The 121863-nt window shown below is 47.4% G+C and overlaps 4 protein-coding genes across 8 annotated transcripts; 1 reads left to right on the top strand and 3 right to left on the bottom strand.

The window, feature by feature from the left end:
* Positions 1 to 3396: 3396 nt before the first annotated feature.
* Positions 3397 to 30597, bottom strand: CDR2L (cerebellar degeneration related protein 2 like). Of its 2 annotated transcripts, none has more exons than XM_073310653.1 (5): positions 29794 to 30597; positions 12171 to 12283; positions 11074 to 11222; positions 9962 to 10159; positions 3397 to 6682 (listed from the first exon to the last, which is right to left on the bottom strand). In XM_073310653.1, the coding sequence occupies exons 1-5, from the start codon at positions 29870 to 29872 to the stop codon at positions 5797 to 5799; spliced, it is 1425 nt and encodes a 474-aa protein (XP_073166754.1). In that variant the 5' UTR covers positions 29873 to 30597; the 3' UTR covers positions 3397 to 5796. The 2 variants fall into 2 exon arrangements, with proteins under 2 accessions (XP_073166754.1, XP_073166755.1); XM_073310654.1 differs by having other exon boundaries at positions 9995 to 10159.
* Positions 30598 to 39796: 9199 nt separating this feature from the next.
* HID1 (HID1 domain containing) lies at positions 39797 to 87379 on the top strand. Of its 4 annotated transcripts, none has more exons than XM_073310379.1 (19): positions 39800 to 40059; positions 53499 to 53648; positions 56850 to 57020; positions 60516 to 60629; positions 66037 to 66143; positions 67145 to 67261; positions 70010 to 70232; positions 70978 to 71034; positions 71143 to 71283; positions 72261 to 72351; positions 72915 to 73066; positions 74519 to 74597; positions 75346 to 75510; positions 77389 to 77616; positions 78856 to 78989; positions 83301 to 83381; positions 83838 to 83929; positions 84381 to 84539; positions 85041 to 87379. In XM_073310379.1, exons 1-19 carry the CDS (start codon positions 39994 to 39996, stop codon positions 85102 to 85104), a joined length of 2391 nt encoding a protein of 796 aa, XP_073166480.1. In that variant the 5' UTR covers positions 39800 to 39993; the 3' UTR covers positions 85105 to 87379. The 4 variants fall into 4 exon arrangements, with proteins under 4 accessions (XP_073166482.1, XP_073166480.1, XP_073166479.1 ...); XM_073310378.1 differs by having other exon boundaries at positions 78856 to 79022; XM_073310380.1 differs by lacking the exon at positions 56850 to 57020 and having other exon boundaries at positions 78856 to 79022.
* Positions 87380 to 92922: 5543 nt separating this feature from the next.
* Positions 92923 to 103362, bottom strand: OTOP3 (otopetrin 3). The gene is made up of 8 exons (XM_073311394.1): positions 102966 to 103362; positions 100437 to 100573; positions 98397 to 98455; positions 97319 to 97416; positions 97128 to 97163; positions 95573 to 96208; positions 95286 to 95452; positions 92923 to 93093 (listed from the first exon to the last, which is right to left on the bottom strand). The coding sequence occupies exons 1-8, from the start codon at positions 103360 to 103362 to the stop codon at positions 92923 to 92925; spliced, it is 1701 nt and encodes a 566-aa protein (XP_073167495.1).
* Positions 103363 to 112647: 9285 nt separating this feature from the next.
* OTOP2 (otopetrin 2) lies at positions 112648 to 118363 on the bottom strand. The gene is made up of 6 exons (XM_073311393.1): positions 117958 to 118363; positions 117316 to 117452; positions 116524 to 116582; positions 115337 to 115467; positions 113810 to 114705; positions 112648 to 112852 (listed from the first exon to the last, which is right to left on the bottom strand). The coding sequence occupies exons 1-6, from the start codon at positions 118361 to 118363 to the stop codon at positions 112682 to 112684; spliced, it is 1800 nt and encodes a 599-aa protein (XP_073167494.1). The 3' UTR covers positions 112648 to 112681.
* Positions 118364 to 121863: the final 3500 nt, after the last annotated feature.

Raw genomic sequence — 121863 nt, 5'->3', positions numbered from 1 at the left:
AGGCCAGAAGGGATCCTTGTGATGATCTAGGTCAGGGGTCATCAAACTGGGGTTGTGACCCTTCAGGGGGTCACAGGTTATTACATGGGGGGTCATGAGCTGCTAGCCTCCATCCCAAACTGTTTCACCTCCAGCATTTATGATCGTGTTAAATATAAATAAAGTGTTTTTAATTGATAAGGGGGGTTGCACTCAGAGGCTTGCTGTGTAAATGGGGGGCACCAGTACAAAAGTTTGAGAGCCACTGATCGAGGGTGACTGTTTAACACAGGCCAGAGAATGTTCCCTAATTTCCTTTGGACAGTGCAGTGACACGTGGTGGTGTGGCTCTGTGATAATGTTGCGTATTGCAGGGTGTACAAATGTCTCGATTTTGTGTGCAGATGTTACTTAGCCCTGTATTGTGCAATGAGCAATCTTTCTGTTTTGGCAATCCCAAATGTTCAGAAATCATGAATACCCTTCTCCCCTCTCAAATCATAGGATTGATTTAAAAATAATGAGATTGAAGGAAAAAAAATGATTTGGAATTCTTTATTTGCATTCTGGCTTTTGCATGTGAGGTGGTGGAGTCTCCTTCCTTAGATGTTTTTAAGGTCAGACTTGACAAAACCTTGGCTGGGATGATTTAGTTGGGGATTGGTCCTGCTTTGAGCAGGGGGTTGGACTGGATGACCTCCTGAGGTCCCGTCCAACCCTGATATTCTATGGTTCTATGGTTAGGGGTCTTGTCTTCAAGCTTATCTTTGCAATCGTGATGGCTAGAAACTTTTTTAAATATGAAAGCTGAGTTTCTGGTGTATTTCCATGACTCCAGGCTCTAGGGCCTTAACAAAAACATAAAGTATATTAAATCTTGCATAAAACTGTGAGAGTTGGTAACATTGGTATTTTACAGTAAAAACCCTAGTCCCAACAGCATATGCTAATGTTATTACAGTATCTTGGGCCAATCGCTATAAAATCCCAGAGTATTTTCTTTTTGTAAAAATGAGAAGGTGCATATCACAAGTAGTTATATGTCCTTACACCCTCTTTAATGATTACATATAGTAATAATGAAGTGTTTTCTGGACACATGGACTTCTTCTCCAGTAGAACAGAGATAAGGCCTAATCCTGTGAGATTCTAAGAGCCTCATGCAACGTGCTGAGCACCCTCCATTTCCTTTGAAATAGGAACTTTACTACTTGACAGAGATGGTCAGGAGTCACTGCTTCTGGCAGTAGGGTAATGGGCAAAGTGGGCACAGTACTGCCAGAGCCCCTTACGTTTTGGCAGGAGTAGAAATGGTATCAGAGACGATAAGTAGAACCCTTAGTTTAAACTGCAGAACGAAGTCAACACGGTTGAAAAGTTGGTGTGGAGGGAGTCTACTCTGCATGTGTAGGGGCTGTGTAATAGGGATCTGAGCTTGGGTCTCTGGTAATTGCTGCTGAGGCAGCATGCTCAGCTCCTTGGGAAAGGAGTTAAATGTTTTATGTCCTGCTACAGCTGATGCTAAGCAGTGCTGATGGGCCATGGAGGACACTGCTTTAATCTGATCTGTGTACCATGGTAACACAGGTTGTTTGGGAATGGAGACCCTGGGGACTTCTACTCTGATAACTGAATGCTTTTAAAGAAAAAAAGTCAGAGTCATCAGAGCCAAGTCATGCCATCTGGTGACCTTAATTTCAAGCAACAAGCAGGTAAATGTTTATGATTTGTAGCCGAAGGGATGGAGAAGAAATAGCTGTAGCAGGATGATTCACTTTCCCAACTGTTGTTAAACCTGTCAGCATTATTGTCTCACTGGCTGTGCATGCCAAGAGGACATCAGAATGAAGGTGACTGAAGTGACCCAACTGAACCCAAACTTTGAATGAAGAGACCTTTCCTCTTTTTCCATCTTGTGTCAGTTGAGAGCCCTGCCACAAGAACCCTGTGTGAAGCAGAGAGGATATTGGGTTACAACCAGCACCCTTTCACCTTTCTCTTGTTTAGGGGCAGGGTATGGATGAGAGATGTGCATGTAGAGGGGGTTTGGATAAGACTCGACTTTGTTGTAACTCAAACAGAACCAGGCTTTTAAGGCTTAACGAAGCATGGAGAATTAAACCACCAATGTTGGGGCTTGTTTTTAAAGCAGGTTCATTACATCTGGTGACATATGTTATTGGGGAGCAGGGGCTGTACAAAACCATCCCATTATTTGTGATGGTGGGCTGATGTGCCTAAAGATGTATTCACACTTTGCACTGTGATCCTAGCAGATTTCACAAGCCAGTTGGGCTGGGCCAGGTCCATACTTGGATGGGAAACTTCCATAGAAACCATAGGCGCTACAGGAAGCGATGCAGTTGATGCCGTAGATGGCATTTTTCTCTCTGAGGTCTCAGTTCTGGAAGCATTAAGCTTGTGCTTAAGGAAATCCATCTATTCCTGATTACGGAGGCTTTTCTGATTCGGGACTTGATTTGGAGCTAACTCATTGTCCCAGAGTGGTGCCAATGGAGCTGGGCTGGGTGTAAGTGCTGTCTTTCAAATGGAAAGTAAAACTGAGTTCTAGACCACTTGTGGTCATTAAAAATTCTAATACCCCTATTCTGCTGAACCTAGGTTTTCTGGCCAAATTCTGATCCCGCTGCTCTAAATTTCCCCTGCAATTGCAACTGGGTACAGTCTGTTCTTCACTTCCTGTCCTAAACTGTTTAAGGGTGTTTCTGTGTGGTGTTACACAGATGCCACTTTCCATTAGACAGCTGGCTACGTTTCAATGGTGGGTAAAACGATTGTTATATCTTCTTGACCTATCTCTTAATAGTGTTGGGGCGCTTAATTAATATTTGTAAAGCACTTCGAGATCCTTAAATATAAGATTCTGTCCAAGTGCAAAGGATGCTTATTTTGTCCTTTTCGTAGGGATGCAGTTCACTGGAACCCTCATTTAAAACGAACAATTCCCTCCCCCAACTGACTGTGAATCACAATATTTTTGGATACAGAAAGGATGCTCTCAGCGCTTTGCTGTACAAGCAGCTGATATACTGCAGCTGTTCCTTTGTTTAGACAAGTGTTAATATCTTGTCACCTGCATGAATCATTTTTCTGGATCCTGTTTTTAAATAAATAAAAAAATAAATCAGCATTTGTGTTGGGTATTCAGAATTTTGCAAGTTAACGGACTGTTGAGAATTGATGAGGCGGTGCATTTTCATGATTTGGCTGGTGATAATTACCCAGATACATGAAATGTAGGTTATATAAATAACCATAGCTGTATATTCACACTGCTGCATTCCCTCCACCTTCTCCCAAAGAGCCTAAAGCAGTTTCTTGCCCTACATCATGCCAGAAGTTCAAAGAAACAACACTACCTGATATTCTTGGAATCAAAAACAGCCACAAAGGAAGTTTCAGCTTTCAGAATACTGGGGTTTCTTTTTATTTAGGAAGAGAATAAAGCATTTTTAAATATATTTATCTGATGTACACTTAAACTGAGATGCTGGTTCATACTTTACAGTGTTTGAAACCGAAAGTGATAGTGATCCCCTTCACATTGATGCAACAAACAGATGACTTTAGAACAGACATAGGTTCAAAAGTCCCCTAGTATAAAGATTTAAGTAAAGGAACATTAATAATCAACACACCAAGTATCATGACAGTGGTAACAAAGAGCATGGTGAATTCTCTGAGAAAATCTACTTGACACTTACTTTTTTTTAGACAACTGCTTTCCATTATAAATAAGGCATGAAGGTTCTCCATACTGTTACCAGACTGATAGCCACAATCATGTGTATAGCTCCTAATACTTCTGAGTTTGGGGCCACTGGCCATCTGAAAATGTCAAGGGTGCAAGAGAGAAGCTTTTGGCATTGGGTAGGTTGGGAGAAGGTATTTGCAGAACTGGGCCCCTCTGGCCGGCCAATCTAAGAGGCAGCAGTGGTGATGGTTTGGGGGTCGCACCTTTGCAAACTGCCATGATGGCAGCCTTTTGAAAAGAAAGGACAAAGAAAGATCGATTCTGCAAAGTGCTGAGCACCCTCAATCCTCACTAATTTCAGTGGGAGCAGAGGGCAGTTGGCTTCTCATGGGGTCAGGTCCTGAATTTGGAAAATAAGACGGGGGGTGAGAGGGGAGAAAATGAGATAAATTATGCTAAAAAAATAACCAAAAGCCAGATTCTGATCTCATTTTTACCAGTGTAACTCCAGAAAAACAGACTTTGGGATTTAAGCTGATGTAAATTAAATCAGAGTCCAGCCCAAAGTTTCTTTAAGTGCATGTTGAATACTGTTCAGTAATTTATAACTTCAGTAACTTATACCAACTGTCAGCATCCTCCCCTGCAGCTGAGCGCTCTGGGTGTGTATCTGAAGCTCTAATGAAATGCTATTTATCTGCATATATTCATGAGCCCTGTAAGATTCCACGTACGAATGTCTGACCAAACAAGGCCCACTCTTGGTTTCCGAGAAACAGATACTGATGATTCCTGAGACTGGGGAGGCCTTTTGTGTGTGTGTGTCTCTGTCTGAATCTCTTGGTGGGCATGTGAAGAAAGTAGAGAGATTCTGATGCTGGCAAATTAATTTGGAATATTTAAAACTCCATGGCAGGTGACAACCTTTGGAAAAGGCAGCTCAGCCAAGTTGGATTATTGTCAGCAGAAAACTCAGCGTCTGTCAGCTCAGTCAGGAGTATTAACGGTGAAGGTCTGGGGACAGTGTGATAAATACTGTTGTTGGTAATCACTGCTCTTAACACTTTAAGAATGTGGTGCTTTGTTGTTATCCCTCTACGGGTGAGTCACTGCTAATCTGTCTTTGCAAACCCAGACAAGTCATATTTTACGAGTTTGCTAGGAGCGGCAATGATATTTCTTGAACAGCAAGGCACAGAGGACCAATACCCAAACCTAGAGATGAGGGGTATCTCTCTGAACCAGTAACAGCACTTCTTGTTTGGCTTCTGGGAAAGCCTTGGTCATCAGTTTCAACCATTAGATGAATTCAACCAGGCTGTGATTACCTGGAGTGTAAAAGAAGGATATCCTATATGCTTAAAATCCTAAGACTATAGACTGACTCATCCGGGGAGGCTGATGAAGACATAACAGTAACCAGTTCTACATTTCTCTTCAAGTTTTTCCAGTTGCAATGAGTTTGCATTGTAAATCTCTGAAAAACCTGACTGATAAAAGAGAATGGCTTAAATAGGAAGAACATACGGCCCTTTGGGGAACAGAAAGGTCAAACTAAAGTGTCTCAGGTATACTTGTGGGTCCTTTGCAGTAAACCAAAGAGAAAGAGAAGGGCTGGGTGTTCTGAAGCAGTCTCTGGAAGTTCTGATGGCTTTTTTTGTAACACTGCACCCATGCCATTCCAGGACGCTGCAGGAGATCCAAGCTTTTGCCTGCAGATAATCAAACACAGTAGCTGGAGGAGAAGCTGAAAGGGTGGGTAGTTGTTAGTTTCCGGTGTTTGTGATTTCTGGCTGCTGTAGCAACACATGCAGGAATTCATTGTAAAGTTTCTGAAACAATCTAGAACTACAATATACAGCTTTTCCAGCAGGTTCAGAAACCCTGGCAGCTGGGTTCGCTTGGAGCACTAACTTTAAAAAGTGACTTGAGTCTCCATGGCACTTTCTTGCCTTTGAGCCACGTAGGCCCCCTTCCTATATAAGAAAATAAAGTGAGAGGCCTCAAGGCAGCAGGGCTGCTCAATATTTCCTGGAGCAAAAGAGAAGAGCTGGTTGTTGAGGTTGCATGTGGGAGCAAAAGAAACACCGTGGCAGTGGGATTCATTTGCTAGACTTGTTTTTCACCTTGGTGGCGTTGATGTCGGCTTTCGTCTTCTGGATGCGTGAGAAGATCTCCTTGAAAAGGGCCTTGTACTCTGGCTGACTCTGTTCCAGCCGCTTGTCCACAGCCTCCACGTGTTTGCTAAGGCTCTTCTCTATTGTCTTCCGCTCTTCCAGCTCGTGACCCTCTCCCCGGAAGTCCCTGAAGGAGCTGTCACGAGAGATGGGGCGGGAGGTCTGGACTCCGGTGTGGCGCACGCTGTCCTTGTGCTGCCGGCACTTGCTGAGGAGCTCTTCGTACTTCTCCAGCAGGGCGTGGTACTGCTCGTCCACCTCCCTCAGGATTGACATGCCCCGCTTACGCACGTTGTTGGCGTGCAGTGTGTAGTTGCCTTCATGCCGGCTCACGGCGTCCTTGGCCACAATGGCATTGAGGGCAGTGTCGCTGCAGCTTTTCCGGACAGGGTGATTTGGGGAAGCTGTCATGGATGCACTGTGAGTTTTACTCCCATCTTCCTCTGCGAGGTCAATGTAATCTGCTTCGGGGGCATTGTTTAATGGCTCCAGAAGGGCTTCAGACAGGTTGTCCTCTCTGCTAAGAAGATACTTCTTGACTTGTTTCATCTGCTGTAGCTCCAGGAGCTCGGCCTCCAACTCCTTGATGCGCAGTTTGCAGCTCTCCATCTCGCACACCCGTTGCTCGAGATCTGAGTACTCCTGGATGACGGCAGTGTATTCGCGCTCCACCCTTTCCTTCCGCTGCTTCTCCTGGTTGACTTGGGACCTAAGGGAAGTCACCATGGCCTGGAGACGCTCATTCTCCCTCTCCATAGGGTTTTGGTTGAGCTCCATTGAAGAGCTGTGGACCTGGAACGCATCTTCATATCTGTGGCAAAGGGAGACTGTAGTGAGTTATTGACAAAATAATGGTCCCTTAAAGATACTGGAGCCAAATTCTGCTCTCAGTTAAACCAGTAATTTCACTGAAGTCCATGGAGGAGCTACCCTGGATACACACTGGCATAACAGAGCGAGATTTGGCTTGTGGGTGCTTTGTTGTTGTTTGTATTACTGTTATGCCTAGAGGCCACAATCAAGATTTGGGGCTCCACTGTGCCAGGTACTGTACATGCACATGAAAGCCAGTCCCTGCCCCAGAGCGTTTACAATCTAATTATACGAGAGACAAAAGAGCAGGAGGGGAGAAACACAAAAAGGAAGTGACTTGCGCAAGGTGACATACAGGTCAGTAGTAGAGATGGGAACAGGACTTCTGAGTCCTACTCCAGTTCCCTACCCAGGCTGCTTTATTCTTTCCCTTCACATGGAAACCTGTATCATGGATTCAGCAGCTGGCAGCTTCTCCCTTATCACTGTTACTTTGCAAAGGATCTGGGTTTTATACAGATCTGGCGAAATGCTACCTGACCAAGAGCACTGGAGATGGAACTTGTCTCCCTGTATACAGACTCGGTATAGCTCAGTCAGTGGCCATGTTAGCTTCCCCATTCTGCACCTGCTATGTGCCCCCACTCTGTCCTGGAGAACTATCGGTAGAGATGAGAGGACTGTTCACTCTCCATGACCCATATTTGGTCACTGGTCCCTTTGCTAAGATTGCTGACAGGATTGCCAGTTGGGGCTGCACTTTTGTGACTTGGATGCTTGGACCTTGTCTACATGAGAGTCATACCAATTTAACTTAAGCTGGCTTTGTGACTGATTCCGATTCCTGCGCTGGTTAAACGAAACCACTCCGTTAGTTTAAACCAGTGCACCTTTTCTCATGCAGATAAGGCCTTCACTTTTGGCAACATGAGTGACAGCCGCCAAATTAATTTTCCACAAGCCCCCTCACAGCCATTTCATAGTAATATCTTCAAGGCACTACCAACTTGGGCTGAAAATACAGGGCTTGAGATTTTTCCCGCCTGGGCTGGTAGAGATTCATTGCATCAACTTTCTGTCCTGGAGAAGGAAGGGGACATGAGCCAAATGCTAGTCATTTTGCTTCTGGAGTATTTGCCTACCTCCCACTCTCCGGTAGTGATTGAACAACACTGGCCTAGTCAGCAGGGAAGGGTCTTAGTCCGTTCCCACCCCTTCTGTTTGAAAGGAAGGCAAAGCACTGATGGCACCTAGGATTGGAGGGAGAGGAGGAATTGGCAATAATGGGAATAAAGTATACACAAAGTTAGAGCACTAGGAACCTGCTACCCATCTCCCCTTCCCCCGTGCCAAAGGCTAACATTGTAAGCTGCTGCTGTGGAATCTGTGCTCATCTGGCATTTGGCTTTGCCCACCAATTTGAGGCTGAAAGCCACCAGTAATGTTTGGTGCCCCGCAAAGGAGTGAAGTGCAGTGGTTCCAATGTTAGTAGGAATCTGTGTTCGTTACGTATGATACACTGACTTGCAGTGCCTGTTGCTTTCCTGGGCTAAGGTATCTTTTACTTAATGCAATAATAAAGAATGTTTTCAAAGCCAAAAAAAAAAAGGGAGGACAAAAGTGGGAGAACCCACCCTGAAGAACTGTGTTTCTGAAAACAACAAAGTAGTAAAATTGTGGAATGTGTGTTGCAGCCTCTGAGCTTCACCCCTCCCTGAAAAACAAACAAACAAAACTTGATTGTGCTGTTCTGTGTCTAGGAAGTGCCAGCTCTCCAGAAAGAGTAGGAGGAGGTTTATAAAATGAGGGTAATGGAAAAAGCCTCTTGCTGGAGTAACCCCTCTTTCAGTGCTTCTGTGGCATGGAAACCACATGAAATATTCTCCCCCATTGCGGTCAGGAAATCTGTTTTTCTTCTCCACCCCAATAAACACCTGAGTTAGAACAGATTGGAAAGGATAAAATACCATCCCTTCCCCTCTAGGCCTTGGATGGTGATGGGGGGTATTGAACAGATTTCCTAATTACTGTAGGTCAGAGTGACCTGCAAAACCCAAATGCAAATTTAAAAGCCAAACTGTGCAGTGAGGCAATGTTGGTAAAGCATGACAGGGGCATGGTGGGAAAACAATCACATAGATATTGAGTAGACTTTGCCTGGAGGTAGATTATGCCCTTGTAACATCCCCTTCATTGCTCCAGTAGAAGGCCGTGCATTTGTATCCCATGGCAGTGCAATACTTTCCTATAGGATAGCAGGTTTATTGATTCTCTATTTAGAGAAGTTTCCATCATGTAGGAAGCTGAGCAAGAAATGTCCCTAGGAGGTCAATGAATTAATACTGTGGCTGGATTTTAGACAGGGTGGGATGAACAATAACATATGTGTTTGTACAGCACCCAGCACAATAGGGGCCTGGTTCATTACTTGGGCTCCTGGGTGCTACTACAATACAAATAAATAGCAGTAATATGCGTGCAAAAAACATGGCTGCTCTACTATAGCTGTGGCAGCAGGAGAGGATGCAGGATTTCACACACCTCTACGTCATCTGTCTGGGTGCAGTTGATAGGGAGGTGCTGGCTATGCTAGCTGCCCCACTAGGAGCCTGTCGGGGTGAGGCCTCGCCCTTCTACGCACTAGACAGTGGTGGGAGAATCACAGTGGGGGAATACAGGCTACAGCTTTTTAGATGTAGATGCAGCCCTGCTGCCTAACATGTGTTTCCCTACAGCACTCAGGAAGCAGCGTGCATGAGAAAGGTAGAACCACTCCCACTTGGGCTGGGCACCTTCTTTCCTTGCCCCGGTGCAGCTCCATTTCATAAGAGGCTATATGAGCCCCCGCAAAGGGGTAATCAATCTCATGATTCAAGGCATCAGCAAATATATGACCAGGAAGGAACCCTACCAACTACAGAACTGTACAACTGTGTGCATTAGCTGTGGGTGGGGCTCACCTTTTTCTCAAGCATCACGTATTGGGCTCCCTTGCAGAGGTGAGATGCTAAACTGATGGTAAATGGCAAATCCTGTGTTAATATTGCTCCTCTTTTTGAGTCAAACCCACAGTGTTCCCTGACTTGTGCTACTCTAATGGACTGGGGTAGGTAGGAATGAAACCTGCCTCCATCTCGTGCTGCTGGTTTTCCCCTTCCCCTCAGCAGAAATGCCAGTTTTAATGGGAAACGCTTTCCACATACAATCCAGGGTAATTAAGGCAAAGGCGTATTTGCTGATTCCCAGGACCTTGATGATATTCCCATAGTCTCCGCACCTGCCTTTCCCTCTCCTTGCTTCATGGTGATACCTGGGGCTCAAGCACAGCTCCTTGAGGCAGGGGAAGGTATGAATGGTTCGGCGCCTCTCCCTTTTCTCCCGCCGTATGCGCAGCTGCTCTAAGCTCCGCAGCTCCTCCACCTGTTTCTGCAGCTCCTCCACTTGGTTCTGAAGCCCCTCGATGGTCTCCGTCAGGCTGCCAGGGTCAGAGAGAAATAGAGGTGAGGTGAGGCAACAAGGAAGTTTAGGCGCCCATCTGCCGAAGGTCTTGTTTAACAATCTCCTCCCACAGTAGGGGAAGAGTGCACTCCTTTGAGGGCAGACCCTGCATTCTTTGTGTACACCAAAGTCCTAGACGGGGGAAATTGTGGGTGCACTTCTAACTGTGATGAATTCTGCCTGACTGTTTTCACTCTTGATTTAGATGAGGGGTGCATATGTGTAGAGGAGGAGGAGGCAGAGGAGTGCAATAATTGGGGATTCTATTCTTGAATCAATTGGCTAGATCAATAACCTCCTAGGAATTTGCTCAATCCTAGAATATCTCAGCATTTAAAAGATTAAAGTAGGATGAAAGCGAGTTTATTCCTTCTTCTCTTTCTCCCAAAGAAATAAAATGCAGAGACTGGCCGGGGTGGTTTCTACACCAGTTGTGAATGCAGTTTGTAAAACAGTATGTAGATCTGTGACACTAAATCTTTCTGCTTGTATAGCCATTTAAAAAAGATATTGTGTTGTACAAGTGTAACAATCTGGTGCTCACAAGGACTCACCTTGGTCAGGGTCTCCTTTTAGAAGGGAAAATGTTATTGATAAACTGGTGTTAGCTGGCAGGAAATATCCTAGTCTGGGCTGCTCTAGAGGTGAAACTAGTATCCTGGTACTGACTGGTGGGCATTATTCTCCTCTAGAGCTTCTTGACATGCCTCTGATCCTGTAGTTCAGGGAATGGGGGAACTCCAGGTGTTTTCCGAACAGACTCATCTGTTCTTGTTCAGGACTGCCAGTCATCTGCCCTACAAGGCAAAGCACCTTACCACACCCTGGTCCCTTGGCTATCAATCAGATCGCTGACCTAAGGAATCCAGCACAAGCAATGGGGAGCATTACCATTGTATCTTCTGCTGGGATGTCTTGCTCTCCAGCACAAGCTTCTGATTAGCCAGCTCCAGGTCCCGTGCTGTGAGATCCAGCTGCTCATAGACCTTAGCATGCTGTTCGTTCATCTGGCGCAACATCTCCAGCTGTTTCGTCAGGTACTGCAAAAAATTCAGAAGTCCATTAAATGTGAGGCGATCCAAGACCTGTGCTTGTGCACAAAGTCCATCCCTGAACCACCTCCCTTTTCACTTTGTCATCAAGGGGACTTGATCCTGCAAGGTACTGAGATCCCTCACTGTCCACTGACTTCCAGGGAAGTTCAGGTTTTTGGTTCATCTGCCTAAAGGAACCATGTTACCCTCACTCTAACCCTGTCTCCCAAACGCTATTCTCTGAGTGTCTGCAATGTCCTCTGCTGGCCAAAGAACAGTGATGTGCTGCCAACCATTTAGAAAGAGGCTGCTATTAAAATGCTCCTCTCTGCCGGTGGGGTGGGGTGAAGGACTGTGGAATCTATTCATTTATTTTCCCACAACGTGAGATTTGCAGCAATTGCATTGTTTGCTCTTGTGTGTCCTCTCCCTTTTCCCTGCCCTGCATCCGTCTTGTCTTTGTGGAAGGGACAGTCTCTTATTCTGCATGAGTGCAGCGCCTAGCACGGTGGGGCTCCATGCTCAGTTGGCTACTAAACACGGTCACTAATAACTGGAATCAGGCAGGGATGCACTGGAATGATTGCACCCTTTCTTCTGTTCTGAACAGAAGTTGGTTTGGGGTCTGGTTTAGGAACAGAATAAGGGTGAACATGACCTAAATCCAACCAAAACAGAGGCTCCCAATTGGGGGGGGCAGAGGGACCCTCCGAGTGTGGAGCCCAGACTGGCTGATCTGCTCTATTAAGACTTAATCCACCACTGGTTCAATCCCTTCCATATGTGGCTTTAACTCCTCTCCCCCTCAGCACATCCCTCCACTCTCTTAACAGCCTAGCAGCTCCCATTGGCTACAGTGAGGCAGCTAAAATGTCCCCTGCTTTCTCACAGCTGAGCCCCTCAGATGTGGCAGCAGCAGTAGGGAGTTATCCTGGGCTTCGGCAGCATCTGTACCTCTATCTCCTGCACTTGCTCCTCATTGGTTGCATACATCTGTTGCAGTGAATCCTCCAGCTCCTTGTTACGCTCCAGCAATGTCTTCCCCAGTTCGGCTGCCAAGTGCAGGTCTGAAAAGTAAAAGGTACAAATTGCTGAGACTGGGGCTCCCTGGAACCATGGCATATCAGGGCTGGAAGGGACCTCAGGAGGTCATCTAGTCCAACCCCCTGCTCAAAGTAGGACCAATCCCCAATTTTTGCCCCAGATCCCTAAATGGCCCCCTCAAGGATTGAACTCACAACCCTGGGTTTAGCAGACCAATGCTCAAACCACTGGGCATCGGAGGCTGCAGTGTGGAATGGCTGCCTGGAGGGCAAATTGGCATTTGGCCATTGAACTGGTTCCCAAGTTCTTCATCCTCTAGGCATGCAGTTCAGACACTTGGCTAGCTCCTGAATCTGCCTGTCTTTCCAGGCGAGCCTTTCTCACCTAGTCACTGGGAGAGCAGCAGGGGTAGCTGTCTCAATTATCCCTCCTGACCCTGGCGGGATGCAGAGGGGACAGTGCTGGCACTGATTGAATCCCACCCTCTCTGGCTTGCTGTCACTGCACTTTAATGAGCAGCCCCTCTGGGTGATCACTGCTGGAGTCTGTTACCGTGGTAGGACGGAGAGACCAGAGCCCCTCTTGCTCTCCCCCCCACACTCTTAGGCCTCAGCTTTCACAATGGAATTAGCGAGTTCTTGTTCCAAATGCCTTCCCTGTGATTAGCTCTTATGGAACTGCACCCAGCTTCCACGGGATTTAGATGTGCTGGCGAGGCTGCGTCTAATATGGTACAATCAGGGCAGTGAGTTTTCTCACTGGCATCTGCTGAGTTCCCCAAATCGGGCTGGTAACTCTGCACATGCTCACTGTTCTTCCCCCTGCCCCCGCAGCCTCCCCGTGGTAAATAAAAACAAGCCCTTTGCCTTTCAGCCTGGTAACACAGTGTTGCCAACTCTCACAATATTTCTGTGAGTCTCACAATAATTGGTGTTTTTCCTTAAAGCCCCAGCTCCTGGAGTCACGTGATTATGTGAGACTTTCAGCTTTAAAAAAAAAAAGTGAATTGCTAACCCTCATGGTTGAAGAGAAAACCTTGAAAATGTAGACCCAACAGGCTACAACACCCACTCTGGCCCCTAAATAACCAAATGTAGGATGAATTTCAGGATAGCTATGCTGTAGCCTAAAGCATTTGCAGCTTCTTCCAGAGGTTAATTTGACTTGGCAGTTGATTAGGAGGCAGTGATATTTAATTGTTACAGCAGGGGACGAAGGTCTGGTCCACACTATGTGGTTAGGTGAATGTAAGCTGCCATGCGTTGCAGAACTGTCTTCACTTACATTTGGCTCCCATCGACGTAAGTACCTCTCTACGCCAATTTAGTAACGCCCACCTCCCTGAGTGGCGTAGAGTCACAGTCAACATAATTAAGTCGACACAGTGTCAGCGTAGATGCTGCATTGCTTAAGTTCACTGTTGCTGGCTTTCAGGAGCCATCCCACAATGCTCCACGCTGACAATACAATCGATACTAGTGTTCCTGGTGAGGGACGCGCACCGCCAACACAAGGAGCCAAGCGTGCGCATACGTAAGCGATTTAATAACTGCAGTGACTGTGTGCCAACGTAAGTTAGGTCGACATAATTTTGTAGTGAAGACATGGCCTGGGAGTCAGGACTCCTGGGTTGTATTTCCACCTCTGCCACTGACTTGCCATATGACTTAGGGAAAGTCACTTAACCTCTCAGATTCCCGCTCTGCAAAGTGGGGATTATATCTACCACTTGTTAGGGGATCTTCAGAGGAATGATGCTCCACTGATGGTGCAAGGTATTTTTTTATTATTACTAATCAGTTCTGGCAGTTTCTGATTTTAGCTGTAGACATAATGGAGCTTATATGGGAAGAGTGATTGTGTGCATGTGGCGAATGGCGATGCACCTTGGCTGGTTGTGCTGGGAGACCTCAAATTATAGATAGGGCTAGCTCTCTGGATCTTGTCCTGTACTGGTTGGCTGGCAGTTACATCCTTTTCCTTGAGAATCTGCTCTCCAGCCATGGTCTGTACTGTGGGGGTTAGTCTGAGATCTGACCTTTTAACGATTATCCGAGTGACCGGGTCTGAGGGCTGCAATCATTGGAATGAATGTAATCAATATATCGGCACAACTACTGGTACGTAGACGACCTTCACCTTCCTTTAGCCACGGAACAGCTCCCAATTTCCAAAGTGCTCTCAGGGGACTGAGCGCCTGACAGAGACGGGGGAATGGTATGTTAGACTCCAGCTGGGCTGGAGAGAATTGCTTCTCCTTCAGCTGCTTGGTTTGTGGTTAACCGCATTTTCCATTGACAATCCCCCATCCCTCGCCAGATCATCTATTTTTGCCAATCATAGACATGTCACAAATCTCCTCCTGTCCAGCCTGATCTGGTTGGCAAGGAAGGCATCCCCAGCACAGAGAAACCTTGAGAGAAGAGTCCACGCTGCGCTCCAGGCAATGAGGCAAGAGACTCCCGCTCTGTGCGGGATTATATCAGCTCTTTCCCACCATATGGCATCCAATTTAATCAGCTGGGGTTGAGTTAAATGGATTAGGCCTCACAGGATCCTGCATCATAATTTAAAGGCCCCTGTCAGCAATAATTGAACTAGAAAACAGGCAGTGTCTGGGGAGATGTATAAAGAGATTCTACAGCTCAGAGGTGGAAAACTGTCCCCTCCCCCCATTTTTTTGGTTTTGTTTTTAAAGAGAATGGGTAAGGGGCCAAGAGACACAAGGCAGGAAAGAGGAGGATCATCTGCCCTGGTACTTGTAACCTGACTCAACTCTATAGTCCTCCGCTCATCCAGGGACCATACACACATCCACCAGCCGCAGTGCCACTGACCATATTGCCTCGTCTCTAGTTCTTCTCACATCTGGGTCTCCTCTCATCCACTTCAGCTGGTCTCTTGTTTGGCTCTTCCCTCCCTCTAAGATCTATTGTTGGCACATGGATGTGCATGGGCAGGCGGGGAGCTGGAGGCAGCTCCCTAATATCTTCCTTCACACAGGTCCCAGCTGGACCTATGGCCAAGCTTGTCTCCTGCTCAGCAGGACTCAGATGCCCCATTCCCTTTTTCTTAGCTAGTGAGACCTTGGAAACTAGCTGCCTGTTGTATTTTTGTCCACAGATCATTCAGGGGGTGGTTAGTGTTACACAAGGATTTAGTAGAACAGTTGTGTACATCTCCTTGATTTAGCTGTTATACTGAAACCTACCTCCACTCCCCTTCTCCACACAGCATGCGAGAACTCACCCCTTCAGCAAGTGTGAAATTATGGTGCAACAATCCAGATACAAACTAAGGCTATGTCTACACTACAAAGATAAGTCGACCTATGTTAAGTCGACTTACAGCCACCACATTAATTACTGCTATGGCCGATGTCCATGTTACCCTCCTTCTGTTGGAGGTGCACATCCTCACCAGGAGCGCCTCCATCGACTGAAGAGGGGCAGTGTGGGTGTCCGTGCAGCTCCCCACCAGGAGCCCAGATGCCCCCCAGGCTTCTCACCTCCACGTTCCCAGCCAGGAGTAGAGGGGAAGCGGCCCGGGGCTTCTTGCCTTCGGAGGAGAGATCTGCATCAGGAGTCCAGTCAGCTGCTGTGCTTCCAGCAGGGAGTCAGGACCCCAAGGGCAGCAGGGCTCTGACTGGGAAGCCCGAGCGGCAGCCTAAGCCTGGAGCCTGGGTGGCAGCCCGCCTTGAAGCAGAGACCGGGTGTCCGCTTTCTTGTCAGTTTCACGGCTCCAGCCAACAGCCGATGCGAAGAACTCACCCTAAGTACACCAACATAAGCCCTGCGCGGCTCATTGAGGTGCTTTTATGATGTCGACAGAGCAGGGGAGTTACATCGGCGGGAGGAGCATTTCAGACAAGACTGACTTTAGTTGACAAACCGGTGAAGTGTAGACCAAGCGTAAGGCTCTCTTGCCGCTCGCCCTCGGTAGTGGGCTCTGACATGGCCACTGCAGTTCATGCAGCACAGCTTCATTCTTCAGGGCCTCCTTAGGCCCCTACCAGAGAACTAGGTGATACAGCTACAGAGTTAAATAGGCATTAGTAGCCAAGGCTATTCTACAGATATAAGAGCCCTGGGAGGGAAGGTGTGCTTTGCTCTGGGGTTGGGAGATGCAGGAAGGTTATTGCAGATGCCGAGAGCTGCAGAGGAGAAAGCTCTGGCATTAACAATGATCAGGTTGTGTGGAGTGGCAGAGAGAAGGCCAGGGCTTGATGAGTGGAGGGACTGGGCAAGGGAGAAGGGCTCTGATTCTGAGGGGCTGCTAAGCTGAACTCAGGGCAGGAAACAGAGGTAGCTCACTGCTGCCTTTTTAGTCTGCACCCCCTTGGATTCAGGAGGCAGCCGGGGGAATGTTCCAGTCTCCAGGATAAGTTAAAACTACTCCAAGGCTATTGCAGCAGCCCAGGACAGATCTGGCCAAATGCTTAGGGTACCCCTACCCTGGGATCTGAAAGAGAGGACAGTGTAGAGGTATTCTGCTGGCCTTACGCCTCATGGGGAAAACCCCCTGTGAGCCTCCTGCAGGCAATGGGAGTCTTTCCACTGACTTCAATGGGTGGTGGATCAGACTGTATGTCCGGGGCATTCCCAGGTGGCTCTTTCTGACAGGTATCCTGGCATAGCCAAAGACGCATGCATCGCCGGCATATAAGGGTTACCATTAAATAGAATTGAGCATCTCTTGGCTACTGTGCTTTACATTAGGTGCTGCATCAGCCTGCATACGGCAACCACCAATAGAGAGGGCACAAGGGTGACTTAATGTCACTGTAGCCCCCCACCCTCTGGGCTGAGTCTGTGGAACACGGACTCTGGTGCAGAGGCCAACCCCGAGGGGTATTTTCCTTCACCATCTGACAAGACATTGGTTTGTTTGGGGGATTTGGGGTCTGATGTTGCGTAGAGATGTTTTGCCTACTCCCTGCTGCTAGAATTGTGATCCTTTAACTGTGCCGGGTTCCTTATTAATATGGCCTTATGCAGGAGGATATGATCGTGTCATACAGAGCAGGTAGTTCTGATATTTTTTTTCTCTTTTTACATTTAGATAATTGAGCTATGTAGGCTACAAAAAGCAGCCCCTGCATAATAAGTTCCTGATTTTTCAAAGGGGCTAGTCACCTGCAATTCTAATGGAAGCCAAAGGGAGGAGCAGGTGCTTGACAGCTTTAACTCCCCTCCCCTCCCCACCCCCCCCACCCCCAGCCCCAACCCCCCCACTGCTTGTTGTAATGAGCCAGATTCATCCATCATGGAATTATGCTGAAGTCTAGCCATTTACAACAGGGATCAAAGGCCCAGATCCTCAGCTGGTGTAAACTGGTGTCGCTCCACTGATTTAAGGGCACTCATTGGTCTCCAGGTGGAGTGTAAGGCCCTATGACCTGGTATTGGCTTTCTCTCTGTGCCATGTGGCCACAGCTACAGTCAGCTAGGGCACTTGAGTTGGATCCTCTAGCTATAAGGGAGAGGGAACATCTGGCAGGGAGGGCTCTGGGACTCCGGAATTTGCTCCCCACCTTGGTCTGAAATAGGCCAAAGTTGGTGATTTTTTTCCAGGCCCGCAGCAAAAGGCACCTGCTTGAGAATGTCTCTGGAGAAGGCTGAGGGTCTGCAACCTAGTTGCTGAAGGTGGTAGTTGGCACAGATGATTTGAATGCTGATGAGATTGAATTTAATTGTGTTTACTGTATAATTAACAATGTTAGGGCCCCAAGAGCCTTGGATAAGTGTCTTTATAATTTTAAATCTGATTAAGTAGAACTACCCTGATTTACAGCAACTGGGGATCTGCCCCAATATGTTAGTGGGGGGTTGTACATTCTGGGCCTATTGCAGTGGGGATCCACTCCAGTGAGGCTTTGCATATTGTATTATCATGGTTGCTGCTCCACCGCAGGCGATGCAGTGAGTCTGTACGTGAACAGCTTAGAGCTCCCAAGAAACCTTAACAATGGAACTCACCAGTGTACAGAGAGAACAGGCTCCAGCTGACAGCAACCTGCAAGATGCTGAATAATCTGCAGTGTGGGTAGTAGGGTGGATAAAGCTCTTGTAGGGGAGGGTGATTCAGGTGTGCTCGCCCTGGGGAATCGCTTCTTAAATAGGTGTAATGTGCGGTGCAGTCTGGCACAGTTCAAAGCCAAAATAACTGAGGCAGGGATGGCAGAGACAGGTGGAGTAGTGCCAGGAGAAGGGCATGGCTTGAGGATGTTCTGTTCCATGGCAGGTTTTGAGATTTGGTTTAGTTTTGCATTGGAATGACACCAAAACACTTGGTGTCTGCAAAAATTTCTGGGTTTTTGGGTTTTTTTGGATCAAACCCAAAGCTTTTTGATTTGGGAAGGGGTGTGTGTGTCCGTGTCCGTGTCCTGGGTGAATCAGATCCAGGATGAAATCCTTTCTCTGCCTGATTTAGAGCAGAGTTTTTCATCCCAGATCACCGTAACTACCAGGTTGCAGGCATGCACACACAGTCTTCCTCCTCCCCCCACCAACAAAAACCTCGTAGGAACTGATAAGTCTCTGCAAAATGGAAGTGTTCTGACCAGCTCTAGTCATTAAATCCACCAGAGGCAGAGCCAACTCCCCCTGATTTCCTTCCTTCATCTCAAATGGGTTATAATGATCATGAACAACCCTGATGCATATGGATGTCATTGCTGATCTAATGAGATTTGCTGGGACTTTTTCTTGCTTTTGTCATTCCTTTTCTTTGTCCTTTCTTGGCCTCACTTCCTTCACTCCCTCATACCCTGTTGTGTAGCCTCTGGGTTGGATTCTGCTATCCCCCAGCCCAATGGCAGAGGCTGTTGGCAGTGGAAAATCCACAGAGGGAGAGGTAGTGCTGGTGCATTCCTGCTGCAGCCTCCCCTTGGCCAGGAGTGGGAGCCAGTGCAGCTCACAAAGTGAGCAGCTGGCTGGGGTTGGAGCATGGCTTGGGCAGCGGGGACATGTGCTGAATCAGGGGCCTGAACATAAGAACGGCCATGCTGGGCCAGACCAATGGTCCATCTAGCCCAATATCCTGTCTTCCGACAGTGGCCAATGCCAGGTGCTTCAGAGCTTGTGTGTGACAGGCTACTATGGAGCCTCAGCCACAAACTAAGGCCTGGTCTACATCTAAAACTTGGGTTGTCCTAGCTCCTTCGCTCAGGGCTGTGAACAATTCACCACCCCGAGAGACATCGTTAAGCCGGCCTATGCCCCCCAGGGTGGATTTACAACAGCAATGGGAAAACCCCTTCTGTCGCTCAGTCTACGCTGCGAGGGTGTAGCTACTGCTCTAATTCTTGTAGTGCAGACAGACCCTAAGCTGCCATCATCCACCGAGTGGAAAACCCCAACCTACCCTCCCAGGGCACAGGGGCAAGGCTGGCTCAGGGAAGTATAATTTGCATCTCGCTGTGGCCGCTTGAGTAAATCTGCCCTCTCCAATTTTTCCAGCATCTGTTGCTCACTCTCTTGCAATCTAACCCACCTTCTTTATATTCCTTCCCTCTTCCCCATCTCTCTCCTTTTGCTAATGGATCAGAGAAATAGCTTCTTTTGTCCCTCCATTAGCTTCTCTTCTACCTATTCCCTCCATTTACTCTCTACCCCATGGAGAAATTCCCCTCTGAATGGTCACAGATGTAGACTTTCCCGGCAGGGGTCACTTTGGAACTAACCTATCACAGGAATTTTCTCTCTCTTTTTGTGAGTGCCTGTGTGCACACACGTATATAAACCCAGTGGGCCTAATCCTGCTCCCGCAGAAGGCACCCTGTGTTTTGCCACTGATTCCAATGGGAGCAGTGTCGTTCTGTGCCATTCTCCACCTCTTGTCTAAACATCTACTTTGTCACAGCCTCTCGCCTGTGTTTGTCTTTTAGGCACAGTGGTTTCAAAGTGGCTCAGTGATTGGTCACTTTGACTCTTCGTTATCGGGCCCCTATTATAAACCTTTCATAAAGAAATAAAACCCTCAGCTGCCCAGGAGATAAGAGGGTGCTGAAACTTTCCTGTGCAGTGTCCTCCAGGCAGCTCTACAGTGAAAGGAGAAGAAGCTTCCCTAGCCAGATCAGCTGATAAGATTTCCTGCCCATTGACAAATTCTTCAGGGAGAAACACCTCAGTGTAAACTGCTAAGGGTCTGCGTCAGAAGGTGGCCTGGCCTGGAGCACCTTCCTGTGGCAAGCTGCCATGTGACAAGTGCACCTGCCTAGGTGTCCCCAAAAATAATCCAACAGTCTTTCTTAGGGCAAATGGCCCCTGTGCATATAAATCATAACAAAATCCCCACAACCACAGTCCGGTATTCCCCAGCATCAAATACAGCCCTGTTGTCCCTCACCACACTGCTGCCCTCCAGGGCGAGCCGTGGCGCCTCTCACCGCCCCCCAGTACAGCCCCAACTCTGTCTGTCTTTTCCTGTCCCTAGACTAGCACAGCCTCCCTAGCCCTTCAAAGTGGAGCGCAGCCCTGCTCTTCCCAGTAGGAGCCCCCACAACCGCTTTTCTGGGAGCATCCTTTCCAGGGGAGTGTCCCTCACTCCCCCTGGCCCTCTCATCGTTCCTATGGGTCCAGCTGTCCGTCCCCAGAGATGACCGAGGGTTAGCACCTCTGCTGCTCCCCTGCCTTTTGCCCTCTCCAGCCCTGGCTCGTGGGCTTGCGGATGCCAGCCAAAAACCACTTTATGTCTCACTCTGGGACTCCTACACTCCCCTGCTCTCTGGCAGCTCTCACCTGCCCTTCCTGACTGAACCAGTCTGCTCTGACTCCCTGACCTTCTGGCGCCCCCAAGTGCTGCCCCACCCTCTTAACTGGTCAAATGGAACCACCTGCTCTGGCACAGGGAGCTGGACTGGCTTCATTTACTGGGGCCAGCCACCCGGTGACAGTCTGATTCTCCTCTCCCTTACATTGGTGTAAGTCAGGAAGCCAACGGAGTTGCACTGGTTTTAAAGGAGATTCATGCCCCTAATGTTGTACTCGTGCCTCTGGCTGTCTATGCAAGGGTCTTGCACGTTCTTCCTTCCCTTCTACTTCGTATTACATTGATTTGATGTCTTTCAGTGCTTCCGGCTCTCCCGGGCCATCACCACCAGCCCTATTGTCCTTGCCTTCCATTTAATCAGCAAGAGTTGGCTCCAAGCCTCTGAGCAGCATTCTTGCAGGAGGGGACAATGGATGCAGAGCAGTTAGTGGCTGGCCTCTTGATGAGTGACCACACTGATACCCACGCTATTCCAGCAGCAGTCCTTCGGATGTGGCAACCTTGGAAGCCACCTACCTACCAGCACTTCTGCCTCCGATTGCCTCGTGTGCTCTGTCATGGGATGACAGTGTATAGAAAGAGTCACTTTCTTTTAGCACTGAACAAAGAACTTTAACAGAAGAATAAGGAAAACAGAATTATCCCTACTTTACCTTCTCTCTCTGCTATACCAGAAAGCATCTGCCTAGAATTTCCCTTAGTACCCCTCCTGCCTGGCTTCTTGCTTTAGTTTTAAAGAAACAGTGCACACATCCTCACCACATTCTTGCCTGTCATTTATCTCCTTTGTTCTCTGTCTTTTCACAGCCACATATTCAATGTCTAGAAGTCCCATTAGTCCAAAGCTACAGTCAGTGGCCAGTAGAGGAAAAGATAATACAGGGGGTGTAAGGCCAGAATCTCTCCCTCTTTTGCCTGGGCTTGAGGGACCCTTACCCACAGTTGAATCTATACCTCCCAACTCAGGCCATGCACAATCCTTCTAGCATAAATTGTTTCAGGGGTAGCAAATAGGCTATAAAGCCATTTGCCTCCAGATCAATAGTTTTCAACCTTTTTTTTTATTTGTGGACCCCTAAACAATTTGAATGGAGGTGCATACCGCTCTGGAAATCTTAGACGTAGTCTGTAGACACCCCCTCATCCCACCGAGGTCTGTAGATCACAGGTTGAAAACCACTGTTCTGTGGTAACGACAACCTTTCGCAGACGCCTTAGACATAGTCTATGGCCTCCGACCACAGGTTGAAAACCACTGCTCTAGATTGTTAGTTCAAATACAGCCTAGCAATTAGTATCAGAAAGTCATTATCAACTGGAGGCGATTGAGTGACCTACATGAAATGAATGAGTGATCTCAGTCCAGTTCTTGGTGGACAAGCTGTGATGGATTTGGAGCTGCCTGTAATAATGAATGAATTCTATATGTTTGTCGGACTGTTCTATGCAGTCTTGTTGTAGCTGTGTCAGCCCCAGGATATTGGGAGACAAGGTGTGGGAGGTCGTATCTTTTATTGGACCAACATCTGTTGGTGAGACAGACAAGCTTTTGAGCTACACAGAGCGCTTCCTTGGGTCAAGTCTGACTGTTGTAAGAAGGGGTTGTAGTGTGAATACAAGGGGTTAATTCAAGAAGAGGTTGGCTGCACATATGCAGGAAGGAGGACAATGGCTTCAGATAGCCACCCATTTCCACCCCCCAGGGACAATGCTAGAGCCAGACACTTTGAAGTGTCACCTTTGATGCCCTGCTGAGTTCAATGGACCAGTTCATCAAGAGTGCGGGCAAGGGGTCCCTGCTTGTAACCACAGGGAGGATCCAAGCCCAGGAAAATTGGGACAAAGGACTGTTTAGGGGTAAAAAGTTCTCTATCAGGAAGGGGGTAGTTGCTGATGAGAAGTGGGTCTCAAACAGAAACCTGGGAAAAGTTAAGCCTGCCAAAGACTCCAGGTAAGAGAGCTGTGTGGAGATCTTTGGTTGCTTTAAAAATCCTTTTCCCTTATGTTGTGCCATGTTTCTACAGTTAAGATTAAACAATACTTTGTTTTGAGAATGCTGTTTTGGGTCTCTATTCACTGCTAGTCACAGCTCCCAAAGGGAAGAACCAGAGGCGCCCAAGTCTAGTCAGACATGTTAAGTAATCATGGTTGGTACATAGGTTACTGTAGTTAAGCACCCAGTCTAGGAGCAGGAGGATCCTGGGATTTCACTCTGTGAGAGGTGAAAGTACAAGGCCAGAAACCTGAAGGGGTGCACTGAGACTACAGAAGGGGTCTGAAGTGCAGCTAGCCCTGCTACTCTGAGACAAGCATCCACATAAATAAAAATATTGTTGCCCCTTCTTCCAATATTTTTGTCCCTTGTGGTGGCAGATGTCTGGGCCTTGCTGTTTGGCTTCCCAGTCCTAGAACAGAGGTTGACACAAACAACATGCGGGGCAATACCTTCTTTCAGGAGTCTCTGCCCAACACCAGTGCCCAGGGAGCAGCTCTGCCTCAAGAACTGACTCTAACCAGAGCCCAAGGCATAGAGCAAATTCCTCTGCTGCTTGCACAAACTCTACCTCCAAGGACCACTACCTCTACATAGCTTGAAGTTATGCAAGGGTCTAACAACAACCAAGCATGTCTTCCCAGGACTGAACATTTGCTTGCATACTTAGAAAACTAACTTGGAAGACTATGTGTAACAGCACCACATGACACCTACAATAACAATATTGTCATAAATGGCAGAGAGAGGTCAGAGATGACTGAATGGGCCTGGAGACTGAACCCTCTCGCTCCTAGGACGAGGCACGTTAGCAGGGCTGTATAGGGGAAGCTTGCACTGTTAGTGGCCATCCTGTACCCTGCGGGTGAGATCCCTGACTGGTGCAAATCAATATAGCTTCACTGAAGTCAGTGGAAGAGTGCTGATTTATACCATTAGGGGAGCTGACCTATTGCGTAGATACACAGAGTAATTCAGTCTCTAGGGCTATCGTCCAGCACCTTTTACAAAAACTTTAAATTCACTTTAAAAAACAAAACAAAAAAACCCCCACACAACTGCACTAGGTGCAAAGATCAGAAATTTGAGGCCCTGAGCTCGTTCTCCTCCAGAACATTTTCCAGGCAATGGGGTGCACGGATGAAAGAGCAAATATAACACCAGCTTTGCAGCTAAGCCCAGCAGGTTGCTTGGGTTTGAGAAGAGACTGCACATTGCTACTGCACGTTGCCTTAAAGCCCTGGGTTGTAGAGTGTGTCTAAAGGGCAGCATAGCTCTATCAGAAAGATGCATTCCTTGCAGTCACAAAGCGGCATTAAGTCCCACTGGTCAGAAAGAAATGTATGCTTAGGGGCTTCCACAGGGAGACGGGGGAGCTTGCTTCCCCCTGCCCTTCTTCATTTAACACTCTGGTAGCAATGGAGGCTGGTGGCCTCTGAAAATGCGCGAGGGAAGTGTGCACAGCAGAACATGTTAAACAGAACTGTCCCATTATATGTAAAGGGTCTGATCACTGATGAGAACTCAGCACTTAGCAGGATTGAGCCCCCATCTTAACACTAATAATTTGTTAAATATTAATTAAATATTGTAATTAGAACTAGGTTTTCTGGGCTGGGTTGCCTTGTTTCTAACTTAGGTGGTGGGGGATCAGGCCCTCATGTGGAAAGTCAACCTGGAAGCTCCCATCGCCTTAGTGGGAGCAAGATTGGGCCTTTTCCCTTCTCGCTCTGAGTGGTTTCCCCCTCAGTCTGCTGGATAAAATCCATCTCCCTGTCACCAGCCAACTCTGTCTGGTACTGAGGAAAAGTATGAAGAACCGAAGTCATGTCCATGGGAGAATGGTGCATCAGACTGACTGGGCTGTTTCTAAATGGTCGGTTGCTCTTAGGCTCTGACTTTCCTAGACCCAGCAATAATGTGGCCTGCTATGGCTGGAATGTCCTTTAGCATTCATACAGCAAATCCTCCAGGCACAGCCTAGCCAAGGAGAAATACCTCTGGTCAGCTGGGCTGGAGACACAGAGAATTCATCTGGTTTTCCTCTCTTCTAATTCAACTGTCTCCCACATCTGGAAATATGAGTCTGAATTTTAACAGATGGTGTTGAAAGGAGCTTCTATGTGGGATTATGAAAGGAGATTCCTAAACAGATTCTATGTGGGATCCTCCTACTCCCAACTGTCCTGCTTTTTACAGCTGATTTGGGGATTTTTATACCGGGAACTTTTCAGATTCAGAGAATCTCAATTCTTCCCTAGCTGAGATGCAGAGCTAAATATGCTCCCTTTTCCACATCTTATCTGGCCATCCGGTCTGCTGTGCTGTGCTTGTTGTTTTAAGCATCTGATTTCCAAGTGGCTCAGCAATTAGTCACCGAAAACTTTCCATTACCCAAAGACACATTCAGTGTCACACTCATAAATAAATATAAAAGATCCTGGGTCCTTCCAACTGTGCAGCTTTGGAGGAAACCACCACTGTAATCCAGGAGGTCAGGCGATCATTGTGACTTCTCTCCAAAGCTGTGCAGCCAGGGTTGTTGCATCAGGAGGGATGGAACTTGGGATGTTCTGTGCACCCCAGTGCAGTGATTAGTTCGTTCCTGGATGAACTGATTGGTAGTTGCAGCTTTATGGACCACCATGTTTTAATGTAGACTATGATAGAAAACTGGGGGTTGGGTCTCCTAGGCACACCAGGGGCTGTGGTTGTTAGTTAATGCAGACTCTAATCCTGCTACACATCCATGATGTTTTTGGGTCCATGGCAACACATAGGACCTGATCTTTAGAGGTGCTGAACGCTTGTGACTCTGCACCTTCAACTCTGTAAGACAATGGGAGCTGTGAGTGCTCAGCACCTTGTGTAATTTTCATTCTGAGTATGTAATGTAATAAGCAATACAAATGCCCAGGGGAGGAATAAGGCAGGATACTTAGGCCTGGAGATCTCAGGGATGCTGAAGCTGCAAGGCCCAGATTCTGCATTGTAGTGAGGCTGCTTTGCACCACACTACTGGTGCAGAACGGCACAGTCTGCAAAACTGGCCACGGAAGGATCGCACCAATGTAGGGGAATGTAGAGTGGCAGAGATCTCGCTTAGTGGTTTCTATGCTACCCCCGTCCCTGCTGCCAGCATGAAGAGGTGTCTGAGGGAAAGGGATTATGACCAGGGCTTCCTTCAACTTCTCTCAAGCCCCGTGTTGCTGTGTTAGCCTCTTGAAACTGTTAGCAGCTGATGTAACTTGGAGCAGCTTCCAGGCTGTTCTGATTGACAGTAGGGGGATCTGGCCCAGGATCAGGGGAGTGCAAATGTCACCTTTGCAGCCTTCTTCCTGAACTGCACTGTGTGCTTTTTGGCTGTAGATCTAAGAGAATGACCAAGGAGTCCATTGAGGGGAGCTGCAGGACTCTGAGGACTAGGGAGAGGGATGACAGAGAGAAGGACTTATTTGGGAGATTTGTAGAAGGAAGATAAAGGAACTCTGGGAGAGGAGTAGAAAAAGCTGTTGGATTCGGTGTCCATTTAGTTTGAATCCAAGTGCAATTTACTTTAAATGCGTTCATTTGTTTGTTTTTAGTGCAAATGCTGTTTTAATGAACGGAAAAGGTGTCCCTTATTCTCTCCAGGTTGGGTTTTCTAATTCCAGCTCATCCTCACTCCCTGGAGCTCTCTCAGCATGGGCATTCCATGGAGCATGAGGTCACTTTAACCACATCATCCTTTTCCAGCTGCTCGGGAGGGCTCATTGTCCCCTTTCTCCATGACTTTACTGTCAATACTTTACTGTTTTATTCCTTTCTTAAAGTCACAAGACACCTGCCCCAATAGGCCTTTCCCCAGGCCATGGAACATGATGCTGTAGCTAAACTGAGCTCAAACTGCATGTATCCTCCTATGGAATGTCGTTTGTGTTAAAACAATGTGGAAGGAAGCGTTGCTTGAATTGGTGAAGCACAACCCAGAAATCAGTAGCATTGTTTTAATTGTGTCAGAATAGCCTTTTTTGTTTGTTTTGTTGTTGTTTGTTTAAAAATCACAAAGGCATCTCCAGAGACAAATCATAGGCGTGAAACAGTCCAATTAGATCCTCTGGTCCATCTCCTTGCTTGACTTTACAAGCTGTCAGATTTCAGGGCTGGAATTTGAATCTGCACCTCTAGGGGAGATGGTGACCTTAGTACAGCACCGTAGACCATTCTGCAGTGAAATCAGCTAAATCATGCATCAGAACTGTTTTGTCTGTGTATGAACATACTACAAGCTCTTTCGGGGTAGAGACTGAATCTTCTTATATGTTAGCACCCCCATGGCGCCTGGTGGATAATTAGCAATTACGAGGGTGCTTCAGAAAGAAAATGATTGGGGTTTTATTTTCTCTTAAAAATAGATGATTTCAGCAACATTTTTAAAGTGCTGAAGGCTCCATAGGGCATATTGGGAAAGAAGCAGGTGCTTAGAGCAGCGCTGGAGTTGTGATTTACGCTCCACACTTACCGGTACCCAAGTAGTTAATAAACATAAGCATCCGAGAGCTCCCAGTTAAGCTGCCCGTTGCTTAGCAAACAGTTTTGGGCATAAATGTAATAAATATTTGATGGCACTGCTAAATCATGATAAAGTCCCAGCAACCAATGGGTTCATCCAAACCTCCTCCACTCTCCTGGCACTAGTTTGCCTTTCGCCCTCCCATCCCTTGCCCAAATAAATGGTCTTGTAGAATATCCTTTTATCATCTCACTGTCTGCCACGCACTGCCTTTTCTCCATGACCCCTGGGCCGTTGGCATTTTGATCTTCTTAGTAATGCATAATGCCTAATAATCTCACTCTATCTTGAATTATTCCCCTTCCACTCTGCCACCTCCTAAGAACTAACAGCACCATGACCAGCACATTGTCATTGAAGATTTGACCATACATTATTAGGCTGTAACAAAAATGCTGTAATAGCAGTGTCCTTATTGAAGAGCTTTGTGCATCATACAGATTAATTACTGTTGTAATTACCCTGCAGTACCATTTCACTGATTTCAGTTAAAGGCTTCTCTGACTCCCCTTCAGAGTTAGCTTAGATATAAATATTTGTATATAGCCCCCACTTTCATAGAAGACCGCAAACCCTTCAAATGAACATTGTTTTCTTCCATCTCCTAAAAACTGAGGGCTGGATTCTGATCTCAGTTATGTGGGTGTAAATCTGGAGTCAGTGGAGTTACTCTGGATTACACCAGAGTGATGGAGATGTGAATCTGACCTGGTTTTAAGATTCTTTTAGTGTTGTAAATGTTTTACATTAGAAATGCTGACTCATGAAACAGACTAGTTACAAGGCTAAAATAAACAAGCCCCTCATTGTTCTAAGCTTCCTACACTAATTTTTGTTTTTTGGTGTGCATCTCTGTTCCATAGCAGGGCCTAGGTCCCTTAGGAGCTATGGGAAGAAGCCCCCAACTAAGTGAATCCTGGATATTCAAGAACTCATAGTGTTTATTTAGTTGACTAGTCTGGGCCACCCAGGTCCCAGTTTAGTTCAGGCATCATATCTTGTGAAACAGGTTCTGCTATGCAGCGATATTTCTCTTCCAGCAGCTGAGAAAGCGGAGTTGGAAACTGATTTGGAGGGCTCTGTCTTCATTAATTCCTCAGCCCCTGCCCTCCAGCTGAAGTTGTGAAAACTTTAGATCACAACACCATCTACTGTAGTTATGACTGACTAGCGATACACATGCAGCTGGACAACCGTATCAACTATTTATTTGCCGTTCACTGTTTAAAAACCTCAAATCTATGCATATAATACAAAACATTACACTGGTGACCTTATTTTAGTGTCATTGATTTTCATTGAGCATAGATAGTCGGTTAAGTTAATTCATGGGCCTTTGGTCTGAAATGGGAGAGCAGTTTTTCCAGTCATTTATTTACTGAAGTTTGACTCAAAATATGAAGATAAGCAAAAAACAACAACCACCAAACACACAATGCGACTAACACCCCCCCCCCCAGTCTTTAGGATTAAAACTATATGGAACAAATGCAAATGTCGAGGTGGAATTATGAATACAGACTGTTGCTTTAAAACAAAACTTCACAAGTGAATAGTCATAATTTTTTTTTAACTTGCTATTTCTCCTCTTCACCGGTTCTCTGCTGCCTTTGAGGCAGATGAGTAAAATCTTCAAAAGTGCCTACATGGCTAAGGAGCCTAAGTCCTATTGCATGTAGGGTCCTAAATCTTGCAGGAGCTTTTGGAAAATTTGCCATATGTCCTCAATTTGGGAAAAGTCATTTCTGATTTTTGTTTGAACTGCCTCTCCTGACTCTCTCTAATTTAATCTAATCTCTCTAAAGTTTAAACAGTCTCTCTAGGTTTTTTAACTTTCTGGCCTGGATTCTGCCCTTGCCAATTTGACACCGGTATAACTCCACTGAAGTGCATGGTGTTCCACCAGATTGATATCAGTGTAACAGAGCAGTATTTGACTCTCTCACTATACCCAGGGTTTGAACTTTACATTGGCTTTTCCCATGAACTATTAAATACCTGCGGTTACATTTAGATTTCCATCTGGTATCTGATAGGCACCAGAGTTGATGAGATTTCAAAATGGGGGTGTGTGTGTGGGTGGTGGGGAACAGACTGTTTTCCCCCTAGAAAGAGGATTTGCTCCCCGCTCATTATCCCCTCTGCAGCATGTCTGCACTCTGCACTTCCCAAAGGTTCCCCCCCTGGCTCGGCTATGGGTTCAAACCTTTTCTTACCCTGCTCCAGGTCTTGCTGATCGTACCAGGGCTCCTCTTCCTCACTTGGAAACTCCTCCATCCTGTCAGCGCTCAGCATTTAGCACCCGCAGCCCAGAAGGACACGCAGAATTAAAAACCAAACCCCAAAAAACAAAACCCCAAAACCCCTACAGCCGTAAACCCACGAGAGGCTGGGAGCGTGAAGGGGCTACTGCTGCAGCGAGAGCAGGGGCGATTAAGGACTAACTGGGGGCGGGATACACTCCAGCGGATCGAAGCTCTGCTTGCGGAGGCGGGTAGGGACCGGGGGCCGGGCGGCAGGGCTGAGATTGGCCAGTATTGCCCGCTGATGCAGAGCTGGGACAATGCAGCTGTCCTGGGGACTGCTACAGCTGGTACCAGGCTCCAAACGCTCGCTCTGCTCTTGCATCACCCTCGCTGTCCGTCTCCATCATCCATCTGCCCTTGTAAGGGGGAGACGCGGGGGGGAGGAAGGGGGGGTTAAGACGTGGCAGGCGTCCCTTCCCTTCCCTCTGCTCCCAGTCCGACAGGCCGAAGGGGCGGTTTTGTATGGATTAACTGGGAGTCTGGAGACTGCAGGGGTGGTGAGTGGTTTTTTTTTTTGCACCGGGATATCTGAGAGATGCACAAAAGAAAGAGGAACCTTCCTAGGCGGCGAGTTCCTGTTTCTGCAGCTCGGTGGAGACCTCTAGCATGGTACTGCTGCATGTAAAGCCATGCACAACGCATGGGGAGGGGTCTCCCTTCCCTTCCCTCTTCTTCCACCCCACACTTTAATCAGAGGCATTTTAGCGAGGCGGATCTGAGGCGTGCAAGTCCCACCCACCCCTTCCCCCGAGATAGCCAGCGCAGGGGCTGCACCCGTAATAATGCCAGGCAGGCGACGTAGGGATATATATGCGCGTTAGAGGGAGGAGGGGTTGGCTCCAGCTGTCCTCACGGATGTTGCTTTGCAGGCAGTGGGATCGTGTTGCACAGAGAAAGGGAAAAAACATCCTGATCATTTGTGCTGCTTTGCTGTGGTGGGGGGAATTCTCCCCAGCGGAGGGGAGAGCGTTTCATTCAACACACTGCCGAGGCTGCGGTTGTGCATTCAGCAAGGAGCATGCCCGGGATGGGCCATGTGCCAATAGCACTGTCATGGCAGCTGTAAGAAGTGGCAATAAGGAAGAGGTGCGCTAAGGATTGCTGCAGGGCAAGCTCTTCCCCGCAGAGACAGCACCAATTAGCCAGCGGAGGCAACTGATAGCTGACATCTAAGTCAGGAGGCAAACTCCTGATAGTGGGCAGGAGAGCCTGGTGATGTGAGCAGCGGAGGAGGGGTGTAACTTGCAGCCATTTGGGTGTGCAAAACCAGTGTAATTTACACCCCAAGCGGTGTATGTTACACTGTGTGACAGGGGCCTAGCGGGGAAATGGGGAAGGATGGTGGTGGTAAGGCACCGGATTGGCACTCAGGAGATCGGGATTCAATTCCTGGGTCTGTCACAGACTTCCTGGGTGACTTTGGGTAGAGCCCTGCAAATCTGCGGATAGCCGCAGACCATTCTTGCAGATGGGACGCGGATACAAATGTTGTATCCATGCAGGGCTCTAACTTTGGGCCAGTCACTGGGTGCCTCAGTTCCCCATCTGTAAATTTGGCAGAAGAATAGTTCCTTCCTCCCATCCTTTGTCTGTTTAGACTGTGTGCTCTGTAGGGCACATAATGTGTGTATGTACAGTGCCTAATACAATGGGACTCTAGGGTCTGTAGTCATTCTTAATAATAACTGAGGTCACACATTTGTAGTGTCTGTAGGCTGAGCTCACTGCACAGACCAGGGGTTCTTTGCATTCCTTCATTTCCCCACAATCTGCCTGTGTGCCACCTCCCCATCCTCTTGTATTTCAGGGACTCCCTCATGCCAGGGGCTATGTGTGTGTCCCCATCCCCCACTTTCCTCCATGTCCCCCTTGTCCCCTTATACCTCACCTTTCTCCTTTCCACCCATACCAGGGTACTCCACCAGGGGTTCCTCCACATACCATGGTTCTCTGTGCCCTCATTCCCTCCATTTCAGGGGCACCCATTCTCCCCCATGCTGTGGGATTCTGTTTACTCCCCCATTCCCCCATGCCCTCCTTCCCATACCAGGGTCCCCATATTCTCTATATGAGAGGCTTTGCGTGCATCCCCTTCTACCTCATATCAGGGTCCTCCATTCTCTGCCCCACCCTGTGCCAGGGGATCTCTGTGCCCCCCATTCTCATTTCTCTCCTTTCTGTCTGGGGGGATAAATCATTCAGGGTGTCAACATGTTAAACTCTATTGGGAGGATGGGCAGAGATGAGATGCTGTACAGTTACGCTGGAAGGTGTTAATTGGGGCCATCAACCCGTTCTTTCATCTACAGACAATTGCAGAGGTGCTTGAAGCTGTGGCTTGGCTAAGCAGGTGGCAGAGGCATTATGTGTCCCCTGTATGCCGCCTACCCAGGTTTCTGATTTCCTCCCAAAAGTCAGTGGGATTTTGCCCAACAATGCCTAGAACATTCCCGGAAATTCTGGAATTGATTGGGTGCAGTGTCCAAAAGTCAGGGTGTTACGTCCAATCAGAGAAATGCCCTCAAGTTGAGTGAGGCCTCCAATCCTGCTCAGCCAGTTGTTTTTTTAATTCTTCTTCTTCTTAACAGCAAGTTGGAAGCTGTAAACAAGCCCCCACCCCAACTCCACACACCCCAGACTTTTGTACATCCCCCATTAGTTACTTCTCCAGCTCTGCACCTTGTCCACCTCCTCAGCATGTGGGTGACCCTCATTTTGCACACCCACTGAATGAGAAATCAGCGCAAATTATACTCCTTTATCACTTCCACACACTCATTTAAACCATCACATATGGCTTTGCTGCATTTGCTGCGCGCACTTACCTCAGGGTTCAGGGTTTTTATTTTCTGTAGGCTTCTGTTGCTTTCCTTTTACTCTCTAGCTCTCTGAAGTTTGTGCAGATCACTGAAAAGCAGGCCAGACACTGCCCACCCTGCCTGCTCTAGTCTGGATCAGCTGCTTCTGGAATGATCAAATACAGTGCAATCAGGTTCACCTAGTACAGCCAGGGGCAGTGTTGTCCATCTTGCCTTACAGTCTTGAAGTACTGCAAGCTGCTGGAGGAGAGGCAGGAGGGAAACTGGGGAGAGAGTAACCTCCTCCCTTTGATGTCCTGGAATAGACGAGGAAGAGACAGCCAACTAGGAAGTGGCAAAGTCTGCAAAGAGCCCCCAAAGCAATCAGCGTTTGTGCTGTTTGTGCGTTAAGTCTGCCCTTATGAGTTAGAGGAGACTTGGGTTCAAATGATTGTAAACTCTTTGGGGGAGGGACCATCTTTTTGTTCTGTGTCCAGCACCTAGCACAATGGGGTCCTGGCCCATGACTGGGTCTCCTAGGTGCTAAAATAATAATAATTAATAATAACGGGCAATGCCAGTCTGTGGGCTGGGAGTTAGTTATTGACTGGTTGAGCCTAAGGTGAGGGAGTGCCTTGTCTTGCTCAAGATCAATTCCTTGCTCCAGTTAAGGAATAGTGTTGACAGGCTCTCAAGGGAAGTTCATCCAGTCTTCCTTGGCTAAGCGGATAGCGGTTGTGATACAAGACCTCAAGAGTGGAGGGAATTTAATTCAGAAAAAAATGAGGATCCTTAGAGGCCTGACTGGGAATCAGGGAAGGGAACAGGAAGAGGTCTCACTGACATGTAGGTGGGTATGTGAAAAGCTGCGTTTTGTTTTGATACCTGCAGTTGAGCTCAGGGGGCCAAACGCATCCCTGGCAGAAGTGGATGCATTTGGATTGATGTCAGTAGAACTGAACCTAACCTGGCAGTTAATTTGTCCCAAGATCTATAGCACTGCCAGGTCTCTGTCATCCCTGAGCACACTGCAAGACTCACTACCAAAGATACCAATTGGTTGATATAGTGATGTTTGGAGGAAGTACTGCCTGCTGTCTGTGTGGTAGAACTTTCTAGATCTATATCAGACCATAGCAGTCCCCCCCTCCCCTTCCCTGCCCACACACAATGGCAGAGAGTTGTCTGCAGAATCATAGAAATGTAGGACTAGAAGGGACCTCGAGAAGTGATGAAGTCGAGCACCCTGTGCTGAGGCAGGACCAAATAAACCTAGACCATCCCTGACAGATGTTTGTCCAACCTGTTTTTAAAAAACCTCCATTGATGGGGATTCCACAACCTCCTATTCCAGAGCTTAACTACCTTTATAGTTAGAATTTTTCCCTAATGTCCAACCTAAATCTCTCTTGCTGCAAATTAAGCCCATTACTTCTTGCCCTGCCTTCAGTGGACATGGAGAACAATTGATCACTGTCCTCTTTATAATATCTCTTAATGTATTTGAAGACAGTTATTAGGTCCTCTCAGTCTTCTTTTTTCAAGAAATGCCCTTTTTTTTTTTTTTAACCTTTCCTCATAGGTCAGGTTTTCTAAACCTTTTGTCATTTTTGTAGCTCTTCTCTGGATTCTCTCCATTTTGTCCACATCTTTTTTTAAAGTGTGGCACCCAGAATTGGACACGACACTCCAGCTGAGGCCTCACCAGTGCCAAGTAGAGCATGGAAATTACCTCCCTTGTCTTGGATGCAACACTCCTGTTAATACACCCCAGAGTGATATTGGTCTTTCTCACAACTGCATCACGTTGTTGGCTCATATTCAGTTTGTGATCCACTATAACCCCCAGATCCTTTTCAGCAGTACGACCACCTAGCCAGTTATTCCCCATTTTGTATCTGTGCATTTGATTTTTTTTCCTAAGTGAAGTACTTTGCACTTGTCATTATTGAATGTCATCTTTTTGATTTTAGACCAATTCTCCAATTTGTCAAGATTGTTTTGAGTTATAATCCCGACCTCCAAAGTGCTTGCAAAATCCCTCCCATCTTGATGTCATCTGCAATTTTTATAAGCACACTCTCCATTCCATTATCCAAGTCATTAAGGAAAATATTGAACAGAACCAGACCCTGGACTGATCTCTGTGGGACCCCACTAGATATGTCTTCCCAGTTTGACAGTGAACCATTGATAACTACTCTTTGAATACAGTCTTTCAAACAGTTGTGCACTCCACCTTAGAATATTATCTACGCCACATTTCCCTAGTTTGCTTATGAAAATGTCACGTGGGACTGTGTCAAAATCCTTATTAAATAAAATCAAGATATATCATGACTAATGCTCCCCCCCTCCCCGCAATCCACTAGGCCAGTAACGAATGAAAGAAAGAAATTAGGTTGGTTTGGCATGATTTGTTCTTGTCAATCTGAGCTGACTGTTCCTTATAACCCTATTATCCTCCAGGTACTTACACTTGATTGTTTAATAATTTGTTCCATTATCCTACTAGGTACTGAAGATAGGCTGACTGGGAGTGTTTAATTTGTACTGAAAAATGTGCCAGGGCTCAAGCAATTTTTTTACTTTCATAATTGATGCGGCAAGCCCAGAGGTGCTGGGGCTATGAGCTTCCAAACCGAGAGATGCTGGGCTCAGACCTGGCAAGCCCCGGCACAAATTAAGTTGACTGGTCTATAATTCCCTGGGTCCCTCTTTGTTCTCTGTTTTAAAGACAGGTACCATGTTTGCCCTTCTCTAGCCCTCTTGGACTTCACCCGTCCTCCGTGAGTTCTCAAAGATAATTGCTAATAGTTCCGAGATTGTTTCAGGTAGAAAGGACAGTGTACGTGTTCAGAAGAACAGCGGACATTGTGCATTCCTAAATGCTGTGATATGTATCAGAAGACTCTGGTCAATCCATGAGCAGCACTGTTTGGCTCCAGAGAAGCTTTCTACTAGAAGATGGGTGGTCACAATTCAGAGGGCCTCATGGACCATGGTGGGAAAGGGAAATGAAGGGGGGAGGGATAACGAATTTCCAAATAACTTCTTCCCTATTCCCTCCCACAGCCTAAAAAAATCAGTAGCCAATTTGTATGTCTCCTTCCTTCCTCTAATCAAGCTGCAGATGAGGATCAAGGATTGTCTTTCAATCCTGGGGATTGTTACAGTATCCTGCATTGTTGAGTTAATGTGATGGGTCTGACATCCATGCCCGGGACTCAGGTGATCCTGCACTCCAGCTCCTTTCCACAGGCAGTTTAATGAACAAATTAAAAAATCTTATCTATGAAAAATAAAATAATAATAATAATAAAAAAGATTCTGCTCCCGGCTACAAATCAGCCTCATCTATCTATACAGTGTGGCCATTCTGAATGTGTGAATGATCGGATGTAAACTCCTAGATCATTAGAAGGTGATAGTCATGCCATGTGACTCTGGGAAGGTAATTTCCTCTAGATCTACACTGAGGTCTCAGATCTGATCTATGTCCTTGATGTGACAAGGTAGTGAGGATTTCTAGACAGGTAATATGCAGGCAAAATAACCACAGAATTATGCCATCTGCGGACCTGTCCACAATTTTGTTTTGTAAGTTTGGTAAACTTTTATTATTTTATAAGAATAAACTCATTTAATTGATCCAAGCCTTTAAAATGCAATTTACTTCCGCCAGAGAGACGTACTTCTAGTCCAAGGAGCACTAGAAGGTACAAAACATGTTGCCAATAGATTTAAAGACAATTGTAAACATAAAAATATACTCCCCTTTGCCATCTTAAAAACGTACTGTCCTCTACCAGGTGCTTGGTACCTCAGTTCAGAGCACACTTTGAACGGCTCAGTATTGGCCAAATCTTTTCTTAGACCCTGATCTTGGAAAGAGCGCTAGCCATGTAGATCCATTCACTTGTGTGAAGAGCCAGTGACTCCATTGCAAAGTGGCTTTGTACTTAATCAAAACTTTCTTTGAAATCAATGGAGTGAAAACTGAGTGAGGCCCTTAGGATTTGGGCCTCAGTTAAGGTAGGAGAAAAGCAGGTTCTCTTTTTCTTTCTGCCAACCCTGCCTCCCCTTCCATCTTCCTGCTGGATCTTCCGTACAATTCACAATCCTATTCCACACAAATGTTATTGCCTCTTGGATGTGAAGGATTTCATGATAAATGGTGGCAAGATGGTACTGCTGATAAAGTTTGGGCCTGAGACCAGCTAAGCATAAGGCATGAAAGGAGAAACACGCAGACATATGGGAATGAGAGGGATATGGAAAGAGGGATAGGATGATGAGGTGAGGGGGCAAAGGAAATGGAGGGAGAAGAGAATACAGTGAAGGTGAAGAAGTGCTGGGCTGCTGGCCTACCAGAGGCATGAGGAAGAGCAAGGAGATGAGAGATTCAGGCTGTGTCCTATTAGCATAGAAAAATGTCCTTGGAGATGAAAGCAAAGAGAAGGGAAGATAAGATACAGGACACAACCAAGGGAGTGGGAAGAACGACAGATAAAGCAGGTGAAGGCAAAGAAGGAAGCAGGAAGGGGAAAGAGAGATGAAAAGAAGAAAAGGAGTACTTGTGGCACCTTAGAGACTAACCAATTTATTAGAGCATAAGCTTTCGTGAGCTACAGCTCACTTCTGAGCTGTAGCTCACGAAAGCTTATGCTCTAATAAATTGGTTAGTCTCTAAGGTGCCACAAGTACTCCTTTTCTTTTTGCGAATACAGACTAACACGGCTGTTACTATGAAAAGAAGAGGAGATCAAATGAAGCAGGGAAAAGGCCAAGTGAGGAAGAGGGAAGGGGTGTAACAGAAAAGAGGAAGGTGACACAGGGAGATGGAAAGGGAGTGATATAATAGGGAAAGGATAAGGAAAAGGGCATTGGGAAATTGAGAGGAGGAGAAATGAAAAGGGAGGGAGGGAGCAACAGAAGGGGAAAGAGATTGAGAGAGGAGGGGATGAAAGGGAGGGATGAGACAAGGAGGAGGAGGAAGGACTCTGAAGGAGGGAGAAGAAAGAGTGGAGGTGGAACTGGCAAGGATGTAAAAGACAGAGGAGGAAGGATGATTACAGAGAGGAGGACCAGTTAGAAGTAAAAGGTGGAGAGGGGAGAATGGGTAAGATAGGGACTTTGAGGGTACATGTAGGAGAGGAGAAGGGAGACTCAAGGGTTGAGAGAAGATGGGGCTGTGGGAGAGAGGAGATGGCAAAAAACTGGAATGGAGAAGAAGGTTGGGTAGCACCAGATATAGGAGTGAAAGGCTGTGTGCAGGGGGAGAAAGGGATGGGGAAAAACAGCAGTGATGAAAGGATGGGAAGGGGCAGGCAGGGATGGGAGAGGAAGAGGGGCTGTGTGTGGCAGCCTGGAAGGAGGGATGGGGAGGAGGAGGGGCTGTATGTGGCTAGGAGGGAAGGGTGGAGGAGGAGGGGCTGTGTGGAGGGGGAAGGAGGGGCTGTGTGCTGTGGCAGGAGGGAGGGAAGGAGGGATGAAGGGAAGGGTGGAGGAGGAGGAGGGGCTGTGTGCTGTGGCAGGAGGGAGGGAAGGAGGGATGAAGGGAAGGGTGGAGGAGGAGGAGGGGCTGTGTGGAGGGGGAAGGAGGGGCTGTGTGCTGTGGCAGGAGGGAGGGAAGGAGGGATGAAGGGAAGGGTGGAGGAGGAGGAGGAGGGCCTGTGTGGAGGGGGAAGGAGGGGCTGTGTGCTGTGGCAGGAGGGAGGGCAGGAGGGATGAAGGGAAGGGTGGAGGGGGAAGGAGGGGCTGTGTGCTGTGGCAGGAGGGAGGGAAGGAGGGATGAAGGGAAGGGTGGAGGAGGAGGAGGGCCTGTGTGGAGGGGGAAGGAGGGGCTGTGTGCTGTGGCAGGAGGGAGGGAAGGAGGGATGAAGGGAAGGGTGGAGGGGGAAGGAGGGGCTGTGTGCTGTGGCAGGAGGGAGGGAAGGAGGGATGAAGGGAAGGGTGGAGGAGGAGGAGGGCCTGTGTGGAGGGGGAAGGAGGGGCTGTGTGCTGTGGCAGGAGGGAGGGAAGGAGGGATGAAGGGAAGGGTGGAGGGGGAAGGAGGGGCTGTGTGCTGTGGCAGGAGGGAGGGAAGGAGGGATGAAGGGAAGGTGGAGGAGGAGGAGGGCCTGTGTGGAGGGGGAAGGAGGGGCTGTGTGCTGTGGCAGGAGGGAGGGCAGGAGGGATGAAGGGAAGGGTGGAGGGGGAGGGGCTGTGTGGAGGGGGAAGGAGGGGCTGTGTGCTGTGGCAGGAGGGAGGGAAGGAGGGATGAAGGGAAGGGTGGAGGAGGAGGGGCTGTGTGGAGGGGGAAGGAGGGGCTGTGTGCTGTGGCAGGAGGGAGGGAAGGAGGGATGAAGGGAAGGGTGGAGGGGGAAGGGATGAAGGGAAGGGTGGAGGAGGAGGAGGGGCTGTGTGGAGGGGGAGGGAGGGGCTGTGTGCTGTGGCAGGAGGGAGGGAAGGAGGGATGAAGGGAAGGGTGGAGGGGGAGGGAGGGGCTGTGTGCTGTGGCAGGAGGGAGGGAAGGAGGGATGAAGGGAAGGTGGAGGAGGGGCTGTGTGCTGTGGCAGGAGGGAGGGAAGGAGGGATGAAGGGAAGGTGGAGGAAGGGCTGTGTGCTGTGGCAGGAGGGAGGGAGGGAAGGAGGGATGAAGGGAAGGGTGGAGGGGGAAGGGATGAAGGGAAGGGTGGAGGGGGAGGAGGGGCTGTGTGGAGGGGGAGGGAGGGGCTGTGTGCTGTGGCAGGAGGGAGGGAAGGAGGGATGAAGGGAAGGTGGAGGAAGGGCTGTGTGCTGTGGCAGGAGGGAGGGAGGGAAGGAGGGATGAAGGGAAGGGTGGAGGGGGAAGGGATGAAGGGAAGGGTGGAGGAGGAGGAGGGGCTGTGTGGAGGGGGAAGGAGGGGCTGTGTGCTGTGGCAGGAGGGAGGGAAGGAGGGATGAAGGGAAGGTGGAGGAGGAAGGGCTGTGTGCTGTGGCAGGAGGGAGGGAGGGAAGGAGGGATGAAGGGAAGGTGGAGGAGGAGGGGCTGTGTGCTGTGGCAGGAGGGAGGGAGGGAAGGAGGGATGAAGGGAAGGGTGGAGGAGGAGGAGGGGCTGTGGCAGGAGGGAGGGCCGGCCGGAGCATCTGCGAGGCTGGGTTTGACAGGCGGGGAGCGCCGCGGCGGCAGGTGAGGGCCGGGGGGATGGAGGCCGCGTAGGGAGAGGAGGAGGGCGAACGGCGCTGTTCGTGCTGACGGAGGGGAGGAGACGGCCCTGCCCGCCGCAGGGACTCGCCGGGAGGAGCCGAGCCGAGGCGGATCTGGGCTCGGGCAGGTCCGGCCGGGAGAATGGGCAACGCCGACTCCAAGCTGAACTTCAGGAAGGCGGTGATCCAGCTCACCACCAAGACCCAGGTGAGCGGCCGGGCCGGACCGGACCGAACCGAACCGAGCGGGGCTGGTGTCCCGGGGACACCGGGCCGGGATGTGCCTTGAGATCCAGGACGGGGGGCGCCCGTAGGGCCCCTCTCCCCTAGGGCCTGGGCGGGGGAGGCACCGGGAGAAGCGGCCGCAGCGATCTGCGTGTCAGACGGGAAAATAAGGGGGCCGGTCCGCCATGAGCCAGGTGGGAGCCGCCTGGCGAGGGGGGCAGCTGAGGGCCGGGCGCAGGGAGTGGCTGCGGGGTGAGGGCAGCCTGGGGGGTTGGGTTAAGGGAGGAGGCCCCTGGGGGGCTGGTTGGGACCCTGGAGGCTCCTGGGCGGGTGGGTGTTGGTTTTGGGGGGAGACTCCTAGGAGGTTCCTCTGTGCGTTTCCTGGATCCCCTGGAAGGAGGTAACCCTGCCCTTTAATAACAGCTGCTGGGTTTCCCTCAAAGCCCTGCATGGTGGCACCTCCCTATGCCTTTAAATAGCACCCACCAGAAGGAAAGCCAGTTGAGGGTTCTCAGTTTGTAAACTGTCCCTCTTTGGGGCTTAGACTGGCAAGGGGGGTGGGGTGGGGGGTTAAGGCAGGATCCTTGGGACTGGGCCTTGCAGGTAGAGGGGACCTGGCTGGAGCAGAGGGTAGCAGGGGGCAGTGACAAGGAAGCCACAGCCCATGTGCCCGAGCCATTCCCATCACACACCTTTCACAGTATCCCTACATCTGTGTAACCCTGCCTGGCAGCCTGGATAAATGATATGAATTTTATAACCTCCCCTAGCTAGTGCTTCTCCCTATAATAACTGCCTTCCAGGCACAGGTGAGAGTGACTGTAGGTGTAACAGCTGTTGGATGTCAGCACCATCCCACACACAGAGCCAGTTAGCTTGCAGTACTGCTTATGGACAGAGGTGGAGAGTTGTCGTGCCATAGGATCTTTAACTTGTACCTGGGCAAGCATGCAAACCTGAGTAAGGGGAAATTCTCTGTGGGAGAAAGGCACACTCACCACTACACTGCTCCTTGCCATGCTATGTAGTTAGATTATCTCCATTTTCTGAAGATTAGGATTGGAATTTGGGACCTGTGGTTTTAATGTATTGGTGCTAATCTACAGCCCTTCTGCTTTGTATCTGCTGCCTTGTAACAGCTGGGGGATTCTAGTTCTGAGGAAAGTGAGGACCTAGTTTCAGAGTAGCAGTCGTGTTAGTCTGTATCTGCAAAAAGAAAAGGAGGACTTGTGGCACCTTAGAGACTAACACATTTATTAGAGCATAAGCTTTCGTGGGCTACAGCCCACTTCATCGGAGGCATAGAATGGAACATATAGTAAGAAGATTATATATACGTACAGATAAGTTGGAAGTTGCCATACAAACTGTGAGAGGCTTATTAGTTAAGGTGAGCTATTATCAGCAGGAGAAAAAAAACTTTTGTAGTGATAATCAAGATGGCCCATTTAGACAGTTGTCAAGAAGGTGTGAGGATACTTAACTTAGGGAAATAGATTCAATATGTGTAATGACCCAGCCACTCCCAGTCTCTATTCAAACCCAAGTTAATGGTAATAATAGCTCATCTTAACTAATTAGCCTCTCACAGTTTGTATGGCAACTTCCAATTTATCTGTATGTGTATGTATATCTTCTTACAGTATGTTCCATTCTATGCATCCGATGAAGTAGGCTGTAGCCTATGAACGCTTATGCTCTAATACGTTTGTTAGTCTCTAAGGTGCCACAAGTACTCCTGTTCTTTTTGAGGACTTAGTAACTATAGTTAGAACCAGGCTGTACAAGTTTCCCTATCTTGCTCTGTCAATGCATTTCAATCCTGACCACCAGTAGCCCATACTATTCCACTGCTGAGCCTTCCCTGTATTGAGATTGGCAGTTATGTGCTAAATTGTGTGATGACTTTGTGACATGGATTAACATCCAGTCAAGACTCAGTTTTAGCTGTGATGAAATCTGTATATGAACTCATATCTTTAGATGTTAGATGCATTTATTAAAATAAGGGAAATCGATACTAATCAAATCTTATGCTTCAGGGCACCAGCTCATCACCATAGGGGTCGGTAAGGATTTTCACCCTATTCAACATCTCACACTTACATAGGTGCATTATGTTTTTCTTCATTATCCTCTGATGCGTCTGCCTTTGGCTATTGCCAGAGGCAGGTTACTAAGCTTGGTGGACCAATTTTCTGATCTGATAAGGCAGGTTCTGTCCTCTTATGGTATTCAGCTGTTCAAGGTTTAAATCAACAGAGGATTCCCCCACTTTTTCTCATGTCTATGCATTTTCATATAGCCCCTTCAGGAGAATCCTCTCTGTTGGACAGGAGGTAGCTGAATGAAACTGACATAGCTGATATGATTGTTGTTAGTTTCATTCTAACCCTGACACACTGATGGGGAAGAGCTAAGAGCCACTTGTATCAGAGGAGGATCAAATCTGTTGTGCTCCAGTAGATGCTGTATCTCTGTAGGTTTAATCGGGAGAAGGAAGTGAAACAAAAATCGGAAGTGTATATTATAGGGAAGGTGGCTGCCCTGGTGAAGTAGCAGCTGTGGATCTTAGTTTGGGACTGAGCTGAAGTCTCCTTTTCTTAGGACAGCAGATAATGGGAGTCTAATGGAGGCAGCACATGTTACTCGTTGGACTCTAGCATCTCTAAGCATTTCTGAGCTACAGTGGAGGGCTGCCACCCTAAAGGATCTCTGATGGCAGGGGGATGATGGATCGTCTGAGACTAATTGGAGGTGGTAGTGGAAGGAAAGGTGACTGGAGGAGAAGAGAAATGAGGGAAGGGTGGGGGAAGTGAGAGACTTATTAATAAAGGGGTGCAGGGTAAAGGGAAACATTTATGAACATAGGGGTCTAGGGACAAAGGTTTGGTTTGGGGAATGAATAACAAAGAGAGAATAGCTTCATTTTAGTGAGGAGTGCTAATATAGTCATAGATGCCTAATCCCTACAATTCTGGATTCTCCTTCCACCATTTGAAAGCGTGTTTATAGAAGGCAAGATTGCAAAATGAATGCAACACTTGCCCCTCCATCACCTAATCTTGTCATGTCCGGAGCTTACAAATAAAGCTCTAAGCAGGGCAGTCACCTGTACTGCAGATCCAGAAGGCTGCGTGGCTCCTCTGGTTTGTTGACATATGTAGCGAGATAAAGTTCACCGTGACACTGAATATAACAAAGACAATCTATGTTCTTGGCTGGATTTGTTAGCAGAGTCTGTAGAAATGTAGGTGAAACTTATGCCATGCGTAAAAGAGGGTGGGATAATGAAACACCCATATTTACATACCTTTGTTAGTCTCTAAAGTGCCACAAGTACTCCTTTTCTTTTTGCGGATACAGACTAACTTGGCTGCTACTCTGATATTTGAGAAGGGCACTGGTGTTTGCATGTGCAATTCGCAACACTGGGCTTCCTTGCAATCTTCTGAGTTTATAGAGGTAACAATCTCCATGTAACCTCCCAGTCCGCTGAGTTGCTGGAATTAAAAACAAAATATTGTGTTGGTTTGGATAGTTTCCCCACAGGTATTTACCCAAACTAAGCATTGCTCTCTCAGCAGCATATCTACTCTTTCTACTTTCTCTTCTAACACTGGGCAGCAGGACAAATGGAAATTTACATTTCATTAAATCACTGGTAACTTAAAACCTTTAGCTGAGCAAGCAGGAAGTCACACATGGAGTCAGTTTTTAAAAAATCAGCAAATAAACATTTCCTTTCAACCCAAACAATGAGGGGTCCAGAACCTGAAAGTGAAATTGACTGTAAGCAAAAATGAAATTGACTTAATCAATTATAATGGCAAGAAAAATGCTAAAAGCCAACAAATAGCATAAAGTGTGAATAGTACATTGGATTTTCAAAGTGCTTTCAGTTCTAATTATATAAATTGGTGGTAATCACAAAGGAAAGATATGTGTTTATAATGCTCGTATACCTGTATTATAATCAGATCTGTCCCCTGAGCTGTTTGGATAATTGGAATTTATCTAGATATGATTTTTAAGTTGTTAATGCCCATTTAATAATACTAATTGTGCCTTTCATCTGAGGATCTCGGGATGCTTTATCATCATGAATGAACTATCCTCCCCCTTCCCCGCAACACTCATGTTACTTAGATGGTATTTTATAGATGGCTACTGTGAAGCACAGAGAGGTTGCAACCTGCCAGGGTATCACAAAAAGTCAGTTGCAGAGCTGGGAATCAAACCAAGGAGTGCTTTAATCATTAGACAAATTAACTTTCCCTCTCCCTAAATAGATTAATGATAAAATAGTCTTTAGAGTTTCAGGAAGTGACCAGTCTATAATATAAAATTCACGATCTTCTGATATTTTCTTGTCATGTTTTAGTGCTAGCCACGTAACTGTTTTTAAAGAGATGAGAGGGAGCAGATAGAAAAAAAACATTTGGGTCTTTCTCACACTGGTGTGCAGCTGCCTTATCTTGATAAGGTGTTAATCTGAGCCTGATAAAATAATGCCCGGTGTCTAAAGAGACATCAGTTTAGTAATCTATTAACCTGGTTCTGAAAATTTTCAAGCAACTCAGTCTTGGCTTCATCAAAAGAAAACCTTGAATGCATGGGTTAGCCTTTCATCTGTCAGGTGCACCTGTGCTTTTAGGACTATATTTTTATACCGCTGGTGTTTCTCTATGCCCCTGCCAAAGTTCCATGACACCCCTTTCCTCCTCCTCAAAAGCCTGTGTTATAGCCACCATTCTTCTAGCAGTGGAGAACTGGCAAAGGGCTTGCTATGGAATCTCTCCATGCTGTTCCATTGTTGACTGCAGAGGGCGCTGTTGTGAAGCTCAAGATGCTCTTCCCCCACACCTGCCCCCCACAAATGAGTGTGCAGCCTCTGGCCTGGGCAGGTAAAATCAAAGTGGGCTCTCTAACTTGGGAGCATTAGCACTAGGTCCATCCATAGACCTGCTTTAACCTTGTGTGCGCGCCCTGGGTCAAAAGCAGGGACACACCTGTAAATGCATATTAGTTGTCACAAAGTAACCATCAGGCTGTCCAGGCTACCGCAGGGGTGGATGGGGTCTCGTGAATCCTTTTTCATGGAGGTCAGTTAGGTGCTCCAGGGTGACTTTAATAGTCTTCACATTGCAGTTCTCCTTCATTTCATCTCTATGGGATTGCATAGACTGTCCTATCTTCAGTGTCTTTGTGGGTACGAGAGGAGAGGGCGATGTCTAGCCTGATCATAAACAAGGCAAGTTACTCCTTGGGGCCCTGGATTTTTGGTGTCCCCTGTATCCCCATCATGTCATGGCCTTTTTGATAGTGGGATTGATGGGGGAGACTGCTCATGGACTAATTCCCTTCAACCCACCTCTGTACTTGGAGGTGGTGGTCAATTATTATGATTTATTTTATTATTTGTATTGCTGTTGCACTAAGGAGCCCCAGTCATGGGAGAGAACCCCACTGTGCTAGGTGCTGGACAAACACAGAACAAAACCATGGTCCCTATCCCAAAAAAGTTTATAATGTAAATAGACTGGATAGTTGCAGTGGTGAGAGGGGAGACAGTGGACAAGAGACAACAGGTGGATACAGAGGTCAGGCAAGTGGCTGATTGAGCTTTCAGAGCACCCTCTGTAGGGCTTGTCTACACAGGGATACCCAGGAAAAATAATCTGAATTGAATTTACTGTGTATTAGTTAAACTGCATTAAACCCCTATGTGGACGCACACATTCAGAATTAAATTTGTCAATTAAACTAAACCAGATTAAGGCCACTTTAATTCTGAATGAGTGTCCACACAAAAAGCATCTTAACGAAGCCATGTTAAATTCACACCTTTAGTTAGCAAGCCCTAAATTTCTGCCTTACTTCTTGCAAATTGTAAGGCCAGTCCTGAGCTAAGCTGAATGGACTCTTGGGGACAAACATTTTATTTAAAGGAATAACTCCCCAGCAGTGCTGAGCACTGGCATTTGGGATAAGATGGTAAATGTTGACTGTGACTGAGGTCATGTATGACAGTTTCTGAGTGACAGCAAATTAGTATATTAGCCAGATCAACACAATGATGACAATAACAAATGAGTGGGGCAGGACCGCAGGGCCTTTTCCTGTTTATAGGCCATTATTCGTGCAGCTCTATTCTTCTGTTTCCTGTGACGTGTCCTGTTTGCACAAGGATCCTTTTCAGGGCTGTGATTCTGTGTTTGATAACTGGCAAGATCACTGACATCCAAGCTGCTTCCTCTTTGAATTCCCACAATAAAAAAAACCAAACCCAAACTTTTAATGCAAAACTAAGACTGAGAAATAAGACAGAAAACATGCAGGCAACTTTCAATTAAGGTGCCTGGTATAATTGATGCTCTAACCCTGTGCGTTCATCTCCCCTTTCCCTCTCACCACACCCTTCGTAACCACGTTCACCCTCTGTATCTGGGTTGGAGATAGGAGTCCTCTCCACCCCACCCCCATGTGCCACATCAGCCTTAACTCTGCCCACTGTACTCTCAACAACCGCTTCAGGCTCCAACAACCCTCTCTTTAGCACTTTACCCTGGAAAGCTCAGCTCAGACAGCTGCATATTTGTTCTATGGCTGTCTCCTTTTAGAGAATTGCAACCGGGCAGCCTGTGTATTGACTTCAGGCCTTTTCTGTCCAGATGACCTAAGGCTGTGGTCTCAGAGGATAGACCTGGCTGTTAGTCCTGTAATACTAGGTTTTTGCTGCAATGTGACCCCACTGATCATTGCCTGCTGCTCTTCGTCTCCCAAGACGAATACATTTGGAATGTATTGGAGCCAAGTCTGGCTTCTCTGTTGTTTGGTGCACGCTACCATGCTGTGTTACGGTTCGGGACCAAGAATGGCTTAATTGTTTTGAGCCGTGTGCTCATTCTGAAGAGTTAAGGCTGCTGAAGTTAATAGCAGTGCCAATGGGTATGCTGAGCCTTGTGAAGCAGGATTGCCCAAACATCCTTTTACGAAGGCCCCAAGTGCACACACAGGCCGTTGTGAGCCTAGCTGCAATGGTATTTGTTACTACATTCTGTGCCTAAATGTTTATAATCAGGGTTTCAGATTTAAGATGCTCATGATGGATGAGTGAAGTAGCTTTCTGATTCTCCTCACCTCCCCACTTTAGAAACCAGATAGCAGAACACCTGGTGAACTCAATCACAGTTTGGGCCAATTGCTGTTTAATCCCCCCTGAGACTCTGTGTGAGCAAACCAAAGTCTCTGTAAAGATCCAATAGTGCTCTGTCAAGGGGATGAGCATACATATATTGAGCAGTATTTGGAGGGAGGCTCCTAAGAAAAAGCCAGGGGCTGCAGGAAGTGGTGTTAATGACTCAGTAAAGCGAAGTCTTTCTCCTGAGTCAGTATTGAACCAATGTCCCAGGATTGTACTCGTAAGTGGTATGGTGCTGGTGCCACCTGTTTTGAGGCGATGTAAAATTGACTTCTTGTGATCATGAAGGAACCAGGAAATGGTGTGTTAATGTAACCCATTGGGCAGCCATCACATTAACATTAGTGCTCTGATCAAAATTCTAGCTGCTATTCCGCCTCCCTAAGTTTCCCTTGTAGTTTTGGTTGAATATGTTATTTTTCATTTCCTATCTTAAACTGATCTGCAATATTGTTGTACACTGTAAAACAGCAGCTGTGTGTCACCCCAGAGATGGCTGCATTTCAGTGCTAGATGAAGTGATTATATAGTTTGGAAAAGGTATGGGATCTTTCCGCAAGGAAGGTGCTATAGAAGTATGAGATATTATGTGTGTTACACAATTAGAGTTAGGGATATTCAAGAGTTCAGAGCCAGAATTTCAAGTGCTCAGCTCCCTTTTAAGCATGTAAGTAAGGCTCAGATTTGCAAAAATGCTCTGTACCCAGCAGTTCCCACTGAGACACTTGTGGGCAAACTTTCAAAACAGCGCAGCACCTAATGAGCTGAGTTCTTTTGCAGATCTGGCCCTAAACTCACGAGCATTTACAGCGATCTCCTATGGGAGGCAGCATGCTGGATTCTTTGGAAAAATCCCTTGGAAAGGGGTCTGATGGGGACTTGCTGGGCTGCCAATCTGGTAAAATGAAAAGGGTTTCTGTACTAGAGCAGTCACCTGTGTCTAAGCACCTTTTTTCCTAGGTGGAGAGAGCCTGGGGGATTCATTTCATGGCTGGCAGGAGCAAGACAAGGGCAGTGATAATAGGAAGGTTCTTGGCATCAGAGTGTTAAGGAACAAAACCACAATTAAATGAACCTGCTCTACCAGTTTTGGCCTGCCCGGCTGCTCCTCTTGCTTTCTGGCCTTTGGGTTTTAATGACACATCACCTGTACAGAGCTCTTAAGTGCCTCTGAGGTTAGGGCTGCTAGTTCAAAAGATGCTGTTTCCTCATACCCGGCTAGAAGAGTGTGAATCTGAGTGCTTCCCTCTGTCTCAGTGTCAGAGCTGTGAAGAAGGCAGCCTCTAATTGAGGATCCTTGCATGCATTTAGAAGCTTGTTGCAAAGGCGGACAAATTAACAAAAGAATTGTAGCAGATGTTGGGAAAATGTTTTAAATTAAACTCACGTTAATCTCTCCCCCCTGCGTTCCAACACAATGGAACCACTCACTGCACAGTAACAAGCATGTTTAGGTAAGAGCTGTTGTTTGTCTTTGAGTTTTTATTACGTCAATTGCATGAGGCACCAGGCACCCTCTATTCCTAACCTAAGGGTCAGGAATGTTTAGTGAACCTGGCATTCTGGCTGACTGAGCACTTGTTAGTGTGTTTTAATATTGGATATTCCCCTTGTCTTCTGGTGATCCAGTAATACTGTACACTTGCATAGCATCTCCTGTTCAAGGAGCCCCCAATGCTTTACAAACTCACAACGCCAGTCTTCGCAGCTGAGAACGTGAGGGAGATTCCCAAACCTGAGCCATTCTTTTTAGGTGACAGATCTGAGGAACTGTCCCAGATTGAGGTGTCATTAGAGGAGGTTTGAAACAAATTGATAAATTAAACAGCAATAAGTCACCAGGACCAGATCGTATTCACCCAAGAGTTCTGAAGGAACTCAAATGTGAAATTGCAGAACTACTAACTGTAGTCTATAACCTATCATTTAAATCAGTTTCTGTACCAGAGGACTGGAGGATAGCTAATGTGACACCAATTTTTAAAAAGGGCTCCAGAGGTGATCCTGGCAATTACAGGCCTGTAAACCTGACTTCAGTACCAGGCAAACTGTTTGAAACTTTAATAAAGAACAATGTTGTCAGACAAGTAGATAAACATAATTTGTTGAGGAAGAGTCAACATGGCTTTAGTAAAGGGAAATCATGCCTCACCAATCAACCAGAATTCTTTGAGGGGGGTCAACAAGCATGTGGACCGAGGGGATCCAGTGGATATATAGTGTACTTAGATTTTCAGAAAGCCATTGACAACATCCCTCACCAAAGGCTCTTATGCAAAGAAAGCTGCCACGGGAAGGTGCTCTCACGGATTGGTAACTAGTTAAAAGATAGGAAACAAAGGGTAGGTATAAATGGTCAGTTTTCAGAATGGAGAGAGATAAATAGTGGTGTCCCCCAGGGGTCTGTTCTGGGATGAATCCTATTCAACATATTCATAAATGATCTGGAAAATGGGGTAAACAGTGAGGTGGCAAAATTTGCAGATGATACAAAATTACTCAAGAGAGTTAAGACTCAGGCAGACTGCGAAGAGTTACAAAAGGATCTCTCAAAATTGGGTGACTGGGCAACAAAATGGCAGATGAAATTCAATGTTGATAAATGCAAAGTAATACACATTGGAAAGCATAATCCCAACTATACATATAAAATGATGGGGTCTAAATTAGCTGTTACCACTCAAGAAAGAGATCTTGAAGTCATGGATAGTTCTCTGAAAACATCCACTCAATGTGCAGCAGCAGTCTAAGGGATAGATAATAGGACAGAAAATATCATGTTGCCTCTATATAAATCCATGGTATGCCCACATCTTGAATACTGTGTGCAGATGTGGTCACCCCATCTCAAAAAAGATATATTGGAATTGGAAAAGGTTCAGACAAGGGCAACAGAAATGATTAGGGATAGAATGGCTTCCATATGAGGAGAGATTAATAAGACTGGGACTTTTCAGCTTAGAAAAGAGACGGCTAAGGGGAGGTATGATTGAGGTCTATAAAATCATGACTGGTATAGAGAAAGTAGATAAGGAAGTGTTGTTTACTACTTCTCATAACACAAGAACTAGGGGTCACCAAATGAAATTAATAGGCAGCAGGTTTAAAACAAATAAAAGGAGGTATTTCTTCACACAACGCACAGTCAACCTGTGAAACTCCTTGCCAGAGGATGTTGTGAAGGCCAAGACCATAACAAGGTTCAAAAAAGAACTAGATAAATTCATGGAGGATAGGCCCATCAATGGCTATTAGCCAGGATGGGCAGGAATGGTGTCCCTAGCTTCTGTTTGCCAGAAGTTGGGAATGAGCGACAGGGGATGGATCACTTGATGATTACCTGTTCTGTTCATTCCCTCTGGGACACCTGGCACTGGCCACTGTCGGAAGACAAGATACTGGGCTAGATGGACCTTTGGTCTGACCCAGTAGGGCCATTCTTAATACTCACTTGTCCAGCGAGGGGCAGAAAAACTTATATTATCTTAATGTGACAGATGGGGAAACTGAAGCCCATTGGTTAAGTGTGTTGCTTCAAGTCACACAGTAAGATGGTAGCAAAGCCAGGCATAGAATCTTAGAAATGTAGGAGTGGAAGGGGCCTCAAGAGGTCGTCTAGTGCATCCCTTCACACTGAGGCAGGATTAAGTATACTTAGAGCAGGACATAGACCCCAGGAGTCCTGACTTCCAGGCCTCTAATCCTGGTGCTGAGTTCTTATGTCCATTGGCTGCAGCCACTCACATGCCTCTTATAGCTGGCTTTTGGGCACTTTTAAATGAGATGATCCCATTTCTTTTTCATAGTGTGGATCATGTCTTGAAAGGGACGGTGTCTCATGATGTCACTGATCCCATCTCCAGTCCCATGGACCATCTCCAATCCCAGTTGTCATCACATAACATCTTTGCGGCTACAATGGCAGCCGCTTACGTGGAAGAATAACATTAGCAAAGTGGTCAGTGTAATTTCAGCTTCTCTAATGTGACTTAGAAGCTGGGAGCGAGAACAAGAGCGAGTACCATGGACCAGCCACCTCTCTACAGACCACAGCAAGTGCTCTGCAGTGGTCCATGGAGCAGTTTGAAAACTGCTGCTTTGCACCAAATATAAACATGCTTCCCCAGCTGGAGGTTCAGCAATGAGGACTCTGTGTCAGAGAAAAATCTAGGTTCTAATCATGCAATTGGATCCACCTGGAGTCCCATAGACTTTGGTGTGTTTCCACAGGAGTCCACGGGTCCATGTGGTTCCAGTTGTAGGATCCAGGGCCTTTGTGTTCATTGGTCATGATCGTCACAGTTTTATCAAAACTAACCCTGAGTGGGGAGCAGGTCTGGGTGGGAGCCACACACAGAGCCTCAAAACAACAGTGATGGTGCCATGTCAAGCAACAGGTACAACTGACATATTTTTGGTTCATTTATTTGAATGTTTCTGTTGGGGTGTGGAGAGGTGGATATTTTTTTAAAGACTATTTTTAACCAAGTAAACCTTGACCAACCTCTTTCCACACTATGCAGTATAAATACGCAAGTAGGTGAATATCTCACCTGCATTTAGACCTTGGAAGCATTGTTGAATTGGGTGATCACTCCCAGGCTGTGGGTTAGTTAAGGATGCCTGCATTTGTGGCGAGGCTTCTCTGCAGTGAGTGGCAGGTTTTTTGAGTGTTGAGCGATGTTTGGGTTTGAGGTGAATGAAATGTTGAGCCCTTTCTGAGCTCTTCAGAGCTCTGTGCTCACTTGCTTTTGATGCTCAGAAGAGTCCTGTGTAACCGTGGCAGCCTTCTTGCTCTACATATAGTGTCTGCTCCTTGCAGGCCCAACCCTTCCACAGCTTGGTAAATTCCTATGCAGACAAGTCCTTCCACTGATTGCAATGGGAAGGGTTGCACATCTGGGCCCCGTGTCTCTCCGGTTCACACCTGCTCACTATTGAAAAATACAGCAGTTGTTTCACTGTTGACAATTATCCCCGTTAGCCCTGTAGATCCAATACATCTACAACAGAGAGAAGTGGAGTCTAATCTGCTTTGATTATCATCACTTAATCTGACCTGAAAATTTTAGCATCTCTATTAGTGGTAATGATGCAAGTGGCAGAGAGAATGCGGCTTGAAGAATCATTGTTCTGACTTATAAATTGAGGACACTTGGTCTGTAAGTGAGTGGGAGGGAATAAGATTGGAATCCAACACTATCAGTTGCACAGAGTAACTTTTCTGAGTATAGATGGACATTAAGGGGAAACCTGACAAACTGCTCTCGTTTCCAAGGATGAGAACTCCTGTTCTAACCTCTGTAAAAGGACTTGGAGAAAAATATGTGCTCCCATCCTCTGAAAGGGAGACAGCAGTGCTGGGAAGAGAGGCATGTCTCCCCCTCATAGAGCCTGAAGACTGGATAAGGAGAAGTGTGTTTCCAGATGTGGAGCAGGCATGTTCTCGTGGGGCAGGGAGCCATCAGACTGTCATAACTCGATTGTTTTGTACAGTAGTTTTGCCCGCTTTACGGTTGCCTTATCCTTCCTCTCTCAGCCCCAGTGTCTCATCCACTTGTTGCACCTTGGCGTGACATAGATTGTAAGCTCTTTGAGGTGTGGGCTCTCGTTTTACCCTGTGTCTCTAGCCCAAAGGGCCCTGATCCCGCCCCTTGAGGCAATTACAGACAATTACTCAGAGCTTCCTCTATATGCCCAGGAACTGGCAAAGTGCAAAGAGGCAGCTCAGCCCGCATGCTGTGAAAGTCACGGAACTTGCCATGTGCATCGTGGGTTGCAGACACGCCGTTCTGTACATGGAGTCATGTTTGTGTACAGTCTCTTTTGGTTGTTGTTAGCACTGGCCCCTTAAAAGACTCAGAGTCCTACATTCATGCAGATGATACAAATATGCCATGTAAAGAGTCTGCCTGTGCCCATTGGGCCTCTCCAACATAAACACAGGTACAATGTATATACAGTTTAGTAGTTCTGGATCCAACTACAGCTGTGTCTAATAACAGTTGAGGTTTTGGTACCAAGAGATGCCACTATACAGTACTGATAGATTGATACTGGTGCATAGTCTCTCCTTCCAGCTCCTGAGCACTGACCAGGCCTAGCTTGGCCCCATTGCTGACCAAGTTAGAATGGCTTGTGTTTGGCCTCCATAGAGCGATCTCTTCCTCTGTGTCCTTGCTATCCACATCTGTAACTCTGGGTTTGTCTCTTCACAGCCTGTGGAGGCAACGGATGATGCCTTCTGGGACCAGTTCTGGGCAGACACAGCAACTTCAGTGCAGGATGTCTTTGCTCTTGTGCCAGCTGCAGAAATCCGAGCAGTGAGAGAAGAATCTCCTTCTAACTTGGCCACTCTGTGTTATAAGGTAAGGTGCCTTCTCCTTCTCACCTGGAATTAGTGAGAGTCAACCCTATGGAGAGTCCCAACACTGAAGTGGATCATAGGCGTTGAGTTGATCTGCACAGGGATCAGTTTCACTAATAGGCGCCTCTCACTTGTATTACCATCATGCCTAGGAATCATGGACAAGAACCCCATTGTACTGGGCGCTGTACAAACACAGGACAACAAGACAGTCCATGGTGCTGCTTTCTGTGATTAGCAGCTCCCCATATGCTTGCCAAGTCCAGACTTGGAATTTGTAAGTATTGGCCATATGAACAAGTAAATGGTTGCAGCAGAAATGCATGTTGATTTTTGGAGCAGATACAAAAGTGATCCAAGTCCTTGCAAATTCCATTCCCTGCCCTACTCCCTGTGATCCTTTTCAGGGCTGCTTGCCCCTGTATCCTCCTGAGGTTTAACTGCAGCTCCCCTCTCTGCCCTGCAGGGCATGGGCGGTTTGCTCACATTTCCTCTTTTGGTTTACCACAAACCACAGGTGGCATTTGATCAGTTCAGTCATCACCCATCACCTCCCCAACTCTTGGTTTTAACATAGGCTGCCATATATTTTAAGGATTCTGACATGCAAGCGTTGTGTATCCTTAGTGGAGCCAGTGCTCCTGCTTCCTCATCAGAGCATCTGATTGCTCCTCAAGGTTCAACAACAATCTCGGCTTCTGGAACGCAGAAAGGCCCTAAGGGCCTGAGCCAACTATGGTGCTGGTCACCCTAAAAATGCCACAGATGGATAGATATGGGAAAGAGTCTTAAGCCTATTTCCCCATTTCACTGCCCTATCTCCTTTGGCATTAGCACTGGAGTTGGAAAGTTTTTTCTTTGGAAAACGCAGATTTGTCAAAACTGAAACAGTTCACGAGAAAGAGTCAATTTCAATGAATCTCCCGATTCAAAACATTTTTGGAAAAAAATGTTCTGAAATTGTCAAAGTGTCCCATTTTTGACACTTTCTAAACAAAGTTTAGTTTTCCATAGATTCCAAGGCCAGAAGGGGCCACTGGGATCCTGTAGTTTGACCTTCTGCGTAACACAGACCATAGAGGCCTTCCCTGAATCAATTCCTGTTTTGAATTAGAGCAGATCTTTTATAAAACATCCAGGCTGGATTTGAAAATTGTCTGCTTTGATTGCAAATGACTTTTTTTGTTTTGAAATTTTAGTTAATTTACACTAAAAATTCAAAAATAATAATAAGGTCAAAATTGATATGAAGTATTTTGAATGACCCAGAGTGAATTTTTTTTTCTTCATTTTTCCCGCCCAAGATTTTGAATTTTCCCATCCCAAAACGGGACAACAAATCTTGAAATACCAAATTCTTGCTGGACGGGAAAACCGTTTCCCACGCAGCTCCGATTAGCGCTTCCCTTGATGCTTTTCTGTCGCCCTTGCCCTCTTGCTGTCTGCAACACAAGGGACATCTATTCATATTTCTTTCCGTGCCAGAGCTTGTCAATTGTAAAGCCAGTAGGATATGGCTGGCTGCTGCTGCTTGGGGAATAGTCTGGTCAGCAAGACTTAGCCTGTCTAGCCAGGCCTTGGCACTAATAATGCTTCAAGTTCTTGCTGCACTATGGTTTGCACCATGTGAACAACAAGCGTGTTCAGAAATAATTGAATGCAGATCTAGCAGAGCAGCGCTTGGCAGCCATTTTCCACCATGGCTGTTACTAGCATGGTTTCCTTTTCTAGTGTAGACCGACTATAGACTTCTGAGAGAACCATGCTGTGCATTTGTCACCACACTTTGTTCCCCACAAAGCAACTCTATGGTCTTCTACCCAACAGAGGCTAATGTGCTGGGAGACCTGGTTCTAACATGGTTGTCCCTCCGGATGGTTAAAGGATGGTTAGCTCTTGTGATGTAAATGGGAGCTAAGTGCATTATTTTAACCACGTTGCTGATCTATGCAACAGCGTGGATGTGGGTAGGGATAAAGCACAATTTGGGACTACGGTTTAGTCCTGCGAGGTGGAGCCTGTCTTACGCATGGTGTTAATGGATTTTGTAACACTGTTGTTCCTTTGGTTTAGATGGGGCTATGGCACAATTGTAATGTCCTTTGCAGCTGTGTTTGGTGCAGACTAGGGTTGTGTTACAACATACTGAGCTGTAACTGTACCTGGCAATAGATTCAAACGCAGTCCCAAGGCAGAGTACAGCCAGGCCCCAGGTAGCACAAATATGTCTGTTAAGGCAGTGGTGCAAACTGACAAAGTCAATGAACCAGAGATGTCGCTGGGAACCTCAGCAGAGAGGCACAGCCTGTGAATTAAAACCAACAAGTCAAATCCTGAGTAAATGTCCCTGGCTTTCATGCTGAGAGGGGAGGGGGAGGGGGAGGACCAGGACAGGAGACCCTAGGAGGGAAAAAGAGCTTCACCTTCTGTCATGAAAATAAAGTGGTTTGCCTTCAGCCTCAGTAAGCTGCAGTGGCTGTTTGGCAAGACAAGTGTCCCCATCCCAAAAAACCAGCAGTGCAGTGTGACTGACCCCAATTTCCCTGTCATCGGTGGCCTCAGCAGAGAAGCCAAGCATTGGATGGCCCTGGGAATTGAACCCCCCCTCTTAGCCTAGAGGTGGGCTCCCTGGGTCAGTGCTAAAGCACATGGAGAGCATGGGGGGAGCTTGGGCTGCTTGGCCACTGGCCAGGCTGCCCTTGTCCTGTAGATACCAGAGAACTTTCAGTCTATAGGGTTTTCAATCCAGCACCATCTACCAGTGCTAAATTCACTTCTTCTGGGAGAGGGCAGAGGAGGCGGGAGGCTCTGTTTTGGAGAGCTACACTTTCCAATTGGCGTATTCTAAGAAAGTGACTTCTTAGCATACAAGCTTTTGGGGGCTAGCACAGCGTCTGGGCTATGGCTGGGGCTTCCAGGTGCTATGTCAATACACATAATTAGTAATAACAACAGGCATTCTCTTGGCTTCCACATCTCGCGCAAGGAGAGATGCCTGCTGCGATCATAGGAGCGTTTAGAATAATTGTACATTTCTGCTGCTCGTTTCTAACTGCAGCATAGAGAGAGATTTTCCCCAGAGGAACCATAGCGAGCCCTTGGGAAGTGGAACCAAATGCTGTTCATAATTCTGTGGCAGAGGGGCCTGTGTGTCCGGAAACCATACAACTCCAGATTAATGCCTTTGTTTTGTTGCCATCAGGCGGTAGAGAAGCTGGTTCAGGGAGCGGAGAGCGGCTGCCACTCGGAGAAGGAGAAGCAAATTATACTGAACTGCAGCCGGCTCCTCACCCGCATCCTGCCCTATATCTTCGAGGACCCTGACTGGAGAGGCTTCTTCTGGTCCACTGTCCCTGGGGCCGGCCGTGGTGGGGTCTGTATCTACTGGGTTAGACGGTTCCTCTTTGGGAGGGTGGGAGGGAGAAGCTGCAGGAGGCAGAGAGCTGCAGGAGGTAGGCCCAACATTAATCAGCTGGGAACAACCTTGTTTCAGTGGGTTCAAACTTTGTGGGAAGGCTTGTAATGGAGTAAGGGATAGGCTGTAGCCTTGAAACATAAACGTGCTGATGACAAAGCCCCTTCTTCCCCCTCACCCCTCAGCAACCGGAAGCTTTGTGCTAGCTGCCTCCATCCTGAGCATGCTGGGATGGACTGAAATTAACAACACAGCCCATCTATAGCGCCAGTTTTATTGCCTTCCTTCCCTTCTCAGCTATGTTTGTTTAGCGTAGGCTGATGGGTTTATTGGAGCATTTCAGTCACTTGGGTGTAGCTATGAGTAAGGGCTTGTTCATACAAGAAAGTTGCTCTGATGTAACCTAATTTGTCAATTTAAACTGATATAGCTACACAGGTGCAAAAGGCTGTGTGGACCTTCTTATTTCACCTGAAGAGAGGCTTCTTTGGTTTAGCTTAAGTGGATTGGAAACAGGCTCAATTAAAATGGACATATGCCACTCTTAAATCAAAATAAGAGCGTCCCAGGCCTTTTGCGCCTTTTGCAGAGACTTAACTATATTGTGTTAAAAGCAGATTCCAGTTTTACCAGTGCAACTTAATTGTGTAGAGAAGCCATAAGAGACATGGTCAGTGGCCCATTCATGAACTGAGCTTTTCAGTTTTAAGCTGGGGTATGGTCTAGTTGTTGGAACCAAGGACTGAGAAGTGGATCCTAGCTTCTATTTCTGGCTCTGCCACTGACTTGTTGTGGAACCTTAGGCAAGTCACTTAACCTCCTGGTAAGCCTCTGTTTGTCCCTGTCTGTAAAATAGGAATAATAACGTTTCCCTTCATCACAGGGGGCGTCGAGGTAGAATGTTTATGAAGCACTTTGGGATCCTTGGCTGAAGTGCAAAGTATCATTATTACTGTGAATATTGACATGTCAGGAGGGGAGCAGTTACTGTGCCTTGCCCACTTGCTGGTACAGCAGCCGGGTCTTAACGTACCAGAAGCACTGTCCTTGCAGACTCTGCATCTGCAGACTGGTCCTTTTGTGTTCAGCTGCTCCCACCATAAGCTGAGTAGTTCTACAGTGCTTTTCGTTGAGGTTTAACAGAGGTTGGCAAGGGTGGGGGCAGTATTGGTGCAGTCAAATCCTTGCGCTATCTCAGCCTGTCCCTTCTAATCTTTTTTGCCTATAGCAACTTCAATGGGAAGATCTGGGCAGCAGGAGGAGGCAGGTTTGATGCCCTTTTTCTCTGCTGTGGGTTTGGGCAGGTGTCTGGGGACCCAGTTTCCCCTGTGGGGGCCTGAGTCTGTGTGTGCTGGGTGATTAGATTTGCTTTGGGAAGGACAACACAATGTGCTGTGTGTGGGGATACAGCCAGGCCATTGTTAGGAACTGAATTTGCACTTTATTCAGCAGCTGCCTGGGCCAGCAGTGATTGACCCTAAGCATTCTGGCTTCTTGGGGGGGGGAGGAGAGGTATAGCTAGGACTGACTGTGCAGTTGACCTTCTCCTGGCCCATTTGTCCTGTGCTCGTGCCTCATGCATACTCTGTTTGGGCCCCTCCGATGAATCAGGGCCCCTCAATGGTGAATGAACTAACACTGTAGTTTTAGCAGTTCAAACCAATCCAATCTTACCCCGCAGCAGCTGAATAAGGCTGGCCATAGCGTGAGGCAGGAGATCCGTATTCAAGGCCGGCCTGGGATGCCGTGGGGAAGCCAGCAATTTGATCCAGTAGTGATACCTCATCTCCACTTCACCCACTAATTTGGGAACAGCCCCGATGCACTTCGAAGGGCGGCTCCATCCTCTCAACTGGGGTGGGGAAGAGGAGTTGCTGGGACGCTTGGCCTATTACCAGACAGGACAGAAATGAACATGTCCCCCACCTTTTCGTTGAGGTGAAGGTCACCAACGTGTGGTGAAGAAAGCCCCTTTACCGGGAGGACAGACTTGCCTCCTGGAAGGGGCTGTGGTCTGTGTGTGGCTGAGGTCGAAGGGGTGGCAGATGTCAGTTTTTGGATGAGGGAGTGGATGGTAGACCCCAGTTTGCTGGGGTTGTGAGTGGAAGTAGGGAAGATCCCCGGATGAAAGTTCTGGGGGTTGCGGGGAGGGGAGGGGATGGGGAAGGAGGAAGACCACAGTTTTGTGGAAGTGATAAGAGACCCCTGGAAATATCTTTGGGAGCCAGGGACCTTCCCCAGCTTCCAGGGTGGGTGGGACCTACTGGCTTGTTCTATTTTGTCTGAATCACGGCTGCCTGCAGGGCAGATACCCCCAGTGGGGAGATGATTTGTCTGGAAGCCCAGGCTGAGGTGATGCAGATCATCCTTTTTATATCCCTTTTGAGTTCCAGGCTCCTCTGTTTCATTTCTGATTTCAAAGCCGGAATAGAAGCGTCTCTGCTGATTGCTGGCTCCCCACCCCCGGCCTTGTTCCTGCGTCTGGGATCCTGTTATTGGCCTCCCCAATGTCGCATTAAAAGACGTCAATGCAGTGCAGGCTATTATCTCCCTTCGGCTTGCCTGCTGTTATTTAAGGGCTTTGTGTGCGCACTGACGGGGGCCTGGCTGTCACCGATAAGCTGCCGTTGTGCCTCGCCCCCTCCTGGCAGAAGCCTGGATTTAGTCGTACTGGGGAAGACATGACATCCAGGATGCTCTTTGAATGGCAGGGCTGGCGGCTTACTGGAGACGTTCCCCTGGCAACGGCTGCAGAGGAGTAACCACGTGTGATGCTAGCAGCCGTCTCTGGATAGGCGGAGGTTTGCTTTGAATGCCAGAGAGAGCAAAATCCACTCTGCAGGCAGCTGCTCGCTGTGCCATGGCTGACTGAGACGTCCCCCCCGTCTCCATAGCAGCCCCTCAGTTCTGTTGCCTGCTAGGTGACTCCAATCCCTGCGCCACATTGTACATGATCTGATCACCCGCCTGGTCATGGTGGGGTGACTCCTTGCTCCCCTAACAGCTGTGGTCCCTCTTCTAGGTAAATGGTTCCCTTTCCTCCAGCATCTGTATTAACTGGAGCATCCCAAGCAGACGAATAGCTCTCTGATGACTTCTTGTAACCCCCAACAAAGCCCGAAGAGGCAACTTCATGTCCCCCCTACATCTGTAGGCCTTGAGTCCTTCTCCTTCCCTCAGCTGTTTGATTGGCCCATCCTCAATGAAACTGCTCCCTCTCCGACTACATCTGCCATCTGCCTGCTCTCAGGGATGGCTTCTCACTCCTCCCTACCATACCTTCCCAACGGGTGGGTTGCCTACCTCTCCATTTTCTCCCCTCCTCCCCATCTCTCTTTCCTGCCTGCTCTTGGGGAAAATCCTCCTTCCCCTGCTGCCATGTTATATTAATATTACTGTGCACTGACTCTCAAGCTTGGGCTGAGACTATTCTACCGTATTTATCATTTTCAGGGTGATGAAGAGGATGAAAATGCCCGGCCCCTGGCTGAGTCATTGCTCCTGGCAATTGCAGATCTGCTCTTCTGTCCAGATTTCACTGTCCAGAGCCACCGGAAGAGCACTGTGGTAAGCTGGGGGATCTGCTATTTAGCTCCAGGTAGCTGAGCAGGGGGCCTGGCTTTGATTCAGTTTCTAATAAGGCAGCCATCTTTTCTCTATACCAGTCCAAATTAGGTTTCCTTCCTGTCCACCTGGGTAAAGTTGGACAGCCCTTCCCTTGCACACGGTGGGTATGAGCTGATGGGATGCAGAGGAAAGGTGCCAAGCTGAAGATCACCCAGTTAAAATTGAGACAGAAGGGATCCTGAGAAATGAGGAAAGGGTTCTTAACTAGGCATATCGACCTGGTTACTCTGTGAGGGATGCAGGACAGAATGCCAGTGTGCTGGTATATAACAGGGATGAATTGCGAAACATGCTGCTCAGTAAAGAGCTCTCAGGAAAACCTAACTGATTTATTGCCCTGTGGCCAGTGGACGTGTTGGTTTGAAATAAGTCTACCCTGGGCAGCATTGTACTGTTAAACAAGAGGAGCTCACACATGACATTGGTGGGAGCCATATAAGAACTTAGATCATGGAGCAACAGCAATGATACAACTGAGCTAGGCCTGAGGTTGAGGCTGAAATCCACAAAAAGTTGGAGCAGTCTCCAAATTGGTGAGCAACATCTGGAGCTAAGGGGGGATTGTGTTACAAAATCTGAATAGAATTGGATAAGGAGTTCCTGATTCTGCCAACCTAAAAATAGAAATGCTCACCGAGAGGGCCAAATGTCTTCTCGTATCTTTGCCACTTTGTAACAAAAATCCCTCTGAAACGTAAAAGGGCATTTCCTAGGCTTCCCTAGCTGAGATCTAGTGAGCAGCCCCACATTTCTGAAGTTGAAATCTGATTTCAAAAGCGACTCCCTTCTTAACTTAGTATTTCCTGGGTTTCTAACGTTTAAAGTGTTATTTGAACTGTAACATTCTTGAAAGGCCACTGATCTGTGCCTGCAACCTTCATTCCACCTCCACAATATGTTCTGTGTGGCAATAACGCTACTGACCTTCATTGTAAAGCACTTTGACATCTAAAGATGAAAAGCTTTATATAAGAGCTAAGGATGATTATTGTTGTTACCCAGCTGAGTCTATTAGGACTGTGACGTTCAAACTTTGCCCCACTGATGTCGGCATTGTCCATCTTGTCAGGAGGCAAATGAATGGAACAAATTGCAGATGCTGTTATCTTTGATACAGATGAGAGAGCCTGTGGAGATTATTGTTTCATTTGCTAATGTTTGTACAGTGCTTTGAAAACATAAACCACTACATAAGTACTGAGCATTACAAAGCCAGCCTTGCAGTGTACAGGCATGATCCAAGCAACCTTCATAAATCACATGTAATGCTCCATCCTAATTCAACCATCTCTACCATTAAGATGGAGTCTTACAACCTGGACCTGGAGAATCCATGGACCCTACTGCCATGTTAAAGGGGGATGCAGTTGTAGCTGTGAATTCAGAGCTACCTCTGAAGTAGGATATCAAGGAAAACCAAGACCAAAACTGTATGAGATGGCCTGGATTGAAAGGGCTCGTGTGTCACTTGCTAAGTCATCCTGAAGGGTCTCAGGCTGTTCTGCATAGCTGTAGGCAGCAGAATGGTGCACCACTATGATATGACCTTGCTGTGACTAATGGTGGAGCTGCCGTCTCTGTCCTTCTGCAGTGCTCAGCACTCGCTCCATGGTGTCCATTTGTTGTAAAGGGGGCATTGATTAAAACAACCCCTCATGATAACTTAAAAGATCAACCTGGTGTTGTCCCAGACTAGGAGTCAGCTAGAAGCCACTGCTAAGCTTCCCAGAGATGGGAATTAATGGAACTGTATACTTCCATGTGGACAAATTACAGTGCTGGGTGGTTCAGTTCTTTGGCATCAGTAACATTTTTTGTAATCTCATTTTCATGGTTCAACTTCTAAAATCAGACTAATCTATGAAATTCCAAATTATCCTGCCAGGCCCCTCTGGAATTGGAGGTAAATATGAGGCTGAAATAAGGGACTCCTGAGTGGAATGTGAGGTACTGGAGTAGTAAAAGCAGCTGGAACCTTGGTGCTATACACTTCCACATGTGGAGCCTGATTTTCAAAGGTGCTAGACACCAGAAGGTACCACTGATTTTCACTGGAGTTGGGTGTACTCAGAATCTCTTAGAATTAGGCCCTTGGCTCGGAGGCCAATGTTAGACACTGTTGTAATTAGTTGGTCTTAATTTAATTAATTTAATCCCTTAATTTAATTTAAACCTTTTCCACGCTTCCTAGATCACAAAAGGTGTTATTGCATCATATCTGCCTGGCTTGGTTTGTGCTCACATACTAGATCTTGCTAAGATCCTGTTCCTTCCCCCATTAGACTAGATACGGCAGTCAATTCATTTTCTGGGTCAGTGTCAGTGGAGTGATGAGATTCAAGAGTCTTGATTTTCTAAGAAGCCCTACTCTGAAAAGGGAGGAATTGACTTGCATATCTCTTCATTTTGCCTTGAAGGAGCACCTGAGCAGCTTGTTGCCTCTGACATGCAGCTGGAGGTATCTAATGTTGGCTTTTTGAGGAAATATCAGTGCAGTCTAGTAAGGTATAGAACAAATTCTCGTGCTCTTGGTCTCTGGATTCAGTACTGCCTGTATGGAGGAATGATGATCTTGTGCCTAAGGCCTGGGCTACACTGCGGGGGAGGGGGTTTCGAACTAAGGCCACGTCTACACTACCCGCCAGATCGGCGGGTAGTGATCGATCTATTGGGGATCAATTTATCTTGTCTAGTGTAGACACGATAAATCGATCCCCGATCGCTCTGCTGTCAACTCCGGAACTCCACCATTGCAAGAGGCGGAAGCGGAGTCGACGGGGGAGCAGTGGCCGTCGATCCCGTGCTGCGAGGACGCGAAGTAAGTGATTCTAAGTCGATCTAAGGTACGTCCACTTCAGCTACGCTATTCTTGTAGTCGAAGTTGTGTATCTTAGATAGATCCCCACCCCCAGTGTAGACCAGGCCTAAGATACGCAACTTCAGCTATTCTATTCGCGTAGCTGAAGTCAAAATATCTTAGTTCGACTTACCTGGCCATCCTCATGGCGGCGAGTCGACCCGCAGTGGCTCCCCCATCGACTCTACTTACTCCTTCTGCTGAGGTGGAGTACAGGCATCGATTTATCTCGTCTAGACGAGATGCAATAAATCGATCCCCCGGTCCGGCGGGTAGTGAAGACGTACCCTTTGATGATATAGGTCTGGGAGACAGGGACCTTGGTTCTAGTCCTGGCTCTGCCACAGACCCTTGGACACATTACTCACCCAAATCCACAGCTGGTGTACATCAGCAAAACTCCATTGAAATCAGTGGACCTGCACTCATTTACAGCAGCTGAAGATCCAGGCTTTGTCTGTAAAGTAGGGATAATGTCTATGCCACAGAGGAGCTATAAATTACTGGATGTCTGTAAAGTGTGCTGAGGTCCTCACGTGGAAGGTGCTATAGAAGACTGTGCAATATTGTGTGTCTGCTTCTGCTTGACACTGTGGATGCAGAGGGATAACAGCACTGATCTTCTGCACTCTGGCTGTCTGCATGTTCAGGGGTTAACTCCTGAATTCTCTGCAGATCCATCTTGGAAGTTTTCAGAGTAAGAAAACTCTAAAATTACTAACCTTCCCCCCTTCTCACTGGGTAACAAAGAAAGCCTGTGGCATGAAGGAGGAAATAGACTTCAAGCTGCAAGCCAAGTATGTGTGAGGATGCAGGAAGTTTCTCTCCTACCTGATTGGCCTGTGATGCCATCACTGAGATCAGAGCTGAGTTGCCTGGTACAGGCTGGGTGAAGAGTAGCAATAGCCGGGTGGTCTGATATAGCCGGGTGAGTACCAGCTGGAATGGCTGGCACTACCCCATCGTTACAGATCAACCCCTCCAGAAAATGCAGTCATCCTGGCAAACAAACACTCTTCCATTGTTCCCTCAAGAGTGGAGAACTTTAGTATCTTGTTCCTTTCACAGGCATGTGTTACAAACCGGGGACAGCATTAACCCAGTGTTAGCACAACTGCAGGGCTCTTTCATTGGGATTGTAACTCAAGTGAGTAGAAGGAGCCTGTCAAGTCTCAGCTCCCTCTTCATAAAGTTGTATTGTCGTAGCAAATGTGCTGCAAGCCCGATGGCCTGGCCTTCAGAGCACCTACAGCTTCCATGAAATTCAAAGGGGTGTATTGGTGCTCTTCATCTTTGGAAGTCAGATCTTGGGCTACTCTGTTTTGTTTTAGCCTCTCCCATGTTGAATATTTTTTCTAAAAACTGCAGTATTTATACCAGGCCCTGCCTGTAAATACAGCAATGTGGAACCCTCCTTTAAAAATATACAGATGAAGGAGCATCAACATCACATCAGACTAGGGTGTATTTGATGACTGCAAAATTCACTGGGAGATGGGGGTTTCCAAAGAACCCATGACTTGCACTTCGTGCTCTACAATAACGACAGTAATGGGGCAATAATATCACTTAAAACATCCCAAAATGTTAAGCAGCAAACAGTGTAGCATGGACTCAGATGAATAGGCAGAAGCTTGAAATAACCCCTGGGGTTTAGGTCCCCACTGGGGCTAAGTAGGGGGAGAATTCTTTATGGCTGGTTGGTTGTCTGTGTGGCCTCTCTCACTGCATATGGCTCTTGTGCTCAACTCCCCAACTGACTGCAGTTTAATCATCAGAGGGCAGGGATGGAATTCTCTCTCTCTTATTCACACGCACATGAGATTGTATGTGCAGGGGATCTCAGGGGAGCTCATGGCTGTTGCAGTCCCAGCAGGAGTTGTTGTGAGGGGTCATGCAGGAATCCCGGCAGCAAGTGAGTTCCAGTCTCTGTCAGCAGGAGGCACTGAAGGGGTAGTACAGGAGCCGTGGCGGCACGGGGAGCTTGCAGTTGCTCCAGTCCCAGCAGGAGCAGGTGTCTGTGCGCTAGCTTTGTGGGAGCTTGTGGTTGGGAATGAAGGGATGGTGGTGTGATTGCACTTGAAGCTCTCCTTACGGAGAGCAGTCCTGGAGGTGTGGGAGAGAAGGTTGCATAATGGATCACTTGATGATTACCTGTTCTGTTCATTTCCTCTGAAGCACCTGGCATTGGCCACTGTCAGAAGACAGGATGCTGGGATAGATGGACCTTTGGTCTAACTCAGTATGGCCGTTCTTATGGGAATTCAGGGTAATTGGAAGCTGGACTGTGCACCGTTTTGGGGGGCCCCGCGTAGGGGCGAGAGTGTGTTGGGGAGGGGAGGGGATAATACGTCAGACAATTAAGAGTAAAGTATGTTTTGACTCATTAGCATCATGTCTCCCCCAGTGTGGGCATCTTACAGCATTCCCCAGTGGGCTGTTGATTCAAGCCTCTGCATGCTGGAGCTCTGACCTCTCTCCTCTCCACAGGACACGGCGGAGGATATCCACTCTATTGACAGCTGTGAGTACATCTGGGAGGCTGGGGTGGGCTTTGCTCACTCCCCCCAGCCCAACTACAACCATGATTTAAACCGGTAAGACAGTCCAGAGGTGCAGGGCAGTGTGCTAAGTGTGTGTGGGGTGTGGCCCTGATGGAGATTTTCATGGAGCTGGGATCTGCTCTTCCACTTCCCCAGGTGTCCAAGGTTGTCATTTGCTATAGGCAAGTGGGGCCTTTATCCCACCAGAGCTCAGTTTGCCCATGCCCTAGACTTTTCATAAGTTTATGTCTTCCACTCCCCCCACCACTCTCCTCTGGGACTCTACAGGATATGATGTAATCACATACAATTTTCTATATGGTGACACAACTTTGCCCACCCACTTTGTTTGAAATGAAGCCCCTGCCAGTATCTGTGACTCCTGCATGGGTTTGCTCCTTGTTTTGGGGATGCATCTCTTTATTGCTACCTATTATACCAACAGAACTTGCAGTACAGAGCAGGGAAGTACCTAACGGCTGCAAAATACGCTGCCATGTTGGGCTTGCAAGCTCAGATCCTGGGCTCCCCATTGCAGTAGGCGCTGGGAGTGCAGCAGAGGTAATGCACCTGCTTCCTCCTGTTGGGGGAGGAGTGGGAGGAGCATCTTGCATCACTCTGGTTTCCCATTCAACCCCCTACCTCCCACAGCCTGGGTAGCATGGCATGGCTTCGATAGGCCCTGAAGGGAGCCACATTCAGCCTCTGCTGACTGGAATGTGGGGCCTTTGCAGGGAGGGGCTGCTGAGTGGCATAAGGCTGTTGAGGGGAGTTGGTGGGGATGCATGGAGGGCAGGGGCAGGTTCTGTTCTGTGCGGTGGGGGTGGTTACCTGGATTCCAGTGTGTTAGCTGCTGGATGGCCCAATTCACCGCAGACCCACCGAGAAGGGTTTTGTGTTGCTGAAGATGAGACTCCTTGAAGTGTCTGTTGCTGGTGAGAATGGTAGTTGTGTGTCTGGGGTCTTAAAAGGATGTTTCCAGCTGGCTTGAAAATAGCTGTCCAAGGATGCAACTGAGGACTCCAGGACTTGTCTTCCTGCTTTTCCTCTTTCAGGACAGAGCTGCTGAAACTCCTGCTGACGTGTTTCTCAGAGGCCATGTACCTCCCCCCCTCCTCAGACAGCAGCAATGCCAATCCCTGGGTGCAGTTCTTTTGCTCCACAGAGAACAGGTGAGAGGGACAAAGGGCAGGTAGCAGATGTTTTGGAGTGGGGGAAGGGGATGAGTTCTGCTCCTGGCTCATCTCCCCAATACACAGGATAGTTTATGAAGCACAGCAGGCTTAGAATTTGTTCCCCTAGGCTGGGCAGATGGTGGCTGTTTTCATGGTACATCCTTGTCATGTGACTCTCTCTCCTGCCTCCTTCTCCGTACTTGGCCCACTTTGTCTACCTGACACACAGTCGCCAGTGTGAGTTAGGTCAGTATTATCCCTGGGTTACAAGTGGAAAAACTGAGGCACAGAGAGGTGATGTGCCTTGCCCCAGACCCTGGAGGGAGTCTGTTGCAGAGCTGAGTGGGTAGGACTCAAGCATCCTTGGTTCTCAAGCCTGTCTCCAATGAGTAGGCTGTCCTTTTCCCTGCCTTGGTTTCCCACTTCCCCTCTTTGTTAAAATGGGCACCTTGTTAGTTGTAATGAGTACAGTGCCTGGTTTGCTGCATTTTGTTATAGGGGAATGCTGCCCCCTACTGGCTGAGCAATGAATCTCCAGTGTGACTAACAATGACAGTTGGCTGTTTCTTTGACGCTACATTTCACAGGCCTGAGGAGTCCAGCTTCATCCCTCTGTCTCGAGTGCTTCAAGAGTCCTGCCATCTTTCTTATGTTTTGTGTGTGTGTTACTTTAATTAGAGAAGGGAGCTGCATTGACAGCCGTGGAGGCTGAAGTCCTTTACTGGGTCACAGAACAGGCAACCCCCCCAGGCAGGATCACCACAAATGTCCACCATCCAACACCACAGCCCTGACCTGGGAGGCTAGGAATCAGACTGGAGATCAGTTTCCGTGGCCCATTCAATCCTCAGCCTCTGCTGAAATTGACAACCCATTTGTCAAATGGGGGGTGATTTTTGTGATGTACACACTTGTTCCTGGGAACTAGACTGAGACCTTCAAACTCATTCCACATAGGCCTCCAAACAGCCGCCAGTAACACCTTCTTATTTGCTGTGGACTTGAGCTGCATTTGAGCCAATAACCCACTGTAGAGGCGAAAGGCTCAATAGCTCATTGCCAGATCAAGATGGCCCCCACGTCCTGTATGGTAAGGACTTCAACTGAAAGCCTGCTCCGTCTGTGAGGCCCATATTCATAGAATATCAGGGTTGGAAGGGACCTCAGGAGGTCATCTAGTCCAACCCCCTGCTCAAAGCAGGATCATAGAATCATAGAATATCAGGGTTGGAAGGGACCCCAGAAGGTCATCTAGCCCAACCCCCTGCTCGAAGCAGGACCAATTCCCAGTTAAATCATCCCAGCCAGGGCTTTGTCAAGCCTGACCTTAAAAACCTCTAAGGAAGGAGATTCTACCACCTCCCTAGGTAACGCATTCCAGTGTTTACTCCTCGTTCTGTCATCTGCTACCGTTGAGAACAGTCTAGAGCCATCCTCTTTGGAACCCCCTTTCAGGTAGTTGAAAGCAGCTATCAAATCCCCCCTCATTCTTCTCTTCTGCAGACTAAACAATCCCAGCTCCCTCAGCCTCTCCTCATAAGTCATGTGTTCTAGACCCCTAATCATTTTTGTTGCCCTTCGCTGGACTCTCTCCAATTTATCCACATCCTTGAGTACATTAGCTTTTTCCACATCCTCTGTCACTAGGTTGCCTCCCTCATTCAGTAAGGGGCCCACACTTTCCTTGGCTTTCTTCTTGTTGCCAACATACCTGAAGAAACCCTTCTTGTTACTCTTGACATCTCTTGCTAGCTGCAGCTCCAGGTGCGATTTGGCCCTCCTGATATCATTCCTACATGCCCGAGCAATATTTTTATACTCTTCCCTGGTCATATGTCCAACCTTCCACTTCTTGTAAGCTTTTTTATGTTTAAGATCCACTAGGATTTCACCATTAAGCCAAGCTGGTCGCCTGCCATATTTACTATTCTTTCGACTCATCGGGATGGTTTGTCCCTGTAACCTCAACAGGGATTCCTTGAAATACAGCCAGCTCTCCTGGACTCCTTTCCCCTTCATGTTAGTCCCCCAGGGGATCCTGGCCATCCGTCCCTGAGGGAGTCGAAGTCTGCTTTCCTGAAGTCCAGGGTCCGTATCCTGCTGCTTACCTTTCTTCCCTGTGTCAGGATCCTGAACTCAACCAACTCATAGTCACTGCCTCCCAGATTCCCATCCACTTTTGCTTCCCCCACTAATTCTACCCGGTTTGTGAGCAGCAGGTCAAGAAAATCCCCAGTTTTTGCCCTGGATCCCTAAATGGCCCCCTCAAGGATTGAACTCAATGCTCAAACCACTGAGCTATCCCTGCCCCCCCCCCCCCCGCATGTATACACTGTTATTAAGTGGCTCCTCCCCCGCCCCACACACCTGAGTATGACTGTGTAGATTCTCAAGCTAAGCTGCTGGTTGTGCTCCACATAGGAAGCCTGCTTCCTTTTGGAAGGGCATTGATTAGGGTAGTGAGTGTGCAGGGTAAGTACCTCCTGCGGCCTCTCTCTGAGGCTATGTCTACAGTGGCACTGCTGTAGCGCTTCTGGTGAAGACACTCTCCCGTCGGCTTAATAACTCCGGCCTCTGCGAGAGGCAGTAGCTGTGTCGGCGGGAGAAGCTCTCCCACTGACATAGCGCTGTCCACAGCTGTGCTTAGGTCGGTGTAATTTTCGTTGCTCAGGGGTGTGGCTCGTAAGTGATACTGAAGTGGTTTGTAGTGTAGACATAGCCTAAGTCTCTGGAGTTCTCTTGCAGGCACGCACTGCCGCTCTTCACCTCACTCTTGAATATCGTCTGTGCCTACGACCCAGTGGGTTATGGGATCCCTTACAACCACCTGCTCTTCTCTGACTACCGGGAGCCCCTCGTGGAGGAGGCGGCCCAGGTGCTGATAGTCACTTTGGACTACGACACCTCCACCAGCTCAAGCCCCTCAGTGGATGGCACCACTACCGGCACCGCCATGGATGATGTGGATGTAAGTTACACCAGGTTCCTCTCTCACCTTGCTCCCTGTCTCTAGTGTCTTTGCAGCAAATCTTTTTTCTAGGTCTTTCTGATGCTGCCTCCTCTCTACCAAGGGCTTCTCTAGACTCACACTTGTGTCTCATCCCAGCTAGGACACTCTTTCTCATATCCTACAGTGCAGGTGTGTGGATGGGTAATGCTCGTGAGTGATGCCAGCAGCCTCAAGTCCCTGAAGGTTGCAGTCCTCTCTTTATATACAGCCCAGGCAGTACAGGTCTCCCCACGCTGACCCGAAGAGGCCCTCTTTAAGGCTACAGAGAAGTCCAGTCCCTCCCCACAACCCCGTTTGGCCTTTTTGCTTTTCTCTGGGGCCAACTGAGGTGGGTTTTATGCTGTGGACACTTGTCTACAAGGGCCCAGTCTGACACAGTCCAACCTATTTCCCGTAGTCCACTAAACAGCATCAGGTGGTAATGACTTTGGTCACAGTGGCTGGTAGGTGAAAGTCCCTTATCCTGTTCCCAATCCCTTGAGCCATCCGGTCCCCTGGCATTTAGAAGTGGAAGTATTTGGGTCACTCACTGAGAAGCTGACAATCGGAGAGCTGATGCAGGTGTTGCTAGCCCACGGCTCCAGTTGTTGCTGGTGGTTTGGCTGGTGGTGATGGTGAGCATCCCCTTGCTGTGTGCTTACACTTGGCTTCCCAAGAAAATTCTGTTACTAATACGGAGTTCTTAAATTTTCTTTTAATGCAGCCTCCAGGGCCAGACAACCTGTTTGTGAATTATTTGTCTAGGATACACAGAGAGGAGGTAAGGAGTTCCTTCATTAAGACTCTTCCTGATTGATTTCCTGTATATTAGGCTAACCTGTGCCACCGCACATTGGTGTTTCTTTACTCTCTTGGTTGTGTGTCCCAGGACTTCCAGTTCATCCTCAAAGGGGTGGCACATCTGCTTTCGAACCCATTGGTCCAGACCTACCTGCCAAACTCAGCCAAGAAGATCCAATTCCATCAGGAGCTCCTTGTTCTCTTCTGGAAACTCTGCGACTTTAATAAGGTGAAGATAAACTAGCACTGTGTGGGGAGGGAGACAGACATCACGAGTCAGTGTTGGAACCAGGAGGTGGGGATAGGAATGGGAGAGGGGCTTGGTGACCTCGGAATACAGAGAGTTTCTGGGGAGCACCGAGCTTGTGCCCCAAGATGGGTCTTTTTAGACTAATGAAATTTCAAGCATTTAGAGGTGAGTATGTGATGTACGTGGTTGGTTGAGCTGGCCCCTGCTGACAGGGGTGATCACGTGACACAAGAAGCTCTGGCTGTTGCCAGGGGTGATTACATAAACCACAGAGCTCTGGCTGCATTGGCCCCTGCCCAGCAGTTAGTGGTGACTACATAAACCATGGAGCTCTGGCTGCGTTGGTCCCTGATGAGCAGGAAGACGTGAACATGTGACTTATGTCAGTCCCTCTGCGGGGTTAATGGTGATCTTGTGACAGATGGGCTCTGACTCCTCTGACCAAGGACTAGGGTGAAACCCAGAGCAGTGCGTGAAAAAATTCTAACAAGAATTTTAAAAGGATTAAATCCTCACGAGATGGAAGGGCTGGATTGCTCCTCCAGAAGCAGGACGCATGCAGGCCTGGATGGCTAGGCCTAGCAGAGAGGCTGCCTTGTTTCTTTCCTTTCTCATTACCTGCTGGCTGGGATCAGCGATTAAACAGTCACAGTCATATTTTAAAAAGCTGCCACTGATTTAGATGCCTCAGATTTTGGGTGCTCAGCTTGAGATACATAGAGCCTCCCAAAGGGACCTACAAATCCTCAGTCCCTCTGAAAATCAGTTCCTAGATAACTCAAACTAACAGCCACTTCTGGAAATGCAGGTCTGGGTGTCGGTCTCCTTTTTCTAGCTAGGATGTGAAAGCTTCTTTGACTGACTTGTCAGGGCTGATACCAGGACCTCCTACAGCACAGTTCCTGGAGAAAACAGAACCTGTCTGAGATCATCTTACCTCCTTCCCTCTCTTTCAGAAATTCCTCTTCTTCGTGCTGAAGAGCAGCGATGTGCTTGACATTCTGGTTCCAATCCTCTACTTTCTCAACGACGCCAGAGCAGATCAATGTAAGTTCTATATCCGCAGTTCCAAAGCCTTGGGCTGCAGATTCAATTCTGGAAGGGTGTCCCTGATCTGCTGGGGAGAGAGAGACAGACAATGGGTCCCACTTCTGCTCTCACCCACCCCCAGTAAAAAAGGAGTTTCTCCACTGAAATTACTATGGCGTAAGTGAGAGGAGGATGAGGGCAGGTGTCTGCAATTCAGAGACTTTAGGCCTCACACAGGAATTTCATGGAGGAAAAAATGAGTCCATGCGAATCCTTCGCTATCCTGGGGTCAACCTCAGAAATGTTCTGGACCCCAGGCCGCTGGAAGCAGGAGAGATTCGTTACCTTCCTCTTCCAGCTCCATTCCTGGAGGCAGCAGGAGTTTCTGCCAATAGGTTGTTTCCTTGCCTTCCTGTGCTACTGTGGGAGATGGAGATAGGGTCCTCCCATGCAGACCCCCTGTGTGGGCAGTTCTGTTACGTTGTGGTTTCTCCTTTGGTCTCGCTCTGTTTCTTTTCTCTTCTCCCTGCCCTTCCTTCTCCACTGGCCAGCTGGCTTCAGCATTGTGCTTCTTTCTGCAGCTCGAGTGGGATTGATGCACATCGGCGTCTTCATCCTATTGCTGCTCAGCGGGGAGCGTAACTTTGGCGTCCGCCTGAACAAGCCGTACTCTGTGCGAGTGCCCATGGACATCCCCGTCTTCACAGGGACGCACGCGGATCTTCTCATCATAGTGAGTATGGCTCTGGCTGGCACTGCCTGCCCCTGCTAGCTCCTGCTTCATCCAGCCACACTTCACCAATCCCCTTCCTGCTTTTACCCTCTGAATGCTTGTACACCCTAGGCTGCCAGCCAGTGAGGAGCCGGAAAGACCTGGGTGCCTGTCACTGAAGTGTCTGGAGCATTAGTGGGATCCTTGCATCTCTTGCAAGGAGCATGAGAGGAGAGGTTTTGTTAGAGGATGGTTATTCCAAAGGGCAGGGTACTGGTGTGGAGGTGGACAGGTGTCCCAAAGAAGTGGTGGGGTGGGGTGGGGTTAGCACTGCTGGGGCAGAACTGGTCCTTAGGAAAGGGAAGGATGGTCTAGTGTTTTAAAACAAATGATCTGGAACAAGTCATTTCACCTCTCTGTGCCTCAGTTTCCCCAGCTGTAAAAATGGGGACAGTAATACCCACACCGCATTGGGCTGTTGCGAGGTTAAATTCACTCATTGATGTGTATGAGCTGCTGAAGTACTGCGGTGCTGAGCACCATAGAAATGCCTGTAAACAAAGCCCATGTACTCTGGCAGCTGGTCCTGAAATCAGCTGCAAAGCCCCATGGTTTCTGTTGTACTTTCTGTAGCAGCTTCAGGTAGAATTAAAAAATGGAGGCCTGTACTGAATGAAATATGAAAATGAATAACACAATCAGTAAAAAGAAAAGGAGTACTTGTGGCACCTTAGAGACTCAAGTACTCACCTTAGAGACACAAGTACTCCTTTTCTTTTTGCGAATACAGACTAACACGACTGTTACTCTGAAACAATCAGTAAAGTGTCCCCTGTGCTTTTTATTTTATATTAAATTCAATGTATTTTATACTACATCTAAATTATCAGTGGGCTGCAGACTCTTGTGTTGACAGTGCATTACTGTAATGGAGTGGGGGGGGCAAGATGAAGTTTTTCTCAGCTGAGGGGGCAGCTGAGGCTTTTGGCACCTGGGGAGGCATGGGAGTGAGTTTGAGATTGTGGGATAAGTGCATTAACTAGATGTTTCTGCTAAAATTGGCAGCGAAATTGTTAGTTCATATTGATGTTTAAATGCCATCACTGGGTTTCAGGGTTAACACCTTATTGAGATTAATAGGGCAGGTCACACCTCTCTTATTTTAGGTTGTCTCCAGACTTCAGGAAGATGGCACTGCATCAGCTTGCACTCAGTTTCTGTTTTTAATATGCCCTTAACCGTAAGGACTGGAAAGGAGTCTGTATAAATGAAAGCTTAGACTCCTGGAGCACAAGTCTACTGCAAGAGCTGCATTCCATGCCTGTGTAATTGCAGAGTACACAGGCCCTGCCTAGGAATGAATGTTGTCAGGAAGCTATTAGCATGGGGGTGGGACTGGTATTTGTGGGGATAGTTATTTCAACAGTGCAGCTGTGCTGGCTCTCCCATTGCTCAAGTTCTTCCTTGCTGTAGGTCTTTCACAAGATCATAACCAGCGGGCACCAGCGGCTGCAGCCCCTGTTCGACTGCCTGCTCACCATCATCGTGAATGGTAAGCAGCCCCGACTCGGAGTAAAGCAGCCTCCGGGGGAGGGTCTGGGTTTTCCTGGTAATTTGAGTGTAGGAATCTAACTGTTGCCTAGGTTTGGTAGCATTGGCTGGTCCAGTTTAACTTGTAGTTAGCATAGAAGGTGGCAGCAATGGTCAGGGCAGGAAGGTGCTGCAGGGGAATTAGCCTGCGCAGCTTTTGGGGTAAAGCCGATCTGGAAGATCCCCACTTCTCTGGAGAGCACCTGTGGAAACGGGGCTGGGTGGGAAGAATGCTGGTTGGAGTTGGATGGCTAATGAATTGGACCCCTCCCCTTGCGAGCTTTCCCTGCAGAGGAGGGTGGGAACAAGGTGCCAGAGGGGTAACCTGAACAAGGGCAAAAAGAGCTAAAGGAAGTGTTTGGGACAGGACTGAAGAGGTGTAATACTAACTCTTCTTCAGCAGGTGGCGCCAGTGGTTTTCAGATGAAGGTAGCTGGGTCTGAATTGTAGCCAATGATGTCTCTTCTGATGCTTTTTGAAAAAAAATCTATAGAGAGCATCTCTCTCTCTTCAATTCTATAGGTTTTTAGAGTGATTTCTATAGGACCCTATTGGGTTCATCCCTGTAAAATCCCATGAGACTTGTCAATAAGGAGTATGTGAGCAGATCAGTGAGGGCTTACAGTGGGACTTTCTTACGAATTAACCTACTTCCTCTAATCAGTCTTCTCTCTCCACTCTGCCCATTCCTCTCTCTTCCCTTCCCGTAGTGTCTCCCTACCTGAAGTCTCTTTCCATGGTTGCTGCCAACAAGCTGCTGCACCTCCTGGAGGCCTTTTCCACCACCTGGTTCCTCTTCTCCACGGTCCAGAATCACCATCTCATCTTCTTCCTGCTGGAGGTTTTCAATAACATCATCCAGTACCAGTTTGACGGTAAGTAGCTAAAGGTGAGCCAGCCCTGACTTCGTTCTGCTGTCTCCGTCCAAGGAGCCTGGGGAGGAATTTCAGAGAAAATATTGCTCTGAGATACAAACTGTTCACTCTCTTTTGCCCAGGAAAGATGGTGCAGAAACCAGCTAGCAGCGGGCTTGTTTAGATTAAAGAAGTTTGCACCAATGTAGCTACTCTGGTGCCAAGCCCTAATGTAGACACACCACACTGGTGCAAAGTGGGGCTTTGCTAGTTACCAGTGCAAAGAAAAACCCTGTACACACAAGGCCTGAGACGGATGATAGGGTGAGGCAGGATCCCTCCCTTGAAGTGTAAGCCACAAATGATGGGTACAGTGAGTGTGTGTGAGGGGGGGTGGGAATACCCAGAAACATGGCTTAGTGATGGACTCAAACAGCTTAAATTGTTCAGCTTTGTAGAGGAAGGAGGAAAGCAGCCTCTCACTTTTTTGTATAATTTTTAAATGTGCCTCCTAGCTTTGCAGCTCCGGGTGTTTGAAATGTTCCTCAGTTAGAGGAGAAACTCCTCATTACTTGGAGGAGGTTGAATATTTACTGAACGAGTTCCAGCCCTGTCCACCATTCTGACTTGTGCAGAAATGGAATGGTATCTGACAGCCTCCTGGGTGCTCCTGGACTCTCCTGTTCGGAGATAGTGCAGTGATTTCAAAAATAAAAAAGAACTGGAAAAGGGAGCTCCATTTTTCTTCAAGTGACTGCTTTAACTGATGGAGTTGTGCCCTTTTACAGTGCTTTGTGATGGGTAAAAACAGTCCACGATGAGGAAGTGGGTGTATGTGTGTGGGATTTTTTTTAAGTTGTTTTATTTTCCCCTTAGGAATATCAGGCATTTTGACTCGGTCTTCCATGTGGGGTTTGTTTGGTTTTTTTTTTTTTGGAGGTCACATGTTGTGAGCTCTTAATCAAAGAGGGAGGGATGTGGCGTTATTAACAAAGACATCCTTTCTCCAAAATGTTAACTAGGCACTTGAATTAAATATGTGTTAACAGAAAACAGTTTTAAACAGTCTGACTAAAAATCCCTTCTGCTCTCAGTTACTAAAATGTCACTTTCTTGACTCTTGTGATATTTTACTAGTTCTCCAATCATCACAGTGAAGGTAAATATCATGTCATGGTTATTTTTAGTAAAAGTCACGGACAGGTCACGGGCAATAAACAAAAATTCATGGAAACCCATGACCTGTCTGTGACTTTTACTAAAAATAATGGAACGGAGTCTGAGGAGGGATGACTGAAGCCTGAGCCCAGTGCAGGGAAGAAAGCCTGAGCACTGTTGCAGTGAGTCCAGCACCAACTGCCACAGTGGCTGACGGCTCTGAGGTCCCTGCTGCAGCCCCAGCAGCTGACAGCTCTGGGGTCCCCACTGCAGCCCTAGTGGTTGATGGCTCCGCAGTCCCCACAGCTGCTCAGTGCTCCGGATGTCCCCATGCCTACCCACGGCGGCTGGGAGCTCCAGGTGCCCCCCACCAACTGACAGCTCCAGCCCCACCACCCTGGGGCTGAAGCTGAAAATGTCTCGGAGGTCTCTGGAAGTCACGGAATCCATGATCTCCATGACATAACCTTATCGTTAATCATAGTGTCTTCCAGCCTAGACAGAACCTGAATTTCTCAGATCTTTATATGTCATAAAGGAGCACAAAGGATGCAAGTCCAGTTTTCCCCTTGTGCAGGTTGCCTTTGTTGGTGGAGGTGAGGCTTTCTGAACTGCCAGGTGCCCTGCTAATGCATGCTGGTTTACTGTGTTCCCTTTGGGATGCCCAGGTTCCTGGTGGTAGATCATGTTAGAGATCTTGGAACCTTTTCTCTCTGCTCATTTTGTTGCTATGATTCCCAGGGAACTCCAACTTGGTCTACGCCATCATCCGTAAGCGGAACGTGTTTCACCAGCTGGCCAACTTGCCCACGGATGCTCAGTCCATCCAGAAAGCTCTGCAGCGCAAGAAGAAGACACCAGAGCCCATTTCTCGCACCAACTCGCAGGACGGGCTCTCCATGGAAGGGTCCCGCCCTGCTGCTCCTGCTGAGCCAGGGACACTGAAGACTAGTCTGGTGGCAACTCCAGGTCAGCCTTGGCTAACTTTTACAGTGGAGGTTTGGTGAGGAGGGCCTGGAGGCCTTCTCTACAAGATGTGGCCAGGACTCAGCCTTTGCCTGGGTTTTGGAAAAGTCTAAGGGCTTGTCTATAGGAGCAAGTTACACCAGTGTAACTGTATCGGTTTAAAAATGATTAACATCTGCTTAATGTGCAGCAGCAGTCAAAAAAGCTAAGTGAATGTTGGGAATCATCAAGAAAGGAATAGATAATAAGACAGAAAATATCATATTGCCTCTATATAAATCCCTAGTATGCTCCCATCTTAAATACTGCAATCAGATGTGGTCTCCCCATCTTAGAAAAGATATATTGGAATTGGAAAAGGTTCAGAAAAGGGCAACAAAAATTATTAGAGGTATGGAACAGCTTCCATATGAGGAGAGATTAATAAGATAGGGACTTTTCAGCTAGGAAAAGAGAGGACTAAGGGGGGATATGGTAGAGGTCTATAAAATCATGACTGGTGTGGAGAAAGTAAATAAGGAAATGTTATTGAAATTAATAGGCAGCAGATTTAAAACAAACAAAAGGAAGTATTTCTTCACACAATGCACAGTCAACCTGTGGAACTCCTTGCCAGAATACGTTGTGAAGGCCAAGACCATAACAGGGTTCAAAAAAGCACTGGATAAATTCATGGAGGATAGGTCCATCAATGGCTATTAGCCAGGATGGGCAGGGATGGTGTCCCTAGCCTCTGTTTGCCGGAAGCTGGGAATGGGTGACAGGGAATGGATCACTTGATGATTACCTGTTCTGTTCATTCTCTCTGAAGCAACTGGCATTGATCACTGTCGGAAGACAGGATACTGGGCTAGATGGACCTTTGGTCTGACCCAGTATGGCCGTTCTTATGTTCTAATGGACACTTTTTTCTCAGGATAAGAAGGGCTTGTTGCAGTTTAGCCTAAGTCACTTAGGAACGGGTTTAACTAAACTGAAATAAGCCTCTCTTAGGCTGAACGAATAGGCTCCACACAGCCTTGGGCCCCAGTTTATTGGTTTGGATTCATGCCTGTTGTTATACCAGTGACTCTCGCTCCTGTAGATACAGTCACTCCTTTACCTATGTGGGGTGGGGGTTAGGGCAAAGGGAGAGCATTTCAGATGGAAACAGAAGTGCAGGGAATTTGTTTTTGTAGGACCTAAAGGATAGGCCACTTCAGAGCTCTTGCTTAGACTTTCTAACTCTCCCTCTGAATTCAGGCATTGACAAGCTCACAGAGAAATCGCAGGTATCGGAAGACGGGACCATGCGCTCCCTAGAGCCAGAGTCATCACGGTCTCCTTCGGAGGGTAGCCCGGCTGCGGTTGTTAGTGACCCAGAGTCCTGGAGCGGGGTAAGGCCCTGTGCTCCTCTCCTGCATGGAAAGGTCTGTAAAACAGCACTGAATGGGTGAAAGTCTATGAACCCCGAAGGAGAGGCCCTGACAGGATGGCCTTCATCCAAGGGGTAAAGTGTATGGTCCTAAGGCAGATTGCAAAGCAGTAGAATTTTAAAACCACCCATAGCCCAAGGACACTGTGGCATAGAAGCTGCCAACCTTGCCTTCTCTCCTTGCAGGGCTTGACTGAGACTTTCATCTAAAGCAGCAGCAGTTCCACTGTTTGTGCTAAGGAGACGCTTCACGCTCTGTGAATCACCGTAGTGCTTGCCTCCCAGGCCTTTGTCACAGTGTCGGCCTGCTACTTTCCCATCAAGAACCCACCAAGCTGCACTATTCCAGTTCCAGCAGAGCCAGTCTGCTCTTTTATTGCATGCCGTTAATTGTTCAGCCAGCCCTTTCCGTGCAATACTGCAAGCCCTGAGGCGCTTTCTCAGGGCACACCTCGTGTGCTGTCATAGGGGTCCTCTCCCTGATAGGGAAGGCACGTTTATAGACATGGCTCTGCTTAAGCACTCGTTCCTAGAGCGGGAAATTCTTCTGATGTTTGTTATAATCTTTCATTTTATTTTTCAGGAATTTCTTGCTATTTCATTTTATCCTGGCGTCCTGCCCCGTGGGGGTGTGAGGCGCTGTGGGGGTTGAGGTGCAGAGCAAACCACCCCACACTCGTGCTGTAGTGGCAGTTCCTATCCTGCAGGGCTGGGGCTGGCTACCCACTCTCTGTGGCGTGACCTGGCAGGGCCACGTTGCAGCACCTGAAGCAGGGAGCCAGGCCCAGCCCCATGGACCGGAGCTACACAGCCGCTGCAGTGGAGTTTTTGTTTTATGTTATTGGAATAGTTTTTCATTTTATTTTGTGTTATTTTGCATTTGTGAAAAACATGGTGCTCTTATTCATTATCCACCATGGTGTTTTGCTTCCCTATGGACGTTGCACCTCCGGCAACTGGAGGGCAAGACTATCCCTTGTACAATATGTGAGCTTTCCCCAGCTTCTTTTCTGGGTTCCCCGAGCCTTGTTTGGAATGGCTGGTCAATCGCACCTATATAAATTCACCCAGTGTAGAAGAGAAGTGGGAAGGGGGCAGTGGCTTGGTTTGGTATGTATGTGTTGGAACCTGCCTAGAGCGAACCTGGTTAAGGTAAAATTCCATCTGCAGTGAAATTAGTATTTGTATTAGTACCTAAGAACCCTAGTCACAGACCAGTAGCCCTGGATTGTCTCAGCATTGTAATGTGCAGGCTGCTCTTTCAAACATAGGCAACCTCTGCGTAGAGTGAAGCTGCCAAGGCTGATCTCAGCTCTCATTTAAAACAAATCCAGTTTCTTCCCTTTTCCCTTGAGAAATGTAAACTGCTTTCTTGGTCTGAAAGTTTGTCACAGATTTCCCTTTAAGATCACAGGTTATTCATGGCCCTTGTCCCCTCATCCCCCTGGCTGCCTGCAACTTTGAGATGGAAACCTTGTGTGTGAAACCTTCCAACATGGGCACCTTGATGGTTGCATAGGACCCAGTCCAATGACCATCATGGGGAGCTCAGGCTAGGCTGCTGCTTATTTGTACATGGGCTGCCACAGATTCCCTTTCCCTTGCCAGCTGGCTGCCTACAGCTGAACAACTCATACATCACTCACACATTATCTTTGAAAACTCATGGCAATTGGGGGAAGTCAAGGACGACTGGAAAAAGGTTAATGTAGTGCCCATCTTTAAAAAAGGGAAGAAGGAGGATCCTGGGAACTACGGGCCAGTCAGCCTCACCTCAGTCCCTGGAAAAATCATGGAGCTGGTCCTCAAGGAATCAATTCTGAAGGTCAGGCTTGACAAAGCCCTGGCTGGGATGATTTAGTTGGGGATTGGTTCTGCTTTGAGCAGGGGGTTGGATTAGATGACCTCCTGAGGTCCCTTCCAACCCTGATATTCTATGATTCCATGATCACAAGATTTAGCAGCTCAAAGGCACTGTTGCGGTCTAATGCACTGAGCAAGGGACTCCATCTCCTCTAATGACTCTCTCTGTGGCTTTAGTTATACATGGGCTTAGGGGGTCCGATCACGTGGCTGAAAAGGCAGGACTGAGGCAAAGGAGCCCAATCTTGCAGACACCTACACATGCGAGTAACTATGTGCATGAATCCAACAGGACTACTTGTATACCTAAGTGTTGGCAGGACTGGGGCCAAACAGTAGACTTGATGAGATGAGCAGCAAAACCTAGGGAGTGGTGGGGTGAGGAAGGGTCAGGGTTATAATAGTACAGTCACATGGTATTTCAGTTTAGGCACATGCCCGTCTCCATGGATCCACATTGATCTAGTTGGTTCAGACCATCTAAACAAGTGAGCAGGGAACACTTGCGTAAATCATCTCCCTTTTCTAAACTGGCTGTTTCCATACTCCCCCTCCCCCGCCAAGACCCTTAGCCCAGTAGTGTGAAGTTCAATCTCCTGCCCACACTGAGTTAAAACATTCCATTGAGCTTACTGCATGATCTCCTTTTATCAGTGGGAACCATTTTGAAAGCATCTTTGTTTAACATATTGTAGCATAATTCCATCCAACGTACCCTAAACATGTCAGCAGCCAGCCAGCTGCTAGGCGATGGCAGGAAGTGGGGAAGGACTAAGAGAGAGAGAGAAAGAGGAAGGGGGTCAGGGCGGGTCTGCTAAAACAGGTATTTTTATGAATTTATTTTTAGAAGCTTAATTGAAACAGGATACTGAAGCTGAACCATAAGGATGTTATAACTGCAAACATTGCAAAACTGCCTTATCGTTCAGATGTTGAATAGACCAGAATAAATAGAATTCCAGAGAACTGAGATTCCCCCCACTTGTTTTCCTGACCCCCTCATCCAATAAGGTGTGGTGCTGGTTTTGGCCCTGAGTCACCAGGTTACTTAAGTGAGTACCTGTCTTTAAGCATGAGTAGGACAAATCATGGCATATCAGGGTTGGAAGAGACCTCAGGAGGTCATCTAGACCCCCTGCTCAAAGCAGGATCAATCCCCAATTTTTGCCTCAGATCCCTAAATGGCCCCTCAAGGATTGAGCTCACAACCCTGGGTTTAGCAGGCCAATGCTCAAACCACTGAGCTATCCGTCCCCCCAAAATCAAGGCCTGCATCTGCCAGGGTTCTGTGGAATAAGGTCACATGCCTGTGGAGAATCAGTGATATTCCCTCTGCCCAGCAGCAGAAATGAACCATTCCTAAGTACCGGCACTTCTGTGATTCTGGTTGTGAAGATGACCTGCAGGAACTCACGCAGAGCTGGTTTACTGCCTCTGCGAGTATAGATGAGACAATGACCTTAGGAAGTGAGAACTGGTTTCATTAAACTCAATGGGGAGTGTTGACGCTAAGCCCTAATAATGACAATATAAAGGTGACTTACAAAGGAAATTTGGGCTCCTTTTTACCCTGTACAAAGAAGGCCTGAAATGATTTTATAAAGGGGGTATTTTTCCAGCTTTTTGAATGAGAAATATTCAGGTCTAGTCTTCTATGAAAACATGGCAGACTCTGAGTGACCACAGAACTAGGAGGATTATGACAGCACTAGTCTCGAAGGTGTAAAACCAGAGTAGTTGAGAGAGGAAGAGGTTTGTAATCAGACTATTTAAAACTCTTTGGCCAAGGCTCTCCAAAGTGACTAGTGATTTTTAGGGCCTATGTTTTGATTTCTCTCTTAAGACACCCTAAAGAGGCATGGCTTGTTTTTCACAAAGTGCCGCTCACCCAGTCTCAGAAAATTGAGCCCTGTTAAGGTGTCTCAAGTTGGGCACCAAAAAATGGCAACACCCATAAATCGCTAGTCGCTTTGGAAAGCTTTGGCTTCTCTTTTGTTTGTTTAATCCCTGTATGACTCGGACCTTCTTTCCATATCAGAAAGAAGCAAAACACAGGCCCAAACTCACTTTTCTCCGTCACATAGGTTCCATTAACTATTCCACTGCTCATGGGCTTAGTAGCAACATCAAGGTTTGTGTCCAGAGTTGTAACCTTGCCACTTCCTCATGCAATTTGACCCCTGGCTAATCTCTCTTTGAACCCAGGCCATTTCAAAGTTAAAGGCTAGTGCATTAGACCAAACAGCGGGTAATGAAATGCTGGTGGTGTTACCTTTTCCCTGGGGACCTGGCCAGGCTGCTTTGCATAGTGATTCTCCGGGGTGGCCAGGAGGAAGAGACAGTGTTCAGCAGAAAACAGATACTGCTAACTATTCCATGCTCATGCTGACTCTGATTGTATTATTAATAGGAGGCATCGCAGCCCAAACGGGATCGAAGGCGTTTGTCCAGTGCATCCTTGAGTGGGCAGTGGACGCCGACTTCTGACTGGGTGAGAGGAGCCACGACAGGGGAAATACCTGAGGAAGGATTGGGATAGAATTCCTGTCTCTGAAGCTGGGATGTCCCAGCTGTGCTGAGAATAGTGCTGCAGATGAATCTCTCTGCAGTGATTTCCACTGATTTGGGGCCTGATCCAAAGCCAGGGGAATGACTCCCATAGAGTGAGCTTTAGGTCAGTCCATTGGTGCATATCCAGGCTTCTGTACTAATGTGATAGGCCTTAGAGAGAGACCCTAAGTATGGACAGATCCTTCTCCAGAGATTCCCACTGACTTGCCGTTTATCCCACTAGATACACATCCCTCTTCAGGGACTTCCAAATCTGAATACTCAACATACTGTAAGCAGAGATACTTGAATTGCTAAGCACTAACATAACCTGTGAGCTGTTCAGACCCTTCTCCATGAGGCACTCATCTCCTTTGGGGGGCGTTTGCACCCACAGGTGCTGTCTTGGAAATCGAAGCTGCCTCTGCAGACAATCATGCGGCTCTTACAAGTGCTGGTTCCCCAGGTGGAGAAGATCTGCATTGATAAGTAAGCTTGTTGTGTTCTGGGAGGTTGCAGGGTTTTGAGTGGAGGCTGGTTGTGAGAGGCTAAAGGATATGCTGTCATCTGGGAGATAATCTAGGATTTTACCAGGGATGGACTCGAGTGCGTGCTTAAAGCCCAGGAAATCAGGCCACTAATTCAAATTCATCTATTTCTTTACTCTTGCGGTGTGTTCAGCTATATTTACAACTCCAGCAGATACCAGGTGCTAGATTCTCCCCAAGCTTACTGTTTATCTCGTCACTTACATAATCTCCTCTTTTCAGTGGGAGCAGTTCAGGAGTCAAGTCCACGGGCTGTGTGTATCTGTCCAAACATGGCATGTATGTGTTTGCCTGGGTCAGTACTTTCTGCTGCAGCAGATTCCACAAACGGCAACTGACGATGTCCTGGATGCTCACGTTCTCTCTCTCTCTCTCTCTCTCTCTCTCTGCAGGGGCCTCACAGATGAATCTGAAATCCTCAAGTTCTTGCAGCATGGAACTCTAGTGGGACTGTTACCTGTTCCTCACCCCATCCTGATCCGCAAGTACCAGGCTAACTCGGGCACTGCCATGTGGTTCCGAACCTACATGTGGGGAGTTATTTATTTAAGGTAAACCAGCTAGATGCACTCTAAGCCCGTCTTTTCCTAGCAATAGCAAGGTTTCGGTGCAAATCCCTAGTCTGTAGAGCAGCCAGCTCTAGACCCTCCCTCCCTTAGTCGGTGAAGAGTGCTGGGAGAACTTGCAGCTACTCTAGGACTTTCCTTTTCCAGCAGCGGGTGCTATAGGGAATAGTGTAGACATGCTGGTAGTGGGAGAGCAAAACTGCTCCAATGCCTGTATCTCCAAGCAGGAGGTATTGCAGGGAAATGATGGAGGAGTGCTGCCTGCCTGAGGTCTTGCAGCTCCTCCTGTCCCTGCCTCTGCTCATAGGAGGCACTACAGGACATTGGGCCAGGAGTGCTGGCTTTGTGGGAGCTCACAGCTGTTGATTCTCCTCTTTGCCAAGCGATAAATGTCTCAGTTCTTGTTATCCCAGCTGGCAAGATTTGAGTGCCATCGACATTGTTTTGTTTCATGGCAAGTGACGTGACCGTCTTTTTCTCTTCCAGAAATGTGGATCCCCCCGTCTGGTATGACACAGACGTGAAGCTATTTGAAATTCAGCGAGTCTAAGATGAGAGAATGCACTTACCTCTGCTAAGAGAGAAACACTGGAAACAAGGACCTCACTGTGCACTGCTCCATCACAGCTATTCGTGCATTTCACAGCCAGCTGAGAGACCAAAAGGACAATCACTTCCATTTACCTACCTGTCATTTTAGCTTTAATCAGGGTCTGCTCAGAGATACCTGCCCCTTAGCCCACCTCCCTTCCTACCCCTCCCCAGGAACCCTGAGTGAAAGATACCTAGGGAGTGTCCATTGTGGTTGTTGCACTAGAAACCAGACCGTTCTTAGCTCTTAGCTCTCTCACTCCTGGCTTTGGTCTGGAGATAAACCTGAACCTGACCAGCTGGAGGCTATGACCTCCGCTCCCTCACCCACTGGTCAGATTCAGCATTTGATTAAAAGACTCTGAATGTAAAGAGTTAAACTGGGTCAGCGAGGGAAGCTGCTGCTACAGGAGGTGCTTTTTTTTTTTTTAATTGTAGAAATACATAGTTTTTGTGGTTCTTTTCCAAAGAATTTATTCCAAGACTCCATCAGGTTTCAGGTCGTCTTGCTGCTGCCTCTCCTCACTGTCCATGGCAGGGCTGGAGGATCTTTATTTACCAGCTGAATGAAAAGGGAATGCTAAAGGGAATCTATTTGTTCATCCACTTCATGTCTGTGTTTTGAGTCCCTCTTTCCTTCCCCTTCTTTGGTTGCTGTAAGCCAGTGCTTCAGTGCGGAGTCCAGAGCTCTGTCCTTTCCCCTTCTTCCCCACTTTGTCACTCACTGCCCTGGAGGTTTGCAGACCAGGAATGATGCTGTGCCCTTAGAGATGGGCTCTTTAAATGACCAGAGTGTATGTTTAAAGCCAGTTTGAATAGCTTACTCAGACTAAGGGGGTCAGTGCAAAGGCTAGGAGGAAAGGGCTGGACCTGTAGGCATCAACAGGCTTTTCCTTGCAAGGAGAAAGGAACAGTTTGTGTCGCCCTCCATTCCAATTGATTGAAGGGTCACCATTGTCTAGCCTTGGAAAAAGCTATAACCCATCTTCCTTGCTGGGCATGTTGTCCTGGCATGTGGGGAATGGTGGAAGGGATCAGTTGTGCACTGCTTTTTCAGGGCAAGGGGCTGAAGGAAGGTCTCAGGGAAGTCTTAAGCAGCATGTTGAAGGCAGCAGGAGAAAAGCAGCTAGGCACTGGTGGGAGTGACCACTGGAGTGAAGTTGGATCCTTCAGGAGGCCTTGATGGCTTCTGGATTAAAAAAAGCTAGACTGTATTGGATGCCAGGCATGGTAAGTGTGGGAACCTATAGTTTGCTGGGATATTGGGAGATCATCTGCCTCAATCACAAGATATTGTGAAGTTGTGCTTGATGCAGCAGTGCAGGGTTGCAGTTCTGTAGATTAGGGTGTGAGTCAGAGATGTTTCTGTTCCACTGGAAGGTCCTCATGGTGCAGACATGAGCCACAGGATGAGAGGGATCCTTTCACGGACCAAGTTCTAACTCCCCTGCTGCTTAGTCCTTAGTGTTTCGTTCTGCAGACCACCAAGGACAGCCATTCTTGATCCCTAGTTTTAGAACCACTGCTGTAGATGACTCCATGTAAACCATTCTCCCTGCCCCCGTATGCAGGGGGCAGATGTGTTATGGGGCCGCCACCCTGTAGCTCTTCCCCTTATGAGGAGGTCCATGCTGTGGTATGGGCAGCCGCCGTGCAGTAGCCCTCTTTCTGGTTTAGTATGGGTAGCTCACTGATCTAGTATCAAAGCAGTCCCCCTCCTGTGGTGCTGGAACTGGACTAAAACCCCCAGCCCAGTTTGGTACTGGCGTATAGCCTGGAATATCCTTGAAGGACAAGAGATAGATGAAGGGAACCTTTTTTCTCTTCACCCCCAATGCATTTTGTCGTCATTTCTGCCACCTCCCCCGCATCTGTATAAAGACATTTACAGATTGAAGTCTCTATTTTGCTTGGAATATCTCTCATCTGAAGAATGTGATTGATTAAGCCCTGCGATGGGCTGACCTCTGATTGTACCGCACCTGCACGTCACAGCTGGACAAGGGACTACTTGTGTCCTGGATGCTTGCTTTTCCCCTGCCCCTGTCATGCACACTGGTTTTGTGGTATCTTCCATCCTTTCAGTTTGCTTTGTGTATCTTCTGTTCCTTTGGGAGTTCCTCTGCAGTTTTATGTTCCTTGATGTTTCAAGTTCAGTCTTTGTTCCATGGAAATCAAATTGCACTGTAAACTATTTGCTAACCTATAGAGATATAAAATTATCTTAAACATGGCACCTGCTTTGACTCTGTCTGTCCCAGAGGGGGATAATGATCTTGTTTATGTTACTTCTGGGGGCCTACTGTGTGATTTATGTGACTGGAGGATATGGTGTCCTGGTTTCCTTTGCAACGGGTGGCTTACCACCTGGTTATCTCTGGTAAACTTACCTGACCTGTGCATTCCCAGCCTTTGATATGCTGTGAATAGGGTCTGTTAAAATGACTGAGTCCAAGGGCTTCACAGGATTCCAACACAGGATTAGATACTTATATGAATAATGAGTACATAGAACTATAGAAATATAGGGCTAGAAGGGACCTTGAGATGTCATCAAGTCCAGCCCCCTGTACTGAGCCAGGATCCAGTAAACCTAGACCAACCCTGACAGGTGTTTGTTCAACCTATTCTTAAAAACCTCCAGTGTTGGGGATTCCACAACCTCCCTTGGAAGCCTGTTCCAGATCTTAACTATCCTTATATTTAGATTTTTTCCCTCTAACGTTTAACCGAAATCTCCTTTGCTGCAGATTAATTCTTCTTGACCTACTTTCAGTAGACATGGAGATCAATTGATCACTGTTCTCTTTGTAACAGCCCTGTACATATTTGAAGACTTATCAGGTCTCCTCTCAGTTTTCTTTTCTCAGGACTAAAAATGCCCAGTTTTTTTAACCGTTCTTCATAGGTCAGGTTTTCTAAAACTTGTATCATTGTTGTAGCTCTCCACTGGATTCTCTCCAATGTGTCCACCTGTTTCTTAAAATGTGGGACCTGGAACTGGACCCAGTACTTCAGCAGAGGCCTCGTCAGTGCTGAGTAGATCGGGACAGTTATATCCCGTGTCTTACATACGACACTCCTTTTAATACATCCCAGAATGATATTAGCCTTTTTCACAACTGCATCACAGTGTTGACTCATTCAATTTGTGATCCACTATAAACCCCCGGATCCTTTCCACCTAGAGTTTTGATTTTTGTTGTCCTAGCTAATTTGGGGGATATAAATTCTGTGCCTCAGGGCTTAACAAACTACCTATGGTTAGAGAGAAACCTCCCCTCTGGGCGGGGTATTCTAGCATTGTCCATTAGGGGGTTTCTTGTACCTTCTGAAGCAGTTGATGCTTGCCTCTGTCAGATGCAGGATACTGGTGTAGCTGGACCATTAGTCCAATCTAGTATGGCAGTTGCTATGTTCCAGAGCTGATTGGTTATTGGCCTCTTTATCACTGGTCAGTGATACTTCATAGGTTAAAAAAAAAAAGGAGTACTTGTGGCACCTTAGAGACTAACAAATTTATTAGAGCATGAGCTTTCGTGAGCTACAGCTCACTTCATCGGATGCATACAGTGGAAAATATAGTGGGGAGATTTTATATACACAGAGAACATGAAACCATGGGAGTTACCATACACACTGTAACGAGAGTGATCAGGTAAGGTGAGCTATTACCAGCAGGAGAATGGGGTGGGGGGAAGGACCTTTTGTATTGATAATCAAAGTGGGCCGTTTCCAGTCGGCCTTGATTATCACTACAAAAGGTCCCCTCCCCGCTCTCCTGTTGGTAATAGCTCACCTTTCCTGGTCACTCTCGTTACAGTGTGTATGGTAACTCCCATTGTTTCATGTTCTCTGTGTATATAAAAATCTCCCACTAAGACCACATCCCAGTTTCCCTCTCGTGCTGTGTGTAAACGTTCATTGTACATACAGGGTATATCTGTGCTGCTAACTCCCCCGCGGCAACGGCCCTCAGAACTGGGTCTACAGACTTGGCTTGCGGGGCTTGCGCTATGACACTAAAAATAGCCACTCAGAAGTTTCCACTTGGGCTCTGAGGGGGTTGTGTCTTAGAGCCCAAGCTCCAACCTGAGCAGGAACATCTATACAACATAGTGTGACCCCCCCGAGCCTGAGTCTGTAGGCCTGGATTCAGAGACTCACTGCCACGGGTGTATTTTTGCTGTGTAGACATGCCCGCAAAGTGCCCATATTTGCATCTCAGCGTTAGGCCTCCAGAACTCCCTGTTCAGCTAGGCCCTGTCAACTCAATCGTGCCCTTGGGTTTGAGCTGATGTAGCAGAGCCAAAGTAATTGTCTTCTTCCCCAGTCACACACATCATTCGGTGGCTCCAGTATCTTTTGCAAACAAGGGAGAAGGTTTGAGAGCTTGTTTTCATTTGAAAGGAAGAGACCTCTGCTGTGTTTCTTGGGTGAGATTCCTGGTACAAACTGAAATGGAAGTAATAATTAACTTTATTGGTGCCTAGTTTATTCAGTTGTAATTTCTCCTGCCATTTCTTGTTGACATAAGGTTTAGTAAAAGTATTTGAGGCAAAGTCCGTGCTCACTTGACCTGTCTCACTTGTAACTTCCAGACTAGCTGCCGTAATTGTGATCGGTACCCACTGGGATGCCAGTGTTAGGGGTTCTTTGGAGAGGCATTTCCGAGCACCATTAGCTCTCTCTGCCCCTGATGGTGGCTTGTAGGGAGTTTGTTTTTATACAAGGCTGCAACTCTGAGAACCCAAGCTCTGAACCTAGTGTGACAAAGCTCTGACCTTGCCTCCGCAGGTCCCGCGTTTCCTGGTGGATTTCACTAGCCTCAGAGGCTCACTGTGACCCTCCACGTAACCCTTCTCTCTCTAGAGACAAGTGTCACAGTCTACTGAGCCATTTTCATCATAAGCCAGCGAGGGAGGTGAGGAAAAGTTATCCTTCCTTGCACAGTCTCTGTTGTCTCCCCGTCTCAGTGATTAATCAGGGGGCAAAGGTGGGGGGAGCCTGGGCCCACCCTCTACTCTGGGCTCCAGCCCAGGGACCCTAATAGTATCAGCTATGGTAGCTGACCTTTTAGAAACATGACATGTACAATTCCCTGGGCTACTTCCCCCACAGCAGTCCTCACTTCCTCAAGCTCCACTTCACCCTTACCTCAGGGCCTCCTTCCTTGTGCCTGATATGGTGCGTACTACTCAGCCTCTCCACCAGCACAATTTCCTCCCACAGCTCCTGACACACACACCCACCTGACTGGCTGGGAGGCTTTTAACTAGTTTCAGCCAGCCCCTGATTGGCTTCAGATGTCCCAATCAACCTAGCCTTCTCCCTGCCTTCTGGAAAGTTCTTAATTGGCCCCAGGTGTCTTAATTGACCTGGAGCAGCTGCCGTTTCACTTATCCTGGTCTTAGGGATTTGTTTAGCCTGGAGCTAATAGATCTATCTCCCACTACTTTTCCATAGCCATCTGGCCTTGCCCCGTCACACTAGCCAAACCCTTCTTTAGACTGATTTATGTAGAATGGGAGCAGTGAAGGTAGTGGTATTTGCACTTTAATCCATCAACCTTGGTTAAGTGACATGAAGGATTTTGATAGCAAGAAAGATGGATTGATTGTAAAATTGGGACCTGCCCTTAAATCTTTATATAATCTTTGTACTTGGGAAGGCCTGGATCCAAAGCCTGTTGCAACGAATGGGGGTGGGTCTTTCCGATGACTTCAGTGGGCTTTAGATCAGGCTCTGTGAGCAAAAGGTAAAACAAAGACTGCACCAGCAAAACATGGCTGTTCAAATTGTCTTTATTTCTATTCACTGAGCTCAGTGCTTGAGGCCCTCGATCACGAGGCCAACCACTAGCCTCTGTGCATCCCAGTTCCCCACCTAAGTGCCTTTGGTTAATCAAACACCTGATGTGTTTCTCATCAAACATGGTGCTGTGTATTTTTACTCCTTGATTTGCACACAAGTTAACGCACATTGTTACCTCCTGTACAGACTGTGGAAAGCACGAAGGGGGGTGGGGGTGACAGTAGCATTATTAGTAGTTTATTTTAGGGCTTTCATAGATTCCAAGGCCAGAAGGGACCGTTGTGATCATCTAGTCTGACCTCCTGCATAACACAGGCCAGGGAACTGCCCCTAGCTAGGCTTTCAAAACGGCATGCAATGGTGTGACCTTCACTAGCGCAAAAGGATGAGCCGATTCCATTTCATGAAAGAACAAGAAATACACTCAGTAAAAAGCAGGAATGAGGAATGTCAAGTTTAAGCTAAGTGGTAACGATAATGCTTCTCTAGCGCTTTCCACCAGCGGCGCTCGAAATGCCTGTCAGAACGTTCACTGAGCCCACTTCAACGGGGTAAGTGGTTTCATTCCCATTCTACAGATGGGGACATAGAGGCACAGAGCTGTTCATGGCCTGATTTCCAGAGATGCTGAGTGCCCATAGCTCCCTTTGACTTCAGTTAGAGCTGTGGGTGCTCAGTACTTCTGAAAACTGATCCCAGAGGCCCAGATCCTCCAGAGTATTCAGGCGCCTTAGGCCGTGTCTACACTTAAAACACTACAACAGCACAGCTTTGGTGCTCCAGCTGTGCTGGGTAGACGCTCCTACAGCGACGGGAGGGGTTCCCCAGTCGCGGTAATTAATCCGCCTCCCTGAGAGGTGGGGGCTAGGGCAATGGAAGAATTCTTCCGTCCGCCTAACGCGGCCTACACCGGGGGTAAGTCGGCGTAACGAAAAATCCACGCCCCCAAGAGATGTAGCTATGCCGCTGTATGTTTTCTGTGTAGACCAGCCCCAAGTCTCATTGAATTCAATGGGAGTAAGGCCAGGTCTACACTACAAAGTTAGGTTCGACCCAGCTACATCGCTCAAGGGTGTGAAAAATCCACCCCCCTGAGTGGCAAAGTTAAATCGACCTAACCCCTGGTGTAGGCAGCTGTAGGCTGGCAGGAGAATTCTGTCAACTTTGCTACTGCCTCTCAGGGAAGTGGATTACCTATGCCAATGGGGAATCCCTTCCTGCCAGCACAGGTAGCATCTACACTGAAGCACTACATCAGCACAGATGCAGCTGCGCCACTGCAGTATTTCAAGTGTAGACAAGTCCTTAAAGAACTAAATATCTTTGAGCATCTGGCCCAAGGTTACATATAGAGTTAGTGTCAGAATCAGGAGCAGAACCTGGATCTGCTCTAACTACTACACTGTGCTCCGTAGGTGTTCATACAAACCTTATACTTCCATGCATCCATGTGAAAAGTGGGCATTTTTATTCGTTTTTGCTTGACCATGGGGCATGTACTTCAGGTATTTCTGTGGCCTCTTCCTCAGATTGCTGATAGGGTTCCTGCCCTTGATTTCAGAGGTTCTGCGGAGTGCATTTCAGTCTGTGCATCATGATGCTGCTCTTATGTTCAGAGGGTTGAAGGTGGAGCTGGTTAAAGTCCCATTATACCTATTATACCTATACCTATTATACCTATTATTCTGGCACTAGCTTGTTTCCGCTGAGCAGTAAGGTATTTTACAGCCCGGTCTAGATTGTTTTGTTTTTCTATGGAGAAAGTTGACACCAGCATGTTCAAAACACAAAACAACTTCCCTTTCAGCTGAAACTCTGCAAGAAATAGGGCTCAGAGGAGTCAAAATGAAAGTGAGCTGGCAGTATCTGTGCCTTTGTTCCCAGGTCTCCCCCATATGGCTACTGCTGTTGTTTCAGCTCCATTTCTCCCTCCCCCACTGGACGAGGGAGGGTTGGACCTGGTTCAGGATGACACATAAACCTCCAGGAGCCCCCCGACAGAGTGCATTCTGTAGAACACGCCCATGGGCAGGCCGAAGTTCACAATGGCAAACCAGGTGGAGTAACCATAAAACGACTTCTCCAGTCCGTTCTCGAAGGTGGGGTGCATCCCGAATGCGGGCATGATCCACAGCTAGAAGGGTGGTTATAAAGAGCAGAGGTCAGAAGAGGTTAGGGTGTCCTATATCAGTGGCTCTCAACCTTCCCGGACTACTGTTCCCCTTTCAGGAGTCTGATTTGTCTTGTGTCCCCCCAAGTCTCACCTCATTTAAAGACGGTTTGCTTACAAAATCAGACATAAAAATACAAAAGTGTCACAGCCCCGCTATTCCGACAAATTGCTGTCTTTCTCATTGCTCCCATACAATTCTAAAATCAATTGGAATATAAATATTGTACTTACATTTCAGTGTATAGTATGTAGAGCAGTATAAACAAGTCATTGTCTGAAATGTTAGTTTGTATGGACTTCGCTAATGCTTTTTATGTAGCCTGTTGTAGAACCTGGCAAATATCTAGCTGAGTTGATGTACCCCATGGAAGACCACTGTATACCCCCAGGGGTACGTGTACCCCTGGTTGAGAATCACTGTCCGATATATATATTCAGCATAGTCCATGGCACTGGGTAGGCTCAAAAGCCTAATGGACGCAGGACTGGTTGAGGCAGTCACTGGTGTATCTCTGATTAATGGAGCAAGTCATCTCCCTAACAGAAGACATCTCAGAGGGATGTTTCCTGTCCTTACACTACTGCAGTCTCTGCCAAGTAAAACCATGTCTCTAATATAACCCCGCCTGGAGACCTAGTAACAACACAGTTGCCCCCATAGCCTGGTTCAGCTTTTCTCATGTATCTGGCATGAGGAACTTGGAAAATGTAGCATTTTTATGACTATTTTGCATGACTCGGTTTCCCTGTTGTATTGTGGCCTGACTGCATGCATAAAGCGAACTCCTAGGTGGCTGTGAAGGGGGAGTTATAGAACTGAGCAGGCCGGGTAAAACACTGACGGCCTCTCAGGTCCCCAGCTTCAACGGAGTTAAGATAACAAAGGCCGGGCCAACAGCTGGCAGCAGAAGTTACCTTGCTGACTTCATCCAGGCTAGGATGTTTTACTCTTCCCAAGGCTAAGTCTGGCATCCAAAGGCCTGTTAAAAAGGTGCCCATTGCAGAAAAGGGGGGATTTTTGCAAGGGGATGAGTTGAGAAAAGCTGGCCAGGATGTATCACTGAAAAAGCTGAGAGGACTCACTCAGAGGCAGAGGAAGCAGGCTGGAAGCAATGAGCAGTTTCTCCCAACTCCGAGATGGGGAATCAGCCAGACCTGTCGGAGCTTTGGCTGGAGAGGTGGAAGTTGGGTAAAGGACTATGCAAGTAGGTCTTTAAATCTACTTCTGTTAGCACTGTGTACCTTAGGGGGCAGAATAAATCACGCTTTGTTTTGAAGAAGCTGCTTCTGTCTCCCTGCAAACGCACACTGCCACAGGCTCCCAATGAGCCACGCTTGCCCGGGTCAGCCCACTGCAGAATCAGTCACAGTTGGTACCGGGGGATGTATCCCAGGTCCTGGTCTAAGTGTGGGCGGACTGCAGAATTCCACTTGGGGAGTGGTAAAGGCCTGACCCCTGTGGGTGTGCACTCAAAGACACTCTGAGAAGGGACAGCAGTACAGCTAGCCTGGTAACCAGGACAGACGGGAACTACCCAAGTTTTAATCGCATCCTCAAGCCAATGTTATAGCTCTGTCCAAAGTTTTAATCACAGTTCAAGGATGTGGTTAAGGTCCTGCCTGCTCCGTTCAATAGGAATGTGTTGTATCTGGCTGTGTGGGCACAGATGTCATTGCAGACAGGTCCTAATTCTGGAGACTCTTGATGACAAGGACCCACTACTATCCGCTGTGCTTCCCACTTTCCTCGTTAGGCACTTTTTATTCAACACCAAATGTGTCTAATAATGTCTAATATAGCTAAAATCAGGGCATCTGAGGGGTTTTTAGCTGCCTACGTTTTGTGAAAATCTTCCCCCCTCCCCCCCGAACCAGTACAGAAAATCTAGCCATGCTGGAGTCATTCACTTTAAAAAGGGTTAAGGAAGTGAGAGGCTAACAGGAAACCTTGTCTGCATGGTAGCACGAGCCTCAGTCCTGGTGTGTAAGAGTTTACTAGCAGGCCTAGGAAATGTGGATGAAGGAAGGATGGATGGTTCAAAGGAAAGAGAAGGTAGGGGTGGACAGGTGTGTGTGTGAGAGAGAGAAAATGTAGAACCAAGTATACTCATTATATACTGATATACTCATTCTCATTCCAGAGGGATACTCACTATGATGTTGCACAAGACCAGGAAGATTGAGATCTCCTTTAGGGCTTTTCTCTTCCAGTTCAGGTGGCCATAGGTATGGCTGTTGGCATGCGAAACCCTCCTGATCTCCTCTCGTATCTCTAGTGGGTAAACTCTTCTTGGGTCACAGCCTTCACGCTTCTCGCCTTCTTTTGCCTCCGTCTCTTCATTGCCAGGGGGCGGCATGGGCTCCTGGATGGTGTGTGACATGGCCGTCTCTTCACTGGATGGACCTGAGTGCTGTGTGTGGGGCCCAGCCAGGTTGGCACCAGGATCCTCCACCAAAGGCTGCCGGTGAATCCCCTCAATAATGAAGATGTTCTGCGTGATGTGCTGAATGATGAGGCTGACCGCGTAGGTCAGGGTGAGTCTGTTCAGCAGGTCTCCGGGGTTGGTGGCCACAATGGCAACAATGGAGAAGTAAGAAATGAGAATCTGGCCTAGGGCTGCTCCCATAAGCAGGATTACATCCAAGCTTCGGGTTGGGTTTTTCAGAGTATCTAGCTCACGCTCTTCCAAGCGATGGATGACCGTCCCAGCCAAGGCACTCACAGTCATTGTTGGTAGAAGCATGACATGGTAGGAATAATACATCACAAAGGTCTCCTGGCTAGGCGCTGAGCTGGTAGCCTGGATTTGGTAGATCAGGAAGATGCAGATCCCAAGCAACAATGCAGATATGCCCAGCACGAGCCCGTAAAAGATGCCACGGAGCTTGAACTTGGGCTTGGCATGAATGGCCTGTTGGGGAGGGATGTGCCTACCCACGTTCTTCCACATGACGAACAGCATGGAGCTGCCGATGAGGCAGTATTCCATGTTGAAGGGGTACAGCAAGATGTAGCCCTTCTGGAAGATGCGGCAGGCTGTTGTGTTTGGACACATGCATGAGCTGGTCTTGTTGCCTGGAGTGAGGGAAGAGGAAGGGGGTCATTTGGGAGGCACGAGTAGCCTGGGAAGTTTTTTTGTCTATTTCCTGGCTACCTGCAGTGAGTTCCTACATATCTGCCTGCCCCAGAAAGCCTAACGATCTGCATGAAGCCAAGTGAGCCTTTAAGACTGGGGCGGGAGGTGTTTAGTATAATAACACTTTGCCCTTCCCATGCTCAACTAATCAGACCTCCCAGTCCACCCAGGAAGAGGGGTAATATTAGGTTCTCCGTTTGTATAAGACACAGACAGGTGAAGTCACCTATCCAAGGCCGCACAGCATGCCAGTGGCAAAGCCAGGATCAGTGCTAAGGCTTTTCTGGTTCCTATCTCCCTGCTCAATCCACTAAACTCTCTTCACATGCATCTGGGAGGTTAAGACCCCCTGGTAAAGGTCTACAACATCGACCTGAGGATTTGAGGTTTCTGCTGTGTCATGATGAATTAGTTACGTAGGGAGCTGATGGGGATCTCTCTCTCTCTCTCTCTCTCTCTCTCTCTCTCTCTCAGGAAGGAGAGACCGGACCCAGTCCCGACCATGAATACATGTAGACCTTGCCCTGTGTGTAACATGTATTCTCTTTCCTTCCCTAGCTAGATGTTCTCCCAGGAGATCTCTTTATCTCCAAATTTTAGTGGCTAAATAGCTTTCCAGGCAAATCATCATGTTCCAAATGACCCTCAAACTGCAGTACAAATCATTCAAAAAAATCGAGATCTCTATGGGCGACCTCAACCTATAGCTAAGCAAAACTTCCTCTTTTCCCGGAAAAACAGACACCAACTCCTTGTGCTTTAGTGAAGACGCATCCCAGTGGAGATGATCCAGAAAACTGAATGGCTGGGGCCAAGGGCTAGTGCTGACCTCATGGATTCTCCATCCTACCTACCTACCTGTTGCTATTAAGATGTAGGGTGACCAGACAACAACTGTGAAAAAACGGGACAAGGGGTGGGGGGCAATAGGCGCCTATATAAGAAAAAGTTGCAAAAAAACGGGACTGTCCCTATAAAAACGGGACATCTGGTCACCCTATTAAGAAGCAGTGAAGAGTGAGCCATATCTGGAAAATTCTACACAAGACCTTTGAGTGCAGATTCAATTTCCCTGTGAATAGAGTCGTTGGTCACCGCTAACAGCCAGAGCAGGAGATCTGTGGCCATGGTCAGCATCAGCCCACATCTGTAAAAGGGGAAGAGCACTTTTACAATGTGTCACCTGAGAGCGTCTCTTATGGTCTTTTGCCCTTAGCTCCTCCTTGCTTTATGGCGCGCACACACATTCTCCATCCTGTATGGTACCACCTGGACTCACATGGGCACACCCACCCACACCTGTGCTTACGCATACACTCGTGCATGCACATTCGTATTTGTACACATAAGCACACCCATTCCTGCACAGTCATAGCCATTCCCACTTGCAGTAATTGGCACAGGTTCTCACGTGCACTAGACTTACAACTGAACTCTTAAACCAGTGGCGAACTGTGCCCATTGGGGCTTGCAGCTGTCACAGGAACATGTGATGGCGAGAAGAAAGCTAGCTAACCCATGTAGACGTAATGAAAATGGGCGAGGTCAAGTCAAAACCTAGTGCCTCAGCAAGCACGTGCAGTAGAAAGATTCTTGAGGTTGGGGGTTGGTTTGTGAAATCTCTCATCCTTTAACGATGAATTTTCCTGCTCGGTGGAATTGGCAGTAATCCTGCTGGCCACCAGCACTGGCATGGATGTCAGCTCTAATGTGTGTGCTGCAGTTGTATACTTCTATCTGCAAGGATTGCGCTTCTCCAATGTAATCTACAACCTCCTATTCATGCTGACTAGGTCATTATCCTCCCCTGGGGAAATTCAGGTGGACTGGAGATGGGATTAGGAAATCAAACTGGCTGATGCCACACAGACCAAACAAGAAGATGGCTCAGAGGGCAAAGCCCAACCGAGGCCCATTTGGAAGAGGGACAAATTGATCTGCCTTGCTTTTAAATATAAAATCCTTCAGTTTTAAGAAACAAAGATCTTTAAAGCTGAAATGCAGATTATAAGACGCTCATGGGTGGGCTGCTGAGGAAGGGAAAGTGGAGTCAGAAAGGCCTGGTATGAGAGTGTTCAAAGTAGCATGAAGGGCTATTAAACAAGGCCCCTCCTTCTCTCGTCCTACCTGGTGAGGTTGTGCTGCACTTGGGTACAGTCCTTACAGTGACTCCATAAAAGGTATGTCTGAAAGCAACAGAAACAATCAAATGAACCTATTGTAAACCTGGCATCAGGCGTGTGTGCAAAGATGTGCGGGAGCGGGAGCCTGTGCAAATGCAAGCATCTGAGTGGGAATGCTTGTGACTCTGTGTGTGAATGGGTGCAGGAGTGCTTGAGCTTATGTGTGCAAAGACATCCATTTTGCAGCATCTGCATGTGGGCAAACGTACTGTCTAAAGTGCAGTCAGCTGTTTAACTACACTCGTGGTTTGATGTTGGAAATAATATTCAAGAAACCAAATAACCAAGCTTAGCCATTTAATACCTACTGCTCTGCTCTCTCCAGGAAGCGGCTCTCTGGCAGCCTGCAGTTCATCTTACACAGAAGGGGTGCTCTGAAGTAGGCATTTAAATTGGCCATATTTATAGTCTGGTGGTTTACAAACTAAAATCACTTTATACATCACCCAAGACTAAAATCCACCAATTAGCTTTTCACCTTGTTGTTCTGTATTAACTTCTTCCTGCCTTATCTTTTGTTTTGGATCCCACATTCCAGATGCTAGGAGGGGCCGTGAAGTCACAATACAGCCTGTACTAGGACACACCATTCGTGTATCTTGTCCTTGACAGGTTCCCTATTTGCTAATGCCAAAAGCGACGTTTAGATTTGTGGAGTATTATGGGATAGATGGATAGATAGCAGGACAGAAGTGAGCCGAATACGAGTTAGTGAGCAGAACTGTCCCACATTCATATTTAATATAACATACGCAGTATTAATACCACGTGCAGAATACCTATTAATATGTGTGTGTGTGGGGGGAACATATCTGGCTACATCTACACTACACACCAGTGCTGGCGGCATGTGGTGTACGTGTAGCTACAAGCACAGTGAAAAGCAGGGATGTGGCCACCCTGTAGTAGTGTGTAACAACATGCATCAGTGAAAGCCTCTGGCAGTGGGAAGGCAGTGGAAGAAGGCTTCAGCAGCTCCCTGCTGCCAAAGCCTTTCACTGGTGGGAGGAAAGGCTCTGGTGCGGGGGAAGCAACTTGAAAACCCCCTGGCCGGAGCCTTTCCCTGCTGCCAGAGTCTTTCCCTGCAGCGGGAAAAGACTCCAGCAGTAGGGAGGCAGCAGACACTCCACTGCTAAAAATTGCAGTGTAAACAGGGAGGCAGAGTAGAGAAAGTGTAGGGTTTGTACTCACATATGTCTCCGCACCCTTCAGGGGTGTCTTTACGTGCCTAAGCCGTGCCTCACAGTCTACCCTGCTACTTAGACCCATGCTAGGGGGGATACGCAGGTATGTAACATGCCGCCAAAGGAAGCATGCAGCATAGATGTACCATAGGTCTGGCTAACGTGTAACTGTATACATGTGTGAATGTGAGGGCGCATGTATGTATGAATCTAATCCTAAAAGAGAGACTTGAAACTATATTTCCTTTTGCTCTGCTAGGCACAGGAGTTTGCTTCTCAAAGAATCTGGGGAATTTGCATATATGGTTTAGGTCAGAGAAATGTCATAGTTTACAGAACTTCTGGTTGCAAAGCACGTCTAAATCATTTAAATGGGAAATTGATTTTGCCATTGGGGTTTGGCCATTGCTAACAGAGAGAAATCGTGATTTCAAATGGAAAAGCTTCCTGGGGGACATCGGTACAGAAACAACTGTCTGAGCTGTTGAGGGGCAATATACCAGATTTTCACTTATCTCTGTCTCTTTACTGACTTTGCAGAAGGAAGTAGGGGAATTTCTGCTAAATTCCATGAGAGATTTATTGTTTTTATCACAGTAATGATTTCATTTTACTTTTATGTCTTTGAGTACTATTTGTGCCACATGTATTGGCCCTGTATGTGGTTTGGTATTTAAAACAATAACTGATACTAAAAATACCTTTAACAAGAAACCCCTACCTCTGATCTCTCCCTCCCTTCCCTGCCTCCCAGCTATACGGCAGAGTGACTGGATTCCAGAGAAGATGACGTTCCATACCTGAATGCAAACAAAGATGATTTCTATGCACAGGAACAGGATTTCCAGTTGGGATTTGCAATGTATGAGACTGATGTCATATCCAATCCTGAACACATGCAGGAAGATGGCACAGATTCCAAACAGCACTAGAGACCCTGTCCAAACAGCAAAACCATTAGCGAACCAAATGAGCAAGGGTCCATACATGGAGTAAGCTGAAACTGGTACAGGTTTAGTAACCATCACCACATCTGCTTTCATGCTTCCTGTGCTTGGGGGGACTGGGAGAGTTCTAGTTTTGGGACTTCGGGGGTGGGCTTGAATTCAAATCCTGGATCCAGGTGCCCTGAAATTTGGGAAAATTTGAAAATCCCGTGATTGTTTGGGGGGTGGGGAACTCTGAATTCCGATTTTTGAACATTTGGGTTTGGCAATACTGGCTCAGTCTTTAATGAAGTTACTTGAACAGTGCATGCCATTTGCCTGGACTACACGTGTGTGGGGTGGGGCGGGGCGGCAACCCACCCACGATGGTGGCGGGAATTCGACTCTTCTTCTGTCGCCGGCGGCAATACGGTGGCCGCACCATCACTCCGCCTCCGGGTTCAGCGGCAAAAACGCTGGCGCCGGCCCTGAGCAGTAGAGACTAGGTCACTGGGAGTGAGGATTTCTGTGTAGAAATCTAGCTGCGCTGGATATTGCTCAGTAAAGCTTTGAGGGTCAAATTTTCAAAGCTGTTTAGGTGTTTAAGGATGCCCCTACTGGGCTTCTCAGCAGCACTGGTGGAGAGCTGAGTGAAGAACTAAGTTTTCAGTTTGGTGGGTGAACCAAAAAAAATTTTTTTTAATGTTTTTGTTTCAAGTTCACGTTGCAACACAACATCTGGACGGTGTTTTCCTTCCAGAACTACGTGCCAAATTTGACTCAATTTTGCGAATAGCTTCAGCCAACCCCCAAACCGCATCTTTTGGCAAATCAACTAAATTATTTGGCCAAAAACTGTCTCCCAGCTCTAGCTTGGCCCCTTGCTCCCACTGATTTCAACCTAACATGCTTAACTCCCATTGAAATCAAGGGGAGGTAGGTGCCGAACTCAGGTACGGGCTTCTAAGGATCCCCCTAGGCACCTAACTGCATCTGTAAGTGCCTAAATACCCGTTGAAAATCTGGCCCTTAGTGCTTCATTTTATTCCCGAGCTTGTGCACTAATTAAAATGTCCCAATAAACTAAGGACAGAGCAATTTGGAGGTGTCATTTTATAAGCTAAAGCGGGCTGGGCCTGGTCAGGACTTGGCTGGGAGCTCCACGAGGAAAACCCCGGTGCTGCAAGAAGGGGATTCACTAAGCAGAAATCTTCCTTTTGAATCTGTATGAGCCAGTGCACCAGCATGGCATGAAGGGGAGGACAGTCCTCTGCTGCAAAAAATGCTGTTAGAGGTAATGGTGTCTGTCCCCTTTGTGATCACTAAAGGTAGGTCTACGCTGCAATGAAATACCTGCAGCTGATTCGGGTTCAGGCAGCGAGGCTATAAAATTGCAGCATAGACCCTGTGAATGGGGAAAAAGAAAAGGAGTACTTGTGGCACCTTAGAGACTAACCAATTTATTTGAGCATGAGCTTTCGTGAGCTACAGCTCACTGCATCGGATGCATACCGTGGAAACTGCAGCAGACTTTATATACACACAGAGAATATGAAACAATACCTCCTCCCACCCCACTGTCCTGCTGGTAATAGCTTATCTAAAGTGATCATCAAGTTGGGCCATTTCCAGCACAAATCCAGGTTTTCTCACCCTCCACCCCCCCACACAAATTCACTCTCCTGCTGGTGATAGCCCATCCAAAGTGACAACTCTCTACACAATGTGCATGATAATCAAGTTGGGCCATTGAGTCCCAGACCCTGGGTTCCAGCCGGAGCCTGAACATCTACACCGCAATCTACAGCCTGAGCGCTGCTAGCCCAGGCAGCTGACGTGGGCCAGCTGCAGGTGTTGAGTTGCAGTGTAGACACCTGTGAGGTCCCCAGGTTCTCACTTTGCAAGGGGAAGGATGATGTGGTTAGTTTCCTGGATAAATTCCAAGGTGGACAGTGACACTCTGCTGTCCTGAATGCCTTCCGGAGCTCCAGCTGCATGCAGGAGCCTTGGGCTCCTGGCCCGGGGCTGTCTTAGAACAACAGCCCTGGCACTTCCCTGGTGTCTTTTCATCAGAGGGTCTCAAAGCAGTTGACCATCATCCAGGACCTGAAGCCTCACAGCACCCATGTGAGGCAGGGAAGTTGTATGACCCTAGTCATTCAGATGGGGAAACTGAGACATGGAGGTGAAAAGGGGTGGGGAAGAGATGAAGTGACTTGCCCAAGGTTACAGCTTGAGACAGGCCAGATCGCCTCATTCCCTGCGCGCTAACCGGTAGGAAATGCTGGGTTGCCATGCCAGAGGTGGCAGCATTTTGATGGTAGGTGAAGTGGTGCCTTGTGTGTAAAGTGGTCTGAGTGCGAGGCACTGAACAAAGGTAAGGGGGTTGTGTGCACCACTTACCCTGCACCCAGACTGGCCCGGCATGGGAGTCCCTGTACAGCACCGCATGGGGCTTCCTGCTGGTACACAGCAAGTAGTAAATGATCCAGCAGAGCGACAGGATCTTGAGGATGGAGAGGAAGATCCCGACGTCGCGCCAGGTAATTGCCACCCTGTTGAAAGCCATGCTGCTGATGAAGGCGCAGCCCAGAAACACCACGTTCATGGCCAGCAGCCCCGAGAACAGCTGCCCGGCCTTCCCAGCCTGCGTGTCATTGTGGAGCAGAGAGGAGCAGCTCCGGTGCAGCCAGGACTTCTCAGAGCGGATCTTCCAGGCTTCGGGCTGCGCTGACGCTGATTCTTCACCGTCAGTATCCTGCTTAAGGTGCCTCTGCTGCGCAGCTTCCTTGCCAGCCATGTCTCAGCAGTCACGATTTTCTGCTGTCTGGTCAGAAGAAGAGTTCACGCTGGGATCCCCTACCTGGTTAAACAAATGGAGATTGATAAGAACGCCAATGGAAAGGATGTTGGGGCTGCTGCTGTTTACATACTGAGCCACTTGGCTTCACATGGAGAAAAAGTCACATGTGAGACGAGTTTGGTGGCCTCAGTTTAGTCGCGGTCCCAGACCCAGGCATCCTTAGAAAGGACATAGTCTCAGAGCCAAATTTCAGCAGCCGGTGCTAATCCCACCCTCACTCCCTCAGGGGGTGATCCGTAGAGCAAGGGGTGTTAGGGAGAGACAGGGCGGAGACACTTCCTAACTGGAACTACCTCCAGAATAACAGTATCAAAATACATCCATCCTGCTGGAGAGGATTCCCCAAGCCAGCAGAAAAGGGACCCGGCAGGAAGTGCAGGACCACGTCCAACCTTTCCGCCAATTCCCAGGAATGACCCAGAGAAAGGAGACGCCGAGAAGAGGTGTCCATACTGGCCAGAGTTCTCTATTACATTCTTACCTCCACACGGCTGGTGAGATCCGCAGGGTGGAAGCAGCAACTGGTGGGACCCGTTTTACATTCTCCAGGCACGCAAAGCTAAAATCACCCCCCGCCCCGCAATGACTGCCGTTCAGCCCCGGCCCTCTCCAGGCTTCTCTAAAGAGCTGCGACAGGCAGGCAAGGGCTGCCAACTGGAAAGTGGAACCTGGGCTCTCACAGCACATTGATTTTTGCCTGTTTACTTTTGGAATATTATTGTCATTATATTAATGACCTCGCTGAGAGGCTCATTAGCTCGGCAGAGGGCAGCCAATAGGAATCGACCCTGGCCGGCCCGTGTCAACTGCCTGTTAGTTCTCTACGCAGGATGTGCTGACTGGTGAAAACCGCAAGCCCATATGACTAATGCCTTTTGAAGCTCCACGGTGTCTGAAAGTCACTTCTCCCTCACTGGCACACTCAAGGGAGCTCCAGGTTGGGGATGATGGGCAAACTGGGCTGGCTAAAACAACCGGAACTTTCTCCCCGGTCTCAGAATGAACCTCAGCTGAACTGGTTTTGAAAAAAAAGTTTGGATCTCTTTGTACCCCCACCACCATTTTTCATTTTCTCCAAGCCTCTCTGTAGAAACAGACCAAAAGGGAGGTGGCTTTTTCTTAGGTGATACCAAAACCAGGTGAGTTTGGATCCAGGACTCGTTTTACCTGAGTCTGCAAAGTCTGAGGGTGTTTAGAGACATGGTTGTGCTGTTTGCACGTCTCTGAGCTGTTCTCTTGGGTTCCGGAAGCGGAAAGGTTGGGATACACAGCCAGATCCTCAGCTTCAAATCAATGGAGCTATATCAATTTGTACCAGCTGAGGTTCTGGCTCAGAATGGGAAAAAATGGTCTCAAGGTATTTTCAACCTTGCCAGAAGCAGAAGAGGTGATGAATCTTGGGAGATGGTGGTCAGGAGAAGTGTGTAGCACAGTATGGCTAGACATATGATCAGATAAACATGCAAACTCTTAGGTGCATCTCCAAACCAAACCACAGGAGTACCTGAAGATTAAGTTACCTGTATCACTGCCTGACATGAGAGATGGGCTCCAAAGGAGGAATTCAGAACCAAATCTGAATTTCCAATAGCATAAAATTTTGGGGTGTTCAGATCCTCAAGTGTGCTTTGGGCTCCTCTTGATCTGAGCTGTACAACGCTTGTTCTCAGCCTGCTGTATGCTGCCAGCCCCACTGAAGGTGAGTTTCTTTAGACCACTGGTTTCAGAGTAACAGCCGTGTTAGTCTGTATTCACAAAAAGAAAAGGAGGACTTGTGGCACCTTAGAGACTTTCACGAAAGCTTATGCTCAAATAAATTGGTTTGTCTCTAAGGTGCCACAAGTACTCCTTTTCTTTAGACCACTGGAATATTTTTGGCAAATGTGCGCGGACTTCTGGTTTTGGTTGGAAGCCAGGAACAATACTGGGCTGTTCTTAGCTGAGTTTGTGTTCCCTGAAACTCCAAGTGCAATGTATGGGGTGCAGCTAGAGGGAAACGACACTGGGAGAGAGGTTATTAAGAACAGAAATGGTAGCGTTGCAGCTCTGGGGTTGTCACTTTTACAGCATGCTTGAGTTCTGAGTCACAAAGTCCCTCCCAAGAGACTGATAAGGAAAGGAAGGAACCATGGGGTGAGATGCAAAGTACTGTCCTGGATCAGAAACTGACTAAGGCACAGAAAACAAGGACAGGAATTATTTATTTGTCAAAAAGTCAAGGGCGGAAGTGCCCCAAAGTTCTGTCCTAGGAATGGCGTTTCAAGATATTATTGCATGTTATAAACCATCATGCTTCATGGCATAAGCCAGCCAGTAACTGATGGGGAGGTGGGAGTAGGAAGAAATTTCCCCAATCAACAGGTTATTTCATAATAATCCACTACACAGTTTCCTGCACTTACCTCTGAAGCATCTGGTACTGGCCTCTGCCAGAGCAGGATACAGGGCTAGATGGACCACTGTCTGTTCTGGTATGGCATGTCTTATGTATGGGCAATCAACATTTTAGATAGGTAATCAAGCTTCTTTCCTAATGTCCATTTTAAAGCATAGCAGGCCACTGGGCTACTCAAAGATACCATTTGGTAGCCTATATATTTAACAGAAAAAACAGATTTCCATATAGGATAATAACAAACCCAGAATCTTCTTCCCAGAGCACTTGGTGGAATATTGGGAGCCCTCCTGTGGATTTTAAAACCGCAGGCTTAGGTTTTCTGCAGTTGGGTGTGGGTATCTCCTGGGCAGGGAGACAGGAATTGGCTTTGCTGAAATCCTAGATTCTACCTTTAGAAGCAGAGCTCCAAATCCCGCCCTCCCCACAGCTTTGGGGAAACCTGGATAGGGATTGGAACTGGGTCATCAACCACTCAAATAGACCAGATCAACCCCCCCAGATCTGAACACTCCCCTGGGAAGGAAAAGAAGTAAATAAAGTTTCCTTGAGGAATAATAATTGAAGGTTTAAAAAAAATGTTTTACAGTATTCAAAAGTGGTTCATGAAACTCAACGCTTGAAAAGTGCTGGAAGTTTACAAACCCCTAAACCCAACTGGTTCAGCTTTGCTTAACCTTGGGATTCTGGCCTTGCAGACGCTGAAAAGCACCTCTCTTCAACTATAGCTCTTCCAGTTTTCAAATGTATTGATGCAAGTTGACTCAATACAAGCCAGGGTTAAACCAACTTAAGTGCGTCTACTTTGGGGGTTGCATCAGATTAACGAGGTCAGGTTTTAAATCCATTTAATTAAACAGGTGCAGTTTTCCAGCATAGAGATGGCTTTCTTTGCTCCCGGGCTGAATCAAAGTCATTAATACCAGAAATAACCTCTTCCCCTCCATTATCTGCAGCATTCTGATTAACAGCTTTCTTTGTGCGCTCAGCATGAATAAGGTTACAGGCTGTCTCTGAGAGTATCTGCCCAGTCAAACTGTAAATCCAAGCCAAGGCAGTAGGAGGCCACCGTGCTCTGGTGTTTGTCCAACAGGGTTCTGTGGAATGCCTGTTGCCTAATACACTCCAGAGTACAGCCCCACACCCTTCCCCATCACAGATAGCGTGGAGTTAATTGGCAGTTGAGAATCTGGTGTGATAAGGTAATTGAGAAGCTCTGATTATGTGCCATTTTCCCCAGAGAACTCTCCATGCACCCTTCCCTTCGCTGCAGCTGAAGGCGGGGGAGCCAACCACCTTAGTGAGCAAAAATGATGGAGCAATGGCCCAGTGTTGGAGTTGCTCCTCTTCCCGCCCAGCCAGTCCTCAACAAGAACCAGGTCTCACCTCTGGCTCCCACCTGTCCACAAGCAAGCAGCCAGCCTGATTTCCCCACCCCTCAGCAAAGACCCAACCTGGCCTCTCCCCCACCACAAGCAGCTGAATCCACCCACCTACAGCCCTTTGGTGAACTTCCCTCCCAGCGGCCACCCCCTCCCCAGCAAACATCCAACCCCTCAGCCCTCCACAAGCACCCTGCCCCAACCCCACTCTCCCAGACTTCAAACCTGACAACTCCCCGCTCCCTGCGTGCACTGAGCAGCGACCTCTTCCGTGGCCAGTGGACTGGACACGTCTCCCACCCAGCTGCTGAGCTGTTGTGATTATCTCCCCCTCCTGCTTCCTCACCTTCAACTAAATCAAAACCTGACCTAGGAAACAAGGAATGGTTCAGAAATCAGGGAAGAAGGAGAGATTCGCTGTATCCACGACACCATAGCTCAGGTCGGGCCCTAATCACAGCCTCTTCCTCTCCCTATTGTTCACCTGCCATAAAGCAATTTCTTATCTCCATCTCTTTCTTAGATTGGTTCCCTCGCTGTGTACTTACATGGTGAAAGGTCCTGGCTTTTGTGTGTTTGATGGCTCAGGGGAGACTCATGTCCTCTCCTGACAGCTGGATTTGTATTAGACCTGGCTGGGACTTTCAGGTTTGGGTAGAACCGGGCCAAAGCCGTAAAACCCAGCTCTGCATCTGGATGGAGTTCAGGGTTGTCTAGAACTGGAGCTGGTTTGGCCTGTGAACAGGGGAGGGCCCAGCTGTGAAATCCAGATCCAAACTGAAACTCGGGTGAACCTGGGCTCCTCAACCCAAATTCAGGCTAAACAGTGGCCTTCTTCTAAGACGTGCTGAGCTCCCGCAAACCCCACTGACACCAATGGGAGTGCGCTGGTGCTCAGCACCACTGAAAACCAGGCTCCTTTTACTCTGCATTTAGCAACCGAACCGTAAGGGTGAGGCTCCAGCTTTTTCTCTGTTCCCTGCAGCTCTCATAATTGCTTTGTTTGATGTGATAGTTGTTTGGTTTGTGTCCCATGCAGACGTTTGGTTATCTCCCGTCTATGCCGCCAGGAGCTGCAGCCCCTAATGGAGATCTGATTTCTGTTCATTCCAAAATGGCTGTACTTGGAGATACCGTGAAAGAAAGGCTGGTCCAGAGGTTAAGATGCTGGTCAGGAGACCTAGGTATAAGTCTCTGCCCTGCCACAGACTTCCTGCGTGATCTTAACAAGTCACTCAGCCACCCGGTGCCTCAGTTTCTCCTCTGTAAAATAGTGTGCTCCACCTCACAGGGATTGTGTGAGGGTAAATACATGAAAGATTGTGAGGTGCTCTGTCACTAATGGGGAATGTATAAATATCTTTATGTATCAAACATTTTGATTTGCCATGAAAAAATCATCATTGGGGGTGGAATCCGTTACTGATCCTTTTCACTGTTCTGGCTGCAACAAAATATTGACTGAAGGGTTAATTGTGTCATGGTCGTATTCAGTTGAGCTACCTTAGAGTTCTGGAGTGAGTTTCTGGATTCGTATTGGCTAGAAGGGCTTGTGGCCAGTGAAAGGTTTACACGTGATTGTGAGTTGCAACTGATGTGCTAGACTGAGCCTGTGTTTAACTAATTGGGCAGAGACTCTGGCTTTGCCTGCAGGCAGAGTGTCTTCTAAACTGGCTAGACAGTGCAGTTTGATGCCCATCAATGCTTGTAAAAATCCCTTTGAGCATTAAATAAACATTTACCAATTCATTATGGGAAAGAGGTTTTGGTTTTTTTGGTTCTCTTATACGTGAGAGCCCAAAATTATATATTTAGAAATTTTCTACCTGGACTTTATTTTATTTTTTTACACACAGAATTATACATAGGTGCAAATGTCATATTTGGACAGCTGCCTGACTGTGGGCTCAAAAAGGGAAGATGGGCTTTAAAAATCTTGCGTTAATAACACACCTATCATTGTTTATAGCTAGACATATTAACACAATTGAATAGCAGACAAAGGTGGCCAATGATTGGCAATAAAACAGACTTATCTCAGCCACAAACAGCCTTTGCCCACACTCAGGAAGGAGGTGGATTCCGAGATCTCCTTCTCAAGCAAACATTGGAGTAGAGCTGTACAAATAATTAATTTTTGGTTTGGTGGCAGAACTGAAACTATGAGAGAAAAAAAATTCATTTTGGGTCAACCTGAATGAATTTTTTTTTCCAAATTTTTTGGTGACCAAAAAAGTTGAATGTTTATTTGCTTTGGGCTGAATGAAAGGGTTTGATTTGGAGGGTTTTCTAACCTTTTTTATTATTATTTTTAAATAAAAATGAAGTCTGATTTGAAACAAAGTTGTTCTGAATCAGAAGGTCAAAAGGTTTCGTTTCAAAAATGTCCGAATGGAAAGTTTTGACTTTTCCAGACTTTTTTTCTGACTGAAACAATCTGACTAATTTGACACACATTTGTGAAACATTTTGGTCCACCCAAACCTGCATTTCTGGGTGAAAAAAAGATTTGTTGGAAAAATTTTGCCCAGCTCTACTTGAGAGCCTATTCAAGAGCCACTACTTTGAGTTTTGATGCCCTGGCTTGACCCCCTGCAGCAGACTAAGCAGACAGGTTTTGGCCAGCAGTCCAAGCCTGGGAAACCGCAACAAAGGAGCCAGGAAGGGTTTAAAAAGACAGGCACTCGCTCAGGGGGTAGGAGAGCTTTGGAGGCTGAGATCCAGGTCTTCAGAGGTTAGGGTCTGCCAGCGTCTAGGACTGTAGTTAAGATAGATGTGTGAAGACCTTTTGTTTTAAAATCCTTTTTCTCTTATGTTATGCGTTGTGTTCCTGTGGTTAAATCAACAATACATTTGTTTTAAGTCTATACACCACTGGTGGCAATTCCTGAAGGGGAGAAATGCAAGTACCTGAACTCAGTCGGGCCTGTTGGGTAAGTACAGTTGATGCACAGGGTTCTGTAGCCCAAAGAGAGCGGAAAGCCTGGGTCCCGATTCCTGTGGGGGTGGACTTAGAGAGACCAGAGAGGGATCAAAGTTATAGCTAGTCCTGTAAACTTGACAGAGGGTAACACGTTCTGAAGGCAAATAATAAGGAAAGTACAATTCACCAGCAGGAGTAAATTCTTCAGAGGGAGAACTTAAGATTCTGGCTAGGTTTTTTTTCGTCCAGCCAGTTCCCAGTTCATTCACTTGTTTCTCTTACATGTTAATTTGTAACCTCTGAAGAGCTGGTCTTAAAAAAAGTTCTAATGGGCATTGAGTCTAGTGGAGAAAGGCATTACAAGAACCAATGGCTGGGAGATCCCTCCTTGACCTGCTTGCTTAATGATCTAGGAAAGAATCAGCATTTTAACCAAACAACAAATGACTTTCATTTTCACTCTTAGCGCTAGACGCTGTATTGCAAATTATTGGGAAAATGTGACACCTCCACCCTACGGAATTGTGGTATAGTAAAATACAGACTGTTCTTGTAATGGAAAAGCTTTCACACCAAGGACATACACAAGAGGAGAACTAAAAAGAGGACGGGTATTTAAAAGAGGGATCCCCAGCCAGCAAGTCAAAATCTTTAGCCAGGTTCTTTGAATATTAACTTGATCCTGAATATGTAATATATGATGTTGTAGGCTAACATTTTAGTGTAGCTTTGCCTTAATAAAAAAACTAAAAGGAAAGCATCCAATGGCTGGAAGTTAAAGCCAAACAAATTCAAATTAGAAATAAGGCACACATTTTAACCAGTGAGGGTGATTAACCATTGGCACAAACTACCAAGGGGAGCGGTGAATTATCTCTCTCTTGATGTCTTCAGATCAAGACTGCACACCTTTCTGGAAGATAAGCTTTTGTCAGACACAAGTTAATGGACTCAATAGAGAGGTAAATGGTGAAATTCTATGGCCTGCAATATACAGGAGGTCAGACTAGATGCTCTAATGGTCTCTTTTGGCCTTAAAATCTATGAATTGTTGAAATGTGAACTCTTTTTTGGGGCAAAGTATTTCAACCACCTCAAAATCTTTGTTCTTCCCTCTCACTCTGGTGTTCCATGGACCAAACCTACACGTTACTCTAGCTGGCTGGTGAAAAGTAAACTCTGCTCAGTAAAGTAATATGATTTTCATTTATTCTTTTATTTGAGAAATATACAAATAGCCTCAGGAAATTATTGTTAATTTTCATCAGCTCTGCGATTTTCCTCTTCAGTACAATGAAATTTCTTTCTTTCTTTCTTACAAACATAACTTTGTAAGAGAGAGACATTGAGCTGTGCCACGTTGACTCATTTGCTGATACTTATATGCACCAGCCAAACGAAGCATGGCGTGTTTAGAGTTCATGAGGCTTGCTTCAGGTTAGGCAGATACCATATGGATCAGTTCCACTCTCTGATGCACAGGTCTCCAAATGAAATCACTGGCAGCCCTGTGTGTTCATCTAAGGTCAGGAAATCTGGCCTGTAGAATGAATTGGATCTCCAATGTGTTCATTGTGTGGCACTGTGAACATTTAGCCATTCATTGTTACACTGAAAATCAATAAATAATTTTTTTATATAAAATAAGTTCATATGTTTTTTAAAAAATCATTAAACTATTTAAAAAATCCTTTTAATTCTCGTAATAGAATTAACCGTCGGCCCTGATTCAGGAAAGACCTTAAGCACGTGCTTAAGTCTATTCCTATTCAGGACTGCACTTAACCATGTGCTAAGGGCCCATTGGCTTCAGTGGGAATTCAGCACATGAGTAGGTGCTGTCCGGAATAAGGATGCTTTCAGTCATTCTGGGCCTTGGCTGATCAGCAGCTATACAGTCTCAATGAGGAGAAAGAGGATGTGATCAAAGACAGTATTGCAAAGCCGTCAGGACTGTGGTCGGATAGTGGGGAGAAGAGAATTCTAACGTGATTCCAAAAGCCTTCAACATCCACCAGTTCAGTTTTCATGTCTGTGAGCTTGATTCTTCTCCTTTGCAATGGCTCTCCCAGCAGTGGGATGTAGCTTTGTGTCCCATTTGCCTTGCGCACCTGAGTTATGTCATTGAAGCCAATGGATCTCTTAAAGCGAACGGAATCCAGCCTGCACATAGATGGGCTCTGACAAGGTACTGAGTGCCCCCTGGGAGAATGAAGTCAATGACATTGGGAGCAGGCAGCAGGATCAGGCCCTTAGTAGGAAGGGGTATCGATTTGAATGAACTGCACGTGGTTTTCATTGCCCTACTTTGTACACGTTCCACTTTTCTAAAAGCCTTAGAACTTAAAGCAATAATTGAAATCAAACACACGCACTCATACATGAGTAGAAAACAACATCTGGGACTATGAGTGGATTATTTCCACGGTGGTGCAGTAATGCCCTGTCATCGCTAGGGCGTGAGATGCATGCAACCCCCAAACCCTTCAGTACAGCCACTCAGACTTTCAGTCCCGGGGCGGGAAAGGTGGGTTGATAGAGCAGGTGTTCTTCCTTTTAGGACATGATGTAGACCTCCAGTAGGCTGGCCACTGCGTGCATGCGGTAGAAGATCCCGAAGGGCAAGCAAATGTCCACAATGGCAGCCCACATCGAGTAGCCGTAGAAGTTGAGTTCCTTGTCGTTGTCGAACTGCGGCCGGGCGCCGAATGCTGGCATGATCCAGAGCTGTTTGGAGGTGGGAAACAAACGTGACAGTCTCAGTGAGAGGGATGGGATGGGGTGAGAAGCTGTAGCTGCTGCTAAGAGCTTCAAAGGGCAGAAGAGTCAGGGAGAAGGGAAAGGATAAATCTTCTAAATTCAGGACCATATTAGAGACAGAAAAAGAGTGGAGGCTCTTTATCTAAATCGTCTCTGCCTGGTTTGTTCAGAAGCCGTAGCTCCTGTGAAATGTCTGTATTTCCTCCACAGCTCTCCTGTAAATCAAAATGCCTTCAAAACACTGGGGGGGAAGGAAGGGGGTCATGCTACATTTAATTGGCTTCCCTTAGGGCTTACAATGAAAATCGTGGCTGCTAATCAAGTGTAATTGCTAATCAAAGGCAGGCTTCTAAGTGAAGCTCTTTGGGGCCAGATTCTGCTCTGAGCTACACCTGTCAATAGAGATCCTGAGAGTACAATTTGACCCATGGGGTGAAATCCTGGTCAATGGAAGTTCTGTCATTGGCTTTAATGGAGCTAGGATTTCACGCATGATACTTCAATACTGATCACCTGATATCATGTCTTTTGCTGTCTAACATATAACAAAATGGCTTAGATCAGGCTCTAAATGCCTTTTCCCTACATTAAAAAGATAGAATCAAAGGATTAAGCTTAATGAAAAATATTGGGCCCCGATTCTCCTCTCCTTCGCACTGATTCTACAACGTTATGGGCTCCAGTTCTCTGCTGGCATAAATGGGCAAAAAGCCACTGAAATCAAGGGAGCTGTGCCTAGTTACACCAGCAGAGACTGTTTTCCAATAAGTCCACTGACTTCAGTGCAGCATCTTCTGATTTAAGTGAGAGATTTAAGGTAAGAAAAAGGAACATTTTCCTTAGACCACATCCTCTTGGACATGACTTCCTGCCCTCCATTGACCCACCCACCTCCCAAAAAATCTCTTTCTGACTGTCACTTACAATTACGTTGCACAGGAGCAGGAACAAGGAAATCTCCTTTAGGAACTTCCTCCTCCATTTCACCTTCTTGGGGACCATTATGGACTGTACCACGTCTGAAGGCTGAATTGCTACCGCACCTTGACCGTGGGGCAAGGGGGATGGCAGGGCACTGCTGCTTTCGGGGACGCGAAGGGATACGGCATTGATGTTGACAAAGGTGAGTCCATATAGGTCCTTCTGGTGAGGATGAATTTTGTGGTCATCTTCTGGGGGCTGCCGATGAAGGCCTTCGATGATGAAGATGTTCTGGAAGGTGTGCTGGGCGATCATCAGCAGTGAGTAGGTCAAGTTGAGGGCACTTATGGCATCCCTTGGAGTGCTGGCCACCACAGCCACAATGGAGTAGTAGGAGATAGCATATTGCCCCACGGCAGCCCCCAGCAATAAGGCCATGTCCAAAGTCCTGGTTGGATTCTTGTGGTGGTCCATGTCTCTCTTATCAAACCTGTAGACAATGGAACCTCCGATGCAGACAAGAGACATCAGGCTCAGGCAAACTATGTTGAAGGTGTAATACATGATGAGTGCTTCATTTTTCTTGTCTGGCTGGCCACTGGCATTCACCTGCACCTCATAAACAATAAGGACCGCCAGACCGCTCACCAGTATCAAAAGCCCCAAAATGATGCCCACAAAGAAGGTCCTTCTGAAGAGCCTGAACTTCAGGTGGTGGATATGGTGGGTGTGGTGGTCTATGAGGCGTCCAACGTTCTTCCACATCACATACAGCATGGCAGAGGCAAAGAGACTGTACTCAATGTTGAAGGGATACAACCAAAAATAGCCACTCTGGAAGATCTTGCAAATTTCACTGGTACAACTACAGCCTTCTATTGAGTCACTTGCCCTTCCAGCTGGAACAGGAAAAACACATACATGTTACATTGTTACTGTGGGGAACAAGCACTTTTTAACAGACCTGAAGAGCCTCACTCTGGAGAATGATGGTCACTAAAATGCAGGACCAAAGATACAAGTCGATCTCATGACCCCAAAACCCAGGGTTGCCTGGACACTGAGAGTCCGCCCATTGAAACCTCAGCCTCCCTTTGGTTTCTGCCTTTCGGAATTGCTTTCCCCCTTGTCAAACAATTGGTTTAGTGAACATTCTTCTCTTATCTGGGCCTGTCTCGAATCCCGTCTTCCTTCCTTTCGTCTTCCACCCTGGTTCTTTCTTTCATTCTCTCTCTTTCCTTTCCTTTTCTTTTCCTCCTCTCCCCTCCTCCTCTTCTGTTCATTCTAGGTTCTCTCTCCATCCCCATGACTCCTGCTGGACACAAAGCAAGACACGGATGCTAAGGTCCAGATTGGAATACCCCTACTCACACAAGATAGCACCTTACTCTGGGCAGTCCCCTTGCATTCACTCATCAATGAAATTGTTACTGAGACGGAGTAAGGGTATCAGACTCTGATCCGGAGAAAGACTTCTAACTCCGTAGCCTCAGCTCCAGAATTAGCTGGGTTTACTAATGAGCAAATTACCTTTCATGATCCATCTGTGTGTTCCTTCTGTTACATTCTGGAATTTTGTGTGTGATTTATGCACGGACTCGTCCGTTACAGCTGACATCCACACGGCTAGATTAGTGGTCAACGTCAGCATCAAGCCACACCTGTATGAGAGAAGAGACAGATAGAATCAAGGCAAAGTCTGCTTCTCTGGCACTTATCCTCTCTAGGCCTCAATGCACTCTTCAAACATGAGTGAATTAAGCCTTGCCTCTGTGAGACAGGCAAGTATCAGTATCCCTGTTTTATATATGGAGAAACTGAGGCACAGGGAGGGGAAGTGACTTTCCCCCAGTCACACAGGGAGTCTGTGGCAGGGTCAGGAAGAGAACCCAGGTGTCCTGATTCCCTGTCTGCTGCCCTAACTGCTCTCTCTCATTCCCTTCACTCTTCATACCATCTACCCTGCCCGGTAAGCACCAACTAAGTCTCGTCTCTCACTGTTTCTGGCTCAGTCTGTCACAGGGTGTGGATGGAAGTATGTAGAGTAATTGGTCAGGGTTGGCCTGTCCAGAAAGGTGGATCCAGTCTTGCGAAAGTGAATATGATCATCTGAGGTCTGGTTTCTCATTCCATCAGCCTTTTGATCTTCCTGACGCTCCTTTGTGTTCCTTCCTAGTACCGGGGAAGTGACCAGGACTTTTTTTTAAAATGTAAGTATTATGTGCTAGTGTAAGGCTGTGCCTCTGCGTGGGGATCAGTCTTCCTGCTTCTGGATCTTAAAGGGTGAGCTGCTAGTACAGGAATGCCCCTGGTAGCCGGCTCATTAACATCTATCTGTGGGTCAACCACCACTAAAGGGGGACAGAGTGCCACACTGCGTGGGCCGGGATTACACTGGAGAGGGGCTCAAACCAAAACCCTGGCTCTGCCTCTCAGTTTTGCAGCTGGCCCCCATTTCTACAGCTTCCTGAACCTGATCTGTGAATGGACCCTCCCCTTCTAGCACTTCAGGGTAGCTGGGAACCAAGTGGCAGCTCTCCACTTTTCACCACGGGACCATCTCTTCTGTGTGCCTGGTAGGATAATCCTGTAACAGACCCATTGACATGAAAGAACGTAGGAATGTTCCCCTTGTAGAATTGCAGGGGAGGCTCGCAGCGGCAGAGGAATGGGGACCAGTGCAGAAGAGGACAGGCCCAGCTGGGAGAAATACTCGCCTGGTAACGTCCAGGTGCACGTGAATGCAGTCTTTGGCAGAAATCCACAGAAAGTACGTCTGGAAGAAATATAAGCGTTGATTAAGACTGACCCTCAAAGTGGCAGCGTCAGACTAGAAACAGACCCGGTCACTTCCATGCTCTGCAGAATGAAAGTCAGGCCCTGCCCTATTCTCTGCTGCACTGGGCCCATTTTCCCAACCGTGTCGCTCCTCTGCCATTTACTTTGCCTTGTGCTGTAGCCCTCCCATGCTCTCCACTCTGCCTCTGCAGCTCCTTCTTCTGCCCACCATTGCTGCACATCAGGCTGCTCCTGCTTATCCCTTGCTCCCATCCAGCCCTCTCTGCTCCACAGTATTGACATCCATCAGGGGTTCCCAACCTGGGGGTTGAGACCCCACAGGCAATCATGAACAGATATCAGGGGTTACAGCCATCCTGCCCTTTCCATGTTGCTAAATGGGAGAGAAGTCCTGGCTAGAACCTGGCTGGGGGGTTCAGGTGACCAGTCCTGCTATGCAAATAATAGCAGGTCATAGTATGGAAAAGAGTTATGAACCTTGACCTAGAGCAAGTCACCGCAGATCAAATATGGTTTGGCGGACAGGGAAGTGTGCTCCCTGAGGAGTTTAGTCAGCTGAGTTTGCTCTGCTAGGTTAGAATGGATCTAGGAGTGAGCTAAGCTCGCTGGGCAGAGACCGGTCCAAGAGTGATCAGCACCCCAGGAAGGTCAAGCATTGTCCCTGAGCTCACCCCACCTGTCCCCCGGGCACTGAAAGAGCCCACGCTCACCTGGACGATCACAAACACAGCCTGCACGATAGGGTAGATAATTTTGATGGCGGACAGGCAGTTGTAGAAGCTGGAGTAATACCCAGTTTTAAACACGTCCATCACGAGGGTGAAAATGGCAAACAAAACCAGGCCTCCTGTTGAGGAAGCAAAGGCAATTAGAGATGACGTGCACATGGTGGGGGTGGACAGGTAGACGTAGGTAAGCCCACACTTGTCTAGACAGACAGTGGAGGGAGAGAAATGGCATTGCCATGTAGAGGCAGATGGCGTTTTGGGCTTCCCCTTTATAGTAGTCCCAGTTTTCTTTTTACCCTAAAGCCTACAAATCCTTTGTACCAACAGCCCTTGGAATGGCAAATGATGAGGCTGAAAAATAACAGAGTACGTCGGAGAACCCTCCTGTGTAAGTACCGGATCCAGCAGGTTAATGAGACTGATCATTGGAGCAGTCAAACCCTCAGACCCAGAGCACTAAGGAAAGGAACCTTCTGTAGTTCTCTGTGAGTGATGTTTTGAGAAGGGCCCCTAGGTGGCCATCTGGGCAATGCTTTGCCCACAGAGTGCTTAGCTCGTATGGGATCCCATCTCCACCCCCCCACCCCCCGCCACCCCAAGGTATCACCCATGGTGGCTTTCTACCTCTCAGCCAGACAGGTCCCGCATGGGAGTCCTTGTATAGGATGGCATCCTGGCGCTTAGTGGTGACGATGAGGTAGAAGAGTGTCCAGGCAATACAGATCAGCATCATGATGGTCAGCAGGAAAAACACGTCATAGTCGTGCACAGCTACCTGGTTGAAGGCTGCACTGCTCACCAGGGTGCAGGCCAGTAGCACCAAATTGACGGCCAGCAGGACTGAGAACATGCGGCCTCCTTTCTTCCAGATCTCCTTGGGGTTGTGTGTCGAGGGGGGCAAGTGCGGATGGTGGCCCAAGGAGCCTGTTGGGCTGGAGGCCCTGCTGGCAATGTCTTCTCTCTGACCGGAGCCCATGATGGAGTCTTCGCGGCTGATCTCGCTGTCTGTCCGCACGGGCTCCTCTGTCATGGTTCAACTAATGCCAAAGCCAAGTGTTACTGCTGTCAGGAACAGAACCCCAGAAATAAAAGGATCACTCCATCTGAATCAAAGAATCATAGAATCATAGGACTGAAATGGACCTCGAGAGGTCATCTAGTCCAGTCCCCTGCACTCATGGCAGGACTAAGTATTATCTAGACCATCCCTGACAGGTATTTGTCTGACCTGCTCTTAAAAGTCTCCAATGATGGAGACCCCACAACCTCCCTAGGCAATTTATTCCAGTGCTTAAGCTTCCTGACTGTTCAGAAGTTTTTCCTAATGTCCAACCTAAACCTCCCTTGCTGCAATTTAAGCCCATTGCTTCTTGTCCTATCCTCAGAGGTTGAGGAGAACAATTTACCTCCCTCCTCCTTGTAACAACCTTTTATATACTTGAAAACTGTTATCATGTCCCCTCTTGGTCTTCTCTTCTCCAGACTAAACAACCTCAATTTTTTCAGTCTTCCCACACAGATCATGTTATCTAGACCTTTAATCATTTTTGTTGGTCTTCTCTGGACTTTCTTCAATTTGTCCACATCTTTCCCGAAATGTGGCGCCCAGAACTGGACACAATACTCCAACTGAGGCCAAATCAGCACAGAGTAGAGTGGAAGAATGACTTCTTGTGTCTTGCTTACAACACTCCTGCTAGTACATCCCAGAATGATGTTTGCCTTTTTTGCAACAGCGTTACGCTGTTGACTCTCATTTTGCTTGTGGTCCACTATGACCCCCTGGATCCCCTTCTGCAATACTGCTTCCTAAGCAGTCTTTTCCTATTTTGTATGTGTGCAACTGATTGTTCCTATGTGGAATACTTTGCATTTGTCCGTATTGAATTCTCTAGTTTGTCCAGATCATTTTGAATTTTAATCCTATCCTCCAAAGCACTTGCAATCCCTCCCAGCTTGGTATCGTCCGCAAATTTTATAAGTGTACTCTCTATGCCATTGTCTAAATCATTGATTAAGATAGTGAACAGAACAGGACCCAGAACTGATCCTTGCGGGACCCCACTTGTTATGCCCTTCCAGCTTGACTGTGACCCACTGACAAATATGCTCTGGGAATGGTTTTCCAACCAGTTATGCACCCACCTTATAGTAGCTCCATCTAGGTTGTATTTCCCTAGTTTTGTTTATGAGAAGGTCATGTGAGATAGTATCAAAAGCTTTACTAAAGTCAAGATGTACCACACCTACTGCTTCCCCCTTTCCCTCCCCCAATCCACAAGGCTTGCTACCCTGTCAAAGAAAGCGATTAGGTTGGTTTGACATGATTTGTTCTTGACAAATCCATGCTGACTGTTACTTGTCACCTTATTATCTTCTAGGTTTTTGCGAATTGATTGCTTTATTTGCTCCATTATCTTTCTGGGTACAGAAGTTAAGCTGACTGGTCTGTAATTCCCTGGGTTGTCCTTATTTCCCTTTTTATGGATGGGCACTATATTTGCCCTTTTCCAGGCCTCTGGAATCTCTCCTGTCTTCCATGACTTTTCAAAGATAATCGCCAATGGCTCAGATATCTCCTCAGTCAGCTCCTTGAGTATTCTAGGATGTATTTCATCAGACCCTGGTGACTTGAAGACATCTAATTTGCCTAAGTAATTCCTAACTTGTTCTTTCCTCATTTTAGCCTCTGATTCTACCTCATTTTCACTGGCATTCACTATACTCGAAGTCGGATCACTACTATTTTCTCACAGGGCGGCACCTTTTGTGTAGTATGCGCATGCCCTGCTCCTGCTGTTGTTGGAATGAGATTCAGGGTTGAACCAAAGGGGAGGGTGAGAGGCAGGGGGTTCAAGGGAGATGGAACAGTGGGGAGGACGCAGAAGCCAGCATGCACGAAAACTAAGGATGAGCTGACTTCTGACGTTTCTCTCTCCAAACTCCCCACGCATTCAGAGCAACACCTGCTGCAACTGCATCTCTCTGAAGGAACTTTGCCAGCCAGCACGCTCTTGGGATAAGATCCGGTGAGGAGCCGATATGGAGGGCTAGAGAATGTTCAGTAGCACAGGTGAGTGCAGCTCCTGGGAGGAGACACATGAGGGGACTTCCCCCCCCGCCTGGCTTTGTACCATTCTGGTGGTGTTCCCCTCAATTCAAGGTGTGTAACTTATCTTCTCCTGGGGTTGCACCTTTTGTGCTGTGTGCATGCCCTGCTTCCACTGTTAGTGGAATGAGATTCAGTATCTGTCTCTGCTAAGGGGAATCATTAGATCTGAAGAAGCCTGTTTAAAAGGGCAGCAAGACATTTCCTCAGTAGCATTTGGTCACTGAGACCCTATGGGCTGCGCTCACTGTTTTGTCACTTTTGAAAACTCAAATCAATGCTGCAGAGCTAATTCAATGTCAGTTTAACACAAATATTAACTCCCCAGGGTAACACACCCCTAATATATAATATAACATTTAAATGTTTATTGACATGAACTATTGGAAGGCATGAGAATGCAGGCAAGATCAAAGGTCTTAGGGCAAATGACCAACATGGTTCGATTTAAATGCCAGCCACAAAACATGCAGACAAAATGTTATGCTTCCTGCAAAGAAACAGACCTATTACAATGATAAACCGAATAGAATAGAAATCCATTAGAAAAACACAGTGTAGTTTGCAGCAAGCTTAGGCACTAAAACAGGTTCTTTAGTGAGCTTGTCTAGCTTTCCAACTCCTCCAAAGCCTGTTACAAATAGGTTAAGCTCAGTGCTTTATTAATATTTTATAAAACTTTGAATTTATCACTAGGGAAACCTGGGCTGAAGTATCTCTGAGATCAAAGCTATTATTAAAGCCAAAAGCCATTCCACCAACCTGCTTTTACGCCTGCCAACTGATTCTCTGATCTTACCTGGGCTGCTACACGAGGTTCCTCTTCCCTCAAATCTGGACAGTTGCAGAATTTATATCTATTTGGGCATCGTCTTGATTTACACCATCTCTGGAGCTGACAGTGCTGTTTCATAAACTTCTCAGTGAAACTCCCATGATCCATTGTGTGCAATGGGCTGGTTTTGGGGAAGAAAGAGATGGGGAGATAAGAGTTATTGGCTTTTGAAGGGCACGAGGTATGAACATTACTGAGCGTGGTATGAGCCTCCCCTCTAGGTCACAGGAACATAGATAAAGTTCTGTGATCAAAGATCCATTAGATCAAGTCCAGGCCCCTGCAAGGGCAACCTAGATCGCCCTGACAGACGATGTATGACATGGTACACTGACACTCCATTTGATCTTAGCTAATGTTTATGGACTACTCGGTCCCACTATAAAGTACTCCAGGCGTGGGCACTAGACCACTCCAAATTGCTCTACCAACATACTTCAAGTCTGCCCTATCAGGACACATGCCTGAGGGAGAGAAAGGAATCCACTCCCATATCCATTCAGTCCTGGGTGTTCCTCAGCCTTTCTCTGCTTGGTCAGTGACTGGGGACGGGGAGGTATGTTACTGGGACCGAGTAGGACTTGTT

Source organism: Lepidochelys kempii, chromosome 14 (assembly GCF_965140265.1).
Source record: "Lepidochelys kempii isolate rLepKem1 chromosome 14, rLepKem1.hap2, whole genome shotgun sequence".
Classification (NCBI taxonomy): domain Eukaryota; kingdom Metazoa; phylum Chordata; order Testudines; family Cheloniidae; genus Lepidochelys; species Lepidochelys kempii.
This window is presented reverse-complemented; position numbering and strand designations above follow the sequence as displayed.

Excerpts from the sequence above, each read along its gene's own strand:
- OTOP3 (XM_073311394.1), bottom strand. The coding sequence starts at position 103,362 with ATGGCTGGCAAGGAAGCTGCGCAGCAGAGGCACCTTAAGCAGGATACT. Across the intron at positions 98,456-100,436 it reads TCATCTTTGTTTGCATTCAG|ACATACCTTTTATGGAGTCA; the intron begins GTATGGAACGTC and ends TGTTGCTTTCAG. Across the intron at positions 97,164-97,318 it reads AATTGAATCTGCACTCAAAG|TTGTTGTCTGGTCACCCTAC; the intron begins GTCTTGTGTAGA and ends GTTTTTTCACAG.
- CDR2L (XM_073310653.1), bottom strand. The coding sequence starts at position 29,872 with ATGCTGAGCGCTGACAGGATGGAGGAGTTTCCAAGTGAGGAAGAGGAG. Across the intron at positions 12,284-29,793 it reads TCAGCAAGACCTGGAGCAGG|ACCTGCACTTGGCAGCCGAA; the intron begins GTAAGAAAAGGT and ends TTTACTTTTCAG. Across the intron at positions 6,683-9,961 it reads GCAAGGAGAGGGAAAGGCAG|ATATGAAGATGCGTTCCAGG; the intron begins GTGCGGAGACTA and ends CCTTTGCCACAG.
- HID1 (XM_073310378.1), top strand. The coding sequence starts at position 39,994 with ATGGGCAACGCCGACTCCAAGCTGAACTTCAGGAAGGCGGTGATCCAG. Across the intron at positions 40,060-53,498 it reads AGCTCACCACCAAGACCCAG|CCTGTGGAGGCAACGGATGA; the intron begins GTGAGCGGCCGG and ends GTCTCTTCACAG. Across the intron at positions 67,262-70,009 it reads TTTTGCTCCACAGAGAACAG|GCACGCACTGCCGCTCTTCA; the intron begins GTGAGAGGGACA and ends GTTCTCTTGCAG.
- OTOP2 (XM_073311393.1), bottom strand. The coding sequence starts at position 118,363 with ATGACAGAGGAGCCCGTGCGGACAGACAGCGAGATCAGCCGCGAAGAC. Across the intron at positions 116,583-117,315 it reads CTGTGTTTGTGATCGTCCAG|ACGTACTTTCTGTGGATTTC; the intron begins GTGAGCGTGGGC and ends TATTTCTTCCAG. Across the intron at positions 114,706-115,336 it reads ACACAGATGGATCATGAAAG|CTGGAAGGGCAAGTGACTCA; the intron begins GTAATTTGCTCA and ends TTCCTGTTCCAG.